Source organism: Heliconius melpomene, chromosome 21 (assembly GCF_056956725.1).
Source record: "Heliconius melpomene rosina isolate 202511_hmr_F chromosome 21, ASM5695672v1, whole genome shotgun sequence".
Lineage (NCBI taxonomy): Eukaryota > Metazoa > Arthropoda > Insecta > Lepidoptera > Nymphalidae > Heliconius > Heliconius melpomene.
In genome coordinates, this window is record NC_140409.1 from 299,969 (window position 1) to 444,147 (window position 144,179).

The window sequence follows — 144,179 nt, forward strand, 5'->3', positions numbered from 1 at the left end:
ACATATACAAGAGGCGAAATCTGCCAAGGAGGTGTGGAATAACCTCTCTAGAGCTTTTGATGACAAAGGATTGACGCGAAAGGTTGGCTTATTGAGAGATCTGATAACCACAACATTAGAATCATGTCAAAGCATAGAAGACTATGTAAACAAGATAATATCAACAGCACACAAGTTAAGAAATATAGAATTTGATGTAAATGATGAATGGCTTGGTACGCTATTGCTAGCTGGCTTACCTGAAGTATACCAGCCAATGATCATGGCACTTGAAAGCTCCGGTGTAGCAATAACTGCTGATTCTGTGAAAACTAAGCTATTACAAGATGTAAGAAGCTCTGAAAGTAATGCATTATATGTGAATAAACACAAAGGGAATAAGTTGCAGGTTGCCAAACAAGCTTCAGAGAAAACAACTAAAAGTAAAGGTCCAAGATGTTTTGTGTGTAACAAATATGGACATATAAGTAAACACTGTTGGCATAAGAAGAAACAGTCAGATCAAAGTGGAAACTATGTGGCAGTATTTTCTGCGACTGAAGACAATGAAAATGGATGGTTTATAGACTCTGGAGCGTCAATGCATATGACTATGCACAGTGACTGGCTATATGACAAAATACCACCACCAATAAATACAATAAAAGTGGCAGATGACAAGAAACTTTTAGTGGAATCTTGTGGTAAAGTAAATTTAAATGTGATCGGCAGTAATGGCAAGATGAATACAATTCAAGTTAAAGATGTTCTTTATGTTCCTGGTTTGGCCACCAATCTTTTATCTGTCAGTCAAATTATTAAAAATGGATGTCAAGTACAATTTGATCACAAAGGTTGTAAAATATCAAACAGAAATAATGAACAAGTTGCCACTGCAAAGATGAGTAATAATATGTACAAACTGAATACTCATAGTATGCCTGCCTACACATCTGTAACAAAAGAAAATGACTGGTATTTATGGCATCAGAGAATGGCTCACTTAAATTTTGAAGACTTGAATAAATTAACAGAAAGCTCTGGATTGAAGTTGGAAAATAAAGAAAAAGTAATATGTATTTCTTGTCTACAAGGAAAACAATCAAGAATACCTTTCCCTACTGAGGGATCACGAGCTCAAAATGTACTGGAACTCATCCACTCTGATGTTTGTGGACCCATGGAGGTATCATCTCTTGGAGGTGCCCGTTACTTTGTTACATTCATTGATGACTTCACTCGAAAGGTATTTATATACATATTAAATAAGAAATCAGAAGTGTTTGAAAAATTTAAGGAATTTAAAGCCTTAGTGGAAAATAAACTTGGTGTTAATATAAAAACACTCCGTACTGATAATGGGAATGAATATTTAAGCAATGATTTTAAGCATTTTCTTAAAATGTCTGGCATTTCTCATCAAACTTCCGCCCCCTATACCCCTCAACAAAATGGTCTGGCAGAACGAATGAACAGAACTCTATTAGAAAGAGCAAGATGTATGTTGCTTAATGCAAAACTAAATAAACAATACTGGGCTGAAGCAGTGACAACAGCAGCACATATCACTAATAGATGTCCAACAAGGGTGTTAGATTATTTAACACCAGAAGAAAAATGGACTGGTAAAAGGCCAGATATTAGTAATATAAAAGTCTTTGGTTGTGAAGCTATGGTTCACATCCCTAAAGAAAAAAACAGGAAGTGGGATCCAAAGGCAATAAAGATGATCTTTGTAGGCTATAGTGAACAAACAAAAGGCTATAGGTTCTTTGATCCAAAGACAAGAAAAACCTTAATCAGCAGAGATGCAATTTTTATTGAAAGTTCAGTAAAGAGAGATTATGCAGCGGTGCCATTATCTGAGTCGGTCTCGGAATCAAAAATTGAAAATGAAAGCCCGACTAATAATGACACAACATCTGAAAGCACTGAAGACTCCTACCAATCAGATGATGGATCTATATATGAACCAGATGAAACAATTGAGGAAATGGAATCAGAACGAAATATAACAACTAGATCTAAAATGCGGACTGCTAAAATGCAAGGTAATACTTATATGTGTGCAGACGAAATAATTGATCAATATGATGTTCCAGAAACCTATGCTGCAGCAATATCCACTGACAATGTGCATGCTGAGAAATGGAAACAGTCAATCAAGAAAGAACTAAATGCACACCAAAAGAACAACACCTGGAGTTTAATTGAAAAACCAAAAGGAGTACGACTAATTGACTGTAAATGGGTTTTCAGAGTAAAAGATAATGGGTCAGTGTTTAAATCAAGACTATGTGCCAAAGGATGTGGACAAATAAAAGATATTGACTACACTGAAGTTTACTCACCAACAGCAAGATATGATTCAATAAGAATCTTACTCTCAGAAGCTGTTCAACATGAATATGAAATGATGCAGTTTGATATCAAGACTGCATTTTTATATGGAGATGTGAAAGAAGACATTTATATGAGAGCACCTGAAGGTTTGGATGTCTCACCAAATCAGGTATGTAAACTTAATCGTTCACTCTATGGTTTAAAACAAGCACCAAGATGCTGGAATCAAAAATTTGACAATCTGCTTAAGAAATATGGATTTAAGAACAGCCATGCAGATAGATGTGTTTATCTTGGAAATGTTGATAATAATAATATCTATTTATTACTATATGTTGATGACGGTCTACTAATGTCAAAGTCAAACAAAGCATTACAGATAGTAATATGTGAACTTAAAGATAATTTTGAAATTACACAGAGTGATCCAAAGAATTTTGTAGGAATGCAATTAGAAAGATTTGAAAAATGTATTTTTATCCACCAAACAAAATACATTGAGAGATTATTATGTAAGTTTGATATGAACAATGCTAACAGTAATAACATTCCAGTTGACCCGCATACAACTCTAGAAAAGGGAACTGAAACACCAGACAAGAATATACAGTACAGAGAAGCTGTTGGTTCACTAATGCACCTTGCAGTGGTAAGCAGGCCTGATATAATGTACGCAGTCAGTTTGGTGAGTCGCTATTTGAATAGTTATAATCAAACACATTGGAATGTTGTAAAGAAAATATTTAGATACTTAAAAGGAACAAAAGACTATGGTCTATGCTACTCGCCCTCGAAGAGCTGCCTTGAAGGCTACAGCGATGCAGATTATGCAAAAGATACTTGCACACGTAGGTCTTTGACAGGATATATATTCATAAAAAATAGTGCTGCTGTGACATGGGCAACACAACGTCAACACAGTGTGGCATTATCCACTACTGAAGCAGAATTCATGGCTGCATGTTCAGCAACCAAAGAAGCCATATGGTTAAAAAGATTATTAATAGATATAAATGCATTTAACCAGAACTCTATCTGTTTAAACATTGACAATCAAAGTGCAATTTGTTTAATTAAAAATGTAGATTACCACAAAAGATGCAAGCATATTGATATAAGATATAATTTTATTAAAGAAAAATATTTAGAGAAAGAAATAGATCTTAAATATGTAAATACCAAAGAACAATATGCTGACATCTTTACTAAGGCTTTACCCAAAGAAAAATTTCAATATCTTAGAGATAAAATTGGTGTTAAACAATTATCAATTTTATAAAATTGTATTAACTAAGTATGACAACTCAAGTTGTAAATGTAGTTACTAAGAGTTTGTTAAATGTAAGTGCATAATGGTTAAAGTTAAAATGAACATTTTTATATTTTTTGTAAAACTTATAAATTGAAAGTTCAAATTTGGTGAGAGTGTTGAATTCTTCTGCTTTTGTATAACTTGTAGATTTAAAGTTCAAATTTGGTGAGAGTGTTGAAATATTAAAATTTGACTTTACCGATTGATACAACACTATGGCAGAAGGTGTCACCTCACTTTTGTACTAACTTATTATATAATCTGTGCTCTGTGGAATCTCGTCAATTATTAAACTACGTTATAAATTTCTTTGATCTTTTAATTAATAAATTCATCACAGTCGATGTTTCTCACATCCTCCCTTAAGCGTTCAAGGTCCATATGCTTAAAATTGCGTTGGAAAAGTATTTTACCTCTAACCTTGGGAGGACGGAATTTATACGTAAGAAAAATTAAATCATGAAAAGAGAATGGAGCTGTCGTTTGCCCATGAGAAACAACGAGATTAGGGTTAGAGACAGAGATGAGGTCAATAAGAGAGGGTCTACAGTTAGGAAAGTAATGGGTGGGACACGACATCGGAAGAATGTGTAAGTTGTAGGTATCATATAATGTTTTTAATAAATTAGATCTTGTATCATTTTTTAACAGACAAGTGTTTAAATCGCCCGTACAGATTACATGCTCGTATTGAGGTGAAAGATATTCCAGAACACTTTCTAAAGCACTAAAATAGTTGATTTTATCATTTGGGGAGTATAAAGTCCCTAAAAGAATTTTTTTATGGTTTAACGTTACTTCCACAAAAAGATATTCTAGGGTTCCTGTCGATTGATTGGGGGAGCAGGCAATAATACGAGCAGTAATGTTGTTGCGAAGGTAGATACCGACCCCACCGCCACCTTGCAAAGTACGATCATTGCGAAATAGCTGATAACCTGGGATACTGTAACTAACAGAGGAAAGGGAAGGGTTTAACCAGGTCTCAGATATACAAATACAATCGACTATGCCGGAGCTAAAGGATGCGAGAAGATCGGAGTAGTGAGCAGGAATGCTCTGAGCGTTGATATGCACCAAGGAAAAAGTATTAGACGGGTTGTTGAAGGTCTCAGACAATTTATCTACAAGTGGTTCGGAATCAGAAAGTGAAGAGTGATTTTGAGTTTCAGCGCTGTCATAATCACTGTTAGAGCAAGAAAAGTATTTAGGTATATAATATATATATATTCCGTTCCCCACTTTCTGCCGAATTCTGGAGGCATTGCGTGTTGAGTGGCAGCCGCGCTTTGCCTCGACACCAGAGCGAAGAAATAGATATATAAGCGTTAATAAATATTTCACTTCCTCGAGTGGGATCGAACCCACAACCATCGCGTTACTGTCACACCCTTGTGCCGCTGCACCACGACGGTCTCAATTAATAGTAGTTATGTATACATTTTCCCTAGTTGAAATCTAATTAAGAAATATGTTTATATGTATGAATATGGTGGAAATATTTTAGATTTAGTTATAGCTAATATTAACTTAAATATATCAGTTTCGACTGATCCTTTACTAAGTGAAGATAAATATCACCCGGCATTAGAAATTGACAGTTTTGAGATTTTTACAGCCGAGGTTCGTCCTGCAAAGTTTATAAAATATTTATTTCAGAAAGCAGACTATGATCATATAAAGAAGGAACTTTCTTTAATTAAGTGGAATATTATTTTTCAAAATAAATCAGTAGATGAATCTTTAAATTGTTTTTACGAAATTTTATATAAATTAATTAATGATTTCGTGCCTAAGCATGTCGTGGGAGGAAGACACAATTATCCTGTTTGGTACTCTAGAGCCTTAATAAAAGTTATTAGGGAAAAGTATAAAATACACTATAAATGGAAAGTATATGGTAATTTATTGGACTATGATGAATTTAAACTTTTGAGGGATAGGCAAAAGCAGATGCAAAAAACATGCTTTAAGCGTTACGTACTTTATATGCAGGATCATATATTGAAATCGCCGGAAGTTTTGCACACGTATGTTAGGTCGAAACGTAAGAAAGCATCGATTTATCCCAGTATCTTGTATTATGACAACGAAATCTATGACGACGAACTAAAAATCTGTCAAGGTTTTAATAAATATTTCAAAAGTGTCTTTATTGATTCCACGCTAAATTATACCGAACAAAATTATAATGTTTCTTCCTTTTCAGACGAAAATCTATATATGATTAGGCTCACAGAGACAGAAATTCAAAAATTCAAAAATTCAAAAATTGCTTAATATACGAAAAAGTCCTGGTAGTGATAATATACCTTCAGTATTTTTGAGACACTGTGCTAATGAGGTTGCTTTTCCTGTAATGCTTTTATATAATAAATCACTGAGTGAAGGTATTTTCCCATCTAAATGGAAAGAAGCACACATCATACCTATACATAAAAAAGGATCTGAAACTCAAATTACAAACTATCGTCCTATATCCATTTTGAATATATTGGGTAAAGTGCTAGAAAAACTAATATATACTAAATTGTATTCTGTTCTCAGCAGAGCCATACCTAATAATCAATATGGATTTATGAAAAGGCGATCAACTAATTCTAATCTGATTGGCTTTACAAGTGACATTTTGAAATACATGGACGAGGGATATCAGGTTGACGTAATTTATACAGATTTCGAGAAAGCGTTTGACCGCGTGGACCATGTCATCCTTATGAAAAAATTATATGCCTTAGGAATACGAGGAGATTTATTTCGCTGGATGAAGTCTTATATATCTAATAGAAAGCAAGCTGTCAGATTGGGAGGATCTCGATCCGATTATGTTTGTATCACTTCTGGAGTACCCCAGGGCTCACATTTAGGACCACTGCTATATAATATATATCTGTTTGATATGAGAGATTGCTTTAAGCATTCTAAATTTTCAATGTTTGCAGACGATAAGAAGGTGTACATGAAAGTGAACAACCTTGCAGACTGCTTGTTGATCCAAAGCGACTTAGATAGGTTAAGTCAATATTATAGAAATAATAGGATCACTGTCAATGTTGAAAAATGTAGTCAAATTACTTTTACACGAAAAAACACTTTAATTGATCACCCCTACATTATTAATAACTGTTCAATTAAGAAAACTAATTTGGTTCGTGATTTAGGGATTTTATTGGATAGCAAATTGCTAATGAATAAACACATTAGTTACATTACGAATAAAGCTTACAAATCTTTAGGTTTTGTTATTCGTTCATGTAAACCCTTCAAAAATATTAATTGTATAAAAAGTGTTTATTTTGCGCTTGTAAGAAACATATTAGAGTATGGTAGTTGTATCTGGAATCCCCAGTTTGCTAAATATATAAATGCTATTGAGGCTATACAGGTAAAGTTTATTAAACACCTGAACTTCAAAATATATAGGAATTTTGGGAGCTACGAGGAAAGCTGTAAATACTTTCATATTACTTCGCTATGTGATCGTCGTGAATTATTATTTTATTATATTGGACATGATGATAATTTATAACCTTCTGTCAGGCAACATTGATTCACCTGAATTGCTCTCATATCTAAATATCAACGTACCTATAAAAAGAACTAGAAAAACCCTAATCTATTTTATGTACCTACATCACATACTAAATACGCGGCTCTTTTTTGTCTCGGGCACCATTATTATACAATAAAAAGTATTCTCATATTGATCTCTTCCATTTATCTGCAGATTCTTTTAGAAACCAAATTAAACGGTTTCAATACACATAATTGCTTATATTGCTATACACACACACACACACACACATACACACGCATTAACACACGCACTCAAACACGCACACATACACACACACATACACACACACACATGGGGCATTTTATCTTATTTTTTTTTTTTTTAAAGATTATGTATCTTTTTAAACGGTTTTATTTAGCTCACCCCGTTTGTTTGTTTGGGTCAAATTTAGTAATTGAAATTTAACCCTCTTCCCGTTAACCGATTGATCTGAAATTTGGTATACGCCTTTGATTCTGGTGACAATACAATTATCCATATTCAATATTATTGTGAATCCAAGATGGCCGCCGCTACAAGATGGCGGACAACTTAGTTTTTTTCAATCCCATCAATATGGATATCAAATGAAAGGGCTTGTCAAGTAGAATTCAGTGGACTATACAAAATCAAAATCCAAGATGGCGGACAAGTTAGTTTTTTTCAATCCTATCAATACGGGTATCAAATGAAAGGGCTTGTCAAGCAGAATTCAGTGGACTATACAAAATCAAAATCCAAGATGGCCGCCGCTACAAGATGGCGGACAAGTTAGTTTTTTCGATCCCATCAATATGGGTATCAAATGAAAGGGCTTGTCAAGTAGAATTCAGTGCACTATACAAAATCAAAATCAAAGATGGCCACTGCTACAAAATGGCGGATAATGTAGTTTTCAATCCCATCAATATGGGTATCAAAATAAAGGGCTTGGTAAGTATAATACAGTATACTATACACAATTACAATATGAATCTCCCACCTAAGTCAAGATCTGGTATCCTGTCGAGGACTGTGTGGCTATAGGGTGCCTAAAAATGATACGTCGCTAGGGGTACCACCCAAGGTAAAAGGTAAAAGCGCGCCGAGAACTGTATGGCACTAGGTGGATAAAAATGATATGTCGTTAGCGTTTTCCCCTCAAGATTCAGGCACATCTTGTTGTACATAGCCTTGTCCCTCTATTGGACCTCTGGGGGGGTCGTTCGTAACATTCTCCATTAACCTTGCAATAATGAGACATCGAGCCTCATTTCAACGAATTGAATAGCATGAGAAATAAAAACTAAAAACTTAAAAATAAAAAAGTATAAAAAAAATTTTTAAGTTAAACGGTTTTATATTGCAGATAAATGTACTAAAAGCTAAAAAATAATTTCATAGAAATTATGATTACTAAAATAAAATCGTGGGGACACTTGCTACTTACCACTAGGTGGGTGAAGTCTCACGCTATGTCTTTCAATTGTAGATATTGGACGTGCCCCACGATTAAATTTTAGTAATCATAATTTCTATGAAATTATTTTTTAGCTTTTAGTACATTTATCTGCAATATAAAACCGTTTAACTTAAAAATTTTTTTATACTTTTTTATTATTATACTCGTATATGTATCTTTTTTTTTTTTTCTAATAACATAACATTTAAATGATGTGTAGCTCTGTACTTAAATAATTTCTTATAAGTAGAAAACTGTAATTGGCTTTATTTTTTGTACAAGTTTTTTTTTATAATTAGTAGTTAATAATATGCTGTTGTTTTCTGTATAATAAATAAATAAATAAAAAAAAATATTAAGCTTAATTAAATAACTTACGCATTAGAGACATATTAGAAACGTGTGTGTGTCTATTTTTAAATTATATTGTTATTTTTAAATTATATTTATTTATTTATTTATTATTTTTTTTTTTTTTTTATTATATTGTTTATTTTTTTCTTCTGAACAAAAATAATTCCCACAATGCCATTGAAACGAACTCCCCCCTCTACATCGTCATCTTCTCCATTGCAACATTGTCTATCGGAGCCAAGTTTGATCAAAGACAGCATGAGCAAAGGTGTAGTTCCCGATGTTGGTACAATGAATGTTACTTCTCGTTCTAAACGAAGACGCTCTCCTTCAGTAGATATCGGAGAGAGATTGGCTTCTTTTATGACAGAGATAAAAGACATTTTGAGTATTTTTAAATTAGAACAAAATCGCAAACTTGAAGAGCTCTCTGTAGCCGTAACTGAAATAAAAAGACAAAACAATGAAATTCAGACATTGGTTGAGTTCTTGTCACAAAAATACGATTCGATAGTTTGCCAAATTGAAAAACTTGAATTAGAACGTCATAAAGATCAACAACAGATACAACTTTTACAGAGTAAAATTGAAAGCTACGAACGACTGTCCAGAGCAACTTGTGTTGAAATAAAAAATATTCCGCCAGCTCACGCAGAAACCAAGGATAACTTACTTAACACTGTCACCTCGATCGGGAAACACCTCAATGTATCAATACAACCGTATGAGATAAAGGATGTATTTCGCATCAATTCGCGTGACTCTGCAGCTCGGTCCATTGTTGTAGATTTTACAGGAGTCATGATGAAGGAGAGAATTATTCGTATGTATAGGAAAATTAATGGAGAAAATAATGGATTGACCACAAACAAGCTGGGATTTAATGGTCCGTCGAAACCAATTTACATATCTGAAAGTTTATCGCCCAAGATGAAGAGGCTATTTTATCTTTCTCGTGATTTTGCTAAGACAAATGAATACGCTCACTGTTGGATATCAAATGGAAAAATACTCTTAAGGAAGAAGGAAGGAGAACGTTTCAAGATTATAAAAGATGAGAATGATCTGTCTGGCTTAAGATCCATGAAATGACTAGCCGTATTTATGTCTATTTATGTTATCGTCTTTTTATTTAAACTAGATTTAATTATTATTTTAACCTATGAAATATACGCTTTTTGTAATCATGTACTATTTATTATGTATAATTTTTTTATGAGCATCATTTTTACTAATTTGTCAAAACTACACAACATAAAAAACATTTACAACATACACAAATCAATTTACAACTCAAATATTAATAATCGTAACTACAAAGTCTCTAAAGTAATTAAACATAATTTTTATGCGGGTCTTTCTAAACTAAGCCCATTAAAAGTAACCCCAAATATGGTAATTATAATAATATGCACCCACGTTATAAATATTAATAAAAATGTTGATTGACAAATCGATTATAGAAAATATTGAAAATATATCAGTGTCAGACTCCCAAATATGTACTCCCGAACAATATAATGAATATCTCAAATTTGATGAAGGTCTAAAAGTCCTTCATGTTAACATCCGAAGCATTACTTGTAATTTCGATTCTCTTTTGGTTTTGTTGAAAAGATTAACTTATAATATCGATGTGATAGTGTTGTCAGAATGTTGGTTGAGCAAAGTCACAGTCATACCCAACATTCCCAATTTCGGTTTCTTCAAGTCAAGTCATAGTAACCAAAATGATGGTGTTATAGTTTATATTAGAGACCATCTAATTTGTGAAGTAGTGGAGCCTGTTTTTGATGAAGCCAATTGTTTACTAATTAAATTCTCCAACAATATTGCTCTCATTGCTCTATATCGATCCCCATCCAACAAGAATATCGCATCTTTCATTAATAGCCTAGATAATGCATTAAATTCAATAGTTAATTTTAGAACAAAAATTATAATAGGGGACGTAAATATTAATATTGGCAACTTGTCTGATGATGTACGAGCAGACGAATACCTAAACCTTTGTGCTTTACACGGTTTATTGCCAGGGCACCTATTTCCTACCAGAAATAAAAATTGCATCGATCATATACTACTCAAAACTGATACAACCGCTAAATCTTTCGTTTTAGATACTGTATTTACCGACCATAGTCCCATAATTGTTTGTTGCGATCTACATATAAAACAGGTAACAAAAATACGAACATCTTTTCTCATTGATAAATCTGCTATTATTGCTGACATTAAGGAGACAGATTTTTCTGATGTTGTAACTTCCACTGATCCTGAACACTCTGCAAACAGATTAGTATCAATCTTATCTGCTGCTATAAAAAAACATACCCGTGAAGTATCGGTTTCTAGTAAAAGACGAATATTAAAACCTTGGATAACCCCAGGATTATTGCGATGCATACGAAACCGTGATAAACTCTATAGGAAAGTAAAAAAAGATCCTAATAATATAGATTTAAAATCATCGTTTACCCGATATAAGAATTTTTGCAATAATTTATTAAAGAAAATTAAAATAAATTATGAAAGTAACGAATTCATTAAAGCTAAGAAAGATTCAAAAAAGACTTGGGACCTAATTAAACAGTTTGGCAATCTACCTAACAAAAAAGCGAATGTGTCAAGCCACCTCTTAAAATCAGTAAATGATGCACACGAAGCAGTCAATAGTGTTAACATCTTTTTTGCCAATATAGGGAGAGAGATAGCGTCTAAACTCATTCAACCTACCGCTAAGTATAAGAAATACATCAACTTTCCAAATAGTCAATCTATGTCCTCTTCGATGGTAATTAATAACACCGATGAGTCTGAAATCAGGTACATCATCTGCCAACTTAAGGACAACTGCGCTGTGGGTTGGGATGGGATTTCGACATCGATACTAAAAGCAGCTGCGGATTTCTTGACTCCTCCAATAACTGTACTGTTCAATTTGTGTTTATCGAAGGGCATATTCCCTAGGGTTTTTAAAAAAGCTATTATTCATCCAATCTATAAGAACGGTGATAATGAATCTGTCAACAATTATAGACCTATCTCCATATTGAGTTCTTTGTCCAAAATCCTAGAAAAAGTAATTTATAAGCGACTTATTTCCTACTTGGATAAGTATAAACTGCTTGAAGATAATCAGTATGGCTTTAGGGTCAATAGGTCTACTGAGGACGCACTCATGAATTTAGTAAATACCGCCACTCAACATATTGATAAAAAAATGAAAACTGTGGGTATTTTTCTGGACTTATCAAAAGCCTTCGACACCGTTTCTATCCCTCTCCTTCTTTCCAAATTAGAAAAAAATGGTATACGTGGAACGGCGTATGACCTTTTTAAAAGCTACCTGAGTGAGAGAACCCAGTGTGTTTCTATAAACAATATTATAAGTAGCGATCAAAATATATCCTTCGGAGTGCCACAAGGTAGTGTGCTGGGACCTATCCTGTTTCTTATATATATTAACGACCTGTGCAAGCTACAAATTCCAAATTGTAAAATTATTACTTACGCTGATGATACGGCTCTGATAGTTAATGGTAGTACATGGTCTGATGTTCGTAAGCATAGTGAAAATGCTCTGGCTACTATAATCAATTGGTTATCATGCAACATATTAACGCTAAATACTCAAAAAACTAAATTCATTACTTTTGGCCATAAATCCCAAATTCCATTTGATACCTTTACGATCATTGCACACAAATGCCCAGACCAGGGGCACTTTTGCGATTGCTGCCCTCTTAGTCGTTCACGTACACTAAAATACCTCGGGGTAACCCTAGATGAAAATCTCACGTGGACTGAACATATAAATGCATTGGTATCCCGATTAAGGAAACTCATATACATTTTTAGAAATCTTAGATCTTGCGCAACCCAGGAAATCTTAAAAATGGTTTATTTTTCTCTTGTGCAGTCTATTTTGAATTACTGCATTCCGGCATGGGGTGGAGCATCGAAATGCATGATGCTTCGACTGGAGAGAGCCCAAAGATGTGTTTTAAAAGTCATCACACACAAACCTAGGCGCTTTTCAACTGCAGATTTATATAAAATTTGTAATGTTCTGACTGTTCGACAATTGTTTATCTTGCACGCTATTTTACGAAAACACACAGAAATATCTTACAACCAGAATAGTGAAAATTTGAAACGCAGAAATAATAGAGTATGTCCGACTGAAAAAAGACGCTTGGCCTCCTCAAACAAACATTACGTTTATTTGAGCCCAACACTGTACAATAAAGTCAATGAATACCTTAAAATCTACAGCCTAACGCTACGAAGGTGTAGAATTGTATTGTTTAATTGGCTTCTAACACTAAATTATAGAGACACCGAAAATCTTATTAAATTTCAGATGCAAACATAAGCACGCACCACACACACAGACACACACGCGCACATGTACACACGCACGCATACACACAGACACACACACAAATACACACACACACATACACACACACACACTCACACAAACCCACTTACTTTTATATTATTTTACTTTAAGAGTTTTTTTTTTTTTATTTTATTTTTTTGTATTTCATGGTAATTTTTTGCTGTTTCATATAATTACAATAGTTACTAAGCAACGCTAGGGAGGTGGGCGTTAATAGCCGCAACACAGTGTATCACTAATGCGGTTATTATCGTACAAATTGTTTCTTGTGTAAATTTTCTTGTGTATTCCAATAAAGTATAAAGTAAAGTATATGTAATCTTTCTCTTATACTCGCATTCTCTTGAATCATTTTTTGGGATTAATGAATGGCATTATAGGCAGAGGGAACCTAGTATTAAGACATCCGTTCTCTACGGTGAAGATTCAAAAGATATATTTCGTCTAACATTATTTATTTTAAAAACATTGTAACTTTACTACGAAAACTTTTAAATAGAGAGATATTCCTAAATCTCTACACTAAACCAATACTTTCTGTGAAAAAATATGGTTCAACAATCAGTAAAATCTCAACTAAAAAGAAAAAAAAGAAAGAAAACCCAAAAATATGCACCTCTTTAGAAATATTATAATGTTCCTTCGCATAATACAAAGCCTTTTCATGGTTCCCCAAAGCAGCATGAGCGTTGCCGAGAGACCAACAAGCTCTCCCTTCTCCTACTCTGTCTTGCAACTTCCTCGCGGCGGAGAGATGACGGGCGTGGTACTCTTCCGCTATACGATATTCTCTTAATAAAGTGTATGTATTTCCCAGGGAATAACATGCTTGGGCTTCAACTGCTGAATCCCCTAGTTCTTCTGCCAGCGCGAGTGTTCGTCTATTAGGAGGAATGGGTAAAATTGATTTATTTAGTGTCTATTTTTTTTATTTATTAAGCGTTGATATGGAAAATTGTAATTTTTTACATATATATTTTACGTATTTATAATTTATAACTGAGATTTAAATGTTGTCTGCGACATAAGACTGGCAATTTTCTGATAACGGTCTCATATATTGGAAGTTTATCTTGAAATGATGAGTGCCAAGTAGGTAATATTCTAATTAAACTGAAAATTATTTGAAATTTGGGAAAATATATATTTTTTTAAATACAAACATTTATACCGGGAATTGAACCCTCGACCATCATAAATACCTAAATAACTCAACAAAAACTGCTGAAAATAGTAGGAATGAAAAAAGTAAGTTTAAATAATTTAAGAAAGTTAAAAGCTAAGTTAAATCGTCATCTGTCATTCCATACAAAGTAAGTTTTCTGCGTAAGTAAATGGAATGAGCGCAAATAATTGAATTCGCTAGCATTTTAAATAAAACACAGTATTATTAGTTTAGCAAATAATATTCATCGCGATTGCATCAGAAGTATCATATCTATATATATATAAAATCGAAAGGTCACTCACTCATCACGAAATCTCAGAAACTACATGTGCTAGGAATCTGAAATTTTGCATAGGAGGTATTTGTATTTGTGCTCGCTAAGACGGGAATTTGCAATATTCGATATCTAAGGGGTTATTTTTGGGGTTGAAAGTTTGTATGAAACTTCGTTACTACAGATGAATGGACGTCACTTATAGGACGTAGGTACTCATGGAGACAGAAATTAATATTAACGTAGTTCACGCAGGCGAAGCCGCGGGCGGGCCGCTAGTTATACATAAAGGTTATTTCGCGTTGCAACCAAAGATTTATTATACATCTTACTTTAATATAATAAATGTGAAAGTTTGTGAGGATGTTTGTTCCACATTCACGCAAAAACTACTAAACGAATTTAGATAAAACTTTGCAGTGATATAGCTTATATAGAATAACACATAGGTTACAATTTATGTAAAGATTTTGTATAATTTTTCTATAATATAACAATAAGCGGGCGAAGCTACGTTTCGTTTCCTAGATAAGCACATTTGTAAAATATTTAAACAAAGAATTAAAAAAAGACGTTTGACGAGTATTGAACTCGTAACTCACCGCACTTATACATGTAAGTAATTTATGAAAACAACTAATCATATACATAAACAAATGTTGCGTATCGCGTAACTCAACGTTTCACTTTATGTGACCAAATCGGAGAAACCAAAATATTTTGAATTTAAAAAAAATACAAAAATTTCCCTGTGCTAAAAAGAAGACTCATATTATAAGTTTATCCACTATGCGCTAGCAATATATTTAAAGAAAAAAAAATAACTACAAAGTATAATTGACACTCGCTCATAGCAGGATAGGCAGAGAGAATTAAGTTTTAAGACACTCCATTCCCATTAAGACACATTCCCCACTTTCCGCCGAATTCTCGAGATATTTCATATCAAGTGGCGAATCTCCACGCAGCGCATCTCATTACCAGAGCGAGGAAATAGTTCATTCCTCCAAGTGGGTATCGAACCCACAACCTACACGCCACGACTGGCCTCACAATTAAAATTGCATATAAGAATTATAAACAATTAAGGGCAGCTGGACTTGAACCTGCATCTATTAAAAGCTAAAGGCTGGCAAAAGCCTATCGCTGTTTAGCTTACCTTATTCACTGAATACAGACAAATATTTTTTTTTCCGGGCTACGTGGTCTCAGATATACAGATATATGAACACGCAGGCACGTCAAATTTGTAATATTCATCTCTATGCGTCATTTTAAGATTAAAAACGGCGTTATTAACACAAACAAAATATAATACAAAACTAGAGTGATACATCACGAGCAAAAAAAGAAAAGAAAATAGAAAATAGAAAATACTCACTTATAATGTTCAGCAGCGTTTTCAAATTGTCCCAAAAATATGTGTGAATTTCCTAAGTTACTATTGGCACGTCTCTCCGCCGGCCTGTCGCCTACTTCTTGCGCTATCCTTAATCTCTCCGTGTGATACTTGATAGCTCGTGTAAAGTCACCTAGAAGGTAACAAGTGTTGCCGAGATTTCCACACGCCCGGCCCATTGCTTGTCGGTCACCTAAACTACGCATTAATTCGAGATTCTCTCTGAAATGAGGGAAAAAAAAACAGAATATCATTGATATTATAGCTAAGCTGAGTATCCATATATAGGAATAAAGGCAAAGGAATTAGCGTCGAGACACTCCATTCTTTGCTGTCGAGTGGAAATCAAAAAAAATCTCAACGCCTCGCCTTTCTTCGTTACCACAACGACGTTATAAAAATGTTAAATATTTCATTCCCCCGAGTGGGAAATCGAAGCTACAACGAGCACGTCTAAATCCTATTTTTAATTTCATTTTATATCGTTACGTATAACTAAAAAATCCATAATTATTTTTGAGGTCTTAAACAAATCTAATCATAACTTGACCATTTTTCTCAAACTCCTTTCGAGACTCCATAAAATGAAGTATTGAAAAGTTCCCCAACAATTAGTGGTATTCAACAACCTGAGGGATTTGACGGTACGTTGTTATTTCAGTTAGTGACCCATGAGCCAATTACAAAACCAGGAGATGAAAAATAGTACGCAATTCAAATTAATTTAAGCATCTCTATGCTAACGATAGATAATAAGTACGAAACCATAAATTGCAACATAAAAGAAAATCGAGGCTGTCATCGAGGAGTAGCATAAGGGTGTGACTGTGAACGCGTCGGTTGTAGCTTCCATTACCTACTGGCAGGAAACAATATATATTTGCATGTCCTCGCTCTGATAACGAGGCAAAGTTCCAGACAAATGATAATTTCTTACCCTGGGCATGGACCACGTTGCCCAGGTAGCACAAGGCGCGACCTTCACTTAGATAATCGCCCAGAGAACGAGAATTCTCCAAATGCCCACCACCATAGCAATGAGATTGGCGTTTAACTACGCTTCGATAGCTTCAGCTTATAATTTAGTTTTAGGTAATATTTCCAATAAATAAATACATGAGAAAATAAAAAGACTAAAACACTTACTCATAATAAGCAACAGCCTGCATCAGGCTCTCTCTAACATCTTGCGGGAAATGGCCCGGATCGTTTTGCCCCACTCTACCCATCTGCTTCCCCTGGGCATGGAACACGTTACCCAGGTTGTACAAGGCACGACCTTCACTGAGGCGGTCACCTAAAGAACGAGAGATCTCCAAATGTCGTTTACAGCATTGTACCGCCTCGTTGAACTTCCCCATCACTTTTAGTGTGTTACCCAAATTGCCTGACGCTTTCGCCTCGCCCAGCTTATCGTTCATTGTTCTGAAAATACAAATTAATACAAATTAATATGTTTTTGTATAATAAAATGTTTTTAGTTCTCAAATATCTTAGTCTAAAGATTGTACCTGTTTCAACTTATTGAACGGACATGAACTTACGTCATGTTAGAATGCATTCAGCATTCTAACATGACGCAGGTTCATGACGAACTTTTGGACCTCCCCTCGTTTCTATTAGTACAAAAACAAGTAGTTTCCGAAATTGTATTAAACTACCAAAATAAGACGGATATTTATGCATTATTCTCTGGTAACAAGACAAACCGCGGCGTTGAGTTCTCCCACACAATATGCAATATCTCGAACATGGGTCTAACACAGGGTTCCTTCTGCCTACCCTGCTATATGCGGATACAGCGTGAAACCAAAAACTATAATCAATTCCTTACCTAGCCAAAGTAAGATCAAGTTTATGGTACTGCATAGCCTTATTGTAGTCGCCCAGGTAGAAATACGCGTTGCCAAGTTGGCTGTAGATCGCGCTGAGTGTTCTCAGGTCGTCCGTACCAGCTTGTATGGCCGCTTGGAAGAAGGCCACGCCGGCCCTGCAGTCCCCTGCCTTGCACAACCTTTCCCCTTCCAGAGCCAGTTCTAAGCACATGGAACCGCCATCGCAACTCTGCAATTTTAGGAACATAGGCTAAAAATTATATATTTTATTATTTTAATATAGTAATACAATTCACATTAAATTTTTGCGGTTTTATCAAATGTGGATAACAATAGCAGACATAGGACAACATTTCTTCATATTTAATGTTCTCTTAAGGGGTATCTTTGTGAGTAGCAGAGCAAGGGGAAGCATCATGCCTTGGGCGCTACTCCCAAAGGGGCGCCGAATGGTCCGCAAAACTATTTAAATATATGTATGAATAGCACTTACATAATATGCATTTCATTTAATTATGTAAGTGCTATTCATTTAAAGCTAAGCTTGAGCCTGAGACTTTATTCATTTATTAATTTGAGGGGGGGGCGCTTTAAAAGCATTTTGCCCCAGGTGGGAGTTAAGCTCGCCAAGCAAGCAAAGCTAAGCACTGGTGAGTAGTGACGTACTTTTCAATTAACTAATGGAATCTTCTAGAACTTCTTATACGGTCTATGGATTCGAACCCATTTTATAAGTAATACCACCAATAAGCATATACATAAGCCATGCCGATGAGGTATAAGTGTTACGTCATTAAAATATAGCTAAGTATTTGATATTTACTTTTTGTAATATTTTGTCTGTCTGTTAATCTGTTTTATAGTTTCCGCACGTTACAGAAATAGCAAGATACGTAGCGGAACTTAACGCCGGGCTTAGCCGGGAATAGTATGTTCAAAGGTTTTCAATTTACATGGATTTTTAAATGGGGTTTGAAACCATTATATCATGTAAGAATAAAACCAGTATTACATTATACAGAGTAGTGATTTCTTACTACATACGTACATACAAAGATAATTCGATGAATCATAATGTATTGACAATTTCCATGTAAAATACTTATTAAGCATTTAACTAATTAATTATTGACTTATGTTCAGTGTAGAGAATATTTGAATTGAAATTTTTATACAATTTAACAAAATACTAAAATTTAATAAAAAATTAAAGTCAGTTTAATGAGAAAAATTATGGAAATGGAAATTTAAAAAAGTAATTGTTCAAAAAATATATAATTTTGAATATTAATGAATGTTTAATGAAACCTCAACAAATAAAAAAGCTTTTAAAAAATAAGTATCTATTACTATATGAAGTAAAATGCTATATAAGATCATGCAAATTTGAAAATGACACTAAATTCTTATAGATTTTCGGCCTACATTTCTCACCTACTGTGCAGGAATACATACTTGTTGAAATACCTTATCCTGCTGGAAGTCGAGGATTGTAGTCTAGTAAAATATTTACATTGCATTATTTATTTGTATTAGATATACATTTTAGCCAGTCGTGGCGCAGGGCACAAACGTCTGACTGTAAACGTGACTTTTGTGGGATTCGATTCTCGCTCGGAGGAATGATATATTTCATATGCCTATGCCTTGAAAATTCGGCGGGATACACGGTGAAGCCGATAATATAAAAATTAAAAAAGATATACATTTATATGTATGAAACTTTTGTTACAGTCTACAGAGTGACTGACAAACAACACACAAGCCACAAACATAACTAGTGTTCTTAGACAGTTGAAATTCGGCATGTAGGGAGGTTAGGTAGTGTAAAAGAGCACTAAGAGAGGATTTCTCGAAAAGTCAAAACAAAACAAACTAGTGTAATATATGATTTAAAAGAATTTTTAATTAAGTATTACTTAAATAACTTTTTTTTTTTAAGAATTTTCTTTCTACGATAATTCATCCCCCAAGTTAGAATAGAACCTAATTCCATGTCAGTTTACAGGATACATGTATTTATAGTCATTAAAAATGTCATACAAAGTGAATGGTTTTCAGAATTTATTTCTGTGCATTTATATTAACCTTGGTAAGAGCTGTACTAATTTCAACTTGCAAGTAAAGTGCAAGAGGTGAAGGCCAAGAGGTATTTCACAGAAAGCACTTTTATCTTTAAAAAGGTACATCATTATGTTTTCACAGTATAAAAACTTGAGTATAAAATTTTAATAATTAATAATGTTGCTCATATAAATATTGTGTATTATAAAAACAATATACATATTACAAATTATTACCTATATTACTAATATCAATAGCCTATTGAATAACTGTACATGTCATTGAATGACTCTACAATTGTAGATGCAATTTTCTTACAGACATTTTTAAGAAGAAGAAGAGCTAGTGAACTAGCTCTTGTAAGAACTGCTTACTTTTCATTTAGCTCAAAAATGTTAAATGTCATTTTTTTGCGGAGGATAGTGTTTTAACACTAGTAACTCTCTGCCTCCTACACTATAAGTTAGAAATGTGTCTAATCAAAACAAAATATTAACTAATTACAATAGTAGTACCTATATACTTAGAAGTTATGCAAGCGTTATACCCAATAGAATTATAAGTGATTATAATTAATTCATTGTTACATATACTGTTATTTAACTTCACACATAATGAAATGTAGTGCACTTACGAATTAAACTAAGTTTTACCTGTGGCTTTGCCCTCTAGATCAAATGGAAATAATTAAGTTGTTGGTGACACTTTCTAAGGCCCATATTTATATACCACTCTTAACTCTGAGATTCATCTTAGAGATACTGTTTTCATTCATAAATTATAATCTGTGAATGAATACGGTGTCTCATGATTGCTCTCAAGATCAACTTTAGATTTGAGAGTGATTTATAAATATGTCCTTAGGGATGTATGTGTTCAAGGTAATTTTCACTGCAGGTACAGTATTTTACATCAAAACAATACTGTGATGTAATATAGCCTGTCTCAATAAACAAAAAAATCAACACAATTTTTTTTTTCAGTTTAGTCAATAATTCCTGAGACTAGGCATCCAACCAAAAAGACATCCTCTGACGACCTCTTCTGCTTTATAATATTAGTATATCTATACTATCTAGTACAAATATGCAGTGAACAGTGAAGTAAACTGTAACACTCATATTTGACTTCAAAAACCACCAGGAAATTATCTTTATATTATTATTAATGCAAATCTCTTTTATAGCAAATAAGGGAATTTACATAGTTAATTATTCACTTTTAGTGTCATGACGATTTCCCAAATATTGTGATCTTTATATTTATTTTATATTTTTTCTAACAATATTAAATGTATGTAATAATGTTCATATGTATATATGAATTTCAAATTACATAACAGATTGGAAAAGTAATTAGCTCGGTAAATAAATGATTGTTGCCAATAATATTCAATTAAGACTTATTTAAAATTATAATTTTAAATTGAGACAAATCTACATTCTTGTTTGTTTTACAAATTGATGATGATGAATTGATTAATAATTAATTGAATATAAATTCAGGTTCTTAAATTATATATTATTAAATGACAGAAATTTGTCAAAAAAAGTGCATTATTTATAGAGATGGATACACAATTTTTATTAAAATCCATAACAGACACTTAAGAGTGTTGTACATAAAATTAAAATGTAGATAAAATAAATTTAAATAGCAATGTTCCTTTGTTTTTTTACTTACTTTAACAAAAAAGTTTTTGCTAGTTTGTTTACAAAGTATAACAGTAGTGTATAAGAAGGTAAACATGAAAATTGTCAGGCTAACATATTTCGATGTGTTAATTGTAATATGAACCATATGTCTTTAGATAGAACTTGTCCAGTGTATATAAGGGAAAAAAAATTACGTGATATAATGAGTGAATTTAATGTTTCTTATAGAAAAGCCTTGGATATGTATGTTCCTCCTACTCCATTTCGTTCAACGTCGCAAGACAATGTTATGTCGAACATTACAAGACAAGCCCCGTTTGATGCTACATATGCTTCACCTATTATTCCTGCAAAGAATACATATGCACAGGCTACATTACAATCAAGAGTGACCCAGGCTGCCACTACCTTACAGAGTGACAAGAGGATTTCTACAGAGCGCCCCAAAGAAAAGGAAGTCATGACTGATTTTGAAGAATTTAACACGAACATGAATATTAATATAGATATTAGCGAAGACAATTGCAGTGAAGAAGTTTTTGACAATAGTTGTAAGGATAATAGTAAACATTCAAGAGATTACTCACTCAAATGGTTAATTGACAAATTTAAATACATTATTTTAATTAAAAAAGGCAATATTAAAAGTAAGATTATATCTATAGTTCAAGTGGGTATCGAGTGGATGGTGTCTTGGATAGTTAGTAATATACCAGAAGACTTTTCTTTTTTAGGAAAAATGTTTAACAATGGATAGTGTTACAGTTAATATTTTGCAATGGAATTCTCGCAGTATATTACCAAAAAAAATAGATTTTGAACAAATGTTGTTCTTAGAGAAAATACATATTGTTGCACTTAGCGAGACTTGGCTTACTTCGGACTGTACACTTCATATAAATAATTATAATGTTTTTCGTCACGATAGGTCGGATTCATATGGAGGTGTTGCAATTCTAACCCATAAATCCATTAAAGCCCAAATTTGTCCAACTAGAATATCTAATTCTGGTATTGAAATAGTACATGTTAAAATTTATAATTGTAATATGATTCAGGATTTAATCTCAGTTTATTGTCCACCAAATATTCAAACTGTGAAAAGTGATTGGGACTCGTTATTTTCAGTAGCTCATTCCAAAGCCTTAATATTAGGAGATTTTAATGCTCATCATTCGAATTGGTCAAACAAAACAAATCAAAGAGGGAATCAAGTTTTTGATTCTATGATAGATAATAATTTCATTATTTTGAACAATGGCAAAGCAACTCGATTTAAATTAGTTAATGATATTTTACAAGAATCTGCTCCTGATATATCTATGGCCTCTTTGGATGTGGGTTTACTTTTTAATTGGAATGTTTCTAATGATTCTCTAGGTAGTGATCATATGATGATAAAAAATACGACGTCAAATAGTTTTACCCCCCAACTATCAAAAAAGAGAAATTTTAAAAAAGCTGATTGGGTGGGTTATCGTAGGTTCATTGAAGAAGCAGTCAAAGATTTTGAAGTATGTTCTAATCCAGAGGAAGCTTATAATAGGTTCCTAGATATTTTAAACAAAGCTGCAGATTTAAATATTCCATATATAAAATTTAATCAAAATCCTAGTGGTAAATTTCTTCCAAAAAAGTATTGGTCTTCCTTATTATCAAAAAGTATAGCGAGAAGACGATTAGCTTTGGTATGTTTTAGAAAGAATCCCACACCTGATAATTTAAACTCGTTGCAAGAAAAAATTCGGGAAGCTCAAATAATAACCAGAAGAGCTAGGAATAAAGCATTCCGTACGTATTGTTCCTCCTTTGATGAAGATATGTCCGCAAATAGTGTACTGCAAGGTATGCGATGGTTAAAAGGATACCGTTCTTCTAAGCCCTATATTTTAAAGTCATTAGCTGAAAGTGTACTATATAATCTAGCTCCCGATTCTACATGTCCACCGTTACCAACTTTTTTATCTAATAATGTTCTATTGGAAGCTGAAATAACTAGACAAGAGTTAAATAAATGTATTAAAACTAAAGATACTGCCCCAGGGTGTGACGATATTTCGTACTCAATGATTCATAATCTTCCAGATTTGGCGAAAAATATTCTATTGCAAATATACAATCTTTTTTTCTCTCTTAATTTTGTCCCAAAACAATGGCGTCAGATTCGCGTTATAACGATTCCTAAACCAGGTCGTGATTTATCAACTGCTGCTGCAATAAGACCTATATCCCTGATGTCTTGTATGTGCAAAATTTTTCATTCCATAATTAATAAGAGAATTGAATGGTTCCTGGAAAAAGGGAATTTTTTCGTAGAGGAGACAACAGGTTTTAGAAAAACACGCTCTTGTCTAGATAGCTTAAATTCATTAATTTCTAATATTCAAATTGGTTTTTCTAATGATTTAAGTACCATAGGATGCTTTGTAGACCTAGACAACGCATATAATAATGTTGATATTACCTTACTATTATTAACCTTAGATAAACTTGGCATAGGATCAGTGTATTGCTGGGTGCTGCGAGGCGGTACCCTGAGGGGGATAAAGGTCCTCTGCTACGCCGATGACACGCTGGTCTTGGCACAGCAGAGGACCTATCGGGAGGCGGCGGTACTCGCGACCGCTGGAGTAGCGGAGATTGTCGGCCGCATAAGGCGGCTTGGTCTGGAGGTCGCCTTGAACAAGTCCGAGGCGTTATACTTCCATGCTCCTCGTAAGGGCCCACCACCTGATGCCCACATCGTCGTCGGTGGCGTCAACATAGACGTCAAGGGGAGCATGAAGTACCTCGGACTTGTTCCGGACGGTCGGTGGAGTTTCCGGGGCCACTTTACATCCTTGGCCCCGAAACTGATGAAGACAGCGGCGGCACTGGCGCGCCTTTTGCCCAATGTCGATGGGCCGAGCGCCTCTAGCCGTCGGCTGTACACCGGAGTGGTCAGGTCGATGGCCCTCTACGGTGCTCCCGTCTGGGCGGACGCCCTGGATCGGCACAACATCACCCTGTTGCGACGTGCGCAGAGGGTGATGGCCATCCGGGCGATACGGGGGTACCGGACCATCTCCGGTGAGGTGGCGTGCGTGCTGGCTGGAGTCATGCCGTGGGATCTGGATGCTCTGTCTCTGGCGTCGGTCTATTGCCGGCGTCGAGGCCTAGTGTCCGGGGAACCGGCAAGCCAGGCACGCACTGAGGAGGTGCGGGTAGCCGCAATGGAGTTGTGGGAAACTCGGCTGGCAACACCATCTGCCGGCCTGAGGACGATCGAGGCTGTTCGTCCAGTGTTCCGCCAGTGGTTAGCGCGGCGTCACGGCGTCCTAACCTTCCGCATGACACAGGTGCTCACGGGGCATGGCTGCTTCGGGGGTTACCTGTGTCGGATCGCCGGGAGGGAGCCCGACGCTCGCTGCCACCACTGCGACGGCTGCCTCGATGAGACGGTCCAGCACACGTTGGAGGTGTGCTCAGCCTGGGCGCCTCAACGTCGCGCTTTGCGCGACGTCATAGGGCACGACCTTTCCCTGCCGGCCGTGGTCAAGGCTATGGCCGGTAGCGAGACGTCGTGGGATGCGGTCTCATCCTTCTGCGAGGCAGTGGTGCTCGAGAAGGAGTCGGCGGAACGGGCGAGGGAGGCTTTTGCCGAAGTCGCCATCCGCCGTAAGAGACCGGGTCGCCGGAGGGCGGCACACGACCGCCGCCTTCCGCCCTAATGTGCCAGAGGGCGGTCAGCTTGGGGAAGCTGACCGCCTACCAACCTGGCCCGAGTAGGCGCGCGCAGGTTGCTCCCGCGCGCTACTCCGAGCAGGCCGTCGAGGGTGCCCACACACCCTTGACTCCGCGACGTGCCTTGCAGGCTCCCGCCGCCGCGTTTCGCGGAAGACTCACGTCCCCGTGTCACGCGGCCAGTGGCGGTCGAGGAGGAGCACCGTGAGGTTTTAGTGGGTATTGGGATCGGCCTTCAGCCGGTCCACGAGTCCCACATAACCCGCCCGAGTCCCCACTCGGGCCGGTATCCGTAAACGGATTTCCTCACGTTAACAAAAAAAAAAAAAAAAAAAAAAAAAAAAAAAAAAAAAAAAAAAAAAAAAAAAAAAAAAAAAAAAAAAAAGGATCAGTGTATTGTCCCAGTATGGACCGCCCTGCAGCGCGTGAGGAGGTAGAGGAGGATGACGAGGACAGCGTCACACCACCGGTGGAGGAGAAGGAGCTCGAAGAAGCCGTACGCCGATCTCGGCTCAAGAGCACCGCCCCGGGCTTGGATGGCATTCCCGGCCGGGCGCTAACTCTGGCCCTAAACACCTTAGGGCCCAGAGTGCGAGGACTATTCACTGCCTGTCTGGCTCAAGCCATAATTCCACAGCGGTGGAAGACAGGCAGGTTAGTCCTCATCAGGAAGGAGGGTCGCCCGGCGGATTCAGCCTCCGCCTACAGGCCCATCGTGCTCTTGAGCGAGATCGCCAAGCTCTTCGAGCGTGTTGTAGCCAGGAGGCTACAACACCATTTGGAGGGGACAGGTCCGGACCTCTCGGACCACCAGTATGGCTTCCGCAGGGGGCGCTCGACGATGGATGCCATACTAGAGGTTAAGTCCTATGCGCAGGATGCGGTGGCCCGGGGCGATGGAGTCTTGGCGGTGTCTTTAGACATCGCCAATGCTTTCAACTCCCTGCCCTGGCCCTGCATTAAGGAGGCACTTTTATACCACCGTGTGCCTCCATACCTGCGCCGCGTCATCGGGGCTTACCTGTCCGGGAGGTCTGTGACCTTTCCGGCTCCTGGAGGAGGTTGGGAGGAGTTTGTGGTGTCGGCCGGTGTTCCACAAGGATCGGTGCTGGGTCCGATCCTCTGGAACATCGGGTACGACTGGGTGCTGCGAGGCGGCACCCTGAGGGGGGTAAAGGTCCTCTGTTACGCCGATGACACGCTGGTCTTGGCGCAGCAGAGGACCTATCGGGAGGCGGCGGTCCTCGCGACGGCTGGAGTGGCGGAGGTTGTCGGCCGCATAAAGCGGCTGGGCTTGGAGGTCTCCCTCAACAAGTCCGAGGCAATCTACTTCCATGCTCCTCGAAAGGGCCCACCGGCAGATGCCCACATCATCGTCGGTGGCGTCAAGATTGACGTTGCCCGGAGCATGAAGTACCTCGGACTTGTTCTGGATGGTCGGTGGAGTTTTCGGGGCCACTTTACATCCTTGGCCCCGAAACTATTGAAGACAGCGGCGGCACTGGCGCGCCTTTTGCCCAATGTGGATGGGCCGAGCGCCTCTAGCCGTCGGCTGTACACCGGAGTGGTCCGATCGATGGCGCTCTACGGTGCTCCCGTATGGGCGGACGCCCTGGACCGGCACAACATCACCCTGCTGCGACGTGCGCAGAGGGTGATGGCCATCCGGGCGATACGGGGGTACCGGACCATCTCCGGTGAAGTGGCGTGCGTGCTGGCTGGAGTCATGCCGTGGAATCTGGATGCTCGTTCTCTGGCGTCGGTCTATTGCCGGCGTCGAGGCCTTGTGTCCGGGGAACCGGCAAGCCAAGCACGCACTGAGGAGGCGCGGGAAGCCGCGGTTGAATTGTGGGAATCCCGGCTGGCGACACCATCTGCCGGCCGGTTGACGATCGAGGCGGTTCGTCCAGTTTTCCGCCAGTGGTTAGCGCGGCGTCACGGCGTCCTAACCTTCCGCACCACACAGGTGCTCACGGGGCATGGCTGCTTCGGGGGTTACCTGTGTCGGATCGCTGGGAGGGAGCCCGACGCTCGCTGCCACCACTGCGACGACTGCCTCGATGAGACGGCCCAGCACACGTTGGAGGTGTGCTCAGCCTGGGCGTCTCAACTCATAGGGGACGACCTTTCCCTGCCGGCCGTGGTCAAGGCCATGGCCGGCAGCGAGACGTCGTGGGACGCGGTTTCATCCTTCTGCGAGGCAGTGGTGCTCGAGAAGGAGTCGGCGGAACGGGCGAGGGAGGCTTTTGCCGAAGTCGCCATCCGCCGTAAGAGACCGGGTCGCCGGAGGGCGGCACACGACCGCCGCCTTCCGCCCTAATGTGCCAGAGGGCGGTCAGCTTGGGGAAGCTGGCCGCCTACAAACCTGGCCCGAGTAGGCGCGCGCAGGTTGCTCCCGCACGCTACTCCGAGCAGGCCGTTGAGGGTGCCCACACACCCTTGACTCCGCGACGTGCCTAGCAGGCTCCCGCCGCTGCGTTTCGTGGACGATTCTAGTCCCCGCGTCTCGCGGCCAGTGGCGGTTGAGGAGGAGCACCGTGAGGTTTTAGTGGGTATGCGGACGGCCTACATCTGCCAAGTCCACGAGTCCCACATAACCCGCTCGAGTCCCCACTCGGGCCGGTATCCGTAAAAGGATTTCCTCACGATAAAAAAAAAAAAAAAAAAAAGGATCAGTGTATTGTAAGTATCTATGGAAATTTCTTCAAGAAAGATACTTAACAATTGAAGGTCCTGACTACGTTATTACCAGAACTTGTAGGCAAGGATTAGCTCAAGGTGATCCCTTATCTCCATTATTATTTAATGTAGCTACAATTAATGTTTGTAAGTCAATGCCTGCTTCTATATCTATCTCACAATATGCAGATGACTTTGTTATTTATAAGACCTCAACTATCAATATAGCAGCTACAGAGTTACAACATTCTTTAAATATTTTGAGTGACAATTTGAACAGCCTTAATCTTGATATTTCTCCTAATAAAAGTAAAATTTGTATTTTCAGCAAAGGTCATAAAAAATACTCAGCGCATTTATCGATTATGGGCAAACGGTTAGAGGTAGTTGATACAGTCCGATATCTCGGTGTGTGGTTGGATCGTTCGCTTAGGTGGGGAAGGCACATTAATGAAATATCTAAAAAAGTTCTTAAATTTATTAATATTTTTAAAATGTTGGCTGGTTCTAGTTGGGGTGTCCACCCTAAACACTTAAGATTATTATACATTTCCTTAATTAGAAGCCGTATTGATTACGCAAGTTTTTTTTATGATAGTAGTGCAAATGTTCATCTAGGGAAATTAGACAAGATACAAAACCAAGTCATGAGAATTATTGGTAGTTTTATTAAAACGACGCCCATTCATGTGATGGAAAGTGAATTGTGTTTACAACCACTATTCCTTCGTCGTCGTTACTTAGCTGGAAAATTTTGGCTAAAAACTAAATCTCGTCAGACCAATAGTGGAGGCCTAAATATAATTTCAAAACTTGCTTCATTATTCAATACTTCTAGATATTGGCACAATAAAAAGACGCCCGCATTAATTTTGGTTCATAATTGTTTAAAAGATTTCAAAATTAATACATCAAAAAATTTAGGTATGTTTTCATTGAATACTTGGGTGAGTAATATAGATATTCAATCTTTTGTTAAATGTGACGTTGATTTCATGACAGGACCTAAAAGACGATTTGATTGCGTACTATTAAAAAAAAATTTTTCTAATTTTATCACATCCCAATACAGTCATTATAAAAAGATATATACCGATGGTTCTAAGGATAAGGAGGGATTGGGGGCGTCATTTTATGACTATGAACAAAAGATAGCTGTTAAATTCCAGATAGACCCCAATATGTGTATAATGGATGCTGAGCTAATCGCTATAGCAGAAGCTCTGTCATACATAGAATCGACTGATCATATTAATACAGTGATATTGACAGACTCTAAAAGTTCGCTCCAACATTTGGCTCGGTGTACCTCGACATTTCGAGGAACTCCGATAGCCTATACTATATTGGACAATGTCTTGAGATTGCGATCTTTGGGAAGGAATGTAGTTTTGCAGTGGATACCATCTCATGTAGGTCTGGAGGGCAATGACATTGCTGATTTATTAGCCAAGCAAGCAATATCTGATGGGATTCCTATTATCAGTTCTCCTTTTTACACTAATTTTATTCCAAAAATAAAACAAATTTGTCATACGTACTGGGCAGAATATTTCGATAAAAGATCCTTGGAAAAAGGTGTCTGGTATAAAACGATCCAACCACACCCGTTATCATCACCGTGGATAAACAATGAAACTTTATGTAGGAAAAAGACAATCGCAGCGCTTAGACTTCGTTCTGGACACATTCCAGGCAATAAGTTTTTGTATTTAATGGGCAAGTCAACGACAGCTAGTTGCGACTTTTGCAATTCTAATTCAGTTGATGATGTCCACCACATCACACCACATATTGATGGAATGTGTCCAGAACGAAGCGCTTAGGACAAAAATAAGCTGCAGATTTCAAGAAATAGGTTTTTGTAATGCTGTTTTGGCTTCACCTCTTTCAGATGAAGCCAATATACTTTATGAGTTAGCAATATCCCGCTTAACTTAAGATATTAAATAAGATTAATTAAGATATATTGTATTAAATTACATTCTATTTAAGTTAAACTTACCAGGGCGACATATTCGCATAAGCGACAAAGCCCTTTAATTAGATAAAAAAAAAAAAAAAAAATCTCTAGGAGATTCGTCAGATTCGCATAATTGTTGTTTGTATATTTTATTTTTGTTATAGGCGTACACGGTCAAACTTTGAACTCGGTAAAGAACACTGCGGTGAACACAGACAATACAATTCATACTATATAACACTCAGGGCTTGAAATAACGTTAAAAAGTTGGTATCGTTACGCCTGGTATCGATACTTGATAAATAGCGTTACCATATTTACCTTTATATTTAGATCATGAAGTATCGTTAAAATGGTATCGTTATAAGTTAGTTTTGTTACCGTCGCTCTCGTCTAATAGCAACAGTACCTATATATACATAGATACATCGTTGGTTTAACAATCGTTAAGCATTTAATTTTTAAAACTTAAATTTATAAGTTTAATAAAATTCAGGCATTGCGTGTTGAGTGGCAAAACTCAACGCCGCGCTTTGCCTCGACACCAGAGCAATGTAAACGTAAAAAATATTTCACTTTCTCAAGTGGGGATCGAGTTAACCTTATTATAACGTTATTATTCCGTTAAGTTACCAAGTATCGCTACCAAATTGTAACGTTTAGGTATCTATACGGAATTAACGTTAATTTAAATGTGAATTGCTAACGTTAACAAGCCCTGGTATATAATGTTCTTTGACATTAATACAGTTAGGCTGGTTTTTGTTTTGAGATTTGTACCAGTATTGCCATGTTGGTGTATATTTGACGACGTTTCTAATAAAAAGTATTGTTTTTAAATGTATAGGAATTATTGTACTTAAATTGTAATAAAATGTAATTGTAATTAAATTGTACAGGAATTATTATTTACTTAGTATAAATTTATTTTGAAAAAACAGAAAAATTTTGCGCAACGTAGCTTAGCTCAGCTTTACCCGCTGTATACAGCATGTGGCGGATCTTAATATGTTCGAGAAGTATTTTAATTAATGGCACTTTAATTTACTATGAACTATTAAAATGATTTTTAATTATCTGTGACTCTAATGTGTAATTGGTGTAACTGTAAAGTGTAAACAGAAGAGACCATAACTCAGAGGCGCGGCTGTCTTGTTGCTTATATACTTTATCTTGATGTCTTTAGATTTTGACTTTTGAGTGAATATTAAGTGTTTCAAATAACCCTTCCTTACTTGTATATGTTTCTTGCTTCCTTAGCAGTTGCGAATTATTTGGATGTTGTTTAATATTAATTTTAATATTCATTGAATTTCTAAAAACGTGATAAATATAGCATGTGATTACTGAGTATTTCTCTTAAATGTGAAACTATTGTGTCAGTATTCGAGTTCGATACCATCTAAAAATATGTTGTTTTATGACTAGTTGAGTTTATAATATTACTTATGATTTTTGATCGATCGACCGATTGATGATTATGATAGTCTTGTGATTCTAAAAGGTGTGTGACAGCATGTGTGAGTGTGGTGGCGAGATTTGGGGAAGGCCTAAGTCCAACAGTGGACAATCAATGGCTGTAGATGATGATGATGTAAATTTTTTATACCATGTTTAAGTCACATGATGCATTATACATTTATACAACATGACATAAAGTTTGTTATTTTTTTAAATGACTAAGAAAATTATTTTACTTTAGTAATGAAAGATATGTATTTTATTTTATTATCCTAATATGTTGTATAAAACTTTTGCCAGAGAATTTTTTTATATGAAAAAAAATAATATTCACTGTCTAAATAATATTTATGAGAACTGGTGGAGGCTTAGAGAATCTTGCACATAATCTAATTTCTGAGGAATATGCTTAAAAAATCGAGCCGATTGTGGAAGTAAATTAATCAATTATAATATAATCATAAATCAAATCAAATCAAAAATACTTTATTGCACAAAGATACATGAGAAATAAATTTAATCTACAACAAAGAAATCAATAGTTGATAAATCAACTGTATAACAACCCCTAAAAATCAATTAAGTATAAACCAAAGTTGATATAATTTTTATATTTATTCTTTGAGGATTATTAAGTATTAAATAAATGTTCAAAAAAAATGTGTTTTATTTTGCATTTTTTTATATTATGTTACATGCTACATAACAATATAAATAAGTTATCTTTTTTCTTAAGATACAAAACAATGATTAGTCTCATGCAACAAAAAATATGATTAATTCAGGTAAATAAATACTTTTATCCTTAACAATGTAAGCCTTAAGACTATTTTAAATTATCAGGTACATAATTGTTACTAAACATACATTGACATTATTAGCAATAAAGAAAATTAAAATTACTGAAATAACTTAATTAATTTGTTAATACAAATTAGTTGTTATTTTATTTAACACAGTGAACACAGAATTTACAAGTTTTGCTGTTTTGATTTTGACAGTACCATTGTTTCTTATTTCTCCTTCTGGTAAGTCTAGTTTGATTAATTCAAATGTGGTAATGGTAGTCATATCAACTAAGCTCTTTTGTATTAGCTCATGTGCTAATATTATTGACTCGTATTCATTGTTCATATTATTTATAATACTGAAAATAAAATAATATTGATTGATTAAAATAATAATATATACTGTTATATTGAATTAATATTTAAATGAAGTTCTAATAATAATCTAAAACTGAAAATAAAGACAAGATAATGAAAAAAGAGGTATGATTAAGTTGATAAGTAACTTCCATGCAGAGATCATCTACTCGTAAACTGAAGTTATAAACACATACAAATAAATGTAATTACAATAAGACAGTTTGCCATTTGCCACTCAGTAAACATCTTAAAATATATAACAGACAATGATTAAATGAGGCTGCCATGACACAGTGGCACAAGTGTGAGCTGAGATGCGACAGTTTGGCTCGATACTCACTTGGGGAAAATGAAACATTTAATATTTCCAATTTTGTCACTGGTTGATCACATGTCACATCACGAAAGACAGAACCAAAATTATTGGCTTTATTCAAATATACTTTTACATAGTCTAATTTATAATGACAGATACAAATATATTATTTTTAAATTTGATACTTGACTACAATAGATGAGGTTTTATATCACGATATTCACCCCTCCTTTTAGTTTACCTCATAATCCTTAAGATTACGGTATATTTTTAGGTCTTATTTTTAGGTCTTATGAAACGTTTTAAATTTTTTCAGTTGTCAGGTTGGCAGTGTCTCAACGTTTTTCAGTTATGTGAGATTTTTCGATTTAATTTTCTTCATCAGATGTTTTAGTTTTGAAGTATCACGTTGTGTGTGGAAATCGGTGCCAGCTGATTAATTGATATTGTAGACTCTCGAAGTCTCGACCGTCTGGATATCTTATGAAAGAATATGACGGATTATTCTGCAATAATTCGGCTTCTTCTACAATTGGGTCATATTTTGTTGACCTGTAATTATTTTTTACTAAGACTGGTCTTGGTTATGCAGCCAATGTATAGATTCCCCCGTAGGAGATCGACGAGGATGATTAAATAATCTTTCATGAGGTGTGGCGTTGGTACTAGTACAAATTAGTGAGCGTATCAAATGCAGAGCTACAGGTAGAGAATGCTCCCAATTAATAATGTTCAAATTTCTGGAGCGAAGATAAAGCTGTATAGCTTTCCAACGCGTTCCATTAAAACGCTCAACTTGTCCATTGCCTTTGGGATTATAAGAAGTCGTCCTGCTCGTAGCGACACCCGAAGAGATAAAGAACTTCCTTAATTCTTCGGACATAAACAAAGTTCCTCTATCTGAATGTATAAAAGATGGAAATCCAAAAGTGAAGAACAAATCCTTCAAGTACTTTATGACGGTTAAGTATTGCACTCGTATCCTAACAAGCGTAAGCAAAAGGAAATCTGGAAAATTCGTCGATAATAACGACTAGATATTTGTTGGAGGAGTTGGTAGGTAAAGGACCTTTAAAATCGATGTTCAGTCTTTGAAAAGGCGCCAAGGATTTAATAAGATCATTTCCATTACCTATAAATCTAGGCTTAATTTCCGAACAAACGCGGCATGAAGTGATGACGGATCTTATTTCGTTTAGGTATATTTACAGTGTATGTAAATCGATATTTTGAGACGGCGTTCATAAATTTTTGCAGATTTGTATCATGATCTTCTTTATTTTTTGAGATCAATCTGACTAAAATAATTATATTTGACTATAGTCAAAACTAACGATTCTATATTTAGTAAAGGATTTGCGTCTAGTTCTGTAAATTTATTAATGGTTAACGAATAATTGATTACAAGACGGTTACGATGTATTACGATTTTCGTAACTAAACTTGCGCACGCCAAGGAGATGTACTAATTTAAATAACACCATCAGATAATATTTTTGATATTTCAATGTGAATAAACTTTTCATTTTCTGTACTATATTGTCTAGATTTAATAGCAATAGGCTTAACGAAGAAAGCCAGGCTGGCTAAATGCCAGGAAGAAGAAGGCTTAATATTGGAAGACAAATTAGTAAATAGCGGAACAGGTGGCACTGATGCTTTCATAACACCTTTTTTGATCCACCAAAGTTAAATTCTAGAGACTTATGGTTTTATTTTTAACGATAGGAAGAGGTTGTTGCTTATATATATATCGCGAGAATTGCGACTTCAAGAACATTTGGGTGACGTTACAAAAGAAATTGCAAAGTTATCTACAAGACATAACTCTGACAAATCTAGAACTATTACCGTATCTGACTCTGAAGCAACAATTTCAGCTACTTCTAGAGGTTTATCGGAAAAAGAATACCCTGTTCCTTCTATGTTCTGCCACTGAAACAGTTCATCCGAATGTTCATTGTGATACATCAGACAATCCCATTTTACATGAGGCGATTGATACAAACCCAAGCCAAATATTAATATATACCTGGTTAAAAAATGAGTCATATGTGAAAGATTTGTCTAGGCCAAAAGAGAAAATACTTGAAGTATTTTTACCTTAAAATAATTTAGAGTTAGTTAAACAGTTTTTTAAAGAATATATTCTTCCAAAGATTAAATACTTTATATATATTGGAAATCTTCAACATAGATTTCGCAAATACAATTGTGGCTTTATTTAAAAAAGATACCATAAATATTAAAGAATGTACAAAAAGGGTAGTTTTTATAGAAAATGGGGGAGAACAAAAATCAATTATATTAAAATATCATCAGGGTATTAAAGAAACGATGACTAGAATAAAATAAAGCGTAACTATTTTGCAAATAACTATTTCAGCTGTAATAAATGCTTGTAAATCTTGGCAAACGATGAAATATGATAGAAAACCAATTGAACCAGTTTTACAATTGTTTAATTAAGAAAACAGATCCCTGCAGATTTAAGCGATGGGATCTCAGGCCATAAGTGTTATATTGGATTGGCTAAAACTTTAGCTATCAATGAATGGATATTGTCTTTAAAATAATATTGTTATTAAATCACGAAAGTAATTGAGATCAGAAAATAAATAATTGGGTTGTACCAGCGGCCGAAGCCAGTGGTAACAATTTGATGGCTTTGTATTCATAAGTAAACATCCATACCTACTACCTAAATCTACCCTTCCTAAAGAATAGATTGGCTATCTTGGCACTTGAACGATTGCTAAAACTTTTATGAGTAATTTCTGTTTATATTTTTTACCCCACCTATTACCTTATCTTCCCTCTCTCAAGCAATATTGTGTAACGTTTTTGATATTTTTAGCTCCTTCTTACATTTTAAAAAACTTTTGTTCTTTTTTTCTAGTTTCGACACTCCGGAGTCCAGTCTCCATTTACTGTCAAAATCTCGACATTGCGTATTAAATGTTGGAACCAACGCCGTGCTTTGGCTCGTTACCAGAACGAGGAACTGGAATACTGGAATGGGGCAACACCCCATTTCAGAGGAGAAGTGGAAGCCAATCGTCATTATATGTATAACATTTTCACACATAAAATATAATGTTCCTTCCTCTATTAGCATTATACAACCCTACAACGACCCCTATAGCTATAACAGTAGAACCAACAAACAGACAAGTGCTGGTATACGGTAGGTAGCCCCTACCCCCAGGGCGGGGGCTCGTTAGCTATGCAAATATCAGCGGGGCAGTCCGATCACAACGTCATTCGTCTCCTCAATGCTATTTATAGGTAGGCTTTTCTGTTTTCACCAATTTTTGTGATGTATTTTTTATTGTTTACTGGTAAATATGTATTTTTTGTATTATTGAAGCGTACTCGTAGTTGGCATGATGATTGTGGGTTTAAGGCCCAGCAAAAAAACCATTAGATATAGAAACATAATTGTTTCCACAACGTACTATATTATTGACCGACTTTGAAAAAGTAGTAAGTTCTATGTTCGACTAATATATTTTCTTATGGAGCTAAATGTTAAGTGTATCGATTTCTCCGTAATTTATGAACTGGATTTACTTTTCTTTTAATTACAAAAATGTGGCGTCCAATTGCTATCCTTATATAAATCGAGGGAAATCCTCAAATTTTATAGACACCTTATGTGTTTCAAATAATTTCTTATAATAATCATATACCTTGAGCTACAGCAATGCGTTCCTTTTTCATATTTCCTGCACAAAACTTTTCAAAACGTTAAGTTAAGTGGCGGGCCTTAACGCCACGCTCTGCCTTGATACAGATAAATTAAATTAAAAGACTATAAAAACACTTGTAATCAAAACCGTCATTCAATGAAATTCTAACATCAATATATACATACATACTAAAATTTCGCAATAACACAAACGATTAACTAAAACATTTAAAAACAAAATCGATAGAGTACAATTACTTTGTAAGCGGCACCCAAAGGTATATAAAATGTAAGGCATAGTAGATCCTATTATTATTTAAAATACGGAATACAATTCTCTGATTATTGGACAGAGTGACTTGCAGAGGCACGGTGGTCCACAACAAATGCCGACCACTAGATACATTTTTGTATGTAGATTAGTTAGTGACTAGAGGTAGATTATTATAATATTTTAAATATGCTAAGTAAATCTAATTAAATTTTACTCTGTTCTTTATTATACTGTGTTAAGGTCTTAACGGATATGGAGTGTCCTAAAATTAGGTTCCCAGATTCCCTCCTCAAATAGCAGCGAGGAGTATAGCGGGAGGCTAAAAGAAGATGCAATTTTTATTGTTAGCATAGGCGTATCTAGGCATATTAATTTAAGAGATTTTTCGCGTTTCATTTAAAAAAGAAACCCTGTTACCTACATACATAACTAAGTCTAACAAACGCTACTCTATCCTTATATCACAGGCGACATGAAAGGCCAGCATCGGTCCGACCGAGGATGATATATGAAGAGGCTATGACGTGTTGCTTCGATACCCCGTCAATATCTGTTAGTGGCTCGAGTGGGTTACACTCGGGTATAATGATTGGATGAGGTAACTTATTTGCTCTTCACAGACGAACAACAAAGTGCACCTATAAGAATTCCGTTTTTCCTTTTTGGAATATGTACGGAATCCTGAAAATAAAATCAAAATAGTATTTATTTAATTATACCATTTAAGGGCATTGAAATTGTCAAATTACATAAAAATTGTTAGTCGTATTAATCCTACAGGAAGCTCCCTCCGACTTGGAAGATAGTATTGTTGAAGACTCTTTTAATTGAAGATTAACAGAATTCTACGGATACATTTTATTATAATAATAAATTTTATCTAAAAATATATTCGTGTATCTTGTTTCATTATAATTTGGCATCACTTTGAAGATGACTTTAATTTATGAATTTTATTGCTTGTATTAATATCGTGTTTGTTATTTATTAGTGTGGTGCACATGTATAAGATGCTGTATGTATAACAAAATATTTTAATGCAAGTAGGAATATGTGTTATCGTGCAGTTTGGATAGCTAAATCACTAGTTTCTCTCAGCTCATTTCAAATACTATTAAAAAAAATGTATGTACAAATATATTGTATAAATTCACTATATACGTCCGTAGTGTCGATAATTCTCTAAACATACCTCCTCCAATGTAACGTAGCGCATGAATCGTATCATTTTAGGGCCAGAGGTTGGAATTTCGATGCGAGGATTAAAGAAAACCCTGTGGCCTGTGCCGACGACGTTGGAGGTGACACACTAGTCACTACTCTCTATCAATTTCTCTCTATATATACATATACATATATATATATATACATATATATATATATAAAATCTTTAATAAAAATGTAAGTATTTTTGTAAATGGGCCTCTTTATTTTAACACCATTTCGGAAAACGTTTTAAAATACAATAATACAGTCTTGTTTTTTTTTCCTAGTAAGAATTCTAGGGTAGGGTGAGCACTGGACTATTCTGGAGTAAGCACGACCCATTAAGCCTAATCCCATTCATACGCCCAAGATTCCTATGCAACGAATTCGGTATTCGTTAATTGGAGAAGTAAAAAATTGTCAAAATAGTACAATATTTCATATATCTCATTTTCTTGTGAGAACAGTGACAGCCAATTTACATACTACGGTAGAAAATTAAGTTCTCTTCTCGATTATCCTATGAGACCAACCTTGCATTGCATATGTAGGCATTTTAGATTCGAACCCACAACAACCACCAAACAACATAAAATCTGAAAAAAAATATATATAGATAGCCCACGAAAAAAAAAGAAAAAATAAGCAAAATCATAAGTAGATTAGTAACCAATTACGTAGCGCCACGCGGCCACCATGACAATGGCGGCGCGTGCTCACAATAAACGCTTCCTTCCTACGACGCTTACTTTTTTTAAATGTATTATAAACGCATGGATAGTTCCGAGGGTTACTCGTTCGATTGAAGCGCAGCGGGATCTTTTATTGCTGATTGTCACTGATTTTTTTAAAGGCTTGTGGTGGCTGGAGAGAACTCTGCGTTCCTTTATTTTTATAAAGACAACAATTAGCCTAACGGCCTCGAACCCACCTCCACGATGGATAGCATCTATAAAATGATGGTAGTGGGTTAGCCCATAATGAAAAATTATATACTGCAGTCATAAACTGCTCTCAACTCTAATCGATCTTCAGAATGATATTGATGTACCTTGATATATTAGGCAGAGGGAACCTAGTGTTAGGATACTCCGGATACTAGATAATATATATGCAATAAAATATATCTATATCTAACCCTAAATCCGTATTAGTTCGCTTCAAAGTTTTCAAAAAGACACCTTTATGTGAGAAAAAGGGATTTACGAGTATTTTTCCAGACATGCGGGTATTGTTTGCAGATGCAAATATCGTTAGGGGTGGGGGTGGATTCCAATACTTCTATACATCAAATGTATGGGATTTTTTTTACTTTTCTTTAAATCTATATTTTATACTAGCTTTTAATTGCAGCTTCGCCTTTACTGACTAAATGAAAAAAAATTGAGTTGTGTATGACATTTTATTTACGCAACCTAAGATTTAAATATAAATAAGAAAATATAACAAATAAGAAAATTTTATATTTCCAGCGCCATATTTAACTCGATTGCTTCCTTTCCTTATATATTTTTACAAAAATATCTATATATAGATTATATATAGATTAATAATCAATTAAAAAATAATATTAATTGATTTTTCATATTTGTTTTGTTCAAGAAATTACAATTGTACTAAATTATTCAATATGTGATCGTAGGATCCTTTGGTCCATCAGCAATCATTCAGACCGCAGTATCTTCTTCTCTACATCATCAAGCCCACTTCTCTGGTCCACGCTACGAGATTATGTATGTTGCACGCGTCATTGTACCGAACCCCCCCTTGTAGGGATGAACAGTTTTGAGCGTTTGCTTTGTAATATATGCTTAGCTATTTATTTGAAATATTCTGTTCTATTACTGTTTGATGAAATTAGTTATTTTCTTTTCTCCGCTCTAGTCAGATAAAGACTTGGATTGAGTCGCGCCATTAAAATAGCATTGTCTTGAATTCGAACGAGGAGTGAGGAATGAAATATTTCAACATTAGGGTCTTTGTGGGGGGTTCTTTCAGGGTAGGTACGCTGATATACGAGAAGAAACAAACTTACTTTAAAAATTAATATTTAATACTACAATAAAAAATACACTTCCCAAGTATCAAACCCACACACACCGACTCCGAACAGCCGCAGCGGCAGTGATTGCACAGGCCTAATTCGATAAATAGGGCTCCAACCCTCACCCGCTGCTGGCCGTGTTTAACTGAATTTATTACATGATTGCATCGTTGCGCGCTTGTTCTTCTAATTGCTATGTTTTGACATTTTCAATGCAAAATAATGTATAATAATGAAGTATAAAGAATAATATATAATTATTAAACTGCCTATAGGAAATTGTATGAGTGTAGTGATTTGAATGTGGAGTGCAGTGGCAAGAGTAGGTTCATTTTTGTGAAACACGTGTTTTTTGATTCATTATTGTATACAGAAGTTGTAGATATTGGTCATTTGTTGGTTCGACTCTTAAAGAAGTGTTTATATTAAAATATTTTAATATATCGAGTTTCGTTTCCTCATTATAATGGTGTAAGGATAAAAATAGTGTTTTTAAATTAAAACAATACAGACGAGTTTTGGTTACAAAAGAATTCATTACTTTTCTAGTCTGTTACTGTTTATAAGAAAGTAAAAAAGATCGAACCGCCGCGATCTACCACCCGGCTAGTCGACATTGTGTGAAGCAATCAAATAATGACATTTCATCATCTTCATCATCATCAGTCTTTGAAAGCCTTTCTAGCCTTTTGCTTTTGACTTCTTTACGATATTACTTTCCCTGAATCATATTATCAACTAGTGACAAATAAGCATTTATTGTGCTATTATTAAACCCAAGATTGATATGTACGGGTATGTAAAAAAGTCGGAGCAACATAATGAAGATAAGTATGCACATTGCTTAATATTTAAAATAATACCTTTATCAAAAATAAAGCATTGCCCCAACGGCAACAAACTTTACACTTTCATGCTCTTTCTGCATAGCATTCCATACATTTTCGACTATTAGCTATAGTAACAGAAATAAGCTTAGCAGTTTATTAACATCCCATTACATTTACTTATTGCATTCATTCGAGTGCCATTTCCTAGCCTCTTATACCTCTCGAAGTCGCGAACAGCAAATATTGTTACTTCAGTCTATTCAACTACCTCTTTGCCTATTATTAATATGATTTGCAGTAAAACGAGTAGACCGTCGCCACCGAGTAATAACAGTAAACAGTCATAAAAACGAAGGAGCTGGGTTCATTTCAAATTATATATAAATTATTGATATTATATATTTTAATATTTGAGGGAACCTAGAGTTAAAACTATTCCTTCCCCATTTTCCTCTCAAAGAGTTTGAGCGGCAGAGTTCAACGCCGCGCTATGCTTTGTCGTTGGTAGGAGATATTATAACTTACATTTTATAATATCTCCTACTCTGTAAATCAATTTCCATTTAAATAAATCCTACCTACAGTTATGATACTGTACTTTCATCAATTATTGGCTGAAACGTATCGTATGTATAAAATATTCGAGTCATGAACGCTGCGCTCAGATACTGAAATAAACAGCGAGAAAACGGTACGGGTCGATGAGTATTCGGGGGTAGGGGGTGGGATTAGGGTTGTCACGGTAGGAAAATAAAGTTATTTCTTGTTAGTATACATATTTATTTTAATACATGGTACATATGTGACTATCGAGAATGTTTAGAGGACAAACATGTATGGAATTAATGTCTATTGAATGTAATGCAGGATAGCTGCCAGCAAACGTAATAGATTGTACCATTGATTTTGAAAAGAGCAACTGTTGAGTTTCTTGCCGGCTCTTCTCAGCAGAACTGCCTTCCGAACCGGTGGTAGCTTTTTGTTCATATGTTCATTCGACGATTCAAAAGTGCTTGTTATAAGTTTGTTTGAATAAACAATATTTTGAATTTGAATTTGACCAAAATGGTTGACAAAATTCGTTTTTAGGTTAGTAAAATAAAATAGACCTGCTGTGGCGTAGGGGCACATGCGTGCGATTAAACGCGACAGGTTGTGGATTCGATTTCCACTTGATGAAATAATCGTTCTGGTAACGAGGCAAAGCACAACGTTGCGTTCCACCACTCAATCACACACAACGGGAACGGAGTGTCTTGAGACTAGTTCCTCAGATTCCCTCTGCCTATTGTGCTCTGTCAGGGATGCGACGCTGATGCTATAGTAAGACATCACTCAATACATAAACGCCTCAAATTCAAACGATAGCAGAGATTGGACTTTTTTGGCACTAGACGTTTTGCGAAAAAAAAACAAGTACACACAGTCCCGAACATATTACCGATTTAATATAGAAATATGAACCAATTGAACAATAAAATTTATAAAAAAAAACTAAAAAATCTTCCTTATTCCAACCCTAAACACCGAGCGGGTGGACGCTGTATTAGATTACCTGCACCCCCCAACAAAACAGTTCGTTACGCTAAGACCGTCTCTGTCCCAAGACGTCTCCATCAATATTTGCTCCTATCACGATACATCTCAGCCTTCAGATATTTTATATACTGTTAGCTAGTTAGACAAGAAAATACAGCATGTATTTTACTTGTGAAGTTATGTTATATATTATAACATAGTATCTAGAGTGATATTGAGAGATTTTTACATACATGTATGCAGTGACAGACAGACAACGTACTGAAGAAACTAATGGAATTAAAAAGTTGAAACTTGTTATGTAGGGATCACTAAGGTAGAAATTAAATAACTATATTAAACACCCGAAAATCTTACGAGAATAAGTAAAAATGGGACTTACCATTTTACGTCTTAAATCCTGTGACCAAACATTGTTCATTCTTCATACCTACCTAAAATATTTTAACAAAAACTTTAAGAAATAAAATTTTAGAATAATACCAAAACAACCTGCTAAAATATTCCCACTATTACTTCAATTGAAATAAAGTAAAAAACAGGCTACCTTCGCATAATTTCCTCGGCTTCGACCAACATCTTACGAGGTAGTGACTAATCACTACACTACACCAAAAAAAGAAATTATATTCACCAATTGTTCTTTTCAACTCAACATCAAAAGTCACTATCCCTTAAAAGTGAAAGAGAATGAATGTCAATCAGTAAACGAGGGAGGGTAGCCCAATTACAGTATAAACTAAATCCTATAATAATTATAGGCTTTACTATTCTAACTACTAACCCCTTGGTGGCCTGAATGGAATAAATTTACATAATTGTATGTAATGCTACGATTTTCCTTAACATAATCTATATACAGGGTGGAAGAGGCAGCGCTTCTTTTACTGAAACTGCATATAGGGTAAAATATTTCAAACCCAAAATTATAAAAAATAATCAAGGTACCTCAACGGTTTGGACGTAGGATTTTTTTTACATTTCACGGTTTTTATCCATACCTGTATTTCGTGTCACGCACACATACGTATGCGACATTGCCGCTTTGACTGGTAAGTGTGTGCCTATGTTATACTTTACAAATGGCGTTTTATTTTACAACGATAATTTTATTATTTGTTTTGTTTGAAAAAAAACTTTTTCATTTTTGAGAATTATTTTTTTTCCGAATTATATTAGGCTTTTATAGAGTAGTTAAAACTGTGGTTTCATTTAAAGTGGCGCTGACAATTCCACCCTGTATATAAAAGGACTTGTCCTCATTGACTAGAAACTAGGTAGAAACGTGAAATTTGGACAGATGTTTACTTTCGTAATCTGGACATCCACTAAGAAGGGATTTTGAAAAATTTTAACCCTAAAGGAGTGAAATGGGAGTAGAAAGTTTGTATGGAAAAAAAATTAAATCGACACCGATTTTTATAAAATTGTAAATCCAGACTCTTAAAAATATTTAACTGAACTGAAAATGAGAACATCCTCTTTTTTGAGGTTGGTTGAAATGAAATGCAACAATGAGGAATTTCACTTGTAACATTAATTTTAAGAATGTTTTTCCTTGTAATTATTACAGTATAATAAATTTTTTACTAAAAGAAAACAAACTATCTCAATTTTGAACGGATCCTATAATGGGAACCTAACCAAATTTTCACCAAACTATCCTTGAAGTGTGTCCATTCAAATAAAAAAAGTATCCTTAAGTATCTCTATATGAGTATTTTATCACAATTAAATTAGCGGTTTGGCCCTGATTGCGTAAAATACAGACAGACAGAAATGGATTACTTTAATCTGTAATCACCGGTTGCTACGGTTACGTACGGTTTTCCATATTCAAGTAAAAACATATAATGGCAAAAATTATCATAATTTTATGATCTTATACAAAAATATGGTTTTTATATGTAGTTTGTATAATTTATATCCTTAACATAGCGCCACCCCACAACCCTGGTCGTGGGTGTGAATAAATTTGAATAATCATATGCGAGTAACGTCGTATAATGATGTGTCATCGGCGTATTGAAGCTTTGCAATTATGTTGCGTAAATCGCAATCAAGTAGCTTTACAGAGCATTCAATGCTCGGGTTGGCGAAAAATATTGTAAATGTAGAAAATTAATGCCCTACTTCCATTCGGGGGAACTGGATATCCTCGTGCGCGGTACTCAACGCCGGAGTCCTGCCGCAGTGGGAATCGAACCTATAACATAGACATTGTACCGGCGCCACAACGGCCTCAAATGTCAATATTTTTTGATACAATATTTTGCAAAATTATATAAGTTATATTTTTTAAGATAGTAGAGACAATACTGATAGGTAAATTCAAAACCTATTCACTTTCGGCTTAATATTTAATTAATAAAGTATACAGCCTCCGCAATTATAGATTTATAAAATAAATACACGTCCCCATATAAACACAATTGTGTGCAGCTTGACGTATTCCGTCAAAATCGAAATAAGTGTCAATGTTAATATAATGGATTCCTTTATGTATTATAAAATCATTACAATGCAAGAATATACAAAACCTCAAGTTATTTGGACAAGGTAAGTTAACAGACGACAATTCCATTTGATCAGCTTCACGCCGTATCCCGCACATAGCAGGGAAAGCAGAGAGAACCTGGTGTTGAGACACGCTGCTTCCCACTTGACGCCGAATTCTGGAGGCATTGCGTGTTGAGTGGCGGAACTGAACGCCGCGCTTTGCCTCGATACCAGAACGAGCAAATATTGAATATCCTCTACCCCCTGTGTTGGCATCGAACACACAACCACGCCTGCCTCGGTAATCTAGAATATTAAGCTCAACATATATTACGCATTGCAATAACTTTTTAGAGCTCTAAAGAAATAATAATGTAATAACCATTATTAACAAAAAATGTAATAAGCTGATTTAAATTTGAATATGTAAAAACTTGTTTGTTTCAGCCGATTTGCATATATAGCGCTCACAATGATAACTATCGGTAAGATTTACGAGTACATATGTAGGATAGAATTTTACGACTCGCCAGTACGGTTAATAAAATGGAAAACATCTGATATTATAGAGTAAGAGAGTAGTGTTAAGACACTCTGATTCCCAAAATACCCCCAATTTTTTAGACGTGTCGTGTCGATATGCGGTACTTAGCGTTTCGCGTTTTTCTAACAGAGCGGAGAAATAAAAATAAATGAAATATAATCATATCTCCTGTCTGAGGGAATTGTGGTGCAGGGACACAAGTATGTGACTAGACACGTACGTACGTATAAGCGTTGGCGGCTCGGCGTTGAGTGCCGCCACTCAACTCGCAATGCCTCCAGAATTCGGTGGATAGTGGGAAATGGAAGTGTGATAATAGGAACGGAATTTCTTAACACTAGATTTCCTCTGCCTACCCTGCTGTATGCGGGATACAACGTGAAGCGTGAAGCTAAAAAAGTACAAAGAAATTCTCCAGTCTCAAGTTAATAATATCTAATGTAAGAATTTAACGTTGCCCAATACTTAGTTTGGTTAATTACAAAAAATATCTCAACTATGGTGAACTACTAAGGTGATAAGACGAATAAATTTACCTACTAAAAAGAAATAATTTCGAATGATATGAATCTATCTTTTCATATAAGATATTGAATATGCGTTCGTTACATAATGTTTAATATTTGTAATACATTCTTTGTGAAAAAAATAAAGTGAGTGTTTAAACACTAGAATGTCTTTGATTATATAAAAATATCCGTATCTTCTCGGGTAAAGCAGAGTCTAGCAATACATTTCTCCGTTACTCCGTTACTTCGTTAAGTAACTGAACTTTGTAATCATAAATCGCTCTTGAAATGGCATCTTCATTCATAAATTATAACCTATAAATGACAACGGCATCTCAAGATGGATCTCAGACAGTGAGATATTGCTAGGTGTAGGTAGCCCAGAACTTTTTTCCCGTTCCAGTTAAATTTCTCCTACACTAACAATATAGGTACCAAAAGCCTCAAAGCTAAAGCTTGCTTTTATTTATTGTTTTTTATTAAAGATATACATTGTATATAGATTTTTCTTTTTATTTTTAGGTCTTATATGCACTTTTATAGGAACATCCTATCTAGACAAATGTCATGACAGAGCAGAAGTGCTGCCTTGGCTCGGTACAGGTACAACCCTATGCCTTTTTGGCGTCGCGTATATGTTTTATTACATCACTATATTGTTAGTTTACTTACATAAGGAGTAATATATAATACAATTAAAGATAAATTAAGCTATGTCGTCTTAATTAAATATATAATAGAGAAAATATATCATGTTTTATTTAATTTACAATTGTCTACTGGAAGAAGAGTTTCTCCTCGACCGCCTGGGTTAAGGGTGCCAAGTGATTCTTCCATGAAATCTTGCTAAGAATAGGAAGCTAATGTCCGACATTCGGTTCTCCAAATTCCGTGAGAATTCAAGCCGTTGCATATTGAGAACCGGAACTCAACGTGACACTTTGTCTTGTTACCAGCCATTGGAAATGAAAGTGATTTATTCCACCGAGTCGGAATCGAACCCACGACCGTCTTGGTTATAGGTGGTGGTTGGTGCATGTGCACCACTACGCTCTATCAAATCTATCTATTATTAGAGCATTGAAAAGATTTTCTTACCTCAAGTATATTTTTTAAAAAGATAAAAGTAAACATATTATAACTTAAATTGCTAAGCTCAAGCAGGAAGCTGTACCCGAAATGATTAAACTCTTAGCAAAACGCGCGGGGCTGTTTACACACGGGCGACGGCACGATTTATACACTGGCCGTCGTAAATAATAATGCGCCAACCGCCGACAGATATATGGTGCCTTGTATTTATTACGGTCCGTGCGCCACAGTGTACGGATGCTAATATAAGTTTTTGGTATATTTTTTAAAAATTTTTGCGTGGTAAAAGAGAACGATGGGTTGCCGGCGTTTTTATTTTGAATGCTATATCTCTCATATAGATACAATTTCCTCATCAATTCCTGGAAACAAAATAAAATGAATAGTTGTGGGTTAATAATCTAAACCATACTCCTGGGGGGTCGAAAGATACAAACCTAAGTCTCAGTCGCGTAGAGCACCCCCTCGCCGCTGACGACATTCTCTTAAGCATTCACAGAGTGTCTACTTGCATTTGTCGCTGTAAAGGAGAGTAGGTCTTACAGCAATAATCTTAAATTTGAAAGAAAAATTTAAAACTATACCTAATTAAGTACCTATTTCAAATATACATAAAAATATCTTATTAACCATTAATTATTATTAATTAAGAAATATATTAATATATATTTATTTTAAAACAGTTACATGTTGACGCTACCCAATCGTCAACAGTGTTAGTCGCGCTTTTTTCGCGCGGCAGCGCCGCCCGCTCACTTTAAAACTTTTCACGTTAATTCTTTCATATTTAGTATTACAAATAAATTACGTGGCAATGAAAGAGAGTTTTTTTTACCATTCAGCCGTCCACGCCCTGAGTTATACTCTCGGCTGTTCGATCTTATATTCATAATCAAATTTTGATTTACTACTACCCGATTTTTAATAACTTTTAACAGTCTGGCCGTTTCGGAGGTCCGCGTCACAATGCGTTTAATTGAAAATCGATGGACTTTGTCTGCTCGCGCTATACGAGCTCGTATGTAGCTTGGGATAGTGTTCATCTTATATTCGTATGTCAAAGTGGATTAGTGTTTTTTAGCTTATTTAGTTGCTTTACGTCATATCACGCATATAGCAGGTTAAGCAGAGGTAGTGTTGAGACACCGTCCCCCACTTTTGTTGTAAAGTTAATGTGTGGAATACATACGTATGTAAACTTAGTCAGTTGTAATTATCATAATAATCCCTGACTCTACATGATAGAAAAGGTTTGCAACTTCATAAATATTATAAAAAAAGTGTTTTTTACACAAAGTTTTTTTAGTTTGAACAATCTTCAGATCTTCTCAATCTAAAGTTTTAATAATCACAATTGTAATAATGATTAATAATTAGCTCACTCGGTAACCCGCGCGTATCTGTAGTAGACAAAGGGAACCTAGTGTTAAGATATTCCGTTCTCCACATTCCGCTCCAATTTTGTGATATCGTTCGATGCGATGTCAACAATCCATATTTTTACAGTAAGATGGTGTAAATGTACGCTGTGACACGACGGCCACAAATTTATAAATTTCACAATAATCATAAAAAAACAAACTTTTCAGACAATCTATACATATATGAAGTAAATGTCAGGTGAGCTAAATCATGTTCAATGGTAACGAAGCGGGCCGCGGCGCGTGCGCGTGCGCCGGCCGACGTACAAAAGCCGTTTATTACGTATAGAAGTGAATAAGGTATTAAAAGTACCTATATCAATATTGTGGTATAGTCATATAGTGCAATAATGCTGACTTCTGGCGATTATTATAAGATTATCTATTTAATATTATCGATTATGTAAGGAGGGCTTTTGAATCGTTGTCGTAGTTGTAGTGTCGTGCTGCTCAACGGGTGATTAAACGCGACGATAGTGGTTTCAATTTCCAATCCGGGAAATGCATTATTCAATATTGTCATTTACTCACTCCGGTAAAAAGACGAAGCGATTTATCGAAAATTCGGCGAAAAGTAGAGAACAGAATATAGTTATGACGAGGTTCCCTCCGGCTACCTGGGTTGATGAGATATCCTCTGGTAGGGTGACATACGTAAAACGCCTGCCGATGATCCCCAGCAGTGGACGAGGACAGGCATGATAATGAAGATTAATTGAAACACATATTTTATCTTATGACTTATCTAATCACCTTTGATTTTATAGCACTTAAACGGTATCTAACAGATGCACATTCAAATTGAGTTCCATTTAAATATCCAAACAAAATTTCTAGGGTCCCAAGTATGTGAATATTTGTTTATAAATATAACTAAATTGGAAATGAAATATTCATTTTGATTCATTAGTTACAAACAGTTAGTTATAAAAATTGTAAAGAGGTTTGCCTCTTTGGACGCTGCGGCACAGTTAATACTAGTATAGCTACCAAAGCACACATATAGATCTAGATTAAATTTGCAATACTGTGTTACTATTACTAACAATATTTGCAATCAATTAACAATAACCTACACCAAAGCTAACATATCTTTGATCTACGGACTCCATAAACCGCGTACTCCACCGCGTCCTAAAGCCCTATTATTGAACAATCATCAAATCTATCGAAATCATTAAAGCGAATGCCTCGTAATTTTAGCATTAAGTTGTTCTACAGTCATTATATTAGCGAGTCTCTTCAAGAGTGAGAGGGCCGCGTGGGACCGATATGTCGACACGCGACGTCTCACCTCGCTGCCTCTCAATGGCCTCTCATGCCTCTTACTGTGACAACCGAAAATCGACACTACACCCTCTACAATATGAGTATTCTGTTCTATTCTATACAATTCTACAGTAATTCTTTGGTTAATTGAAGATTTTTTATCTTATTACTGAGCGCTAAGGTGCTTATTTCGTTGTACAATATTGGTATAAAAGTATGCAATATAAAGATTTGTTTAATTCAACTAAACATTGGGGGTTTATTGTTAGTACAATGCACACTGCACTTCGTGAGATAATTTTGACTATTTCTAAGTGAATTTATTTATTGATGAAATGTGACACCCAGGAACGGCTCCTATGATAATCAATATTAAAGTCAGCCATGGCGATGCTGCTGCGCCAGGAGTTGGCTCCGTTGAACAGATCTCCTCAACGGTGAACAGCATAGACATGTATTTTTGCATCTACATGCTTTCTACTAAGACACTATATAGAGTGAATTTGTGCTCATTATATGATTTTTAGTGCAGTGAATAAAAGCGTATTTTTAGTTATTTAAACTATAGAGGCCGTCGTGGTGCAGCAGCACAAAGGTGTGACTGTAACGCGACGGTTGTGGGTTCGATCCCCCTGAGGAAGTTATTTTTTTTTACGTTTATATTTCCATTTCTTCGCTCTGGCAAGAGGCAAAGCGTGGCGTTGAGTTCTGCCACTGCTAATGCCTCCAGAATTCGGCAGAAAGGTAGGTCGTAGGTTCCCTCTGCCTACCCCACTGTATGAGGGATACTCTCTCTCTATATCATTATAATAAATAAACATAACCAAACAAACACCAAAGCAGAAACAGTAATTCTGCACAAAAGTGCATATTACAGATGTCAGACACACATTCAACAAATAAACATTTGTCGTCACACACCCCCACCCCCACCCCCGTCCCTAGGGGTGGCGTATTAAAAACAATAACATCTACAATTGGTAACTGCTAGCTAAACTAACAAGTCCCTGTAGTATAGAATCCGTTTAGTTCAAAGCGTTCGTTACAGATCGCACGCACGCACCCCTACTCGTATTTAGGTGTCAATAAATGTAATCTTGTTACTACTGTGCGTTTCGCAATCCTTTGTGTGGTCTTTGTTTTTGTCGACTATGAGATGCATGGAGAAGGAAGTTTTTAAGTCCAGAGATTTCGTGACTGAGGCAGCAATGAACATTATTAATCGTTTCCCGGTAATGAAAACTGGCACAGCATTTTCTCCAAAAATTTTTTTTCTGTTTCAAATAGAAAAGATGTAGCTTATGAGATATTCGTCATTTACACGTTTTAGGTAATACAAACGTAAAATTCTAACACTAAAATATGTATTACAGGAAACGCAATCAAAGTTAATAAATAGTCTTTAGTACCATGAAATAAAACAAAAAATAATTGAAATTGTGTGTTCTCATACAGCGTCAGAATAGCGTACGACGATATTTAGTTTATTTTTCATTCCCCTATTCCCCATTGTATACGAAGCACGGCGTTGAGTTTCGCCACCTCAAAAACAATACAACGGAATTCCGTCTGAATATCCTGCTATGCCGAAAAATACTTTCAGCATTTCTGACATTTTTAAATGGTTATTTTATCTATTAAAAAAAAATAGTAGCTTAATGATCCAAGCGCTTTGACGGTTTCCAGAAGGCAGGCGTTCAAATACCGCTACATAGAATTTTTTATACATTTCCTAATAAAGCATAATTATTTACTTATAATCCAAGAATTTATTAAAAAAATAGTACAAATGAAATGGAATTCTCAAATCGCAAACGCACCCTCTGAGCAAGCACTGCTGTGTTAACACGGGCGTTAGTGCTGAGCATGCGGGCGAGGGGAGTAATATGCGAGGTCTCCGCGCCGCGCTGTAATCTCATTGTACTAATAGCCTTAGCCGCACAAAGGAATGATCAAACGCGGCAATTTAACGTGCCAAATGTCAGTGGAAAAGTGTTCTGTCTGTGACGCTGTATCCCGCACATAGCGGAGTAGGCAAATGGAATCTAGTATTTTGAAAGTATTGCATCGTAAGTAGCAGAATTCAACCTTTGGTTTGGTAAAGGTTCCGAATATGGGATCCGGTCAAAATTGAGAAAGTTTGTTTTTATTGGTAAAAAAATAATTATACTGTAATAGTTACAAGGAACAACATTGTTAAAATTGATGTCAGAAGTGAGATTCCTAATCGTTGCATTTCTTTCTTCATAGGACAACCAGAACCACTCGTTATAAACCAGTAGTTGACAACCAGGACAACCACTACCATCACCATTGGTTTAAGAAGCATCATTTAAAGATCTACCCGTCACTAAATCGTGAAATAAATTAATTTTTAACAAAATGAAAAACCAACTTCTAACAACGAACTAAAAAGTGTAAAATAATTTTACAAAGATTTTATAATTTTGAAGTCGGTGTCAAACCAATGCTACAACACCTTTACTACAATATCTAATAACTAAGCCTGTTTGTTTTACTTGCCACCGACTTCAAAATACTCAATCACTCACAAACATATACTATATGACTATTTGTAACTGGTTGCCAGCTATAAAAAATCTTCTTATTTGGAGTTCATACAATTGAACTCGCATTATGAAGTCCAGTACCCAACATAAAATTTTAGTTGTTTTGGATACCAGTGCAGTCCAGGGCTATTACAATTTTAAAGATCGCCTGGAACTTGATAAACAAAATACAGTTCTGTTTGGTTGATTGGCTTATTATTCAATAATAGTTAAAAGTAAAACTTAAATTTTTATAGTATAACTATTTCCAGCTTTTATTTTGCATAAATGCAAAGAAAGCACAAGAAAAGGAAGACATTTGTCTATTTTATTATTTTTTTTATAGAAGAGACTACATTTCTAGTGTTATGATAGGCTAACCCTCCGCTCGTATCTTGCTCGCGTTCTTTCAATTATCAACAGATTTTTTCATGATGATAAGTGCCCGACAATCTCCAAAAAAAACAATAACAATTTTAGTAATTTTCTGATTCCGACACTCTGTTCCCACTTAGTCAATTCTGTTCTTTACTTTCCGCAGAACGAAGCGCTTTGCCTCATCACCAGGACAAGGTAATAAAAAAATTCAAGATAATAAGAATATCATCATCGATTTCTGCATATTTTATACATAAATATAGTTATAGAAACATTGACAACAAACTAAACTATTAAGCTATAGACCAAATACATATATAAGTGTCATATATAAAGTCAAAGTTTGTTATATAGATTTAAATGTAGGTACTTATTTGCTTTGTTAAATAATAAAGGGAATTTAAGTGGGTAAGTTGAAATTATATATGACAAGTCAGTTCGTGTCAGGCTACCTAGCCAATACAATACTTATTCAATGAACTCAGTGTTTTATTTACGTTACATATATAATATTGGCGACGAGAAGTTAAAAATTATACAAAATGGATAAAAAAGCTATAAGATTTGAAGAATACAATCCAGACTCGGCTAACTGGGACAGTTACATAGACCGATTGAAGTTTTGTTTCGAGGCAAATGGCGTCATCGTGGACATTGTTAAGCGTGCTAATTTTTTCACAGTGTGTGGTTCGCGAGTGTATGATACTTTGGTTGCGTTGATTACGCCTAGAAAAGCAACCGATGTGACTTTTACCGAAATAGAAGCAATTCTAAGTAGGCATTACAGTCCTACTCCAAATGAAATTACAATGTCATATAAGTTTTATAAACGGGAACAAAAACGCGGTGAATTAGCTTCAGACTTTATTGCAGATGTGAGAAAACTTAGTGCCAAGTGTAATTTTACAGACTTAGAAAGAATGTTACGCGACAAACTCGTGTGTGGTATGAGTGACAGTAGATTACAATACGAACTATTAAAACGCGACAATTTACACTATCAGGACGTAGTGAGTGCAATGTTAGCATCGGAAAGTGCAGATCGTGATGTGCGCATGATACACGGTACCGCGGGCATCAACAGCGGCGCCGTCGCGGACGTGAGGGCGCGCGCCGGGACATCGCAAGACGACGCCGGCGAGCCGATGGACGTTAACGCCGTACAAACGACAGTGTCTAATCGGTTGTGTTACCGGTGTGGGAACCGACACGCGGGAGAATGTCGTTTTGTCAACGCAATTTGCCGATTTTGTAAGAAGCGAGGGCACGTTGAAAAAATTTGTATTAAAAAGAAAAAGTCTAACCAGAAGGACGTTAATTTCACACAGATTGAAGATAATGGAGATCTATTAAATGGCATTTACAATATGCAGAGTGCTACGCGGGTGCCACCTTACGAAGTTGATATTTTTATTGCTGACGTGCCCGTGCGGATGCAAGTCGATACGGGGGCTAGTTTCTCTCTCATCAACGAGCGTACATGGAGTGTGATTTGCAGTCACTTGCCGCGGAACACATTAGAGCAGATCCAGTTATCATTGCGTACATGGAATGAAACACCTGTAAAATTGCTTGGGCAGGCAACATTGCCAGTGCGATATAAGAATGTCTTAAGAGATTTGACTATGATAGTAGCTAAAGGGAACGGTCCAAATCTACTTGGTCGCAATTGGCTCGCGCCTCTAGATATCACAATGAATATTAATTTCATTGTTAGCGATGATCTGGCGCAATTGCAGAAGGTAATAACAAGGCATACGGAGGTATTTAGAGATGGCCTTGGTACGTACAATGGTAATCCCGTTGCTATACATGTGAAATCTGGTGCAAATCCTCGGTTTTTAAAAGCTCGCCCTGTGCCATATGCCCTTAGGGAACGGGTTGAAAATGAGATAGACAGATTAGAACACGAAGGAGTTTTGTGTCCCGTGTCATTTTCAGAATGGGCTACACCTGTGGTACCTATAGTAAAAAAGTCTGGTGAAATAAGACTATGCGGAGATTACCGCAGTACAGTGAATGAGGCGACGGAATCAGATACATACCCGATGCCAACGGCTAATGAAGTTTTTGCCACAGTTGCTGGTGGAAAATTTTTTACAACATTAGACCTAGACAGAGCATATACCCAAGTGGTTGTGGACGATAACACTTCAAAACTACTTACTTTAAATACTTGTAAAGGCCTATACACTGTACATAGGTTAGCATTTGGCGTTAAAGCTTGTCCAGGAATATTCCAGCGCTTAATGACCTCGTTATTAGCGGGCATTCCAGGTGTTGCAGTATTGATCGACGACATAATAATTAGTGGCCGGTCGATGTTGGAAATGCTGGAAAGCTTAGACATGGTACTCGGAAAAATAGAAAAAGCAGGACTGCGCTTAAACAAAATGAAATGTAAATTTGCTCAGAAGAAGGTTGAATTTCTTGGTTTCGTCATAGATTCAGAAGGTATACACCCAGCACCTAGTAAGGTGGAGTCTATTGTGAAGACTCCTGCACCGAAAAACAAGAAAGAGTTGCAAGCATTTCTTGGCCTTTACAATTTTTATGAGCGATTTGTTCCACACAAAGCTACGGTATTAGAGCCTTTACATCGTTTATTGGACGCGAAAAGTAGTTGGAAATGGTCAAAAGTAGAGCAGAGTGCATTCGAAACAGCTAAAAGTTTACTTACCTTCGATGTAACCTTGGTACATTATGATGTTAATAAACCATTAATACTCACCTGTGACAGTTCAGAGTATGGAGTTGGGGCAGTATTATCTCATGAAATGGAGGATATGGAAGAACGTCCAATAGCAATGGCATCTAGAACTCTTCATTCACACGAAAGGCGTTATTCGCAACTTGATAAAGAGGCAGCGTCTATTATGTTCGGTATAACAAAATTTAATAATTACCTGATGGCAAGGCGTTTCCGTATAGTTACGGACCATAAACCTCTACTTGGCATTTTCGATCCTAAAAAACCTATGCCAACTATGCTCTCGCCTCGACTAACTAGAATTGCTATTGCATTGACTGCACATAATTATGAAATAGTATACAAACCTGGATCTCAAATTGGATATGCCGACAGTCTTAGTAGATGGCCTCAGCCAGTGGCCGAACAACCAGAGCAAAGTTTGAGTGATATTTTATTAATGGCTGAAGCACCAGCTGAGTTTCCTTTTGATGCCGAACGCGTTGCTTTAGCAACAAAACAAGACAAAACTTTAGGTCAAGTGATGCACTATATAAAGCATGGGTGGCCAACAAAAATTAATGACAAATGTCTCCGTCCATTTTGGTTACATAAACTTGAACTATCACTGCAAGATGATTGCATACTTCTCGGTTGTCGTGTATTTATACCGAGTGCACTCAGACAACATGTATTACAAGTTCTACATAAAGCACATTCAGGAATAGTTCAAACAAAGTCAGTTGCTCGGAGTTACGTGTGGTGGCCAGGTCTCAATGAAGATATTGAATTAATGATTGGAAGTTGTTCGAAATGCTTAGAAAATCGACATATGCCTCCTGAGGTAGTGAGTGGATTACGCCCACAAGACCCTGGTCAAGGATCCACATTGATTGGGCCGGACCATATAAGAATAAATATTTCTTGATCATGGTGGATGCATACTCCAAATGGCCTGAAGTGTTTGTGGTAAATAATACTACGTCTGCAACAGCCATTAGCTTATTAAGAACAGTATTTGCAACCCATGGTTTGTGTGAAGTGTTAGTATCAGACAATGGCACTTCTTTTACATCAAATGATATGCAGAATTTTTTGAAGGCTAATAATATTAGGCATGTAACGACAGCACCTTACCACCCAGCTACTAATGGTTTGGCTGAGCGCATGGTTCAAACGATAAAAGGAAAACTCAATAAAATGGATAACTTATCGTGGGCTGTTAAAATTCCTAATTTGTTACTAGCTCTTAGGAGTACACCATGCGTAACAACTAATAAAAGTCCATCAGAATTACTAATGAAGAGGCGTCTGCGTACTCTATTAGATACTTTGCATCCAGATAATTTGAGAAATACAAAAAATGAACAGGAAATTTATAATAATAATCAAAAGAAACCCCGTCAAACTAATGTAAATCAGAAAGTAATGTATAGAAATTACAACCAAACTGGTCCAAGGTGGCTTCCTGGGGTAATTAATGAAAAGTCAGGTCCATCTAATTATAAAGTGAAGACGAGTGAGGGGACGATTATTAATAGACATATTGACCAGTTAATTAAAATGACTCCAGCAGCAACTCAAACTGAGAGAGAGGTAAATGATAATCGTGAACATTTATCACCAAATATAACTACTGAGAATATAGATGTAGATATGGATAAAGATATGGATGATATCAATGGTAACAAAGAGGACGAGAATAGTCAGGTAGAGGAAGAAATCATTGCTATACCAGATGCCACAGAATGGGCTGAAATGTTAGGAATTCCTAGTACTTCAGATAGCACAGGAAAAATAAAATATAAGTTTAGTGTACGTGCAAAGTCACCTTATCAGAGGCCGCAAGTAGTTGAGAATGCTCATTGTTTAAATTGATTGTTATTATTGTATATGTTATTTTGTGTGGATTTTTAAATTATTGTAAAGCTATTATTATTATTAGCTTATTGGGGAGGTATGTCATATATAAAGTCAAAGTTTGTTATATAGATTTAAATGTAGGTACTTATTTGCTTTGTTAAATAATAAAGGGAATTTAAGTGGGTAAGTTGAAATTATATATGACAAGTCAGTTCGTGTCAGGCTACCTAGCCAATACAATACTTATTCAATGAACTCAGTGTTTTATTTACGTTACATATATAATAATAAGCATATATATCTATATATATAGTAAATCAAATTAAGGTATAGGTACGTGGTGGGGAAGCTGCCGGACCCACAAAGACCTCACCCCGTATTAACAATCAACGCATTTGTCCAACTTTCACGTTTCACTTTTGGGGAGAATTTGTAGAAAAATATACCGTTTTACGATTTAGGTATAAGGACGAGGCAGGCGTGGCGCAGGAGCAGAAGTATGCGACTGTGAACGTGATGGTTAAGGGTTCAAATCCCCCTCAGAGAATGATTATTATTTATAGCGAAGCGCGGCGTTAAGTTCCACTGAAAATTGACGGGTTGTGTGTCTTAACACTACGTTTTGTCTTTCTACCCAGGGAAAAACGTGAGCCTTTATATGTGTTCACGGAATCCAGACTTTATTATTTTTTGTTACCTTGGGTTCCTACTTTTATATTTTCTTTGTTTATGTGCAGATTTTATCTTATCTTATCTTATCTTGTTCCAGGTTTTTAAATCCTTTTTCATAAAAATCACAATCAAAATATTATTTATTTAATTAGGCTATTACAAGCACTTATAAATCAGTCAAATTACATAGAAATATCAATAGTGTCAACACAACGAACTATCACTGATTTGGAAGGCAGTTCTGCTGAAAAGAACCTGCAAGAAGCTCAACAGTTGCTCTTTTAAAATAAATATAATTAAATTAAATTTACTCAATGTTTATTTGAAATTGACGTATTATTTCTATAGTGGCATAGTCTCCCAACTAGGTATTATAACTGGAGTGGACTGGACGTAATGGGTTGAAGGTCTCACCAGAGGCCGTCTTGGGGTACAATACCTACAATAACACACAGTGTAACTCCCAGTCGGGTATACTCCTAGTCGGTATTTTTTTTAATTTAGGTTCCTGGGCTTGGTTACCTTGGGTTGGCCATTCAGTTTGGCCGACAGTAGGGAATTAAAACACTCCTGTTTTAACATTAACTTTGCTGTCTATTGTGCTGTACCTATGCGGGACAGCATGGAGCTAAAAAGAAAACCAAATAAAATGTCTAAGTAGTACAAATTGAAAGTATGTACTAATATTTTTCCTGTTAATATTCTCAGAATTCTCATACAAGCAAAAAACATCTTATAAGCCTTATGTGGAAAAACAATATATATAATAATACATTTTTAATTTTAAAGTAATAAACTGATTCTTTATCTTTATTTATGATATTACCATTATTTTCCAGAATTTTTTCCTCAGTACACGTCCGACAGCTATCTAAGAGATTGTACCTGACAAGCGATCGCGTTTAGTTTTTATGTTTTAGTGAAATACAATTTAAATAACATTATAATAATTGTATGAGTGTTGTATGAGGTCAGTCGTGGCGCAGGGGCTGAAGCGTGTGACTGTAAGCGCGACAGGTTGTTGGTTCGATTCCCACTCGAGGAAATGAAATATTTGATATTTTAAAATCTTTCCTCATGTCGTGGCAAAGTGCGAGTGAGTTCCAGAATTCGACGGGAAGTTTTGAGGAGAGTATCTCAAAACTAGGCTACTTCTATCTCTTCACCATCCCCTGCTACATGGGATACAGCGTGAGCTGAGAAAAAAGATGTAATGAATTATTATTATTAACAATTTTAGTGTTAGTTTATAGTATTATAATATATTTTTTTTCTTTTTGTTTTAATATCGCGTATTGCGGAATGCAACGCCACGCTTTGTCTCTGAAAATATGAAATACTTCATTTCCGCGAGTTACAATCGAACCCACGACCTGTCGCGTTAATAGTCGCACGCTTGTGCCCCTGCACCACGACTGGCCTCTCCAAAGTTCTGTTTAATAATAACATTTTATAACTATAATATTTTATAATAATGAGGAATCAATAGTCATAGTAGAAATTAGAGTAAACACTAGGTTGCCTGGTTCCCTTTGCCTCCCTCGCTCAACGTATGATACAGTAAGAGTAAGCTAATAATAATAAGGGGTGTAAGGGGGTAGTAATGTAAGTGTTCAAACTACCCTAATTGTCAACCTCACCTGCACGTGGTACACCCTGCATTTACTAACGAGACTCTGGCGACCGTCTGGTGGCGGTATATCTACCAGTTTAAGCTGTCTCATGGCTCAAAGAACACATATGTACATATTATATTGTTCAGCAGAGGCTGAGGCAGAACAACCATTATTAGTGTAGGATGATGGTTTAGGGCGGCGGTGGAAGAGTATCTTGCATACCAACAGCGGCGCTCAAAGGCTGTAAAGCTTACTATGCACCCTCGTGTCCTGGAAACGCACGTTGGGTTTTAAATTCCAACTTTTTTAAAAAATGAAAATGCAACCAATAAACATTCCCCAAGTACCCGGGGGCTCTGACAGTGATGCCGATGATGGTAGGCAAATATCTGGAAGGGCCAGGGGAGAGAAGAATCTCCGGGTGGTGGTCTCAAACCATCAAACAACTAGCGCTATTCCATTGGACTCTGATCAAGCAATCGAACAAAATGATAGAGTGTTAAATAGTCAGACTATGCGATATAATCTTAGAAAAAGAAAAATAAATATTAATAATCAAGCACACAGTATACGAACAAATTTTAAACAATATGATCAAGAATCAATTTCATCATCCTGTCATAGTTTATTTACATCTCCTTCATCGTCTCCTAATACATATACAGGGTGAGTCATATTGAACTTTCCGGTTTTGGAAGGACGTTGCACGAAGAAGGGAAGGAGTAGAAGGGTGGGGATGGTGTCATTAGACGCGCCATGACATGCAGTTTTAGTGTGAGCAATGGCTTGGTCGGGACAACATCGTGCGTTCGTAGTTGAAGAGTTTATTAAAAATGGCGGCTCCGTGATGAGGCACATTTTCACCTCGCCGGAACTGTCAACAAACAGAATTTTCGATACTGGGCTGAGAATAACCCACGAAACCTACACGAACGACCACTTCACAGCCCTCGAGTGACAGTGTGGTGCGCTATTGCAGAGTTTGGTGTGTGGGGTCCCTATTTTTTTGAAGAAGATGGTCAAGTCGTCACAGTTACCTCTGCTCGGTATTGCGACATGCTTGAAACTTTTCTGAAACCGAAATTGGAGGAATTAACGCAGAATCATGACAACGATAACATCTGGTTCCAACAAGATGGTGCTACAGCCCATACATCCAGGCGTTCAATGGAAATCCTGCGACAAATGTTTCCCGGTCATCTCATTTCTTTGCGAGGTGACGTTGGGTGGCCGCCGAGATCACCTGATTTAACCCCCTGCGATTTCTTTCTCTGGGGTTACCTGAAGGAAAAGGTGTACACGCATCGTCCCCGAACCATCGATGAACTGAAGGCTGCAATCACGGAAGAAATCAATGCTATTCCGCTGAATATGACTCGACGAGTAATGGACAACTTCCGGGAAAGGCTTCAGCAGTGTGTGGTCAATGGAGGTAGACATTTACAGGATATCATTTTTAAAACCAACTAAATTAAAACTGCATGTTATGTGCTTTCAAACAATAAAATAATTTTTACTGCATGTCGCTTTGTTTTTAATACACACCTTATTGAAATCGGAAAGTTCAATATGACTCACCCTGTAGTTTGACAAGTAGGTCTGGCTCCTTATCACCTAACACACAAGGGCTAGAGGATGTTATGCAGACGGCACCTGCCGTTGTTTCTGCATCCACCGCTAGCCAATATCGTACGCAAAAAAAGTGGACAACAGATATGAACGAATTCATATGGCGTACATACCTTACTATTACATGCTTAAAAACAAAAAACAGAGGATATCTTAGTTTATTACATAAAAAATTTAGGGAAAAATTTAAAGATTTTGACGTTTCACAACAAAGAGTAGGGGTTCAACGTAGGGCCATAGTAAAAAATAAACTTTTACAACAGAGTATATTAGACGAAATAAGGCAAGATGTTGAAAGAAATATTCACGTAACAAATTCCACAACACAGTTAAGTACAGAGAATACAGAACCAATATTAACAACATCATCAACAAGAATAAGATGGGCAGACGACATCAATGAAGCTATTATTAGAACATATTTTAAAATAACAAATTTGGAATCAAATAAGACATCATACCGAAAACTTCTACATGTCGCTATTACACAACAGTTTCCACAAATATCCCATTTATCTGAACAACGTATCGCTGATCAAAGGCGATCTATTATCCATAATAAATTACTGTCAGCTGAGAAAATAGAAGAAATTCGAAATGAGGTAAAACAAACATTACCAATTATGCCTATAAATAACGAACATAATCAACACAGTCCTCTATCAGAAGTTGCGATACTTAGTCAACCTCAAAGATGTTCTACCAATGTTACCCAATCTTCACATAATTATAATAGCGAACGTAGTGAATACCAAACTGCACCAGACTTTAACATAAAAATAGAAGAAACGTTTAAAAACACACATCAAAAGTTTATTAATACTGATCCAACTACCAGGCCATTTATACCAAAACAAAAAACATCAAAAAGATTAACATATATAGTCCAATATCTTGATAAAAATATTCTCCCTCAATTTATGGCAGCTGACACAGATTTTATCACAATGCAAACAATTATATACTGTGCAGCCTTTTCAGCTGCAGTTTGTAATGGCTCCAAAATTAACGATAATTCACATTCTACTTTGTCAAATAGAAATAAAACAAACACTCCAGTATGGAAACAAAGACTACAGAAACAGATTAACAACTTGAGACGAGATATTGGTAGATTAACACAGTACAAGCAAGGAAACAGAAATGATAGAATAATGTCACACGTAGCAGTTATAAAAGAAAAATATAAAATACATTCAAAACACGAAGAACCAAACATAACAATTGAACAATTCCTTGACAACTTGAAACAAAGACTTTCTGCAAAATCTAGTAGACTCAGAAGATATGATAATTGTAGTTTAAGGAAAAAGCAAAATAGACTATTCTTAAATAACGAAAAGATGTTTTATAGGCACCTAAATCAACAAACCACTAATATTCATCAAAAATCGACTACATCAGCAAAACCTTTACCAGCTGCAGAAGTTTTGCAGGATTATTGGTCAAGTATTTGGGCATTTTTATTATGTTCAACGAACATAATAAAAATGCAGAATGGATACAGAGTCAATCAGATACACATAGTAATATTCCACAAATGAAATTTGACAGTATTCCTACAGAAATATTTATAAAAGTTCTCAAAATGACACATAATTGGAAAACACCCGGCTCTGATCATATTCACAACTACTGGTATAAGAAGTTTACTGCAACCCATTCACTGATAATCAAACACTTAAACATGTTCATCAAGAATCCTAACTCTATGCCAAAGTATATTACACAAGGAATAACTTTTATGATACCAAAAGATAATAAAGACACCCATAACCCGGCCAAATACCGACCAATAACATGCCTGCAAACTGTTTATAAGATACTTACATCATGTATTGCCCAAGTTATAGACCACCATATTACTACCAATGACTTATTTGCACAAGAGCAGAAAGGTTGTCGTAAGGGAAGCCAGGGATGTAAGGAACAACTTGTTATAGACTCAGTTTTAATGAAACAAGCTCACGCCAACAAACAAGATATATTTACAATGTACATAGATTACCAGAAAGCCTTTGATTCAGTACCTCATAGCTGGTTGCTTAAAGTATTACATCTTCATAACATTAGCCCAATTTTAATTACATTTTTAGAGCACACAATGCAACATTGGCGAACTAAACTTAAAGCAGGAAACGACGTGGAAAATGTAGCAACTGAAGAAATACCGATTAAACGAGGTATATTCCAAGGAGATGCCCTTAGTCCCCTCTGGTTTTGTCTTGCGCTAAACCCACTTTCATATATGTTAAATAGCATAGACTGCGGTATGAAAACTGTTACAGGCCAGCAATTAATTTCACATCTTCTTTACATGGATGATATAAAATTATATAGCAATAATATTGACTCCTTACACAAGTTAGCAGATATAGCGCAGATATTTTCCAGAGATATTCACATGGAATTCGGTATAGAAAAATGTAAAACATTCTCATTTAGCAAAGGAAAATTACAATTAAATAACTATATTTTAAATACAGGAGAAACGATAGAATCATTAGATCATAATAGCTCTTATAAATATTTAGGATTTCAACAAGATCGCCAAATTAATCAAAAACATACAAAATCAGAACTTACTCGTAAATTTAAACACAGACTTTCCTCAATATTAAAAACAAATCTCAATTCTAGCAGCATTATAAAAGCCATTAATTCCTTTGCTATTCCAATACTCACGTACTCATTTGGGATAATAACGTGGTCACGCACTGATTTAATAAGGTTGCAACGAATTATAAATACTACCATGACAAAGCAGCGTAAACATCATCCACGATCATGCGTACAACGGCTTACTCTCCCCAGAGTAGAAGGAGGCAGAGGTATTATTGATATTACCAATTTACATAATAGCCAAATCGCATCATTAAGGATTTTTTTTATGTACAATCAGAGAAATCAATTTTGCACAAATTCATAGTAACAGCTGACAAACACTTGACACCACTTAACCTTCAAGATAGAAATAAACAAATCAATGAAAATATAACTCTAAACAGTGATAAAATAGCAGAATGGAACCAGAAATCTCTGCACGGAAGACATCACCATGACTTACAACAACCACATGTCGACTTAACTGCGTCGAACGCTTGGCTGAAGCGAGGTGATCTTTTCCCTGAGACAGAAGGTTTTATTCTTGCCATACAAGACCAAGTAATAGAGACAAAGAATTATTTGAAATATATAATCCGAAAACCAAACATCTTAGATATCTGCAGACATTGCCACAGTAGTTCAGAAACAATACAGCATATAACCGGTGCCTGTAAATCTATAGCCCAGAGTGACTATAAACATCGTCACGACCAAGTAGCGGCCATTATACATCAAAATCTAGCGTTCCAATACAACTTTATAACTGAAAAAGTATCGTATTATAAATATCAACCACAACAAGTTTTAGAAAACGATAACTATAGAATATACTGGGATAGGACAATAGTAACCGATAAAACGATACATTATGACCGACCGGATATTACAATTTTTGACAAAACTCTTAATTCTGTTTATTTTATTGATATTTCTATTTGTAACACACACAATTTAGATTCAACATATACTGAGAAAATAACTAAGTATACAGATCTCGCTATTGAAGTCAAGACGCAGTGGAAAGTTACCACAACAAAAACAATTCCTATAGTTCTGTCTACCACGGGCGTTATACCTTACGCTTTGCACGAAAGCCTTAATACACTTCAAATGTCACCTTTCACATACATTCTTTTACAGAAAGCAGTAATTTTAAGCACTTGCCGAATAGTGCGTAAATTTTTGTCTCAAATTTGAACCCTGCCACCCCAAATTAGTAGTACATTAATAAATTAACACATATTTTCTTTATTCTAACTATGCACTTGGCCTAGGCCCGTGCTTAGTTTTTCATTACCTTCATCTTCGAAGAGATTTTAAAATAAAAAAAAAACATAATAATAATAAATTACGGCCATAATTATTCCGCACTTGTGAACGCACCTGTGACAGATAAATTGTAAAATTGCTTAAATTAACCGAAGGGCAGGTTTGACATTGTTATATGTTTTATCTCTACACATCTCCCACATTTAAGAGATAAGAAACAAAAATGTTTACCTTCTGTATCGTACTAATATATTATTTTAAAAAACTATATATATAGCAAGTTAACAATAACTAGAATTAACATTTCTTAAACTTATATGTAGATATTTATTTATATAAGCAATGTAATTACAATTAAGTTAACACAGTAAATGTCCAAAGGAATTCGAACCGAAAAGCTTATTTAAAATAACTGTAAAAATGTAGCTCAAAAAAGTTTCATTTTTACCCTGAATTAACATTTCAAATACAACAAAAGACTTGATGCGGACCAGAGCTGGCTAACAAAATTACTCGCTCGTAAAAATGGCAGGGGCGTCAACGCAATTAGAATTTCAAATTTTTCAATGAAAAATCGATCCTTCCGGCCAATCCGGTAGCTTCCGCCGCTCTTGGAGCACTTTTAATGGGAACAAAAGGGAACCTTTTTGGTAATATTCAAAAATTGGTAATTGTTAGCTATTTGGATATTTTATTAGTAAAATATTATTGAATGTGTTTTTTGTTTTATAATTTGATTTTTACGTTTCGACAACTACCTGTAAGCTAGTTTAATTGTTATAAAAATACATTTTGAAGGAAGAATGTATGGAAGTTCTTGTGGCTTTTATCGTTTTCTTCTATCTTCGTATCTTTAATTAGTTTTCTATGGATTATTGGTTCCATAATTGTCTTGTTAAAAGAAAAAGAAGTTAAGTTAAGAAGAAAAAGAAAAAAAAATATTTTTCTATTAGAAACAACCCCTTAGAAGTCGAATATTGCAAATTTCCGTCTTAGCGAGCACCTACGTCCTATAAATAACTCCTATGCAAAATTTAAGATTCCTAGCACTTGTAGTTTATGAGATTTCGTCATGAGTGAGTTACCTTTCGATTTTATATATATAGATAAATACTAGCTTGCAATGACATATGAAAAATATATTAATAACAATATGTATATTATTATATTATATATACCTATAAAAAAACATACCTAAATATAGAAAAATATACGAATAATATAACATTTTCATACATTTCAGTATAAGTCACTTTGAGCAACGTTTTCAAATCCTATAATTGTTGGCTAGATGGGTCTCCATGCCTCCCACTTCCGGAGCTCGCAGGACGCTCATTACGTACAATCCTACAGTCAGTTCGATTCAATTTAATTTTCCTCCTTTCTGTAATTTATTCTGATGTTGTGTGAAATACCTTTTATATTAAAATTTATATATATTATTTTTATTTTTAAACAGAATATGTTTTTTAGCCTCACTCTGAATCCCGCGCATAGCAGGATAGACAGAGAGAACCTGAAAACATAGTGCTAAAACCCTAGAGTGAAGTAGTTTAGTTGTCAGTAGAGTGAGAGAACTGCCAGACGCTGTGCCACCACTTTCTTCTATCTCTGTAGATAGGTATATATAGAAAAAGCACAGACTTTATAATAGTTAGGCACTCAAAAACTCATACAAAAAAATATTTCAAAAAGGTAGAAATCTGTCTTAAATACCTAAAACCGACCTAAATACCTTTGTCCCAAATACAAAATTACGGTCTTCAGTGAAGAGTCATCGTGCCAGTGTAATCCCTAAAGTGCTGTGCCTCGTACGTCTGGTTGTTATGCAGTGTTGAGTGGTATAGAGGGGTGGGGTGCTTCTGTGGTGTGACAGGTGTCTCCAATAATAAATAATTTATAACAACAGCTTACATCATATATTAAATTTACAGTAATATAATAGAGTGTATCTTAACACTAGGTTCCCTCTTCATATTCCCGTATATGGAAGAACGTGAAGCTGTTTATGTCTAAAATATTTTAGTAAAAGCCTACGTACATATATATTTGACTACTTATTTTGAACATACATATACATATTTACCTAAAACTTGTCTTTATACATTTTTTTTGTTAAAAATTCGGAAGAATAAAAATAAAAAATAAAAAATAAAAAAAAAAAAAATAAAAAAAATAAAAAAAAAAAAAAAAAAATAAAAAAAAAAAATAAAAAAATAAAAAAGCCTTTTATTCCTCGCATCTTTAGTTAGTAATTACATTTCATAAAATAAAAATACAAGTTTAAAGTTTAGTGTTAGTGTTGTAGTTAGTAAATATATTGTTAGTTTTTATCATTTTCTTTTTTTTATGCATTTATTATACATAACCGTTTGTTTATTTATCTATTTATTACTATTTTTCCATCATCGTTGTTAGTATTATTTACTTAACTTTATTAATTTACTTATTGATTTCTTGTTTATTTATGTGTATATTTTATTTTTGTATGGATATATGATTTGATTTGATGTAAATGTATGTAATATGCAAGAACCCCTGTGCAGGTGAAGGCCTCCTCCAAAGATGTCCAGTTTTCCGTTCCGCTTTTTGTGTCCAGTTCGTTTTTATTTATACTTATTACTGGGATTTACTTTGTTAGGTTTTATTTTTTTATTTTTAATTACTTTGGAGGGTTTTGGTCTTGATCTTCCACGGTGACCGACCGGATTGGAAGAATTAATTTGTTAATTGTAATTTTTTGTGCTTTTTTTTTTTTCTGTTTTTTCTATGTGGGAGGGGGGTGTTAATGCCTACAAGACGTTGTTTGTATTTTCAGGCTTTTTTGAGGAGTAGTTTGAGTTTTTTCCACTAAGGAAGTTTAATAGACCCTGTTTTACTGGCCCCTCAGCAAGGCTGGACGATCTGTTTATGTTACTTCTAGTCTTGTTCTTTTTATTTAACTGTGTTTTTGGTTCATTGTTGTGGCCACTTTCTGGTGAACTGGAAAGCATTCTTTTGGTTTTGGTTTGGGAATTCGGATTTTTGTTAAGAAACTTTAATTTATCGTAGACAATGATCACTGAGTTTCCTTTTGCTTTTTCAATCTTCACTTGCTCTTGTAATTCTTTCCGTTTCTTTAAGATATTCTCTGGGTAATCTTCTTTTATATAGTATGTAGTATTTTTAAGTTCTTTTTTCTGTTTTACTATATTTATTTTAATCCCCAGTGTTAACAGTGTTATTTTTATTGGTCTAGGTCTATCTCCTTTTTTGCCTATCCTTCTAGCTTCCTGTATGTCCCTCTGATCAACTTTTACGTTTAAGTACTTGTTAATAAAACTAGTTAAGGTGTTTTCCAAGTTTGAGTATGATGATTCAGTTTCTTCCAGACCGAATAAAATTATATTTCTTTGTCTAGATTGTTTTTCCAAGAAATATAACCTCTTTTCTGAAGAATAATATTATACAATATAGATTTACAAAACATCTATTGGTAACTCGAATTAAAGTTAATCAGATTTAATTATTTAATTGAAAATAAAAAACCCCTATATATGTTTATATCACTGGTGTAATAATAACAATTAAACTATAATTGATATCTTAACGTTCACTAGTGATTAATTCATTCACTATTATATAGTACTAAAACTATTATATTATTTTTTATCATTCTATATATAGCATTGCTTCCACGGTACAGTGAGACAGCGTTTTACTGTAGACGCGATAATTGTAGGTTCGATTTCCACTTGGGACATTAATATTTTTTTCTTCACTCTGGTAATGAAGCAAAGCGCGGCGTTGGGTTCGGCCACTCAACGCACAATGACAAAACATTTCTACGGAATGTGGAAATGGACGTAGTGGACGGAGTGTCTTAACACTAGGTTACCAGGTTCTCTCTGCCTACCTTGCTAAAAAGAACTATCCAACTTACAATATCTTGTTTGTCTTAATTGACAGAAATGTGGGGGAAAATATCTTAACACTAGCTTCCCTCTGTCTATTAGGCGGGTAAAAGTGCGAAGCTGCTATATATTTTATCTTTAGCCTTTATAAGATATAAAGAGAATGTAGTAAAATTTCCAGAATTTTAGTTGTTTTTGTACTAAACTCGTAGATATTATAATTCACGAAGATATTAATATACAAAAGTGCGTAATTGAATACCAAAGCGTATAACTTTAGAAGTACAGCGATCTACATCAAAGAAATGTTACGTAATCATCTAGAAAGGTCAAAAGATGTTCATAATGATTTTATTTAGAAAAAATGAAACATTGCATTAATTATAGCCAAAATACTTAAAGAGGTATTCAATATAAAACTCTACCATTATAAAAAATACCAAACAAAAAAATCAAAACAAATACACAAAAAGACACCAAAATCTAACAACAAAAAACCCGAGCACTTATAAAAAAAAACAGTATGCATCAAACATTAATACCAACAACATAAACCAACAAAAAAATCCACACAGAATCGAAATCGAAATCCGACACGCAAGTAGTTGGGATTTGTTGGTTCTGGCGCACGCGCCAGAACCAACAAATGCGCTAGAACCACGGGAGTGTGCCAGACCCCGCGCGTCGACTTGTCGATGCGTCAAAATTAAAAAAAAAAAAAAAAAAAAAAAAAAAAAAAAAAAAAAAAAAAAAAAGGTTTAGCCCCCCATTTGAATCGTTTGCGCCGGGTACCAGAGCTGTAGCTCTAACCGTTCCAAAGATAGTTTTTCGATTCATTAAATGCCACTAGACGCGTCTCTTATCAGTCACCCTCATCAAGCTCGGGCCCGGCCTTATCGCTCGCTTCCCCGAATTGCTAACAACGAACCTACGTGCAGTGTTGCTGTCTCTTTCTTGCATTACTTATCACCTAACGACACCACAGTGCCCGTCTCTTTGTCGCTATGTTGCCTAACAATTTGTTTATTAAAAACTTCTCATTTAATATGCAATTTCTATCATTTTAATCTAATAAAATGTCTAACCTAACCTACCGAAATCCTGCAATTTCTATCATTTTTATCTAATAAAAATGTCGAACCTAACCTAATTTGTTTATTAAAAACTTCTCATTTAATATGCAATTTCTATCATTTTAATCTAATAAAATGTCTAACCTAACCTAACCTACCGAAATCCTGCAATTTCTATCATTTTAATCTAATAAAAATGTCGAACCTAACCTAATTTGTTTATTAAAAACTTCTCATTTAATATGCAATTTCTATCATTTTAATCTAATAAAATGTCTAACCTTTTTTTTTTTTTTTTTTTTTATCGTGAGGAAATCCTTTTACGGATACCGGCCCGAGTGGGGACTCGAGCGGGTTATGTGGGACTCGTGGACCGGCTGAAGGCCGGTCCCAATACCCACTAAAACCTCACGATGCTCCTCCTCGACCGCCACTGGCCGCGAGACGCGGGGACTGGAATCGTCCACGAATTGCGGCGGCGGGAGCCTGCTAGGCACGTCGCGGAGTCAAGGGTGTGTGGGCACCCTCGGCGGTCCCGGTCTCTTACGGCGGATGACGACTTCGGCAAAAGCCTCCCTCGCCCGTTCCGCCGACTCCTTCTCGAGCACCACTGCCTCGCAGAAGGATGAGACCGCGTCCCACGACGTCTCGCTGCCGGCCATGGCCTTGACTACGGCCGGCAGGGAAAGGTCGTCCCCGATGACGTCGCGCAAAGCGCGACGTTGAGACGCCCAGGCTGTGCACACCTCCAACGTGTGCTGGGCCGTCTCGTCGAGGCAGTCGTCGCAGTGGTGGCAGCGAGCGTCGGGCTCCCTCCCAGCGATCCGACACAGGTAACCCCCGAAGCAGCCATGCCCCGTGAGCACCTGTGTGGTGCGGAAGGTTAGGACGCCGTGACGCCGCGCTAACCACTGGCGGAAAACTGGACGAACCGCCTCGATCGTCAACCGGCCGGCAGATGGTGTCGCCAGCCGGGATTCCCACACTTCTAATGCGGCTTCCCGCTCCTCCTCGGCGCGTGCTGGGCTAGCCGGTTCCCCGGACGCTAGGCCTCGACGCCGGCAATAGACCGACGCCAGAGACAGAGCATCCAGATCTCACGGCATGACTCCAGCCAGCACGCACGCCACCTCACCGGAGATGGTCCGGTACCCCCGTATCGCCCGGATGGCCATCACCCTCTGCGCACGTCGCAGCAGAGTGATGTTGTGCCGATCCAGGGCGTCCGCCCATACGGGAGCACCGTAGAGCGCCATCGATCTGACCACTCCGGTGTACAGCCGACGGCTAGAGGCGCTCGGCCCATCGACGTTGGGCAAAAGGCGCGCCAATGCCGCCGCTGTCTTCAACAGTTTCGGAGCCAAAGATGTAAAGTGGCCCCGGAAACTCCACCGACCGTCTAGAACAAGTCCGAGGTACTTCATACTCCTCTTGACGTCGATTCGGACGCCACCGACGACGATGTGGGCATCTGCCGGTGGGCCCTTTCGAGGAGCATGGAAGTATAATGCCTCGGACTTGTTCAGGGCAATTGCCACCGCGGTCCGCCCTCTAGCGAGGTTGGACTGAGGGTTGGTTGCACCGCCGAATGTGTGGAGATCTCGTAAGAGATGTAAAGGTGATCCGAGAGAGTCTCCACATCATCCAGCACTCGCCAACCCCGAACACGACTCGCTAGGGCCGGGCTCGCGAACGAAACGTCCACGACGGATCCGCCCAGCCTTCGCACGCACGTGTTTGTCGTCCCCCGGTTGAGTACTGACAAACCGGTGGCAATCACCCACTCGGACAGCGTCACACCACGCACATCCGTCGTTGCGGAGCCCCACACGCTGGACTTCGCGTTGAGATCGCCGGCCACCAACACCTCAGCCGGACGAAATCGTTCTACCATTTCCCCCAATCGAATGAGAAACTCTTCAAACTCCGCAAGAGTTCGATTGGGGGAAAAGTAGACCCCTACGACAACGAGGTTGCCGACAAGTGCGGCGACGCATCCCGCACCCCTCTCTACTCGTGAGAAAGGCGGGGAGCCCGCGGCGACCTGGGTGATCACAGCCACCACCCCGGTGTTGTCGGCTACCCAGTTGTCTCTGTCGGGAACGCTGTAGGGCTCCGAAACAACCGCCACTTGTATCGACCACTGCGCCAAGCTTTGGACCAATAAGTCTTGGGCTTGATGTTCGCCTGCAGAACTCGTTCAGCCATTATTATTCGAGCATAGGCTGCTCCTCCGCGGCCCTAAATTGGGCGTCAGGTTGGGCTTGACTAGTGGGTCTCGCCGCCTCTCCTCTCGCGCCTTTTCTGCGCTTATGCTGCGCACAGACTTTTGCGCAGGTTGCACTGCCAGCTAAATGGTCTGCAGGTCTCTGTGCATCCTCGCACGCCGGGCAGTGTGGAGCATCCCAGCACGTGGCTTGTTTATGCCCGGTACGTCCACATCTGAAGCAGTTAGAACTCCGATCTACACCGCTACACTTTGCTGCTACATGTCCTGTTTCGAGACATCGGTAGCACCGCAGGACTCGCTGTTGCAGCAGTGTCACCTTCGCCGACACAAACCCAACCAAAAGTCGCCCTGCACTGACCTTCTTGGCAGCTACCACCGGACAGCGGACCCAGGCAGTGCCAAGGCCAGCACGATCACGCCGCACTTCCCCCACCTTGATGGCGTCGACATTACAGCCACCGACTCTGCTGACAGCTGCCGCTACCTCCTCTGACGTCACAGAATCATCAAGCCCACTCACACGCAGTTCGGCGCACTTTGTGGGTCTTGTGACTTGGACCTCGCTCTCACTCAGCACACTGCGCAGCCTTTGGGCAAGAGCATCGGCCTTCTCTCCTGAGTTCATCCCCGGAAGCTCCAGCAACCTCGCACCAGTCGAGGCCACCCTAAACCTCATGTCATCTATGCCCAGCTCACCGAGGTCTATTTTATCTTTGAGCTGGGTGAGCACTTGGCTGTAAGTGACGTTGCTCTCCACTGCACACGGTTGGAGCTTTAGCGCCACAACAGCCGACCGTGGCTGTCTAAGCCTTGGCACTTTAGTTGCCTTTGACGGCTTATCACCCCTCTTTCCCCCGGCCTGCTGAGCAACAGCAACCTTCTTCTTACTGCCCTTTCTGGCAACCACGTTCCATCCCTCCGCCATGTCAGCCGGCGCCGCTGGTAAAGGGCGTGGCTGTGGCAGGTCTAGGGTCTTTTTGCCCTTCCCCTTTCCCTTGCCCTTACCCTTGCCACTCTCCGGCATAGGGCCTCTTTTGGGAGCAGGGTTCGCGGGAGCCATGAGCGTGGTTGTCACGGCCTCTGCCCTCGCCGATGTTGTGGCAGTCTCTCTATTAGCACCCTTTGATGCCGCCAACGGAGGGCGCATGCTCTTCTCTGGAAGAAGTCGGCTCTCAAGACCCTCTATCCTGGCGCTGACCATGGTTCCGACCTCCATCATAATCGAGCGCATCAGCTCGTCGGAACGCCCAGGCACAACCTTCTCAGGTACCACTACTTGGCCCTTTTGCTTTTGAAGGTCAGCCCGTAAAAGACTGACCTCATTCCTTAACTCCGTCATTTCGTAGCGCAGTTTGTTATTATGAGCGCGCAGCTGCGCTACCTCCTCTGTCGCCGTGCGCTGCGCCAACTCGTCCACGGCCATGCCTATGGCTTTTGCAGCCTCCTTTAGGGCCCTAGTAAAGGTGCCCTTTAAGTTACCGGACTTGGTGGCAACTTTCCTTATAACTTCTAGGCTATTAGCCACCTGATAACGTAGATCAGATGCGAGTCTGGCTTCGTCCTGCTCCTTATTGGACTGCCGAGACATGTCTGATAGCCTAGAGTTAGCTCTAGCACGCAGCTCCGCGGCGTTCTCCGCCACCTCTCGTTCTGTCCTCAGCTGCAACTCCTTTGCAGCCTCACTGAGGACATTTTCGGGCTCTTTATTGGGCCCACCTTTTACTTTCCTCTTGGCCACTATTTTTGGCGCCGGCCTATCTGGCTCGCCTTCACCGGAGGACCCCGAATGGTCAATCGGCTTCCGAGGCCTCTTCCGCCTGTCCTTTAAGTATTGTGCCCGTGTCCTTGATCTCTCCGACACCATCGACACAAGACTCTCGGTATCAGAGTCCTTAGACTCTGACGCTCCCCACAGCCGTCCATATGACGATCCGGACCCTCGTCTCGACCTGACACTGCCAACGGTCGACATGCCGTCACCAATGTCCAACCTGCTTAGAACCACTCTTGGTTCCTTCACTCCAACTCTGAACTGGCCACTACCATCTGGCCCTTCCGCAACGCCACTCGACACAGACACTCTCCGATGTTCACCCTGTGACGCCGCAACAACTCCAACAACTTGCTCTACCCCGAGCACCACTACTCCGGCCTTCTCAGGCAATCTCCTATCACCGCCCTCCTCGGGCTCAACGCACTCCACTTCATCATTTTTGTTTTTATTTAAAATATCCATGTTGATCCCACGAGTGTGGGGGAAAAACGGTCCATCCGAGCAGTGCCCCCTGTACTCGGATAAGCCTATTACGCCATTGTGTCGGCCGGTACCCTGGCGGGACCAGCAGTAGCGACTGATCTCCCCATCAGCCATGAACCCCTCGCGCTGCTTCGCCGCTTGGGTTGGGGTAATTTTTTATAGAGGTTTTCTTCCTCGCAGCCCGGCCGGTAAAAGCAAGGCCCTCGGTTCCACTCCTGATTACGAGACATGACCGCAACCAAGAGTGGAGTTCCGATATATTCGGCGCAGGCACATCATTGCACCTGCGTGGCGGTAGGGTGAGTACACACCACGCGCGCCCTCCGGTTCCTCACACTGTGTCCTCTGCATGACAGAGGACACGCTGAGAACCACGTCGGATTATTAGCCAGCTAGCAATCATTACCCAAGGACGAATCCTGTGGGCACCAATTACTAGCCGCCCAGGGTGCACCGGCCCGCAACACTGTTCGTCCCCCCCGAATGACAAGCATTTGAGAAAGGGCCAACAGCGAGCGAACACAAAATGTCTAACCTAACCTAACCTACCGAAATCCTGCAATTTCTCTCATTTTAATCAAAGCGCCAGAAATCGCGATACAGGACTGTGTGCTAGAATCCGCGATATTAAATCGCTTTCTACAAATGATTTTCTTATTACAATCTTTGTGAATTTATTTAGTCTAAATACTTCCATTGTATTTTTTACTATATAATGTTTCAAATAATGGTGCGCCGATAACAATATTTTGTTTATTAAAACTTCTCATTTAATATATATATTTTTATGAAATCTAACAATAAAAAATCGAAATGAGAGTATAAAAATGTAAAGAAATGAGTTAAATTACTCAGGCGAGAAAAAGGCTTTTTAAAAATTATTTATTTAATTTTATAAACAACCTTTCTGTTTTAAAGCAAGTTGAAGACAGAGAATCTTTATTAAAATTTTATATAATTCAAAACAGTTAAATCAGCAAAATACTACAACACTATTGTTCGATTCCGCGAGGTGCAAGTGCGGCGTCATGGGAATGTATCCTTATGCATTGTTAACTCCTCCCTCCTTAAGATGGAAGCTGGTCCTGCAGGTTCCTGAAGCGTCCTCGCTGCTGGTTTCCTCCGGGACTCTGGGAAACTGTTTGTAGATTTTCCAAAAATAACATTTATTATAGTGGTATATAATGATCATAGATCAGCTTGAAACAGCCAGGATAATAGACCAATTTATTTTCTCCTCTTCTTCTAGGGTTTGAATATTATATACAAGTTGATGTATATAATCGAGAGGTATATATTCTAAATCCTTCTTTTAGGTAAGAGTACTCTTCGTTACCAAGTATAAGGGTTGGCATGAGGAATAATTAGGTTATATTTATGATTAGAAATGGAAGGAATTTCTAGGATGGAAATTAGGAAATGTTCTGTACTATATGCTTTCCTCATAATAGACACTTTGATTTATTTGAATAGGTTTAATGTTTACAAAATTAAAACTACATATATTTTTTATGAATTAATAAATTTCCTTATAATAATTAGTAGTATCTAACTACTATCGAAACTAAACCATATATAATACCATGGTTAACTCTAGAAATAGTAAAAATATTTTTTTTTTGTTTTTTTTATAAGTAAATCTAACTTATATTCTATTTTATTTCTATAAACCTTATGTATCCTTTAAGATGAAGTATTCTCGCATACAACAAAATAAGTTCTTTAAAATTATTATATATTATTTATTCGTTATTAAGTAAGTAAAAGCAAGGTTAAATGTATTGTTTTGTTTAAAAATAATAAAATTTTAATTATATATTATAAAAAAAATTATATATGGGATCTAGGGTTATTTTGGCTTTTGTGTGGAACACGAGGGCTCCGGCAATGAGGGAACAAGATGAGGTCTTCGTAGTAACTTATAATGAACTCTAATAGACTTCGAATTTGGATGATTACCTATAATCTCCGCTATATTATCGGGGTGCAAATGAATAATTTTATACGGACCTTTGAAAATTGGTTTCGTTTTGTCGTTGCGCGCCGTTTTGGCTAATTGCTTATAAACTGTTTCACCTACCTTAAATGCTATCTCTTCAGCCGTCTGGTTTCTTTTCGCTATAACATGCTCCTTATTCTTAGACATGTGCGCCGCTACGCACTCCTGCACAGCTTCCGCATTGCTACGATGCTTAAGAACGTAATCTTGGTAAAATTCCTTAGAATAATACAACTCTAGGGGATTTCTAGATGCTGTATGTCCAAAAAGTAATTCATGTGGGGTATAATCGGTAGCAGAATGAATTGAATTATTATACGCAATTATAGAATATTTCATAAGCGATTGAATAGGGTCATCTTTATTTGTTAATCTTTGAATTCTAATTATTTCACCTATAGTGGAATGAAAACGTTCAATTGGTGAATTCGAATTGGGGTTGTAAGGGGTCGTAAAATGAATATTAATATCATGTAAAGCACATATTTCCTTTATGACGTCATTGTCAAATTTACTGTCTGAGTCGGTCGTTATTTTCAGAGGGATTCCTAACACAGAAAATACTTGTAAGAGTGCTTCTGCTATATGAACACTACTACATGCATTTAGTGGGATTGCTTGGGTGTATTTTGAAAAGTTATCTATTATAGTTAAGAAAGTTGCTCCTCCTGTAGAATAAAGGTCCATGAACAAATGCTGCATGGGCTTAGTAGGGGTTTCAGTGAGAGCAAGGGTTGGTTTTAAGGGATGTCTCTCATATTTAGCTTGTAGACAGATATTACACTGATTTAAGTATCTCTGAATAGTTAAAAGCATATTAGGCCAATGATAATTTCTATGGATGTGTTTGTAAGTTTCTTGAATACCACGATGCATAGTTTTGCCTTCATGATATTTCTTAATAATAGCTTCCTGTTCAGATTTGTTTTCAACAAGGGTTACACGAGATGTACATTTAAATAGCTTTGGTCCTCTATCATTAAATATCGTCGTATATACTCTAGAAAATGGAATGTATAATTGTTCGTCATAGAAATAGCAGTGAAAAACACGATCGGCTATAGTATGCTCTTTTAGGAATTGAACTATTTCACACTCAGTATTATTAACTGGGATAAACACATCTTTAATTACTGTCCTAGAATTAGTTGATCTATTTTCTACTCTATATTTTGAACCGGGTGTACTTCTTATATGAAATTGTTTTAATTGTCTGTCAATAGCGTCGGATAGAATTGGTATACCTTTATTTTCATTATCTGGCTGGGAATGGTTAGTAGATACTAGATTATCAGGGTTCATTGTTATAATACTCATACTGTCAGTCTCAGTCTCTGACGGGAGAATGTTTTGTCTGTCATTGTTGTCAGGTTCTATGTTATTGTTGTTACTATTCGTAGGTAACTCTTGTGCTACGTTTTCCTCAGCCTGTGCTTCTACGTTTTCAAATATTCTATTAATTAAGTTATCATCCTCATTGTCGTCAAAATTTACTGCCAATGATTCAATACTGTTATGGAATATTTTAATTCTAGAAAGGGCGTCGGCATTTGTATTTTGTTTACCCTTTTTATAAATAACATTATAGTCGTATTCGGAAAGTCTAAGTCTCCATCTAACTAGTTTAGAGTTGGGGTCTTTTAAAGACATAAGCCAGGTAAGTGGCCGGTGATCTGTATAGATATTGAACTTTTTACCATAGAGATAGGGTCTAAAATATTTTACTGCCCAAATTATAGCTAACAGTTCCTTTTCTATGGTGGAATAACGCGATTCGGCATCTGATAAGGTTCTAGATGCATAAGCCACTGGTTTATCCGATCCTACATTTCCTTGGGATAATACAGCACCAATAGCTACATCTGAAGCGTCAGTGGTTAATATAAAGGGTTGGTCAAAATTAGGGTATTGAAGTAACGGGGCGTTAGTCAGTATCTGTTTACACTTATTAAATGCGTCTAGGAATTCAGGGGAATGAACAATTTTACTGTTTTTCTTTAAACAAACAGTCATAGGTTTAGTCAGTTTTGCGAAGTCTTTTATGAATTTTCGGTAATAACCTACTAGTCCTAGAAAGCTCTTAATATCCTTTTGTGTCTTCGGTATAGGGAAATTTAATACAGCTTTAATTTTGTCTTTATTTGGTCGAAGTCCTTGGTCTGTCAATTCATGTCCTAAGAATTTCACTTGTTTTTGTAGGAACTCTGATTTATCTAACTGAATTTTAAGGTTATGAGATTTAAACCTATCAAATACTTGTTTTAATTTTTCAATATGTTCTTGCAAAGATGTTGATACAATTATAATGTCGTCTAGGTAAGTAAATACGTTATCTAGTCCTCTAAGGATATGATCCATTAGGCGCTGAAAAGTGCTCGGGGCATTCTTAAGGCCAAAAGGCATCCTTAAAAATTCGTAATGTCCTCTTTCAGTTGTAAAAGCTGTCTTTTCAATATCGTCGCGGTGCATTTCTACTTGGTGATATCCACTAGCAAGGTCGAGGGTCGTAAAATACTGAGCTCTACCTAGCCTGTCTAGTATGTCGTGAATATTCGGTAAAGGATATTTGTCCTCGATAATACGGTCGTTTAGTCGTCTATAGTCAATAACTAGTCTCCATTTTACTTTTCCAGTCACATCTGGTTTTTTAGGGACAATATGCACAGGACATGACCAGGGTGATATACTCTCTCTAATTATTCCTTGTTCTAAAAGATTATTAATTTGTTTTTTAATTTCCTCGCGTTGTTGAGGGGCTTGTCTATAATTTCTAACAAAAATAGGAGTATTGTCAGTCAATCTAAGTTGATGTTTAACGGCATGCGTGAAAGTTAATGGAATATTTTCCGAATAAAATATATCTCTATATCGATAACAAAGACGAATTATTTCACGTTTCTCTTCATCGTTCATATGATCGGTTTTAATTTTGGATAGATTATCAATAAGTATTTTATTAATATTGGGGTTAATTTGCATCGAATTAATATTTACTGTTTTATTCTCTACGTTATAAGGTTGCAATTTAAACTCAGCTATGTTACATATGGTTTGTCCTTCTAAATTGGTATTGATGGCTGTAGTTATAAACTTTCCGTTTGTAACATTAATAATAGCAGCAGGGGATGTTAATCCCTTAGACCAAATATAGTCGTCGTAGATATAAAATCCATCAGTATAATTTGTTTTTAAAATAATAGGTTTCTCACACTTTGGTTCTATTTTTATAAGTTTTTTAGGATAGTCAAAATAAATAGGTATGTCGGCTGTCGCTGTATGTAATATTTTATTTTTCAAATTAATATTGCTAGATAATGATTTTAATAAATCTAGACCTATAAGTCCTTTGTATTTAGGGTCGAAATCAAAAATAAGGAATTTATGAAGAATGTCAGTATTAAAGATTGGGGGTAAGGGTAAATTCGCTACATGACTATGCTGTGTTGTCGCATGAGCTGTTTTTATTTCAAATGGTTCATATTCTACAAGATTTTGAAAAATAGAATTAAATATAACTTCTGATGAAATAAGGGATCTAGAAGCTCCTGTGTCAATTAAAAACTTACCTTTAAATTCGGGAATTACTATGTAGGGTAAATGATCTTTATCATGATTATTTATTTTTACTATCTCTTTACGTCTGGGTCTATGCCTAACGTAAAATCCTGCTGGTTACTTATTTCGTCATTAACTGGTTCATAAGTATCCTGCTCGTCTGGTTTATGTATATTATCATAATAATACTCACCTGGGGTGTAGTGTTGGGAATACTCATTGAGTTGTTGCTCCTGTGGCTCGTCTGTGTAGAAGAGTTCCTCCACTGCGAACTGCGGCTTCTCTGGTTTATTTGTTGACCTCATAGTCACATCTGATATTTTTTGGGGTGGATTTATTTGCTGGTGAGGGATGTTACCTCTATGATTAATTAAAGGTCTATAATTACCTGGGGGTTGTCGGTTGGTTAATCTAAATTGTGAATTTGGAAATGGAATAAAGTTTCTATGATTCTCTTTAACCTTACTTTGGGGATTTGACATATTAAAATTATTATTAAATCTATTGTATGTGAGCTTAGCTTCTTCTTGCCTAGCTTGTACAATGGCTAGTTCTAATGTGGTAGGCCTGGCTAGACGCACTCCTATTGAAATTTGAAAGTCTAACTGGTTCGTATATTGCTCTATAACCATGTTTTCATAATATTCTCTGTTACTATGTTTACCTACGGACAAAAGGGTGTCAAGTATGTCTCGAAGGCGTTTCCCAAAAGTTTCCGCGTCTTCATTTTTATTACGTCGCGTTCGAGTTAGCTCTTGCATTAGTTGTATTTCGTTCCTAGGTTCACCTAATCTTCCAATCAAAGCGCGTTTAATCGCGTCCCACGAGTCTAGAGACTCTTCGTATGCTATTGCATCTATTGCGGCTCCACTGAGTCTACTTTTTATCAAACACACAATAGCGGGGTGGTGTTTCGCTGCGCCCTCTATTAATTTCAATATATTATCTACTTCTCTAATATAAAAATTCAACGTTTTTGAATTACCATCGTAACGTGGCATAAGATCTGAAATTAACTTAAAACTAGAATTCTCGCAATTTTCAAAAGACATTTTATCTTTTAATCACGACTAACCTATTTAACAAAATAATTCAAACAAATAAAATATTTCAATTCAATATAATATTTATTAAAATAATATTTTATTATTTCATTTAATTATTTATTCATTATTTCATTTCATTTATTTATTATTTCATTTCATTTATTATTTCATTTATTTATTATTTCATTTCATTTCATTTATTATTTCATTTATTTCTCATAAACTTATTCAATAATAGTAAATGCCTATCGCGATTTGAGCTATATAGACAGATACAAAAATACGGAAGGAAATATAGCATAGGAACTTGGATAACAAAAGTACTCACCAAAGAAACCTCTGCATCTCCAACCGGGACTCAACTGCTTGGCAGAACCTCCGATGCTTAGGTGCTCCGCCGGTCTCGCCGTCGTAGATTCTTCTTAATAGATCGCGGTAATAACGATAGAAACCGTTCGCGGGCTTTAAGAGTTTGATTAAAGCCAAACACGCCGCGATCCTACCGACTGCGCCAGTTAAATTACTCAGGCGAGAAAAAGGCTTTTTAAAAATTATTTATTTAATTTTATAAACAACCTTTCTGTTTTAAAGCAAGTTGAAGACAGAGAATCTTTATTAAAATTTTATATAATTCAAAACAGTTAAATCAGCAAAATACTACAACACTATTGTTCGATTCCGCGAGGTGCAAGTGCGGCGTCATGGGAATGTATCCTTATGCATTGTTAACTAATGTTCAACCTTTTTTTTTTTTTTTTTTATCGTGAGGAAATCCTTTTACGGATACCGGCCCGAGTGGGGACTCGAGCGGGTTATGTGGGACTCGCGGACTTGGCAGATGTAGGCCGTCCGCATACCCACTAAAACCTCACGGTGCTCCTCCTCGACCGCCACTGGCCGCGAGACGCGGGGACTAGAATCGTCCACGAAACGCGGCGACGGGAGCCTGCTAGGCACGTCGCGGAGTCATGGGTGTGTGGGCACCCTCGACGGCCTGCTCGGAGTAGCGCGCGGGAGCAACCTGCGCGCGCCTACTCGGGCCAGGTTGGTAGGCGGCCAGCTTCCCCAAGCTGACCGCCCTCTGGCACATTAGGGCGGAAGGCGGCGATCGTAAGCCGCCCTCCGGCGACCCGGTCTCTTACGGCGGATGGCGACTTCGGCAAAAGCCTCCCTCGCCCGTTCCGCCGACTCCTTCTCGAGCACCACTGCCTCGCAGAAGGATGAGACCGCATCCCACGACGTCTCGCTACCGGCCATGGCCTTGACCACGGCCGGCAGGGAAAGGTCGTCCCCTATGACGTCGCGCAAAGCGCGACGTTGAGACGCCCAGGCTGAGCACACCTCCAACGTGTGCTGGGCCGTCTCATCGAGGCAGTCGCCACAGTGGTGGCAGCGAGCGTCGGGCTCCCTCCCAGCGATCCGACACAGGTAACTCCCGAAGCAGCCATGCCCCGTGAGCACCTGTGTCGTGCGGAAGGTTAGGACGCCGTGACGCCGCGCTAACCACTGGCGGAACACTGGACGAACCGCCTCGATCGTCCTCAGGCCGGCAGATGGATTTGCCAGCCGAGTTTCCCACATCTCAATTGCGGCTACCCGCACCTCCTCTGCGCGTGCTTGGCCTGCCGGTTCCCCGGACGCCAGGCCCCGACGCCGGCAATAGACCGACGCCAGAGAAAGGGCATCCAGGTCCCACGGCATGACTCCGGCCAGCAAGCACGCCACCTCACCGGAGATGGTCCGGTACCCCCGTATCGCCCGGATGGCCATCACCCTCTGCGCACGTCGCAGCAGAGTGATGTTGTGCCGATCCAGGGCGTCCGCCCATACGGGAGCACCGTAGAGGGCCATCGACCTGACCACTCCGGTGTACAGCCGACGGCTAGAGGCGCTCGGCCCACCAACATTGGGCAAAAGGCGCGCCAGTGCCGCCGCTGTCTTCAACAGTTTCGGGGCCAAGGATGTAAAATGGCCCCGAAAACTCCACCGACCATCCAGAACAAGTCCGAGGTACTTCATGCTCCGGGCAACGTCAATCTTGACGCCACCGACGACGATGTGGGCATCTGCCGGTGGGCCCTTTCGAGGAGCATGGAAGTAGATTGCCTCGGACTTGTTGAGGGAGACCTCTAAACCCAGCCGCTTTATGCGGCCGACGACCTCCGCCACTCCAGCCGTCACGAGGACCGCCGCCTCCCGATAGGTCCTCTGCTGCGCCAAGACCAGCGTGTCATCGGCGTAACAGAGGACCTTTATCCCCCTCAGGGTGCCGCCCCGCAGCACCCAGTCGTACCCGATGTTCCAGAGGATCGGACCCAGCACCGATCCTTGTGGAACACCGGCCGACACCACAAACTCCTCCCAACCTCCTCCAGGAGCCGGAAAGGTCACAGACCTCCCGGACAGGTAAGCCCCGATGACGCGGCGCAGGTATGGAGGCACACGATGGTATAACAGTGCCTCCTTAATGCAGGGCCAGGGCAGGGAGTTGAAAGCGTTGGCGATGTCTAAAGACACCGCCAAGACTCCATCGCCCCGGGCCACCGCATCCTGCGCATAGGACTTAACCTCCAGTATGGCATCCACCGTCGAGCGCCCCCTGCGGAAGCCAAGCTGGTGGTCCGAGAGGTCCGGACCTGTCCCCTCCAAATGGTGTTGTAGCCTCCTGGCTACAACACGCTCGAAGAGCTTGGCGATCTCGCTCAAGAGCACGATGGGCCTGTAGGCGGAGGCTGAATCCGCCGGGCGACCCTCCTTCTTGATGAGGACTAACCTGCCTGTCTTCCACCGCTGTGGAATTATGGCTTGAGCCAGACAGGCAGTGAATAGTCCTCGCACTCTGGGCCCTAAGGTGTTGAGGGCCAGAGTTAGCGCCCGGCCGGGAATGCCATCCAAGCCCGGGGCGGTGCTCTTGAGCCGAGACCGGCGTACAGCTTCTTCGAGCTCCTCCTCCTCCACTTGTGGTGTGACGCTGTCCTCGTCGTCCTCCTCTTCCTCCTCACGCGCTGCAGGGCGGGCCATACTGGGTGGTGCAAAACTGGCCCGCTGCGGGAATAGCGACGACAGAACCCCTCGGAGAATGTCCGGTTGGAGTGTCTGCGTCAGTGGTGGTGCCCAAGCCCGTAACCTACCGAGCACCATTCGGTAAGGTGTGCCGTACGGGTCTTGGTCTATCCCCGCGATCAACCGGTCGTGCGACTCGCCTTTCACACGACCGATCTCCTCCTGCAGCTGCGTTCTCGCCTCGACATAGACGCGGTACAGTCGGTCTTCCTCCTCCTGCACCTTCTGTACCCGTCTGCGATAGTGGCTGTACTGGCGTCTCGCCGCAACGCAGGTGTTACGCAGTTGCGCGATCTCCCATGACCACCAGTACACTTGCCGCCGTTGAGGGCGGCGCCCGGAACGGGGCATTGACGCGTCACAGATATGCGTCAGCGCCCCCTGCGCCCAGGATGCGGCGTCTTCTGCAGACGCCAAACTCTGGGGCAGCCAGGATTCCACTATCGCGGCCTCCTCCAACAACTCCCTGTCGAGACGACCCAGTTGCCACCCCGGTCCGTACTCTCGTGAGTTTGGACTGGGGGCTGGTTGCACCGCTGGATGTGTGGAGATCTCGTACAAGATGTAGAGGTGATCCGAGAGAGTCTCCACATCATCCAGCACTCGCCAGCCCCGAACACGACACGCTAGGGCCGGGCTCGCGAACGAAACGTCCACGACGGATCCGCCCAGCCTTCGCACACACGTGTTCTTGGTCCCTCGGTTGAGCACAGACAAACCGGTGGCAACAACCCACTCCGACAGCGTCACACCACGCACATCCGTCGTTGCGGAGCCCCACACGCTGGACTTCGCGTTGAGATCGCCGGCCACCAACACTTCCGCCGGACGAAATCGCTCTACCATTTCCCCCAATCGTATAAGGAACTCTTCAAACTCCGCAAGAGTTCGATTGGGGGAAAAGTAGACCCCTACGACAACTAGGTCGCCGACAAGTGCAGCGACGCATCCCGCACCCCTCTCTACTCGTAAGAAGGGCGGAGAGCCCACCGCGACCTGGGTGATAATAGTCACCACCCCGGAATTGTCGGCTACCCAGTTGTCTCTGTCGGGAACGCTGTAGGGCTCCGAAACAACCGCCACCTGGATAGACCACTGCGCCAGGCTTTGGACCAATAAGTCCTGGGCCCTGGCACAGTGGTTTATATTCGCCTGCAGCACACGGAGAGCCATTATTGGTCTTCCATGTGCTGCGCCTCCTCTCGCCCAATTGGGGCGTCTGGCTTGCCCGCTGGTGGCCCATTTCCTCCCTTCCTGCCACTCCTCCTCTTCCTCGAGGAGCTGGCTTTTCCACATATGGCGCTTCCCACTGTATGGTCTGCGGGCTGTTCTGCCGCCACGCAAACCGGGCAGTGAGGTGCCGCCGAGCACTGATTTTGTTTGTGCCCAGCTTGTCCGCACCTGAAACACTGCTGGCTCCTATCATGTGCACTGCTGCACTTCGCCGCCACGTGACCAATCTCGTGGCAGCGATAGCAGCGCAGGGCTCGCTGTTGCAGCAGTTGCACACGCGCCGAAACGAAGCCCACTAGGAGCCTCGACCCGCTGACCTTCTTCGCTGCCATAACAGGGCAACGAACCCAAGCTGTGCCTAGGCCATTTTGGTCCTGTCGGATCTCTCCTACTTTGACCAGACCAGCATCACAGCCGCCAACTCGGCTTATGGCCTGCACCACCTCCTCCGAAGTGGCAGAGTCATCCAGGCCACTGACCCGCAACTCTGCGCACTTCACTGGTCTTGCGACCAACACCTCGCTGGAGTCCAGCACCCCGCGCAGCCGCTGAGCCAGGGCATCCGCCTTTTCGCTACTATTGGCGCCAGGTAGCTCCAGAACCCTGGCACCAGTAGAGGCGACTCTGAGACGCAAGTCAGAAATGCCCAGGTCTTCCAACTTTATCGCCTGCTTAACTTGCGACAGGACGTCTTTGTACGTCAACTCTTTACTGGCGGCAGCCGGCTGCAGAGTTAGCGTCACCGCCGCGGATCGCGGAGGGCGCAACTTGAGCTTAGCAGCCGACTTCGACGTTGCCTTCTGCGTTGTCTGTTTCGCTGCTGTCGCCTTCTTCTTCCCTTTACGCACCACCGTACTCCAACCTTCGTTCAGGTCTGCAGGAGCGGAAGGCAGCGGACGAGGCTCTACCGGTGCGGCTTGTAGGGCTTTTCTTCCTGTCTGTTTGCCTTTCCCTTTCTTAGGGCCCTGCTTCTGCTTCGGGCCAGGGTTGGCAGGCGCTACTAGGGTCGCCACAGTAGGCTCTGCGGCTACCGCTGAGACGGCCGCCTGACGCCTTTTGTCCGCCGCTAAAGGAGGACGAACTGGCTTTGCCGGTAGGAGCCTGTCCTCCAGCGCCGCCAGCCGCGTATTAAGCAATGTGCCCACCTGCACCATTACTGTACGCGCCACGTCGTCCTCCTTCTTCTTCTCCTCGGGGCCCTGTCGCTGGGTCCTAGAGCGCTCCAGTTCAGCTCGCATTAAGGACATCTCCTTGCGCAGCTCAGACAGTTCTTGGGTCAGTCGGATGTTTGCTGCCCGTAACTGCGTCACCTCCTCGTTAGCTGTCCTGCTAGCCAACATCCCCACAGCCGTGTTAATTGCGCCGGCGGCCTCCTTAAGGGCTTTTGTAAAGGTGCCCTTAAGGTTGCCGGATCTGCTGGCGACTTTATTAATTATGGCAATGCTGTCAGAGATCTGGTGCTGCAGATCATGCACCAAAGGGCCATCCACCCTAGGTCCCGCAAAGTCGGGCAAATCTGAGAGCCTGGAGCTTGCCCTAGACTGCACCGACTCCGCCATCCCTACGACCTCTTCCTCCGCTTGGAGACGAAGCTCCTTTCGCCTAGCCGTGGATAACTTGGCCTTCGGCTTCTCTCTTTTCTCTCCACTTTCCGAAGAGCCGGAGCGGGTCTTCTTGCTCCTTGGCCTCTTCCGATATTTGCGGTCTCTCCGCATCTCCTCAGTTTGTGGCTCTATAGAGACACAACTGTCCGCCTCCGACTCAGTGACTGCCCAGAAACGGCCACGTGAGGATGTTGAGTTCGACCTGGACCTTCCACTGATGATAGAGGTGATTTCCGCCAGGTCCAGTCGTTTCAAGACAACTTTCGAGTCTTTCATACTCCCTGCCTCACTTGTGGGCACAGAAGCCCTCCTCTCGCCTATAGCAGGCACGACTCCTTCAGCTCCGCCCATCTCGGGCCACGTCACCTCACCGCCCTCCTCGGGCCCCACCACATCCTCAATTTGGTTTTTATTTTTTGAATCTTCCATATTGATCCCACGAGTATGGGGGAAAAACGGTCCATCCAAGCAGTGCCCCCTGTACTCGGATAAGCCTATTACGCCAGGGTGTCGGCCGGTACCCTGGCGGGACCAGCAGTAGCGACTGATCTCCCCATCAGCCATGAACCCCTCGCGCTGCTTCGCCGCTTGGGTTGGGGTAATTTTTTATAGAGGTTTTCTTCCTCACAGCCCGGCCGGTAAAGGCAAGGCCCTCGGTTCCACTCCTGGTTACGAGACATGACCGCAACCAAGAGTGGAGTTCCGATATATTCGGCGCAGGCACATCACTGCACCTGCGTGGCGGTAGGATGAGTACACACCACGCGCGCCCTCCGGTTCCTCACACTGTGTCCTCTGCATGACAGAGGACACGCGGAGAACCACGTCGGATTATTAGCCAACTAGCAATCATTACCCAAGGACGAATCCTGTGGGCACCAATTACTAGCCGCCCAGGGTGCACCGGCCCGCAACACTGTTCGTCCCCCCCGAATGACAAGCATTCGAGAAAGGGCCAACAGCGAGCGAACACACGAGGAGGTTATCCGACCAAGCACCCCAAGAAATGTTCAACCTAACCTAACCTAAGAATAAAAATCTTTTGTTTATTAAAAACTTCTCATTTAATATATATATTTTCGATTTATTTTTTAGTTGTTATTGTGGAATTTTAGACATGCTCAAACTTGTAACAGATTTGCTATTACTAACGCCATTGTTTCTTTATTAGTCATAAGTGATAAGCATACAGTTTGAATATTATCGTTATCACTTCCGGTATTTTAATAGGTTTGTTCCGCTACATTGTCCAAGTTAGTATAAAACGACTGTGTATCTTTTTTGGATTCATCACTAAGTTGTTCAGTGTCTTCTTGTTAAGAACTATTGTGCGAGTGTTGTCTAGTAAGTGCTAAGCACATGTCGAACTATGATCATGTTACTAGTGTGTTATTTACTAAAGAACAGGAGATTGAAAGTAATTGCTGGACTGACAAGGAATTGGAAGAAATTTGCGAGATTGTGGAATCAGCAGAATGTGCTATGGAAGCTTTCAACGATAAATTCACCAGTATTGAGTCAAAGACTTTTGATTCACAATTTGATGAAGCTTTGTTCAACATAAGTGAAAGTGTGGAGAAGCAGTAAGTAATAATGATTATTAATGTTTTTTTATTTATTTCTTTTTTTTCCTGTTTAAATTTATGAGATGTTGAATTTAAAACTTATTTTTTCTTTGTTAACCAGCTTACAAGTTGGCAGAGGCTTGAAACGCATAGCTCAAGATAACAATAAAAAAGTTGTGAAAATGAGACGTCCAAGCGAACCTTCAACTTCGAGGGATTCAGAACCATCAGTTCAACCATTAAACAGTGACATGATCAACTGTGAGGTATGCAAAATACTTGTTAAAAGGAGGTATTTAGCAAATCATTACCGAAGTAATATTCATAAAAATAATGCATTACGCATTCATCATAGTTTTCCTAATGTAACATTAATCGAAAAAGCATTTGGAAAACGTGTTTATACTTACAGAATAACTCCACTCTCCGTTAGTGATGAGCTTTTGGATTTAAATTTGTTTTTAAATTCCATCAAAGATACGCTTTTTACTTTAGTTAATGAGAGTATAGTAGCTTTGAAAACCTTCAAAGTTAATTTTATACTCCAAGCTAATTTTATTCAACAATGTAGAGAATTGACAAATATTTTTCATTTTCAAACTCCGAATGTCATCATTAACGAATCTGTTAATCTAAATGAATTTCTCGATTCTTTAAATGAAATATTTGCAAACAAAATAACTGAGTTTGAAAAGAAAGACAGCGGTTGGTCTATTCAGAAAATATTTAGTTTGGATATGAATGTGAATAAATTTAATCCACTTCGCGGATCTTCATACATTGATTTGCCTCACGACATACGAAACAAAAAGGCATACGAAAAAAACGAAATAAATGTAAAAAATAGCGACGTTCAGTGCTTTAAGTGGGCTTTACTCTCAGCATTGTACCCAGCAAATAAAAGTTCAGATCGAGTCACTTCATATTCAAAATATGAAAATAAGTTAAATTTTGATGGTGTTCCTTTTCCTGTGAAGTAAACAGACATTCATAAAATCGAAAAGTTGAATAATTTGAGTGTTAACGTTTATGGACTGGAATACAATGCTTTGAGTAAGTCTAACTCTCTGGTTGGTCCATTATATTTTACAAAGTGTCTCAAACCTATTCATATTAATTTACTTTACATAACGTGGAAGTAATGGGCATTATTGCTATATAAAAAAATTATCTCGTTTAGTGAGTCATCAGGTTACATCACGAAATAATGCCATTTACATTTGTGACGGCTGCCTTATTTATTTTAACAGTCAGAAAGCTCTCGATAGACATAGATTGAATGATTGCACACATGTCAGAACCGATCTTCCAAATAAAGATATAAGTAAAAAAAACTGGCGTGGTGAAAATGTACCAAGTGATAAGATAAAATTCGAAGGTTATGAAAAGAAAAAGAGAGTACCCTTTGTGATTTACGCAGATTTTGAATCTTTTCTCAATCCAATCGATTCATGTTCCAATGATCCTTTTAAATCTTTCACTACCAACGTTCAAAGACATGATGTGTACAGCTTTGGTTATTATGTCAAATGTTCATATGATAATAAGCTTTCTAAGTATGTTACTTATACCGGCGAAAACTGTGCTAACGTATTTTTGACAAGTTTACGTAAAGATATAGAAATTATTTGTAGAGCTAATTCTTTTCAAAAATGTCCTCTTCCTCTATCAGAAATAGACAACAAAACAATACAAGAAGCTTCTATATGTTACATATGTGAGAGTGAATTAAAGGATGAACGATATATTGATCACGACTGGCATTTAGGTACTTTTATAGGTGTATGCCATGAGAATTGTAGCAAAAAAATTCATACCTCATTTATTCCTTTAATATTACATAATCTGAGCAATTACGATGCTCATTTTATTGTACATGCATTAAATTTTGCCGAAGGTGAAGTACAAATCATTCCACAAAATAAAGAAAAGTATATTTCTTTCTCAAAAATTCTGAATGTAAATGGTAAAAAGGTTGGTTTGAGGTTTATTGACTCTTTCAAATTTTTATCGAGTAGTTTAGATTCACTAGCTAAGAATCTTAATGACGATGAGTTCCGCGAAACGAGAAAACAATATCCCTCTGATAAAGACTTTCAGTTGTTAAAGCGGAAAGGTGTTTATCCATATGAACATATGACTTCGTTCAAATCATTAGAATTATCATCTTTGCCGTCAATTGAGTGTTTCGCTAGTACATTGATTGGTGAAAGCATTTCAGTTGATGATTATAAACATGCTCAAAAAGTATGGTCTCATTTCCACTGTCAGAGTATGGCTGACTATTCTAATCTTTACTTAAAAACTGATGTAATACTTTTATGTGATATTTTCGAAAATTTTAGAAATGTTTGCATGAAGACTTACGATTTAGATCCTGCTCATTACTATACCGCTCCAGGGTTAAGTTGGGATGCTATGTTAAAATATACCAAAGTTGAACTAGAATTATTGACAGATTTTGACAGAATTGCTTTTGTCAAATCCAGTATTAGAGGAGGCATATCGCAATGCAGTAATCGCTATGCAAAAGCAAATAATCCACACATGAAAACTTTTGATAGTAATGATCTTATTTCATATTTAATTTATCTTGATGCAAACAATTTATATGGGTGGGCTATGTCTCAATACTTGCCTTTGTCTAATTTTGAATGGGAAGATCCTTATGTAAATTATAATGTACCAATCACCTCTGATATTGGATATATTTTAGAAGTAGATCTAGAATACCCCGATAGCTTACATGATGCTCATTCCGACTTTCCATTGTGTCCAGAAAATATTTGTGTGGGTAATTCGAAAGAATCTAAATTAGTTACTAATTTATATAACAAAAAAAAATATGTTATACATTATAGAAACCTTTTGCAATGTGAGAAATATGGTTTGCGAGTACAAAAAGTTCATAGAGTATTAAAATTCAAGCAAAAACCTTGGTTAAAAAAATATATTGAATTAAACACTCAATTACGAACTTTAGCAACATCCGACTTTGAAAAAGATTTTTATAAGCTGATGAATAATTCTGTATTTGGAAAGACAATGGAAAATATCGAAAAAAGAGTAAACGTGAAATTATTAACACATTGGGAAAATCATGGAAAAATCAAAGATGTTGAGAGTCTCATTGCTCGCCCCGAATTCCACAGTCTTTCCATTTTTTCTGAAAATTTGGTCGCAGTCCAACTTCGCAAAACTAAATTGTTTTATAATAAGCCCATATATTTAGGTTTTAGCATATTAGAGATATCCAAGACTTTAATGTATGACTTTCACTATCAGTACATGAAAAATAAATTTACCAACATAAAATTGTTATTATACTGATACTGATAGTCTGATATACCAAATATTTTGCGGTGATTTTTACAAAGAAATTAAGGAAGATTTAAATTCATATTTCGATACTTCTGATTATCCTTCAAATAATCAATTTCACTTTCCTCAAGTAAATAAAAAGAAATTAGGATTTTTTAAAGACGAGAACAACGGAAAAATTCTTACTGAATTTGTTGGATTGCGATCAAAAATGTATGCAATGAGTGTTGAAGATCGTACTATCACCAAAGCTAAAGGGGTTAATAAAAGTGTAACTAAGAAATTAAATGTTAGTGACTATAAATCATGTTTATTTAATAAAAAAATACAACTTGCTGAAATGTATAGATTTAGAAGCATCAAACATGTTATATTTACACAAAAAAATAATAAAATTTGTTTGTCATACAACGACACCAAGCGACATATTTTGCATAACTCTATAGATACATTAGCTTGGGGTCATTATAAGTTAAAATAGTATTAAGATGTCATTTTTATTGTATTAGTTAAGAAAATATATTATAAAATGTAATGTATGTTTTTTTATATGTACATATTTAGTTTTACGTTTTAACTGAATAGACGTATCCTACTACATTTAACATGTTTCATTTTGAACACCCTTTCACTGCTATTAAAGCGGGTCCTAGTGGTTGTGGAAAATCAAAGTTCGTATGTGATTTTTTGAAAAACATAAATCATGTTTGTAATCAAGAATTTAACACTATCTTATGGTGTTACGATGAAATGCAACCATTATACAATTTAAGTGGAGTTAATTACTATCAAGGAATTCCTGACTTGAAAATGTTTGATGGGAAGTATCAACAATTGATTATAATCGACGACCTTATGAGAGAATCTGATGGGCGCATAGTTGATATTTTTACTAAAGGAAGTCATCATAGAAACTTGAGTGTATTCTACATAACGCAAAACTTGTTTCATCAAGGGAAAGGGCAACGTGATATATCGTTAAATTCTAGCTACATCATTTACTTAAATCCTAGAGACAAAACTCAAATACGTTTTCTTGCTCGTCAAATAGTACCTGAGAATCCTAAATATGTTGAAGAAGCATACAAAGATGCCACTAGTAAACCACATGGATACTTAATGATAGATTTAAAACAAAATACAGATGATATTTATCGAATGAAAACTAACATATTTCCTGATGAATATACCATTTGTTACATTCCTAAGAAGGGATATAAATACAATAACTCTAAAGACAATTCCATCATTATTAAACAATGACACATAGAGTAAAGACACATAAAGAGTTTTTAAGAGCGTTACATAGCTTAAAACCAAAATATAGAAAAATTTTACTTGGCGCTTGTAATAAAGAAGAAATCGATTGCATTTGTGAGTGCATATACAATGTTTTGAAAGGGAAAATTCCGCTGCAAGACGAACACAAAAATAAATTAGATAAGTATAAGAATGTTTTAAGAAAGCTTGTTTCAAAGACAAAGAACAAAGCTAGAAAAAATATTATAATACAAAAAGGTGGAACTTTCTTACCAATTATCTTGAGCACAGTTTTGGGTGCACTATTTAATTCATTGATTTAGAATAAAAATGGACAACGCAAAGAAAATGATATTAATTGAACCTGAAATAATGGAGAAACTTAAGAAGGATAATGCTCATACTACTGTTAACAATTTATCACAACTTGATGAAGAAATGAGTAAAGTTTTAAAAACTAAATTAGACGACAGAGAGAAATGGTCACTTTATCAACAAACTCTTCAGAGATATTTGTATTTTATTGCTAAAGATCGAAAACCAATAGAAATACCCTTAGTAAATTTTGCTGAGTCGGAAAATTATATAAAAGAAGATGCAACAACAAAAAAAACTGTAGACATTAAAGAAGAGCCTTTGAAAACACACGAAAGACTGATTAATGAGAATACTCCACACAAAAGTAATGACTATTACACTAAATCTCAACTGCTTCAACTCATACCAAAGACATATAAAATAAAAGGTGAGCTGTTAATTGATATTTTATTAAAAAATAAAAATAAGATTAATTGGAACGATAATGGTACAATTTTTATAGACAACAAGAAAGTTTATAAAAGTAATATTGTTGACTTAATCAATGATGTTGTAAGACCACTCAAAAACAGTTCGCCACAAGGTTGGGTAGAATTTTCGAAAGTTTTGAAGGATTTAAAAGTACCATTGAGTTATATAGGAAATCCAAAACGAGCAACTTTCATAAATGTTATGTCAAAGACACCTGATTTTGGGAAAACGTCACAAGCTGAGACGGAATCTTCAAGCACCACAAATCAATTAACTCCTCAAACATATCCAAAATCGAACGAAGAAAAAGTAAAACGAAAAATTGCTTGGGAAAGATGGACCCCTTATTAGAAATCAAAAATATTTATTATGATGTTTCTAATCCTGCTGGTTATAGTAGTTTAAATAAATTATCCGAAGCAATGAAAAGTAAAATGACTAAAGAAGATACAAAAAAATGGTTGTAGTCTCAAGAAATTTATACCTTACATAAGCCTGTTCAACGACGATTTTCGAGAAATAAATATGTTTTATCTAATATTAGCGATCTTTGGCAAGCTGATTTAAGTGATATGAGAAATTACAGTGAATATAATGATGTAAATAAATATATTTTATGTGTAATCGATGTTTTTAGTAAATACGCATTTGCTAGACCTTTGCAAAAAAAGAACTCTGAATCTATAAAAAAATGTTTTTCAAGTATATTTTTAGAAGCTAACACTATTCCCAAACACTTACAATCTGATAAAGGTACTGAATTTATGTCAAAAGATGTACAGCAATTTTTAAAAACGCGAAATATTAATTACTATACGACGAACAATCCTGATATCAAAGCCAGTATTGTTGAGAGAACATTGAAAATGAAAATGTGGCGATATTTTACACATAAAAATACTTATCGATATGTTGACATTTTACAAGATTTGCTTTATTCATATAACCATAGCATTCATCGAAGTATTAAGATGCGTCCTTGTGATGTTAATCATAATAATATAATGACAGTTTGGCGTAATTTGTATGGTAACACAAATAGTCAGCATAAAACCATTTGTAAATTTCAAATTGGTGATCATGTTAGAATAACAAAATATAAACACATATTTCAAAAAGGATATGAAACAAATTGGAGTGATGAAATATTTATAATTACATCAGTCATAGAGAGATCGCCGTGGTTAGTGTATACTTTAAAAGATTTAAAAGATGAACCTATAATAGGAACATTCTATGAAAAAGAGTTACAAAAAGTAACACATGATCCCACTACAAAACACAAAATAGATAAAATTATTCGTACTCGGTATTCAGGTCTCAGAAAGGAGTTGTTCGTGAAGTGGAAAGGTTATCCGAATAAATTTAACAGTTGGATATTAGCATCGAGCTTAGAGTCATGAATAACGAAGATTTTTATTTAACACTACTTAGTAACAGCTCAGTTTTATACTTTCCTGATAATAAGACGACACACTTTTCAACAAAACTTCCAAAATCTATCAAACTAGAAGGAGAATGGTCGGTAGGAATTGTAGAATTTCAGTATCCATGTACTATGTTCACTGTCCAAAGTAAACAAAATATAATGTACATAAGTAAAAGAGAGCAGCAGGTTCCCAATGAAGCTAAACCACAGATTGTTACTTATAAAGATCATATCCCAGCATCTAGTTATGAAAATATAGAGGATGTTCTATCAGCACTGAATTCTAGAGAATCATTTAAACTACGCTACGATAAAATTTCAAAATACATCACTTTAACTGGAAATATCGATGACCTCATTTCTCTAAAGTTTTCTTCAAAGTTGAGTCTTCAGCTTGGTTTTGATCCAAATACTGATGTAAGAACTAAAACTACAGGTAAATTTCCAGCTAACCTTTACTTAGGTTTACCATCACAACTATTAATTTACTGTGATATCGTAGAACCTCAAATAGTGGGAGATGTAATGTGTTCATTGTTACGGATTATTTCCTTGGATCCAGTTAAATATGCATATGGATCTAACAAAATGCACGTTTTTTCGCCCCCACACTATATCCCAGTAATGCGTAGAGAGTTTGATACAATTGAAATAGATATAAGATCTAACACCGGAGAAAATATACCATTTGAATTTGGAACGAGCTGTGTTAAGTTACATTTCAAATGCAACTAATTTAAATAAAATTATGTACGAAAAACGTAGTGATAATATTTGTCCATATCAACAATATTACATCCATCAAGCTGGAACTGGAATTGGAGTTATCTATAAGGGTGCGGCACATCAGCGTGGTCATGGTATTGGAAGTTTTTTGGGTGGGTTGTTTAGATCAGTTCTACCTCTATTGTCGAATGGAGCAAGAGTGATTGGAAAAGAGGCATTGAATGCTGGTGTAGGACTTTTATCAGACATGGTACAGGCAAAACCATTAAATGAATCGATGCAAGAACGTTTTAGGAAAGCTACTTCAAATTTAATAAGAAAAGCTGATGATAAAATAGATCGAGTGATGACAGGATCAGGTAACAAAACCAGGAGACGTCGCCTACAAAGTCTCATTCAGTCGGAGAATCTAAAAGGGAGAACATTGAAAAGAGCTAAAAGAAATTATAAATTAAATTACAACAACGACGATATATTTTCAACAAATTAAAAATAATGTCGTTTTTACATAATCATTCTTGTGAATGTGCCAAATCCGGACTGGACTTATTCGCTTTACCATCTACTCAAACAAGCATAAAAAATGGACAATGGATTCACTACAAACCAATTTCATCACTCAGCGACGATGGGCCATTAGAATTTCAAATTCCTGGATCTGGTGATGATTACATTGATTTGTCACATACATTAATTCATGTCAAAGCAAAAATAGTAAATCAAGATTTAACACCTCTTGAGGATACAACTGTTGTAGCTCCAGTCAATTATTGGCTTCACTCTCTTTTTAGTCAATTAGATGTCTATTTAAATCAAAAACTTATGTCTCCACCAAATAATACATATGGATATCGTGCTTACATAGAAACTCTATTAAATTATGCTCCACATGCGAAACAATCACATCTTACATGCGGATTGTGGTATGAAGATACTGCTGGGAAAATGAACAATACTGATGAAACAAATAAAGGATTCACAGAAAGACAAAAATATGTAAAGGAAAGTAAAGAAGTGGAAATGATTGGACATTTGCATGGAGATATTTTTAATCAAGAAAAGTTTCTGATAAACCGTGTTGAAATGTGTATAAAACTAGTTAGATCAAGAGATTCTTTTAACCTCATGGCTTCAACAAATGATATAAAAGTAAAAGTATCAATCACTGATGCTACTCTTATGATTCGTAAAGCTCGAATAAATCCGAGTGTACTGCTTGCTCATCAAAAAGTTTTAGCATCTACAACTGCAAAATATCCAATCACAAGAGCTGAAGTAAAAGTCTTAACAATTCCATCTGGTGTTCAGGGTAAAACACTTGACAATGTTTTCCTTGGACAGATACCTAAACGGTGTATTATTGGATTTGTTAATAACACAGCTTTTAACGGTAGTTATACTAAAAACCCATACGATTTTGATAACTTCGGTATTAATACGTTTAGTTTATATATCGATGGTATGCAAATACCATCAAAAACTTTACAACCAACGTTTAGTAATGGAGTTCATACTCTTATGTATCATACACTATTTACGGGAACTGGTATTCACTTCTTGAATGAAGGTAATGGTATCAACAGAGATAGATATCCAAAAGGATATTGTCTGATGGCCTTTGATCTAACTCCTGATTTAGCTGCAAACACCTCTTCGCATTGGAATTTAATCAAACACGGGAGTGTTAGGTTAGAAGTAAGGTTTGAAAATGCTCTCACTCAAACAATAAATTGTATTGTTTATGCTGAGTTTGATAATTTAATTGAAATAGACAAGAACAGAAACGTAAGTGTAGATTTTAGTAGTTAATAGACTGCAGGCCTTATAAAATAACATTCTCCATGTGATATATTCTATATATTTGATAACTTTTGTGTGCTATAGACGTAAATATCATGAATACTTTAGAGATAAGTAAATATTTAAAAACAATACATCCCACCTTAACATCAAATGTTTTTGCTGCTAATCGATTGCCGGTTCATATGTCAACTCCTGTTTATTTGATCAGTAATTTAGATCCTGATACAAAACCAGGCTCACATTGGATAGCAATTTACATAGGTACAAATGGAATTGGGGAATATTTCGATACTTTTGGTCGAAAACCAAATAGTTATCATTTATCATTTTTAAAACGAAATACAAGTAGATGGACATATAGCAATAAGATAATTCAAAATGTTTTTTTCTTCTTTTTGTGGCGAATACTGTCTTGTATATATATATCTTAAGCGTAGAGGTATGTCTCTCACTAACTTTGTTGAAATGTTTAATCAAGATACAAATAATAATGATCTTCTGTTAAACGATATGTTTCAATCTTTTATATTATTTTAAACAAGAATAACATTATGTAAAAAAATATGTATGAGTGAAATAATAAATGCTAATGTAAAAAATATTATTTGGTTTTATTAAAATGCCTTTCAGATGAAAATAAAACAAAGTAAAATTTTAGTAAAATAATTTATTTAGTCTTTTTGTTTAAAGTGATATTTTTTTAGGTTTGGTGCACTAGAAATTTCTTTGGTGATACTATGTACCAACTTTCGTGTAAGCTGGTGGTGGTTATTTTTGTTATTTTTCTTGTTATAATATTTGACCCTCACATCTGCATGTTTCCAGTGCTCCTCCGGTGGTACATCAACCAGTTTTTTCAGTTCAAATATCTCAATTTTTATGAGATGTGTTGCATTGGATCCATCATCTTCGTTGGTAGTAATATATGAGGTACCATCGTTCGTCGCTCGCCCCACCGATGAAGAACGTAGTTTTGTCTTTTTTATCTTCGGAGGAGGTTCTTGAAAGAACTCGTTTAGAGAGTCACTGCTCTTTGATCTCTCTCGCTTCTTGATAGGGTATGGTGAGGTACGTTCATCGTCAGATGTTGAGAAGTAATACTGTTTATATGTGTTTTCTTCATATTCTGTCTTATTCCCACCCACGCAGCACGTAAGCTACAACAATGAATACAATAAATTGCATTGTTTATGCTGAATTTGATTATTTAATACAAATAGCCAAGCACAGAAACATAAGTGTAGATTTTAGTTCTTAATTAACAGTAGGTCTTCTTATAAAACAACATTCTCCATTTTATATGTTCTATGTATTTGACAGCTTTTGTGTGCTATAAACGTAAATATCGTCGGGAAGTAATACTGTTTATACGGGTTTTCCTTGTATTCTGCCTTATTCCTACCCAAGCAGCAGGTAAACTACAACAATGAATACAAACGAAAATAAGTATAAAATAAAATAAATTTCTATGCTATCTAAAAAACGTTAGAGAGTGGTAAAAAACATAAGTTGTAAAAAATCACAGTAAAATACAAAATAACATGAATAAAAAGTAATACTCACATCCATAATGGTTTCCATGTGGTTAGCACTTACTAGACAACACTCGCACAATAGTTCTTAACAAGAAGACACTGAACAACTTAGTGATGAATCCAAAAAAGATACACAGTCGTTTTATACTAACTTGGACAATGTAGCGGAACAAACCTATTAAAATACCGGAAGTGATAACGATAATATTCAAACTGTATGCTTATCACTTATGACTAATAAAGAAACAATGGCGTTAGTAATAGCAAATCTGTTACAAGTTTGAGCATGTCTAAAATTCCACAATAACAACTAAAAAATAAATCGAAAATATATATATTAAATGAGAAGTTTTTAATAAACAAAAGATTTTTATTCTTAGGTTAGGTTAGGTTGAACATTTCTTGGGGTGCTTGGTCGGATAACCTCCTCGTGTGTTCGCTCGCTGTTGGCCCTTTCTCGAATGCTTGTCATTCGGGGGGGACGAACAGTGTTGCGGGCCGGTGCACCCTGGGCGGCGAGTAATTGGTGCCCACAGGATTCGTCCTTGGGTAATGATTGCTCGCTGGCTAATAATCCGACGTGGTTCTCCGCGTGTCCTCTGTCATGCAGAGTACACAGTGTGAGGAACCGAAGGGCGCGCGTGGTGTGTACTCACCCTACCGCCACGCAGGTGCAGAGATGTGCCTGCGCCGAATATATCGGAACTCCACTCTTGGTTGCGGTCATGTCTCGTAATCAGGAGTGGAACCGAGGGCCTTGCTTTTACCGGCCGAGCTGCGAGGAAGAAAACCTCTATAAAAAATTACCCCAACCCAAGCGGCGAAGCAGCGCGAGGGGTTCATGGCTGATGGGGAGATCAGTCGCTACTGCTGGTCCCGCCAGGGTACCGGCCGACACCCTGGCGTAATAGGCTTATCCGAGGACAGGGGGCACTGCTCGGATGGACCGTTTTTCCCCCATACTCGTGGGATCAATATGGAAGACTTAAAAAGCAAAAACCAAATTGATGATGTGGTGGGGCCCGAGGAGGGCGGTGAGGTGACGTGGCCCGAGATGGGCGGAGTTGAAGGAGTCGTGCCTGCTATAGGCGAGAGGAGGGCTTCTGTGCCCACAAGTGAGGCTGGGAGTATCAAAGACTCGAAAGTTGTCTTGAAACGACTGGACCTGGCGGAAATCGCCTCTTTCATCAGTGGAAGGTCCAGATCGAACTCAACATCCTCACGTGGCCGTTTCTGGGCGGCCACTGAGTCGGAGGCGGACAGTTGTGTCTCCATAGAGCCACAAACTGAGGAGATGCGGAGAGACCGCAAGTATCGGAAAAGGCCGAGGAGCAAGAAGACCCGCTCCGGCTCTTCGGAAAGTGGCGGAGAGAGAGAAAAGCCGAAGGCCAAGTTAAGTTCGGTTCGGCGAGAGGAGCTTCGGCTACAAGCGGAGGAAGAGGTCGAGGGGATGATGGAGTCGGTGCAGTCCAGGGCAAGCTCCAGGCTCTCGGATTTCTCCGACTCGGCGAGACCTAGTGTAAGTGGCCAACTGGTGCAAGATCTGCAGCACCAGGTCAAGGACAGCTTGTCCATTATCAACAAAGTCGCCTGCAGATCCGGCAATCTTAAGGGCACTTTTACAAAAGCCCTTAAGCAGGCCGCCGGCGCCATTAGTATGGCCGTGGAAGTTTTGGCCAATAAGACGGCAAACGAGGAGGTGACGCAGTTGCGGGCGGCCAATAGCCGTCTATCTAATGAGCTGTCGGAGCTGCGCAAAGAGATGTCCTTGATGAGAGAGGAATTAGAACGATCAAGGACCCAGCGACAGGGACACGAAGAGAAGAAAAAGGAGGACGACGTGGCGCGTACGGTAATGGTGCAGGTGGGCACATTGCTTAATACGCGGCTGGCGGCGCTGGAGGACAGGCTCCTACCGGCAAAGCCAGTTCGTCCTCCTTTAGCGGCGGACAGAAGGCGACAGGCGGCCGTCTCAGTGGTGGTGGCTGAACCCACTGTGACGACACTAGTCGCGCCTGCCAATCCAGGCCCAAAGCAGAAACAGGGCCCAAAGAAAGGGAAAGGCAAAACGGGGCGAAAGAAAGCGGCGTCTGTGGAGCCTCGTCCGCTGCCTCCCAGTCCTGCCGATTTGAATGAGGGCTGGAATGTGGTGGTGCGCAAGGGCAAAAAGAAGGCGGCTGTAGCCCCTAGTGGAAAGCAGACGAAGGCGAAGAAGTCTGCCAAGCAGCCCAAGTTGCGCCCCCCGCGATCGGCGGCGGTGACGCTGACTCTGCAGCCGGCAGCCGTCAACAAGGAGATGACATATAAGGATGTGCTGTCGCAGGTCAAGCAGGCGGTCAAGCTGGAGGATCTGGGCATCTCTGATTTGCGTCTCAGAGTCGCCTCTACTGGTGCCAGGGTTCTGGAGCTACCTGGCGCCAATAGTAGCGAAAAGGCGGATACCCTAGCTCAGCGGCTGCGTGGGGTGCTGGACTCCAGCGAGGTGTTGGTCGCAAGACCAGTGAAGTGCGCAGAGTTGCGGGTCAGTGGCCTGGATGACTCTGCCACTTCGGAGGAGGTGGTGCAGGCTATAAGCCGAGTTGGCGGATGCGACGAAGGGTCGGTGAAGGCAGGGGAGATCCGGCAGGACAGAAATGGTCTGGGCACAGTGTGGGTTCGCTGCCCTGTTATGGCAGCAAAGAAGGTCAGCGGGTCGAGGCTCCTAGTGGGCTTCGTTTCGGCGCGTGTGCAACTGCTGCAACAGCGAGCCCTGCGCTCGAAATTGGTCACGTGGCGGCGAAGTGCAGCAGTGCACATGATAGGAGCCAGCAGTATTTCAGGTGCGGACAAGCTGGGCACAAACAAAATCAGTGCTCGGCGGCACCTCACTGCCCGGTTTGCGTGGCGGCAGAACAGCCCGCAGACCACACAGTGGGAAGCGCCATATGTGCGAAAGCCAGCTCCTCGAGGAAGAGGAGGAGTGGCAGGAAGGGAGGAAATGGGCCACCAGCGGGCAAGCCAGACGCTCCAGTTGGGCGAGAGGAGGTGCAGCAAATGGAAGACCAATAATGGCTCTCCGTGTGCTGCAGGCGAACATAAACCACTGTGCCCGGGCCCAGGACTTATTGGTCCAAAGCCTGGCGCAATGGTCTATCCAGGTGGCGGTTGTTTCGGAGCCCTACAGCGTTCCCGACAGAGACAACTGGGTAGCTGACAACACCGGGGTGGTGACTCTTATCACCCAGGTCGCAGCGGGCTCTCCGCCCTTCTCACGAGTAGAGAGGGGTGCGGGATGCGTCGCAGCACTTGTCGGCAACCTAGTTGTCGTTGGGGTCTACTTTTCCCCCAATCGAACTCTTGCGGAGTTCGAAGAGTTCCTTATACGATTGGGGGAAATGGTAGAGCGATTTCGTCCGGCGGAAGTGGTGGTCGCGGGCGATTTCAACGCGAAGTCCAGCGTGTGGGGCTCCGCAACGACGGATGTGCGTGGTGTGACGCTGTCGGAGTGGGTTGTTGCCACCGGTTTGTCTGTGCTCAACCGAGGGACCAAGAACACGTGTGTGCGAAGGCTGGGCGGATCCGTCGTGGACGTTTCGTTCGCGAGCCCGGCCCTAGCGTGTCGTGTTCGGGGCTGGCGAGTGCTGGATGATGTGGAGACTCTCTCGGATCACCTCTACATCTTGTACGAGATCTCCACCCATCCAGCGGTGCAACCAGCCCCCAGTCCAAACTCGAGAGAGTACGGACCGCGGTGGCAACTGGGTCGCCTCGACAGGGAGTTGTTGGAGGAGGCCGCGATAGTGGAATCCTGGCTGCCCCAGAGCTTGGCGTCTGCAGAAGACGCCGCATCCTGGGCGCAGGGGGCGCTGACGCGTATCTGTGACGCGTCAATGCCCCGTTCCGGGCGCCGCCCTCAACGGCGGCAAGTGTACTGGTGGTCGTGGGAGATCGCGCAACTGCGTAACACCTGCTTTGCGGCGAGACGCCAGTACAGCCACTATCGCAGACGGGTACAGAAGGTGCAGGAGGAGGAAGACCGACTGTACCGCGTCTATGTCGAGGCGAGAACGCAGCTGCAGGAGGAGATCGGTCGTGTGAAAGGCGAGTCGCACGACCGGTTGATCGCGGGGATAGACCAAGACCCGTACGGCACACCTTACCGAATGGTGCTCGGTAGGTTACGGGCTTGGGCACCACCACTGACGCAGACACTCCAACCGGACATTCTCCGAGGGGTTCTGTCGTCGCTATTCCCGCAGCGGGCCAGTTTTGCACCACCCAGTATGGCCCGCCCTGCAGCGCGTGAGGAGGTAGAGGAGGACGACGAGGACAGCGTCACACCACCGGTGGAGGAGGAGGAGCTCGAAGAAGCTGTACGCCGATCTCGGCTCAAGAGCACCGCCCCGGGCTTGGATGGCATTCCCGGCCGGGCGCTAACTCTGGCCCTCAACACCTTAGGGCCCAGAGTGCGAGGACTATTCACTGCCTGTCTGGCTCAAGCCATAATTCCACAGCGGTGGAAGACAGGCAGGTTAGTCCTCATCAAGAAGGAGGGTCGCCCGGCGGATTCAGCCTCCGCCTACAGGCCCATCGTGCTCTTGAGCGAGATCGCCAAGCTCTTCGAGCGTGTTGTAGCCAGGAGGCTACAACACCATTTGGAGGGGACAGGTCCGGACCTCTCGGACCACCAGTATGGCTTCCGTAGGGGGCGATCGACGGTGGATGCCACACTGGAGGTAAAGTCCTATGCGCAGGATGCGGTGGCCCAAGGCGATGGAGTTTTGGCGGTGTCTTTAGACATTGCCAACGCCTTCAACTCCCTGCCATGGCCCTGCATAAAGGAGACACTTTCATACCATCGTGTGCCTCCATACCTGCGCCGCGTCATCGGGGCTTACCTGTCCGGGAGGTCTGTGACCTTTCCGGCTCCTGGAGGAGGTTGGGAGGAGTTTGTGGTGTCGGCCGGTGTTCCACAAGGATCGGTGCTGGGTCCGATCCTCTGGAACATCGGGTACGACTGGGTGCTGCGAGGCGGCACCCTGAGGGGTGTAAAGGTCCTCTGTTACGCCGATGACACGCTGGTCTTGGCACAGCAGAGGACCTACCGGGAGGCGGCGGTCCTCGCGACTGCTGGAGTCGCGGAGGTGGTCGGCCGCATAAGGCGGCTCGGATTGGAAGTCGCCCTGAACAAGTCTGAGGCAATCTACTTTCATGCTCCCCGCAAGGGCCCACCACCAGAGGCCCACATCATCATCGGTGGCGTCAAAATTGACGTCTCCAGGAGCATGAAGTACCTCGGACTTGTTCTGGATGGTCGGTGGAGTTTTCGGGGCCATTTTACATCCTTGGCCCCGAAACTGTTGAAGACAGCGGCGGCACTGGCGCGCCTTTTGCCCAATGTTGGTGGGCCGAGCGCCTCTAGCCGTCGGCTGTACACCGGAGTGGTCAGGTCGATGGCCCTCTACGGTGCTCCCGTATGGGCGGACGCCCTGGATCGGCACAACATCACTCTGCTGCGACGTGCGCAGAGGGTGATGGCCATCCGGGCGATACGGGGGTACCGGACCATCTCCGGTGAGGTGGCGTGCGTGCTGGCTGGAGTCATGCCGTGGGATCTGGATGCTCTATCTCTGGCGTCGGTCTATTGCCGACGTCGGGGCCTAGCGTCCGGGGAACCGGCCAGTCCAGCACGCGTCGAGGAGGAGCGGGAAGCCGCATTAGAAGTGTGGGAATCCCGGCTGGCGACACCATCTGCCGGCCGGTTGACGATCGAGGCGGTTCGTCCAGTTTTCCGCCAGTGGTTAGCGCGGCGTCACGGCGTCCTAACCTTCCGCACGACGCAGGTGCTCACGGGGCATGGTTGCTTCGGGGGTTACCTGTGTCGGATCGCTGGGAGGGAGCCCGACGCTCGCTGCCACCACTGCGACGACTGCCTCGACGAGACGGCCCAGCACACGTTGGAGGTGTGCTCAGCCTGGGCGTCTCAACGTCGCGCTTTGCGCGACGTCATAGGGGACGACCTTTCCCTGCCGGCCGTGGTCAAGGCTATGGCCGGCAGCGAGACGTCGTGGGATGCGGTCTCATCCTTCTGCGAGGCAGTGGTGCTCGAGAAGGAGTCGGCGGAACGGGCGAGGGAGGCTTTTGCCGAAGTCGCCATCCGCCGTAAGAGACCGGGTCGCCGGAGGGCGGCTTACGATCGCCGCCTTCCACCCTAATGTGCCAGAGGGCGGTCAGCTTGGGGAAGCTGGCCACCTACCAACCTGGCCCGAGTAGGCGCGCGCAGGTTGCTCCCGCGCGCTACTCATGCCCACACACCCTTGACTCCGCGACGTGCCTAGCAGGCTCCCGCCGCCGCGTTTCGTGGACGATTCTAGTCCCCGCGTCTCGCGGCCAGTGGCGGTCGAGGAGGAGCACCGTGAGGTTTTAGTGGGTATTGGGATCGGCCTTCAGCCGATCCACGAGTCCCACATAACCCGCTCGAGTCCCCACTCGGGCCGGTATCCGTAAAAGGATTTCCTCACGTTAAAAAAAAAAAAAAAAAAAAAAAAAAAAAAAAAAAAAAAAAAAGGTTGAACATTTCTTTACATTTTTATACTCTCATTTCGATTTTTTATTGTTAGATTTCATAAAAATATATATATTAAATGAGAAGTTTTAATAAACAAAATATTGTTTTTGGCGCACCATTATTTGAAACATTATATAGTAAAAAATACAATGGAAGTATTTAGACTAAATAAATTCACAAAGATTGTAATAAGAAAATCATTTATAGAAAGCGATTTAATATCGCGGATTCTAGCACACAGTCCTGTATCGCGGTTTCTGGCGCTTTGATTAAAATGAGAGAAATTGCAGGATTTCGGTAGGTTAGGTTAGGTTAGACATTTTATTAGATTAAAATGATAGAAATTGCATATTAAATGAGAAGTTTTTAATAAACAAATTAGGTTAGGTTCGACATTTTTATTAGATTAAAATGATAGAAATTGCAGGATTTCGGTAGGTTAGGTTAGACATTTTATTAGATTAAAATGATAGAAATTGCATATTAAATGAGAAGTTTTTAATAAACAAATTGTTAGGCAACATAGCGACAAAGAGACGGGCACTGTGGTGTCGTTAGGTGATAAGTAATGCAAGAAAGAGACAGCAACACTGCACTGTGACGTAGGTTCGTTGTTAGCAATTCGGGGAAGCGAGCGATAAGGCCGGGCCCGAGCTTGATGAGGGTGACTGATAAGAGACGCGTCTAGTGGCATTTAATGAATCGAAAAACTATCTTTGGAACGGTTAGAGCTACAGCTCTGGGACCCGGCGCAATCGATTCAAATGGGGGGCTAAACCTTTTTTTTTTTTTTTTTTTTTTTTTTTTTTTTTTTTTTTTTTTTTTTTTTAATTTTGACGTATCGACAAGTCGACGCGCGGGGTCTGGCACACTCCCGTGGTTCTAGCGCATTTGTTGGTTCTGGCGCGTGCGCCAGAACCAACAAATCCCAACTACTCACGCAAAATGCTGATTTAAGCTCGACATAAGAATTTTTTAGTAGTTTCAAATTCAATTTTCTACGTAGGTGGGGTAGGGTAGGGTAGGGTAGGGCGTAGTGTGAACACGCCTCTCGGGGTGGCCAATGGGAGACCAGCTAGTAGGGAGTTCGACGCCGCCTATGTCCACAACTTAGTAGCTCGGTACCCTGTGTGAGGATAGGTCGTATAATTTTGTGGCATGGCATGTTCTACGGCTAGACGGGAACCTTTGTGATTTTTATTGTGTTTAAGTGTTATTATTTTGTGGGAAAATGAAGGTGAGTTTGATTTTTTTAAGAATTTTTCGGATAGAAATTCTGATATGTATAATATTGTAGGTATTTTAGGTTTTTGTTTAAGAGTCATGTGTCATTTTTGTTGTTGATTACTAATTTTGGAGTATTTTGAATGTTTTAATATAATAAGATTCAGTTTTATAATATTTTAGATAGATCCATTGAAGAAAATACGTTTTAGTTGTTATAATTACATATGCTTGAGCTCTTGTCGTTTGTGATATAATATGAAAAAATATCCTTATATCGAATATTAGACAATATGATATTACAAAAATATTTTTTATAGGGGTTTTAGACAATATGGCTTATTTACTTTTAGTATTATACAAAATAATTTTAAATTAAACATAAAATATTAAGAAAAAAGCAACATTGTTTTGGCCTACAAGGCTCTACCTCTACCTAATAGTAACCTATTAACTTTAAATACGAGTATATTGGTATTTTTATATATATTTAGTTAATTATGAATATGAAGCTAATTTGATGAATAAAACTAAAAATTTAAATATATATTCTGTTAAAAATAACTTATAATAACTTTAGCACCAAGTAATTTATTATTACACATTTACTGAGAGTATATCGTCCGTCGGTACTAAAATGGTAAAGACCTAGTACATTTCAGAGCTTAATATTTAGATTTTGTTAATTTAAGTTCTTATTCGAATAAAGTAGAAAGGAAACTTTCCACTAAAGTAAAAAATTAATTTCCATATGTTTTTTTATTTTGTTTCTATTTTCCTAAATATATATTTTTTTTAAATATTGTATACAATACAAAGACCAGTTTAATAATATACGGTATATTATTAAATCTTCATATTATTTTCGTATAGAGAACAATTCCTTTGAAAAAATAACTATTTTGTATTTTTTCTATATACATAAACAACTTTTAACTGCATGTATTTAGATACAAAAGTTTAAAAAAGGTTTTATTATGTCAATAAAATTAAACTCTTAAATTAAAGAATTTTATTTTATTACAACTAGTATAACATGTTCCGTTTCCGGTGATTCTACACACAACACGCTAAGTCGGGTCGCTCCCTGTATTTATTAAAAAAGTGATACTATATTTAAAATTAACGTTTTAAACCACAAATTTCACAATAACTAAGAAGTAACAACACGTAACGCAAGTAATTAACAAGAATATACTTCTAATTACTAAATTTTGAAGTAAGTGCAAGATTTGATTACCCGTTATTATATGCAAATTTGCTAAGTCACAACTTCATTTGCAAATTGTAAACAAGCACGAAGTTAGTACTGTCAACTTCACAACTCAAAGCTACCAACCTAACAAAAAAACGTTTCGTTCCACGCTACGAATTTGCAACAATGAATACACCACAGAATATACTAAGTTTAGATATGTCAACTCTGCTTAACATGATGAAAGAAGAATTTGAAAAACAAACTATTGCAATTACCAACTCTGTATCTGAAAAAGTTATGCTAATGATTGATGAAAAGATTAAACCGTTAAAAGAAGAAAACGAATATCTTAAATTGGAAATACAAACACTAAATAAAAAAATTATTAGCTTGGAAAATATGAACAGAAAGAATAATATTATATTCCATGGAATAAAAGAAACTGAAAATAGTCACAACGATCTTTGCAACATGATATCGGAAATATTTTCGAAACTAAGTATTCAAATAGAATCATATGATATTAATAAAATTCATAGAATCGAAAGAACAAATACAGATAAGATACGACCAATTCTAATCTCACTTACTACGCTCAATAAAAAAATCGAAATTCTAAAATGCAGAAACAAAATACTTATATGACCGAAGATTTATCGAAAGAAACTTTAATGATACGCAAGGAATTACAACAACAAGTTAATAAAGAAAAGGAGAAGGGTAATGAAGCTTATATAAAAAACAATAAGCTTATAGTAAAACAGAAAGATAAAAAAAAGCGAGACAATTCAGTATCTCCACTTCAGTCTTTGCATCAAGGGCCTGCAAAACCTATCTTAGCTCCAGCAAAACTACAAAAAACAGATCCTTTTGCGTATATGAGGGGCAGATCACACTCTCTGAGCGAGAAAACAACATCTAAGGCATAGGAATTATTGGACATCGGTAAACGAGGAAAATCTCAACTAGAACAATCAAAACAAATAAAAACCTTACAAATCCCCAATCCGGCTGGTCACCGTGGGGTTATTGACCACAACCCCCCAGAATCAAAATGTAAAAAACAACCTATATATATCTCAACCTTAAATACCAGATCTTTAAAATCATCTGAATCATTACACGAATTAGAACAAGCTCTCCAAATTCTAAAATGGGACATAGTGGGCTTATGCGAAATAAGACGTTCAGGAGAAAAGATAGAAGACCACGGCGATTACCTACTCTGCTATAAGAACGAAATTCCTGGCCAATATGGAGTTGGATTCATAGTGAAGGCGCATCTCAAACCAAAGATAGAGGAGTTCATTGGAGTATCGGATAGGATAGCTGTTTTAAACATTGCCCTACCAGGCTACAAGCAACCAATATCGCTAATTCAGGTCTATGCACCCACTGAAGTATCCAATATAGAAACAAAAGATAGCTTCTACAATGAACTGAAGGTTACATTAGATTGCTCACATAGTACAAAAATACTACTAGGTGATTTCAATAGCCAGATAGGAAAAATAGCAAACTTCAAAAGTAAATATATAGGTCCATATACCACTGGAAAACGTAACCAGAATGGTCAAAGGCTTGTCGACTTTGTACACGAACAGAATTTGTATATTATGAATAGCTTCTACAATAAAAAAACACACAAGAAGTGGACTTCGATTTCTCCAAATGGTAAAGTGAAAAATGAAATAGATCTAATAATTACAAATAAACCAAATATATTTATGGATGTAAGTGTAATTAAACAATTAAATTTTAACACTGATCACCGCATGGTCCGTGCGAAAATCTTTGGAATTTCACCTAAGACTTCTAGGAAAAACTTGGGAAGCGCAAAAAAACAAATACATCTTCCACTACCGGACGAAACTTTGACATTTATTAAAACCTCAATAGACAAGTTAAAAGAAATAGAAACTATACAAAGTAAATACGATTATTTAGAAAAGCAACTTCAAGAAGCGGAAAGATTGATGTCATCAATTAAAAGAAATTCGGACAGGGTAGGTGAAAATGAAAATTAATATTAGAACGTCAAGGATTACTGCAACAGAAACCTAGAAATAGAAATAAAATAGCAAAAATCAGTAAAGATATCAAAGAAAGTATTCGAAAACATAAACAAAAGACGAGAACAGCAAGAATAATATCCCATATGAAGGCTACAGGGGGATTAAAAAAAGCTTTGAAAGAACTACAAGAATCAACAGATTGGATTCCGAAACTGCTAGACAAAAGAAAGAAAAACAAATCAAAAAGAACAGACATCTCAGACATAGCGACAAATTTCTATAAAAAATTATATAACAAAGAAAACGAAGACACATTTGTATTCAATCTAGAAGACAATCTTTATGAAGAGGATGTTCCACCTATTTTAAATAATGAAATAAGCAAAGCTTTACAATCACAAAAAAGTGGGAAAACTCCTGGTGAAGATGGAATATCCAACGAACTCTTGAAAGGCATATCGGATATTATACTTGGCGCTTTAAACTGCTTATTTAATGAAATAATTGTTACAGAAAGAATACCTTATCAGTGGTTATCATCAACAATTATCCTTTTACATAAAAAAGGGAGTAGAGAGGATATAAATAATTATAGACCAATTAGCATGATGTCAAGTTTGTACAATATCTTCTCTAAGATAATTCTAGCACGGATTACAAACGTCCTTGACGAAAATCAACCAAAGGAGCAAGCGGGATTCCGTAGCGGATTCTCGACAATCGACCACATACATACTGTAAAGCAAATAATTGAAAAATATAGTGAATACAAAAAGTCATACTATATAGCATTCGTAGACTATAATAAGGCATTCGATTCTCTGAAACACTCGAGTATCTGGAGCGCATTGCTGAACCAAGGCGTACACAAAAAATATATACGATTGATCAAAAATATTTACAGCAATATGACGGCTAGAGTAAAAACAGAAAGATTAGGTCACAAGTTTGAAATAAGGAATGGGGTGAGACAAGGAGATCCATTATCTCCCAAACTCTTTTCGGCTACATTGGAATTAGTATTTAGAAATCTCGACTGGAGTAGCTACGGAATCTACATAAATGGAGCAATATTAAATCATCTCAGATTTGCCGATGATCTGGTATTAATCACCGACAATCCGGACCAGCTACAAGTAATGCTGAATGAGCTAGTCAAAGAAAGCAATGCAGTAGGGCTTCAAATGAACACGACAAAAACAAAATTAATGACTAATAGTAAAAAAATATCCATTGTTGTAAACAATTACACCATAGCGTATGTCGAGGAATACACATATCTCGGCCAAATTATTTCACCAATAGCAATGATCGACAAGGAAATTACAAACCGAATACACTCTTCATGGAAAAGGTACTGGTCCTTAAAAGAAATTTTTAAAAATTCATATATACCAATAGAAGTTAAAAGACAAGCATACAATTCTTGCATACTCCCTATCATGACGTATGGGTGACAAACATGGGCCCTTACTAATAAAAATATTCAAAAATTAAAAATATGTCAACATAACATGGAAAGAAGTATACTGTATATAAGAAAAAAAGATAAATTAACATTAAAATCCATAAGGAATAAAACTAATATAATAGACGTAACATACACAGTAAAAAAATTAAAATGGAAGTGGGCAGGGCATATTATCCGGAGTGGGTTCGAGAAATGGGCTAAAGATGTCACAGAGTGGTATCCAAGGGAAGGAAAACGGAAAAGAGGACGACCACTACGGAGATGGGAAGACGACATAAAAGCATCAGCGGGAGCAACATGGACGAGGAAAGCACACGATCGTCAAGTGTGGAAGGATCTGGGGGAGGCCTATGCTGAAAAGCAAAACAAACAATTTACCGATGTCTACATTTTAAGTACCTTATTATATATTGTAAATATTTAAGTTTGTTAATAAAGGCTATTTCTATTCTATTCTATTCTATTCTAGTATAACATGACTTGGAGGTAGCTTTATACGTTTAAATAAAGTGAGATATCAGCTTTTGAGTGAAGGTAGCTAGCTGTATCTGCTAATAAATTAATACCTAAATACAGCATATGCTTAAAAATATTTCTAGCACCTAAAATGTTCTAAAAGGAATCAACATTTAATAAATAATAAAAGAATTTAAATCTGAGTAAAAAGTAACAAAAGCTTACATTCCAATATACGTTGCTATGTAAATATTAATAATGTAATAATATATATACCTATACAAGATTCGTACTCTGATTGGTCTCCTATCGTTGTAGGTGTTCCGCAGGGTGGCGTGTTGTCTCCTTTGCTATTTTGTATGTTTATAAATACTATTTCTGGTACTATTTCTTCTCTCTACCATTTATATGCAGACGATTTGCAGATTTACAATTAAGCTAAAATATCTGACTTTCCTACCGCAATCAAGGACATTAACAAAAGCTTGGAGAGTATATCTTTTTGGAGTAAGTCATTTGGTCTGCATCTTAACTCAAAAAAAAAACTCAACTGATTTTAATTGATAGTGCAAAACTTATTTCAAAAATATATGTACCGACTTTACCACCAATACTTATTAATAGTGATATTATACCATTCAGCAAAACTGTAAAAGATCTTGGTATCACTCTGGATAATAATATGTCTTGGGATTCACAGGTAAGTGAGGTTAGCAGAAAGATATTTGCATCCTTAGGCGCTTGCGTAATTTTTTTCCTAAATCTACTAAGATTTCGCAAGCAAATACTCTCCTTCTACCGATTCTTAATTATGCTGACACTTGCTATCTTGACGTAAGTGAGGAGCAATTACATAAACTGGAGCGTATTCAAAATTTATATATTCGGTTCATATTTGGCCTACGCAAATTTTATCACACCTCTGATTTCCGTAAAAAACTCAAGTGGCTCCCTATCCGCCTTCGCAGGAATACTCAGATCCTTCATCTTCTTTACTGTATTCTGCTCAATCCAATTTCCCCTCCTTACCTTAAAGTTTACTTTTACGTTTTTAGTTCATTTACTGTAACTGCGTGTGGATTGTGGAAATCCCTTCCCTTTCCCTTCCCTTAGATGTCAGAAATGCCAAAACATTTATAACCTTCAAACGTCGTTTAAAGTTACACTTTATGTCACTTTAAGTACATAAGTACTTTATATTTTTTGCACCCTACCCCTATCTTAATTTGCTATGTCCTCTGTCTTAAGGTTGCCTGGCAGAAATTGATATTAAGCAATAAGGCCGCCTTTTGTACATTTATATATTTTTATTGTATTTCTATGTGTTTTCTGGGATGTACAATAAAGAGTTATTCTTAATATTATTAATATAGAAATGAAGAGAAAAAAAAGGCAATAACACGTATAACACTAATGTAAAAAAAAACAAATGGAAAATTTTTCAAAGTGCTAACTAGTGCGTTTTAAGGAGTGATCTAAACCGATTAAGTCTTTTAGCACGTCTTATTACAATGGGAAGGGATTTTTTAGGGAAAGATTTTCTTGAGATTGGAGAGAATGAATGTGTGTGTTACTTAAAAATTGAAACTGTTCTTTATATGTAGTTAAATATTTCTTAATGTCAAAAAAAGTCTATCATATAAGTATAATTCACTGTGTTGAGCTGTAAGCTACTATATATCACCATATTTTAATATTTTGACAAATTATTCACTCATATTAAATTGTAATAAATTGTATACAAGGAACTTAGTAATATTTTAAAAATTATATATTTTGATTGCTCAAAGGAAATTAATAAATGTGATATTTCATTATTCATTAGCGTTTTTTTTTGTTCTGGCGTTGATCGTGGGAAAATTGTATGCCTATACCTAAAATATATATATATGTTTCTATATTAAACTAAAAAAGAATAACAATCGCTTGTTAAACATTTACTGTAAATGTATACCGAAATTAACTGTTGAGTTTCTTCTCGGTTCTAGTCAGAGCAGAGCAGCCTTTAAAGACGGTGGTAGCTTCCTATAGGACTGACAATACTGACATTTTTGTGTAATTTGACCATCAAGAGTAAGTTTAGTGACCTAATTGAACAAAGAATATTTTGTTTTTGATTTCTGTTGAATCTAACTCCGTGTATTTGAAGAGTTTTTGGGTTACTTTTCTTCATATATCTGCTAATATGTACTTGATTATGAACGGTATATTGTAAATTTGTAAATGTTATTCACATGTTATGTGTTATGTTATGTTTATTCACATATTTCTTTTAGAATGGGTACTCAGTTCCATGCTTATAGTAGAATGCTGAAAGAAATATCTAAAGCAATTCCATTACTGAGTGGCTGACAGACATCGCACAGTTGAAAGGCGGAGTATAATCGCTGTAGGAATAGTAGGGAAGTACTAGAAAATTATTTTTTTAATTCCTACGGAAACTGGAAAAAAACCTTTTTATAGTGCATAAAAATAAAGGTGCAGAGGTAACCATAACTTGTATGTAAATACTCACAGATATCACGAGCTTCTTAATTAAACTACGGCTGGAGCAAGAAATCTTTAATAGATAGCTTAACACGTTATATTTTTGGCATAAAAATATATTTTCATAATAAATGCACTAACAACAGCTACGAAAATAAATTACAGTTAGTTCTTGCCTATTTTTCAGTACAATAATGAAATATAACAGCGGGGTTCCCTCTTATAATAACTACATATAACATTAATTTTACTTATTTTATATAATTATGTCTTATTATATTAGTTATTTTATATTTTAACAACGACTATATAAAAAATATCCGCAAATCATCTATCTCACAGGCGTAAGTTCAAAAGAATAGTAAGTAGCTTATCTCGGAGCGTTCTTGATAACCAACATTTACATATCGTGCCTCCGGAATTATATTACACCATGGCCTCTGCTTGTGAACTCGAGACCATACTGTATAATTAGATACATTGTTTTATACATATACACTTTTTGTCAATGTTTTTGAAGGATAGCTTTTGTAAAGCTTCGGTAGCCAGTTTATTCGATTATTTCTGATAATTTTCTTTTATATATAAATATCTTTGTTTTGATTATAATGGTGTAATAAGCATACTTTGGAATTAATCCAGTGAGGCCAGTCGTAGCACAGGGACACAGAGTGTGACTGTGAAATTGCCTTGTGGGTTCGATCCCCAGTCGAGGAAATGAAATATTTATTTCCATTTATATTTTCATTTCTTCGCTCTGGTGTCGAGGCCAAACGGTGTTGAGTTCCGCCACTCATTATGCAATGCCTCCAGAATTTGGCGGAAAGTGGGGAACTGAGTGTCTTAATACAAGATTCTCTCTGCCTACCCTGCCGCGTGCGGGATACAACGTCAACCAGAATTTTTTTTAATACTAATTTTAAATGAAGTATTAAGTTGTATGCAAAGCAGATGTAAAAGTTTACGCAAAAGACCGTGCAAAGTGGAGTAGATTGAGTAGGAGGGCAGACCCTGGCAATAGTCGGGATTAATGCCAGGAGGAAACGCAAAGCAGATGTAATCTCCATGTGATGCTTGGCATAAGTATAAACTTCGCCGTTCATACACCTTCAGTTCTTCAAACGGATTTTAACAGGTTATCCTGTAAAATGAAATTAGATATTTCCTAAATAAGTTTATCAATTTTTAAGTAATATGCGGTTCTATGTTCAACTCCGGTTCTGTATAATGCTTTGTACTACAAATTTGGCAAGAAAAAAACATATTAAAGACTTCTTCTCTTTAATGTGATTTTTTAAGAGAAAGAGAAATATAGTTTTATTTTGTTGTATGCTTTGGTTTTTCGGGAAAGAAATAATGAAATGTAAACATTATATTTCATTAACATTAACATCTGTTTTTATTAAGATATCTTTTACAACTTGTATAGTTAAGTATTATCGTGAAGTAATTGGAATATACATTTAACACAACACTTACTTAGCTTAGACAAGCTACGTTAAGGATGGCGGTACTTTAAGGAGCGGGGTTAAGGCCCACCATCTTCTTTTTTTAGATTCATTCTGTATCCCGTACAATGCAGGATACGAAGAGGGAAGCTGGGATCCTAGTGCACTCCGATCTCATTAAGATACTTCTATACCCTACTCGCAGCATTGCATTTTGAATCGTGGCGGAACTATCTGACTAATATTATACAAATACTTCTTCATTATAAGATTATCATGGAAAAGATAATGTTATAATAAAGAAAGAAGTACCCAAGTCTCTCCATCTACATGATGTAGGAATGAGATTAACTATGAAAGTATCATTGTTACAATAGAATAAACGCAATACTATAGTAAATATATCTTTGTTGTATTGAGGACCTAAGTTTTAGGTACTAAATGGATGTAACGTAACGATGTAACGTCCTTAGGGAAATTACAATATTTTTAATTTATAAGCAATATTACAACATCTATGTAGAGAACATTTAGTTCACATGGGCCAAAAATTAATCAGAGCGATACCTCACTAATTTCTATTCTACTATAAAAAAATAAAGGCAATAATATAAAAATTAAAGAATAAACCAAAAAAAAATCCATTTAATATTACCAAAATTACCATAACATTTTAAATACCAAACGAGCACACAAAAGTAAAAACTACGTACTACATGTTATAATCCTTGTATAAAATCCTATTAAATTCAAATCGCGATAAATCGTGGGGCTGTCATCGGCGGCGGCGACGGGTGCGTTTTGTCCCTTTCCACCAAATAATTGGTATCGCTAAGAAATATGACGTCGGACTCTTTATAGGCTAATGTGTGATTTAGAGCGGCCGAGAGGCCCTGCAGCGCTGCCACCTCCTCAATGCGGATATTAATGATAGGCATGTATCATGCAAATGTGAGGGTCAAGGTTCAAATCACGGTGAGGGTGAAGTAAGGCCAGCTTTGGTTTATATGTTTTGTAATGTTTGCAAGTAGTTTTTTTTATCTTCACAGTGTGGGTACAGGGAACCTAGTGTTGAGACACTCCGTTGTCTAATTTCCGTGGCGAGAAGTAAACATTCACATTTGTTATGGGAAGTTACAAAAATAAATTCATAATCATTTAATAATAATTATATTATGTATTTATTATTTGAGTGACTTTAGTTTGTCGTGGCCCGGCGGCACAACCTCTCTCTGTTAAGAACACAACGCAACGAGTTAACCCTAGATTTCCACTGCCACCGTCATCATATATGCGTATATCATATATACGGGCACAAGGGTGCACTGTAAACGCTACAGGTGGTCGGTTCGATTCCTCGCTGTGGTAAAGCGCGGCGTTGAAGTGCGCCTCCGGAATTCGGATGGAAGTTAGAAAAGGGAGGTATCTTAATGGGAACGGAGCGTCCCAGCAATAAGTTCCCAAGTCACCTCTGTCTACCTTTCTTTGTATATAGCGTGAACCTAAAAAAAAGAAAAGAAAAAGTATATAGTAACTTATATTATATATTAACATAGAGCAGTAATTAAGTACAAATTATGAGTTCAAGTTATAGGTTCGTGCGTTGTAACTATTAATATTAATTACGAAACGAGAGCAACTTTTTAATAAAAATTCAAATTTTAAACATTAATATAAAATGCGAAATAGTATGTGTGTGTGTTTTTTTTTTCGTGTTAATTCTTTATCAAACTCGTGTGGTTTGTCGGCAAATAAGTCGATTTTATTGTTTTTTTATTGATAGATGTTATATATTTGATTTATACTATGACTTTACTTGTGTTTTATTAATTTAATTTTTATAGTATTAGGAAAATTTTATTTCTCGATTTTGATCTCAAATATACATATGAGTATAAAAACCTAAAATAGACTATATTATCTATATATATAAAAGGAATTGTCCTCATTGACTGAGGTAAGACACACGCATAGCCGTAACTGCTGATGGTAGGAATGTGAAATTTGGACAAATGTTTACTTTCATAATCTGGACATCCACTAAGAAGGGATTTTGAAAAATTTTTACCCTAAAGGGGTGAAATAGTGGTTCAAAGTTTGTATGGAAAAAAAATTAAATCGGCACCGATTTTTATAAAATTTGAAATTTAGATTTTTAAAAGTATTTAATTGAACACGTGTTTCATCGTTTTCTAGAATTCTCCCCCTAAGGGTGCAAATAAGAGATTGAAAGTTTGTATAAAATTTTTTTTTAAATCGGCACCAATTTTTATAAAATTTGAAATTCAGACTCTTAAAAGTATTTAATTGAACACGTGTTTCAAGGTTTTCTAGAATTCACCCCCTAAGGGTGCAAATAAGGGGTTGAAAGTTTGTATGGAAAAATCTTTAAATCGCCACCGATTTTTATAAAATTTGAAATTTAGACTTTTAAAAATATTTCATTGAACACACGTTTCGTGGTTTATTAGAATTCACCCCTAATTACGCAAGCGAAGCTGCGCGCGTCCGCTAGTTTACCTATAAAGCTATACATAAATATATTCATTTAATAAATAAGCAAAGGAGACGCGGACCTGAAAGTAATTAAACATTATTATTGTGAATTCTACTATATCTATATAAATAAAGCTTGTATGTACGTCATATTTTCATATTAAGATTTTCATTAAATTGTTGGAAGTTATACGTAGAAACAGACAAACTAACATATATATCCAAATACTATACAAATTCCAATATCTATGTTAGAAACTTTAATAAAAATTCAAATGATCTCCTTATCAAATGCTACCGATGTAGAAAGAGTCGACAGGGGACTGACGAGACGCGGACGACTATTTGTAGAATAAACAACGAGAGACTCGGCATTGTGGTGTGATGACGGGGGAGTTCTCAGGCTTAGGGATGGTTGGAGGAATGGTCCACGGCTCAACAGACTCTCGTCTTGTCTAGATGTAGTAAAAACGAAAGTGTAAGCGTTAACAACGATTGTCGACTATAAAGTACTTAACGAGACTAACCTTTGTTTCTAATTTACTCTAAATTTCCGTATTCATTAGTCTCTGTAGCAAGAGGCTGTTCCAACAATTAATATCTAACAAGAAACACGCCCTAAGCCCACCATATCTTAAATTCTAAACTACAATCACTAAATAGTACTATAAAATTTAAATTTAAACTAAAACTATGGGAAAAGTGGTTAAAAACATCTTAATATTGTTATCCAAACAGTTGAATTTTAAATGGAATAAGATTAAGTTAAATATCACTGATAGAGACGTTAACAGCGGCGTTATCTCTACAATTTAGTATATTAGAACTAATTCAAGACAACTGTTCTTTTTAATTCTTTTCGTATAAAATCTAGATACTATCGTTAAATTATTGTACATGCACGGATTAATATGTATATTTCAAATATTTTAGATAAGTTTAAATAAAATACCGTTCGCAAATAAAACTTTAGTTGTATAAACAATTGAAAGTTACGAAAAATTCTAAATGTGTATAAAAAACGCATAAATTATCCAGTAAGTAGGTATCATGGAGACGTCATTGTGACAACCGTCGGAGCCTTTGACGCGAACCTTATTAATTATTCTTTCATCGAATTAAGGAAATTTATGTTTACTAATTTATTAAAATAGAGACGTTACAAAATATACTTAAATAGCGACGGGTAGAGGTGACAATATTTGTATACGCTTTTTTTTATTTTAACTTCACGCAATATCCTTTATATACTCTGTAGGTGAAAGGAACCTGGGAACCTAGTATTTAGGCACTCAATTCCCCATTAAGACACTTCTGTTCCCCATTGACCACCGCATTCCTGGGGCATTGTGCGTTGAGTGGCGGATCTCAACGTAGCGTTTTTTTTATTTTTATTTTTTTTTATTTTGTTTATTTTTTGAAAAATGTAAATAATAATTATTTAATTAATTTCAGTGGAAATAAAGCTCTTAACCCTCACATTTACAGTCGTAAGCTTGTGCCCTTGGGACACGATCTCTTTATATAAATACATACTTCATATAAGTCAATGCTAAAAAAGTAGTTCAAATAAAAAAAAATACACAAAAAAATCTTTGTTCAAGAGCTAAAAAGCGAAATATAATTTAAAGAATATTTAATTTAGAACACTTATGCGAACCAAATCTACTACCAACTACCTGTAATACTAATACAATACTATTATTAGTATGTGCTACTTACTGAGCGAAGCTCTAAAGAAAACAAAACTTCATATCGACTTCATATCACAACGAAATTTAAATATTTAAGTGCATTTTCAATGGTCATCTTAAGTAAGCACTAGTTAGTGCACCAGAAGATACTCATCAGCTCTACCATCTACCATCTGCCGCAAGTAAAACTAAATTTAGCTTAGGATCTTTGAAGTCGGTTAAAAAAAGAAATAAACAAACACAAAACATATTTATCAAGAGTCACTCTGCATACGGAACCGTTCATAATTAATAAGTTCGACCCATCCTTCGAGATTTCGACACGACACCCGACGCATCCTAATCAATTGTCGCTGCTATAAAGTAACAAAAAAAAAGTTTCAAAGCGCGAGGTTAAAATACGTTTATATAATATTTTCTTTCTATAAGTTATTTTTTAGACGTTCAAAGACCATGGGTTTTGTGATTTTGATATACAATACAAAAAGGCTTCGTGGGTTTCATTCACATATAACGTGAGGCTTGCTGTAGCACTGTAGCAGCCTAGATTATAGTAAATTATATTTACTTATAAATTCTAAGATTTTAATCTAGGATGATGTTTTAAATTTTATTTGTATAAATAAATTATTATGAAATAATATAATATATTTGTAAGAATATGATAGATATTATAGTATTATTTGTTCCTTTTTTTTATAATTAGGTTTTTCCTCGTGTTTATTATAATATTTTTTGTATATGTTACTACTTATCCTGAATTTATTTTATTAGAATAAATTTCTTTATTTTTATTTTATGTAAAAATCTTCAATGTACCGCATTTATATATGACATATTTAGTTGTAAAACGGCAAAATTCTAATCAAACTCGGTCCAGCAAAATCCTAATGCTCATGTCACTTTAGAATCGTTTTATTCTCGACATACATTATATTATAATCATAAGTATTACGCCGGATATAATTAAAATTTTATGACTTGCTTCGAATATTGTCTTATCGGAGCTTGTGTTTATTAGTTTGATAATATCATTAATGTGTGGGACGATTCTATAACGAATTAATAATGCAATGTTATGTACGTACGTATCTCACACATAGCAGGGTAGGCAGAGGGAACCTGGGAACCCCCCTTTGCCTCGTTATCACAGAAAAAAAAATATATATTAAATATGTAATTCCCTCGATTGGGAATCGAAGCCACAAACAACACGTTTACAGTCACACCCTTGTGCCGGCGGCACGAGGGTGACACAATTAAGAGTTTGTTTTATCGAATGCCCTAATCTCAGGAACTATTAGGATAACTTTAAAGATGAGTTAACACTGAAGAGAGGAGATAGAAGTATTTTCTTCATTTTATTTTTATTTTATATTTGATTAAAAGTGGGGTAGGCGCTATAAGATAAAAAGAATTTATATGAATAATTATAATAATTTATTTACCGTTTCCATTAATATTTATATAAATAAGGTGATTGATCTACAATCTATAAGTATCTTAACTTTCTCATCGCGACTATTTTACATAACACAATATTGCTCTAAGGCTCTTAATTGATGTGAATGTTCTTTTGTATTGTTTTCTTTGTTTATTTTATCATAATATATTTTAAATTATGATTTTACTTTACATAGGTTGACTATACTGGTGACGTGACATTATTTGAAAAAATAGCTAATATTTCTTCCTTTCTTATTAAAATGTATAAAATCCACTTTTTTTTTTATTAAACACACGACATGAGTTAAAAACTTTGATTTTCCTCAAATAATATAGAAAAAAATGCTTATTCTAACATTATCGGAGCAAATAAATATTTTATCAAATTAAATATTATAATGTTCGTTTCCAATTCTCGCGGATCGGCCGAGTGTGTTTAATTCATACTAGTTTTTTGAATAGTTTAGATATTAAATAGATAAGCCTACGTAAATACGTCGTTTTCGTCATTTTACTGTTGGGTTATCGTATTTCAGCGATCCTTTTGATATCGAGCGGCCAGAACACTTGTTTATCATTATAGGAGAGAAAGGGGGATTGAAAAAAAAAGAAATTGATTTATTTAAAAAAAAGTTTTTATGTTTTCTTAGAAACTATGTTACATATAGATTATAGATATATATGAAGTTTAGAAGTATTTTTTTTGTTTTTCGAATAAATATTTTTATTTATTGTCAATCTCATCCTGTATTTCGCATGTGGCAGGTGAAGTAAACTTCCGTACAATTATTGGCACATTAAAGAAATACTAGAATTCAATGCGAGGTTAGGCGCCGTCTTACAAACAGGCCCTTTTTCTAGCTACGACTAGATAATGGTCAGTTCCCAGGTCAGCACCCCTAAACACTGACGTGTTAAGTATATAATATGAGAATTTATTTGTGGTCAAATATCATGTTTGTTACAAACAAATTCCTCTCCTTGCATAATTTCAATGTAAGCTCTCCAGCCTTATTGACTCTCTTGTTACCGACACGCCAAGTACACCCTCATAACCGCATAATATTAATAGCCATATAATATTTATTTTTCACACACTTTAGAACGTCCCTAATACTCTCCCAAAACTACAAACACTAACTACCACAACTAACTACTCTCTCTCTCTCTCCTCTACACCTGACGGAACTGAGGGTAGCGGCGCTATAATGCGGTAATGTTATGATATTTAGAAAGTATCATAATATTTAGATAATAAAAGGATCCTGGGAAATAGCCAGATAGTTTTGACTATAAGAGCGACGGTTGTGGGTTTGACACTCGATAGAGGTAACGAATTATTTCAACGCGCTGATGAGAAGACAAGGTGTGGCGTTGAGTTGTCCGTGTGGCTATCATAATTCATGTACTATCTTGAGATAGTTAGTAGAGATCCAGGCGGAAAACGGCAACGGACCATCTTAATAGTACGTTATTTACGTGCTATGTGCGGAATAAAGCGTGAAATAAAAAAATATATAAGTTTTATTCCAAGTTCATGTCGGAGTATACCAAAGTATACAAATATAGAATAATAAACTATCAAAAGGCATCACGACTGAGGCCAGGTTAAATAATTTTATTGTGCTCTTACTTCTTATATTGAATGTATGTATGTATGTATGTATAGCATCTCAGGACTGATTGACGGACAGACATGACTAATCGTTTATAGAAATTATAAAACGATTCCATTTGCACAATTGAAAGTATTCAAAGGATGTCCTAAGATGGCTGTTTCATGCTTTAGCCCGCATCGCAGGGTTGGCAGAGGTGGTGGACGTGTTGGGGATTGGTGGTTGATCGTCAAATTTTCGAGATTTGTGCTGAGTGGCGGAAATGAACGGCGAGTTGACCAAAAGAACGAAATCTTTTACCAGCTGGCCATTGAAACTTCAATCATCGTGTCTACATACACATCGAGTCACACATATCTGTAGATGCTGTACTGCTTTAAGGAATGAATGAACTGACGACAGTCGGATGTTGTGCCACTGAACCATGATGTCACCGCCACTATAATTCCCCAATGAATTAATCCCTTCGATGCAACACGCATAATGAATTCGATGGAAAGCAATGTTAATTAATTCTCTGCCTATCCCGCTAAATGCAGGATACAGCGGGAAGCTGAAAAAAACGTTCCCTTCAAGATTTTAGAGTACTTTAAAAATCCTTCATACACCCAATAACAATATACGATAAACAAAATAAACTCAAAAAATTCCATCTTTACAATATTTATTGTTTAATATGTAAAAATTTAACACCTCCGCCCGACGTTCTCATGATAAATCGATTCGCGGTCACCGCGCATTATCTGGCTGTCCTGGAATCCAGACCCATTAATATTTCATCAAACAGATGCCTTCAAAAATTAATAGTACTCGATACGGACGGACCGACGATGTGCTCGAACAAAAAACACCCTCTGTTGATGCCTACAGTCAAATATATATGTTTCCTATACACTTTCTAAACAATATTTTTGATGTATATCGTATTGTGATTTGTAGGCCGACGTGGCGTGCTGGCGTACTCTCACTTTAAATGTGGTGGTGGTGGTTTCGATTCCTACTCAAGTGAATGAAATATTTTTGTTTCCCCGCTCTGGTATCAAAACAAAGTACGCCGTTGAGTTTCGCAACGAAACAAGCGAATAGGAACGGGAACTGAGGAATGGAGTGACTTAACACAAAATTTTCTCTGACTATCCTGCTACATCAACGCTACATACAGCTAATTTGAAGCTAACTTAATTTAAATTTAATTTCAGTATGTTTTTAACAGCTTGATTCCGTTGGTGCAGTAACGATGTACCGAAATATATGTACATAGCGGCTAAGCTTTGAATTCTTATTAGAGGAATATAATGATATTCCTCTATTTCATTAGTGATTTTCGTTTATATTCGCATTGGCTTATAACATTTGGATAAAATGCAGCATTTATAAAAATAAATGTTTTCGAGGAGAAAAGCAGAGAGCGGTGACCTATGTCTCTATATATACATGAAAATATTAAAATAATAATAATTTACATCATAACTATAGTCCAATGTCACGTTGTACTATCTGATGGGAGGTATCTGTGATTCGGAGGTTCGCTGACGTTTGTTTTGGTTGACACACGTGTTAGTGAGAGTTTTGTTATTTTAGTGCTGATATCCCCCTTTTTTGTCGTTCAAGAAGTTGAAAGTTATAAAAGAATTTATCTTAGCAAGGTGGTTGGTTGTAGTAAGTGTTTGTGTTGTTTTGTATGTAGCGTAATTGTATTATAAAGTAGGTTAGGTTATTTTTATTGGCAATGGAGCCGGTTCGACCTCCTGATCCCCCTGATCCTGGAGGTAGTATGGACTCACAGTTGTCGTCTAGAAAGAGACAAAGTGGAGACTCACCAGCTAACAGTGATGGTCTCATTAAAAAAACAATAATAAATCCCGATACCGCTACACCCTCAATCCAGAATTTGTATGTACATCCTTCCTTATCCGAGAGCCCAAAATCCTATCTAGAATCCGATAAAGGCCCTTTCATTGTTTATGTGTCGAGGGAAACTCCAGACCCCGCTGCGGGTACCGCTATTAAAGCAATAAAATTTGGCCAGTTCCTACATAGGAATAAAGTTTCTGATATTACTAAGGATGGTGTTAAGAACATTGGACGCAATAAAATTAGTGTTCAATTCTCAACGGCTACTGCAGCGAATTTATTTTTAACTAACCCAGTATTGAGTTTGTGTAAATATGTCGCCATTATTCCAACATTTAATATAACTCGAATGGGCATAATAAGAGATGTTCCCGTAGACTTTTCGTTAGACGAGCTTGTCGAATCATTGGTGTTTCCCTCTGGAAGTGGACTAGTGATGAAAGCAAGGAGGCTGAACAGGAAGAATGTTAGAGAGGGGGTGACTACATGGATTCCGACTCAGTCGGTTGTGGTCACTTTCCGTGGACAAGAGTTGCCTGATAGGGTCTTTTCCTATCATTCCTCGCTTCCTGTAGAACCATACAAATTCCCAACAATACAATGTCTGAATTGCTGTCGTTTTGGCCACATTAAATCACAGTGCCGATCAAAGCCCAGGTGCTACAGGTGTTCCCAGGATCATACTGGAGATACATGTGACGCAACCAAAGAAAATTCATACTGCTTATATTGTGCTAGCAAGCATTATTCAACAGACAAGGACTGTCCTGAGTTTGCAAGGCAGCAGTCCATCAAAATTGCAATGTCCCAAGAGTGCATTTCTTACATAGAAGCATCCTCCCGTTTCCCTCCTGTTAAACAATCCTATGCAGATATTGCTAAGGTTATGTTTTCCCCTCATGTTTCCTCAACGCCTATCCCTCACCAGCTTGCTCCTGTACCACTTAGTAAGTCCTACCGTAAGACCATTTTCCAAACCCCACGTCCCCGCGCTCCTCTTGCAAAGGGATTTGATAGACAAGCTCACCAGTCCATAATTGGTAATAATTCCTCCTCCCTTCCTAATGGTTGTGCTCTCAATCAAAGTCTTGACAACTCAACAGCATCTAAAAATGATCTGTTAGGTGCCCTAACAGATATTCTTGTGAGCATAATTTCCACCTTTGATGAACTTTCTTTACCGTCCCACGTTGCCTTAAATCTTTCCAAAATTTGCAATAAGTTCCTTAATAATGGCGCCACTGAAATTCCTGCAATGGAACAGTAAAAGTATTCGGCCTAAAAGGCACGAACTATTTAATATTGTTTCACTGCATGAGCCTATCATTGTTGCCCTCTCGGAGACATGGCTGTTGCCTGGCTCTCCTTTTAGGGTGCCAGGCTTCTCCTGTTTAAGGGAGGACAGGAATGATGGGTATGGAGGTAGTGCTATCCTTATCCGGCACTCCTCTCCTTATTCCCGTATTCCTCTCCCAACTCACAGTCAACAGATTAATGCTGTTGCTGTGAGGGCCTTTGATATTTCCTTTCTATCTGTCTATATCCCCCGTCCTTCCTCTTCTATCTTCCTAGAGCTTAAATCTATCATCTCTTCGCTTCCTAGCCCTGTGTTGGTCCTGGGTGATTTTAACACTCATCACACTTTGTGGGGGTGTTATTACTGTGATGGACTTTCACCTTCGTTGGTGGATGTGATTGATGATGTAAATCTTTGCATTCTCAATGATGGATCGCCGACTCGTAGGGTTAATCCCAATCAGAATGCTAGGACTGCCGTTGACCTCTCCTTATCTTCTCCTTCCCTTGCTCCCAAATTATCTTGGTCCATTCTTCCTTCCACCTTTGGTAGTGATCACTTCCCAATTCTTTTATCTCTTAGTAATAGACCACTACCTACACCAAATCCTTATCCGCTTCTCAAATTTAATTTAAAAAAATCTAACTGGATTGAGTATGCTGACTCGGTGGATTGTATGTTGTCCAACTTTCCTGAATCTATTGATTATGAGAATGTCATTGTTTATTATGATCGGTTTGTCTCAGCCGTTTTAGCTGCGGCAGACTCTCATATTCCCAAAAAGCTCTCCATTCAGAATCAGATGTTTTTCAATCCCTGGTGGGATCAGGAATGCTCTGACTCTGTCGATCGGCGAATATCTGCCGAGGTGTCATACGCAGTCTCTATGACAATGGAGAATTACGATGAGTATCTACGTACCGATACGCAATTTAGGAATTTGATTTGGAAGAAGAAAAAACTTGGTTGGGTTAATTTTTGTGAATCCCTTAGTCCCCGCTCCTCTTCTTCCCTTGTCTGGACAAATGTTAAGAGATTTCGCCGGTCACTTAACAATGTCGACAGTCCTAATTCCAATAATCCTTCTATTTGGCTTAATGATTTTGCAGACAAATTAGCTCCTCCTTTTGTTCCATCACAAGACCTCTTTACATCCACGCTGGTTGAATCTTCAGAGGAAATGGATGCCTCCTTTTCCTTTGAAGAACTCAAAAACATCTTAGCGGATTTAAAAGACACTAGTCCAGGAGAAGATGGTGTCTATTATTCTTTCATCACTAGACTTAGTGAGAAAGCTAAACTCGTCTTTTTAAGTTTAATTAATTATATATTTAATTCAGGCAATATCCCCAACTCGTGGAAATCCCAAATTATTGTCCCTATCCTTAAACCTGGAAAATGTTCATCTGATCCTAACTCTTACAGACCCATTGCCCTATCATCAACATTATCAAAAATTACTGAGCGGCTTTTAAAAAATCGACTGGAATGGATAGTGGAAAGTAGAAATATCTTAGCTCCCTCTCAGTTTGGCTTTAGAAAGGGGTTAAGTACTACAGATAGTCTCAGCATTTTTACTACAGACATTCGAAAAGCTTTTGCCAAAGGAGAGTATTTGGTGGGTGTTTTCCTAGATGTTGCCTCTGCGTATGACAATGTCCTTCCTCCGGTGCTCAGGCAGAAAATGCAACAGCTGAGCATCCCGCCGAGGTTGAATCATTTCATATGTAATTTGCTAAATAGTAGGACGGTGTTTGTTAAACATCCCCTTCTCCCAGACATGTCTGGAAAGGACTTCCTCAGGGCTCAGCTCTCAGTCCTCTGTTGTATAATATTTACACACATGACATCGAATTGTCTGTTAATAATTTTTGTAATATCCTTCAGTATGCTGATGACATCGTCCTTTATCACAGCTCAAATTCTGTGGAGGACATAACTTATCGATTAAATACTGCTTTGCACTACCTTAACCAGTGGCTCTCTTTACATGGTCTGGCATTATCTGTAGCAAAATGCCAAGCGGTGGTTTTTACCAAAAGGAGAGTTATACCAAACTTTGAAATTTTTTATGATAATCAACACATAAATTTTGCAGAAAATGTTAAATTTTTAGGCATGGTTTTTGATAAAAGACTGAATGGAATTGCCCATGCTGAATATCTCACTAGAAAGTGTGAAAAAGGCATTAATGCTTTAAGAGCTGTATCTGGTGTGTAGTGGGGTGCACACCCTTATACTCAAAAACTACTGTACAATGCCATAATCCGTAGTCATATTGATTCAAATTCAAATTCAGAAATACGGATTATTTTAGGTGCAATGAAGTCTTCCCCCACCAATGCTCTGCAGGTGGAGTGTGTGGATCCTCCCCTTCCTATCCGCCGACAATTCCTGTCTGACCGATTTGTAGGCAAAATGTTACAGCTGTCTTCCCATCCCTTATTGCCTAAGCTATCTGAGCTAGCGGACCTCATCCCCCGCGGCAAACCGCTCCCATACTTGCTCAATAGCTTCCTTAAATTTACTTCCCTTCCTCATCCCTTGTCCAGTAGTCCATCTAATCCTTTATTTTGTACGCCTTATCGGGCTTTAGTACACCATCCTTCTGTTATCACTAATCTTGGCCTATCCAAGGGAGCTGTTGACACCAACGCAATGTTTCAATCCAAGGTAAATGAAAATTGGCCAAACCATGTCCTCATCTTTACAGATGCATCGAAGCTTTCAAAGGAAAGCTGTGTTGGTGCAGCTTGCTGGATACCAAAATTCAAAATTACATTACAATTTAAATGTCCTCCCGAATCATCTGTGTTTACAGGAGAGGCTGTTGCTTTGTTGGAAGCAATCCTGTTCACACTCTCCCACGATTTTAAACAGACTGTTATCTTTACTGACTCATTAAGCTGCATATTGGCTATAAAGGGAAATCCGTTTCATAGTAGATTGAGATCTTCCATAATTTTAAGGATTCGTGAAGAACTATACTCATGTTATCTAAAGGGTTTAGATGTTACTTTGGCATGGATTCCAGGGCATTCTGGAATCAGTGGGAATGAATCTGCAGACTCTTGTGCTAAATTAGCCATCCAGTGTGGTACTTTAGATCACTTTTCTATTTCGGCTCAGGATCTGCTGTCTCTTGCACAAGCTCATTTGGATTTGTCATGGACTAAATTCTGGGAATTGTCAAAATCTCAGAAAGGTAAGTATTATGCCACTATTCAACCCAATATCCCAAGGCGACCTTGGTTTTTTTCTCAAAAAATTACTGAACGGAGGGTTTTATCTACTATTTGTCGTTTGCGCCTTGGGCATGCTTGTACGCCTGTGCACCTAGCCAAGATCAGGGTCAGGGACCACTCACTGTGTGAATGTGGGCTGGACGACGGTTCACCTTCCCACATACTTTTTTCCTGTCCTAAATTAATTCATCCCTTATATGATGTTCTTCCTTATAAAGTTCCCCGTCCTCTTAGTGTTCAATGTTTGTTAATGTTTGTGTTTAGTCCTCTATGTAAATTTTTATGTAAATATATTAGATATTATAATATTAAACTATAAATTAATATATTTGTAAAATACTATTTACTACTAACTCATGTTCATGTATATATTTATTTTATGATTTTTTATTTTATAGGTGAAGGCAACACTTTAACTGGACTCTTTTTGACATGCATTCTCCTATCGTGTAATATAATCTCTTTTTTACCGTACAACCTCCTTTGTGTGTTCTCCATACAACGTGACATTGGCGAAGTGAATAGTGCTCAACTGGCACGCTCGAAGCGCCATAAATAAAGAACCGGACCGGATGTCACCCGTCACCTGTCACCTGTCACCAGTCACCAGACAGCTGTCACCTGTCACCTGCTACCTGTCACCTGTTACCTGTCACTTGTCACCTGTTGGTATCGGTGTAGGTGTCGGTGTATGTGTTTATGTTTGTGTTGGTGTAGGTTTAGCTTTAGGTTTTAAACTTTAAAATACATGTTTCTTATTATACTAGTAGTACATACCCTTTATGTTGTCTTCAGTAAGATTGTAAGAAAAAATATTAAGTGTCATATATGAAGTTTTGTTTTTGTAGGTTTAGGATTGTTCAAAAGATTTTTTTTTCTTATAGAATATTTTAACATACTTACACAATGGTCTAACTACACTAAACTTTATGCTTCATTCATATACATATAACTTCAATAATAATTTAAGACGTGAGTGAAAAAATATTTAACACATAAATTCTTGTATAACTTTCACTAGAAAACTAAAATTATAAGAGAAAAATTATGTATATACACTATTTATGTCCCCTAATATGCTAAAGATATTGTCGAATAAAACACCTGTTTCAAAACTGTCAACTTTAATTATATTGTATAATATAAACTTATTGTCTCCATTGCGCCATCTTGTATTAAGATGCTGAACTGCTTGCAATATCGCAGTTGCCAATTTATACTCGAACGGATACTCATAACTTCCATATTATGATAATAGATGGCAATGAATGCATATTTTAAAAAATATACCAAATTTTTTTAATAATTTTATAATATAAATAAAAAAATATATAAAATTTGTTTTATACAGAAAAAATAATTAAATTAAAAATACATATATATTTTTATATTATTATTATTAATTTTAAACTCGATAACTATAATAATTGAAAATGCCGTTTTTTTTGTCTTTACATTTAAATCACACATGTTGGTTAAAGTGTAGGTTCAGGTTCAGGTTCAGGTTCAGGAACTCATGATTAACTTACATACTAGCCTGATGTTGCTTAGACAGTGTTTCTCATCTCTTCTATTAGCAAGAGTTTCTCCGAATGCCTTGGCACGTTTGTTTGTTGAGAAGATGTGAAAGGATGGACCTGCTGGATCTATCCCGCTTCTGATGTCGGAAATAAAAAGGCGTAATAGATATTAAAAATAAACGAGTAGAACCTCCGACCATGTCCTGGCCTTTGGTTTTACTCGAAATACTTAATTAAATAAATAAGTAAATCTAAAACAAATAAATAAACCAAATAATAACTGGAAACATAGTAAATTACAAGGAACTGACCCCAGGAGTGGGCTTAAGAGATCCCTTTCCGATATATCAACACTCGCCTTTCACTGCTCCAGTCCAGTATAATTACGAATAGGTCTTAACAACATTCATAATTAAAATAGTCGAGGTTAACCAGCGGTGGAGCACGAGTAGTGCTCCGAGCCGGCATTTTATAAAGTAACAATGACGTTGACAACGGTGACGCGCCCAAAGTGGCGCCACCAGAAGCTGACAAATACAGAACCATCAATTCAATAATTACAGCATTTTATTAACTTTTTCTTAAATGTTATATCTAATTTTACTCCTTAAAACATCTTTTGTAATTAATTAACTAATTCTGAATTTATTCTTAATATTGAAATAAATTATCACCAGCCGACATATACATACATTTTTCCACATTTTTTATTTAAATAAATTCCAACGACATATAAAAATGTTAAAGATGAATCTTTATATCACTAAGTAAGTGACTTCGATTCCCACTTGGGAAAATTACATATTTAATATTTTCATTTCCTCGCTCTGGTATTGAATTCTGCAACTCAATGATAACGGAGTGTCTTTTTAAGTTCCTTCTTTCTTTCTTCTGTTTACCCTGTTACGTGAGTACAACGTGAAGCTGTTATATGTAAATGTTTGTTTTGGAAAAACTTTTTTATTTAGAGTGAGTGAGTGAGTGAGTGAGTCAAAACTATCCTTTTTTTTTTTTTTTTTATCGTGAGGAAATCCTTTTACGGATACCGGCCCGAGTGGGGACTCGAGCGGGTTATGTGGGACTCGCGGACTTGGCAGATGTAGGCCGTCCGCATACCCACTAAAACCTCACGGTGCTCCTCCTCGACCGCCACTGGCCGCGAGACGCGGGGACTAGAATCGTCCACGAAACGCGGCGGCGGGAGCCTGCTAGGCACGTCGCGGAGTCAAGGGTGTGTGGGCACCCTCGACGGCCTGCTCGGAGTAGCGCGCGGGAGCAACCTGCGCGCGCCTACTCGGGCCAGGTTGGTAGGGGGCCAGCTTCCCCAAGCTGACCGCCCTCTGGCACATTAGGGCGGAAGGCGGCGATCGTAAGCCGCCCTCCAGCGACCCGGTCTCTTACGGCGGATGGCGACTTCGGCAAAAGCCTCCCTCGCCCGTTCCGCCGACTCCTTCTCGAGCACCACTGCCTCGCAGAAGGATGAGACCGCATCCCACGACGTCTCGCTACCAGCCATGGCCTTGACCACGGCCGGCAGGGAAAGGTCGTCCCCTATGACGTCGCGCAAAGCGCGACGTTGAGACGCCCGGGCTGAGCACACCTCCAACGTGTGCTGGGCCGTCTCATCGAGGCAGTCGCCACAGTGGTGGCAGCGAGCGTCGGGCTCCCTCCCAGCGATCCGACACAGGTAACCCCCGAAGCAACCATGCCCCGTGAGCACCTGTGTGGTGCGGAAGGTTAGGACGCCGTGACGCCGCGCTAACCACTTTCGGAAAACTGGACGAACCGCCTCGATCGTCAACCGGCCGGCAGATGGTGTCGCCAGCCGGGATCCCCACATTCTTACCGCGGTTTCCCGCGCCTCCTCCGTGCGTGCCTGACTTGCCGGTTCCCCGGACACTAGGCCTCGACGCCGGCAATAGACCGACGCCAGAGACAGAGCATCCAGATCCCACGGCATGACTCCAGCCAGCACGCACGCCACCTCACCGGAGATGGTCCGGTACCCCCGTATCGCCCGGATGGCCATCACCCTCTGCGCACGTCGCAGCAGAGTGATGTTGTGCCGATCCAGGGCGTCCGCCCATACGGGAGCGCCATAGAGCGCCATCGATCGGACCACTCCGGTGTACAGCCGACGGCTAGAGGCGCTCGGCCCATCGACGTTGGGCAAAAGGCGCGCCAATGCCGCCGCTGTCTTCAACAGTTTCGGGGCCAAGGATGTAAAGTGGCCCCGGAAACTCCACCGACCGTCTAGAACAAGTCCGAGGTACTTCATACTCCTCTTGACGTCGATTCGGACGCCACCGACGACGATGTGGGCATCTGCCGGTGGGCCCTTTCGAGGAGCATGGAAGTATAACGCCTCGGACTTGTTCAGGGCAATCTCCAAGCCCAACCTTCTAATTCGGCCGACGACGTCGGCCACTCCGGCCGTCGCGAGCACCGCAGCCTCGCGATAAGTCCTCTGCTGCGCCAAGACCAGCGTGTCATCGGCGTAGCAGAGGACTCCAACTCCTCGTAGGGTGTCGCCTCTCAACACCCAGTCGTACCCGATGTTCCACAGGAGTGGCCCGAGAACCGAGCCCTGTGGAACACCGCACGACACTTCGTACGCCTCCCATCCTCCTCCAGGAGCCGGAAACGTCACGGACCTCCCGGACAGGTAAGCCCCGATGACGCGGCGCAGGTATGGAGGCACTCGGTGATAGATGAGTGCCTCCTCAATGCAGGGCCAGGGCAGGGAGTTAAAGGCATTGGCGATGTCTAAAGACACCGCCAAGACTCCATCGCCCAGGGCCACCGCATCCTGCGCATGGGACTTCACCCTCAGTATGGCATCCACCGTCGAGCGCCCCCTGCGGAAGCCATACTGGAGGTCCGAGAGGTCCGGACCTGTCCGCTCCAAGTGACGCTGCAACCTCCTCGTCACAACCCGCTCGAAGAGTTTGGCGATCTCGCTCAAGAGCACAATTGGCCTGTAGGCCGAGGCCGAGTCCGCCGGGCGACCCTCCTTCTTAAGGAGGACTAGCCTGCCTGTCTTCCACCGCTGTGGAATTATGGCTTGAGCCAGACAGGCAGAGAATAGTCCTCTCACTCTGGACCCAAGGATGTTAAGGGCCAGAGTTAACGCCCTCCCGGGAACGCCATCAAGGCCGGGTGCGGTGCTCTTGCCGCGAGATCGGCGAACTGCTTCCTCCAGCTCCTCCTCCTCCACCTGTGGTGCGACGCTGTCCTCCTCCTCTTGCGGTGCAGGGCGGGCCATAGTTGGTGGTGTAAAATTGGCCCGCTGCGGGAACAGTGACGACAGAACCCCTCGGAGAATGTCCGGTCGGAGTGTCTGCGTCAGTGGCGGAGCCCAAGCCCGTAGCTTGCCAAGTACCATACGGTAAGGCATGCCAAACGGGTCTTGGTCTATTCCCGCGAGCATCTGGTCGTGTGACTCGCCTTTCACACGACCGATCTCCTCCTGCAACCGCGTTCTCGCCTCGACATACAATTGGTAGAGTCGGTCTTCCTCCTCCTGCACCTTCTGTACCCGCCTGCGATAGTGGCTGTACTGGCGTCTCGCCGCAACGCAGATGGTACGCAGTTGCGCGATCTCCCACGACCACCAGTACACCTGCCGCCGTTGAGGGCGGCGCCCGGAACGGGGCATTGACGCGTCACAAATACGCGTCAGCGCCCCCTGCGCCCAGGATGCGGCGTCTTCTGCAGACGCCAAGCTCTGGGGCAGCCAGGACTCCACTATCGCGGCCTCCTCCAACAATTGCCTGTCGAGGCGACCCAATTGCCACCGCGGTCCGCACTCTCGCGAGGTTGGACTGGGGGTTGGTTGCACCGCCGAATGTGTGGAGATCTCGTAAGAGATGTAAAGGTGATCCGAGAGAGTCTCCACATCATCCAGCACTCGCCAACCCCGAACACGACTCGCTAGGGCCGGGCTCGCGAACGAAACGTCCACGACGGATCCGCCCAGCCTTCGCACGCACGTGTTTGTCGTCCCCCGGTTGAGTACTGACAAACCGGTGGCAATCACCCACTCGGACAGCGTCACACCACGCACATCCGTCGTTGCGGAGCCCCACACGCTGGACTTCGCGTTGAGATCGCCGGCCACCAACACCTCCGCCGGACGAAATCGCTCTACCATTTCCCCCAATCGTATGAGGAACTCTTCAAACTCCGCAAGAGTTCGATTGGGGGAAAAGTAGACCTCTACGACAACGAGGTTGCCGACAAGTGCGGCGACGCATCCCGCACCCCTCTCTACTCGTGAGAAAGGCGGGGAGCCCGCGGCGACCTGGGTGATCACAGCCACCACCCCGGTGTTGTCGGCTACCCAGTTGTCTCTGTCGGGAACGCTGTAAGGCTCCGAAACAACCGCCACATGTATCGACCACTGCGCCAAGCTTTGGACCAATAAGTCTTGGGCTCTGGCACAGTGGTTGATATTCGCCTGCAGAACTCGTTCGGCCATTGTTAAACGAGCATAGGCTGCTCCACCGCGGCCCTAGATTGGGCTTCAGGTTGGGCTTGGCTCGACGTCGCCTTCCCTCTTCCGCCTTTGCTGCGCTTCGATTGCGCACAGATCTTTGCGCATGCTGCGCTGCCGGCCAAGTGGTCTGCAGGTCTCTGCGCATCCTCGCACGCCGGGCAGTGTGGAGCATCCGAGCACGTGGCTTGCTTGTGCCCGGGACGCCCACACCTAAAACATTGTGAGCTCCTGTCCACACCCACACATTTTGCCGCTACATGCCCCGTTTCGTGGCAGCGGAAACAACACAGCACCCGCTGCTGCAGCAGCGTCACTTTCGCTGACACGAAACCCACCAGAAGGCGACCTCCGCTCACCTTCTTGGCAGCCACTACCGGACAGCGGACCCAGGCAGTGCCAAGACTGCCACGGTCACGCCGAACCTCCCCGACCTTGATGGCGCCGCCATCGCAACCACAGACTCTGCTGACAGCTGCGGCAACCTCCTCCGACGTAACCGAGTCGTCCAGCCCACTAACCCGTAGCTCCGCGCATTTAGTGGGCCTGGAGACTTGGACTTCACTCTCGTCCAGCACTGCCCGCAACTTTTGCGCAAGAGCATCCGCCTTGTCACCCGAGTTGAGCCCCGGGATTTCCAGTAGCCTCGCGCCAGTTGAGGCTACTCGGAATCTCATATCCGAGATGTCCAGCTCTCCGAGGTCAACCTTGGCCTTCAGCTGGGTGAGCACCTGACTGTAGGTCAAGTTGCTGTCAGCCGCGCTGGGTTGAAGCTTTAGCGCCACTACAGCGGACCGCGGCGGTCTAAGTTTCGGGATTTTTGGCGTCTTTGGCGCTTTTGCCCCCGTTCCCTTCTTGGATTGCCGCTGAGCAGCAATAGCAGCAGGCTTCTTTTTGCCTCCCTTCCTGGCAACCACATTCCACCCTTCTGACAGGTCAGCTGGCGCAGGTGGAATTGGACGTGGCTGCGAGGCGTTTGTCACCGGAGCTACCAGGGTCTTTTTGCCCTTGCCCTTTCCCTTGCCAGGCTTTCCTGGCTTCTGGCCCCTTGTCGAGGCAGGATTAGCGGGAGCTACCAGAGTAGTGTTCCCTGTCGCCTCTATACCCGCCGATGTTGAGGCGGTCTCCTTCGACGCCGCCAGCGGGGGACGCATGCTTCTCTCCGGCAGAAGCCGGTTCTGTAGGCCTTCTATCCGGGCGCTCACCATCGTTCCGACTTCTATCATAATGGCGCGGCGCAACTCAGCGTCAGAACACCCAGGCTGACTAATGCCAGGCTCTACCACTTGTCTCCTTTGTGTTTGGAGGTCAGCCCGTAAAAGACTGACCTCGTTTCGCAACTCGGCCATTTCATTGCACAGCTTATTGTTGTGAGCGCGCAACTGAGCTACTTCTTCCGTCGCCGTACGCTGGGCCAGTTCATCTACCGCCATTCCTATGGCCCTTGCCGCCTGCTTTAGAGCCTTGGTGAAGGTCCCTTTTAGGTTGCCCGATTTGGTGGCAACCTTTCTTATCACCGCAAGGCTGTCTACCACCTGGTTCTTCAAGTCAGACGCAAGTATGGTCTCGTCTTGCTCTTTTTCGGACGGCAGATGTCATGTCCGAGAGCCTGGAGCTAGCCCTGGCCAGGGCGGCCGCAGCGCCGTCCGTCCCCTCCTGCTCTGACCTCAGCAGCAACTCCTTCCTTTCTGCCTCACTGAGACCTTTCCGCCTCCTCATGGCAACCATTTTTGGCGCCGGTCTATCTGGCTCCCCTTCACCAGAAGACCCCGACTGATCGATCGGCTTCCGAGGCCTCTTCCGCCTGTCCTTTAAGAATTGTGCCCGTGTCCTTGACCTCTCCGACACCATCGACACAAAACTTTCAGTATCTGAGTCCTTTGACTCCGACGCTCCCCACAACCGTAGATATGACGATCCGGACCCTCGTCTCGACCTGACACTACCGACAGTCGACATTCCGTCACCAGCGTCCAATCTGGTCAGAACCACTCTTGGCTCCTTCCACACTCCTACGTTCTGGCCATCTCCAACTGACCCCTCCGCAGCGACACTCGAAACAGACACTCTCCGAGACGCCGCAACAACACCGACAACTTCCTCCGCCTTAAGCACAACTACTCCGCCCTTCTCAGGCAACATGACATCGCCGCCCTTCTCGGGCTCGACACACTCCACCTCATCGTTTTGGTTTTTTTGTTTAAGAAATTCCATGTTGTTCCCACGAGTGTGGGGGAAAAACGGTCCATCCGAGCAGTGCCCCCTGTACTCGGATAAGCCTATTACGCCAGGGTGTCGGCCGGTACCCTGGCGGGACCAGCAGTAGCGACTGATCTCCCCATCAGCCATGAACCCCTCGCGCTGCTTCGCCGCTTGGGTTGGGGTAATTTTTTATAGAGGTTTTCTTCCTCGCAGCCCGGCCGGTTAAGGCAAGGCCCTCGGTTCCACTCCTGATTACGAGACATGACCGCAACCAAGAGTGGAGTTCCGATATATTCGGCGCAGGCACATCACTGCACCTGCGTGGCGGTAGGGTGAGTACACACCACGCGCGCCCTCCGGTTCCTCACACTGTGTCCTCTGCATGACAGAGGACACGCGGAGAACCACGTCGGATTATTAGCCAGCGAGCAATCATTACCCAAGGACGAATCCTGTGGGCACCAATTACTCGCCGCCCAGGGTGCACCGGCCCGCACACTGTTCGTCCCCCCCGAATGACAAGCATTCGAGAAAGGGCCAACAGCGAGCGAACACACGAGGAGGTTATCCGACCAAGCACCCCCCTCCGCCATCCTATCCTATCCTAACCTATATCTTAAAAAAAAAAGTCGCTTTTCGTGTCTGTCTGTTGTTTCTAACTCTTCTTCTTCTAAACCACCCAACGGATTTTAATACGGTTTTCACCATTAAGTCGAGTGTTTTTCGTAGAAGGTTTATATATACTTTATTATTTGTACATTCTTATGTAAATTAACATAAATACGATAAATGTGTATAAAGTCCTACCCGTTGAGACACTTTCGCGCATGCGCTGCTTTAATGGTAAGTACTACAAGATAAAAATGTACTGGAGTATTGTTCCTCTTAATAAGATCTACAAAAAAAAAAAAAAATCCGCGAGAGCATATTCGTATCTTTTAAGAATAACGCGTAGTGATCATTTTTCTGTCTAAAAAAAAAATAATAATTTCAATATATTTTTTATTGTGAGGGATATTTTTCCATAATGGTATTAATCCTTATCCTTTAAAATACTTTATTAATTTTCTACGTTAAACGAAGATAAAATTTGCTTTATACAATATTTCGAAATTGCGAATAGTTTTACAGAAAAACGCATTTAATTGTTGACACTTCCCGCCGTTGACACATCAGCTGTATGTTACTCAAGTTTCACTTATCCCTTACTCTCAGCATATAAATAAGTACATTAGTTACGTTGGCCATTTAATGTAGACTAAAACTATCTTTTACTGTTATTCATTTTAATAAGTACTTTAGAAGTTGTTACAATATTTAAAAAATCCTTGCTGCGAAACGGCTCGCCACTCGCCATGCGTCCGCCGTGCCCGCTTGCCTTACACGCATCGGTGGTTCAGTGGTAGAATGCTCGCCTGCCACGCGGGCGGCCCGGGTTTGATTCCCGGCCCATGCATTCTATTTAATTTTCCTCACAGGCAGCCACGTCGTGCTTGCTTTTCATCAGGGACAGAATACCCCCTTCAGCATTAACCACAAGCTCGAAAAAAAAAACCCGTCTGCCTCTATAGCAACGAAGATTTAGTTAGATGCGTTTGCACGTATTGGATAATTGGAGTTGAATGTATTATTTAAGCGCGATATATTTGGTTTCACATTTTTTGTAGTAGTTATTAGTAGGTAGGCTTTTGTTTATAATTTCTTCCGTTCAAAAATAGTCATTTAACTATCTAAAAATAGTCATTTAAATATATTTTAATAAGTACTTGGAAAGATTAGAGTAGCACAGATTTAAAATTACGGTACCTACTAAAAAATCCTTGCAGTGTAAAACAATTGGAAAATCCTTATTTAAACTACAAAAATGCGGGTTGCATTAGGTTTAATTAATTTTCACATTATCTTAAGTGCTTTGCAAACATACATGACATGAATAATCCAGTAGTTAAAGCGGACGAATCCGCAAGAGGGTCGCTAGTTAAACTATAAAATGACTCATAGAGCACACATCATATGAGAAAAGCGCAAGTTACATAGGAAAATTATTGTCAAGACCCACCTTTCTAAGCATTCCACTACTTAACGGGTAAATAAACAGTTTAAGTATAATCATAACCAAGTTAAGTTATAAATTAGTAATTGAGATTAAATATACAAAAAAAAGTTTCCATAATTTGCCTGCTTTTGTAAAGAAAACTTTATATAACTTAATAATACTCATATGGCGATTGAACACATAGGTATGCGAGTGCAATCAATTGCAGCAATAACTTCAGGAAAGCCACCAACTTAATAGAAGTTTTAGCACTCTCTTGATATATTTTTATATGCTTACTGCATATATTTGTAATTACTGACAGTGACTACATAACACTATCATTACTTTCACTCGAAGAAATGTCACTCCACATATTTGTTTACTTTATAAACAAAATATAATATAAATGCAATTTTGCATTCCGGGGATATGATAAAGTAAACCCCAAAATATGTCGGATCGCAATTAGCTGTCATTTTTGCTATCCAACGTAATGTCAAAATGGACAGATCGCTTATTGGCACGCACAAGCTTTGGGGTTTTTTACCTTTATTGGGGGTTGAGTTACCTGCGTCCGTAGGAGTACACTCGAAGAATCGAATCCCTACACGTGACCCCCGGGTAGTGCGAATCGGGTAACATTCTGGTGGGAGGCATTAGCCGAGGCTGGTTACCACCCACCTGACAAAGTCGTGTCGTGAAATGGCCTAGTCGTGTTTCGGCATGATGTCAGGTGAAACCGGATGGGAAAGTCGGGTCAGAATAGTTGTGTTGTATGTAGACCGTATAAGTTTCACACACAGATCGTCACAGGCTGGAGACTGATCATGGAGGGTAGCGGGATCCGAGGCACGGTTCACCGCTGGCCGACCGCAGGTAGTAGGGGGCCCAAGTAGCGAGCTAGCCACTCGTAAAAGGCTGCCCCGCCAACTAGCGAAAAATCCCGGAGATGCGCCATCGTGCCGGTCGGCGACCGGATGAGAGGGCCCGATGGACTTTTTTGGGGGGGCTCGGGCGTCCCCGCAGTCTCCAGGTCAGTCTACTATTGGTGTGTACGTTTCTTGTGTGTGTTTCTCGGGTTAAACATTGTATAACGCCTCGTTCTACTGCTGACTTCCCTTACCAATAACACTCTTAACATTATGAAAAACAGTAAATTGAAAAAAGTTTCACAGCGGTTGCACTCCCTCTCTCTTAAAGTGCAACTCGGCAATATTCGAGGGTTGCACTCGAATCTCATACCAGTCCACTACCATCTCGAGACAGAGAAACCTCATTTGCTGTTCCTTACGGAGACGCAGATTGGTTGTCCGTCCGACATCGCCTACTTAACTTACCCTGGGTATACCCTGGAGCACAATTTCAAGCCCCATGCGGGAGTTTGCGTATATGTTCGTGACGACATCTGCTTTCAGCGTCTCTGTAAGTTTGAAGACCCCTCTTTTTCAGTTCTTTGGGCACTCGTAGACTTGGGCATTGATAAAATACTCTATGCCTGTGTATACCGTTCACATAGTGGGGATCAGGAGACGACTAGGCTTACCGAATACTTGAGTGAAGCTGCTGATTCGGCTCAACAAAAGTACCCAACAGCCCAATTAGTATTACTGGGGGATTTTAATGGCCACCATGGTGAATGGCTATTCCCATACCGGGATACAGACCATGCTGGGAGAGAAACACGTAAGCTTGCCTTATCGTTAAATCTTACTCAGCTGGTCCAAGGTGCAACACGTGTACCTGATGTTGAGTCGCATACCGCCTATTGCTTGGATCTCTTGCTGTCAACCGAACCAGACCGCTACTCAGTGTCTATTTCACCACCACTGGGTGGATCTGACCACTGTTTGGTGAAATCTGTGTCGATATACTCTCCGCCCGACCTCAGTCAATTAGGAAATCGGCGAGTATGGCGATACAAGTCAGCGGACTGGGATGAAATGCGGTCCTTTTTTGCTTCCTATCCTTGGCAATCTGCATGCTTCTCCTCTAATGATCCCTCAGTTTGTGCGGAGGCTGTAACAGATGTGCTGCGCATGGGTATGAAATATTATATTCCATTCTCTGACGTGCCTCTGTCAAGCAAAGCCCGCCCTTGGTTCGGGCCTGAATGTAAACACGCAGAAGCTCTACATCAACAGGCTTATCGAACCTGGGCAGATGCTCGTAACCGCAAACTAGAGGATGTTCGCTTAAAGAAGAAAGCCTACAATTCAGCGGCCAAGTCTTGCAAAAAGGTAATGCAGAAGGCTCGCCTTAAGCACATAAGGCATATAGGGACCAAACTCGCGTCGTACCCAGCAGGTAGTAAAGCGTTTTGGTCCTTATCGAAATCAGTTGAAGCAAACTTCGCTCGCCCTTCACTTCCTCCACTGCTGAAACCCGATGGGTCACTAGCTCATACTTCCGAAGAGAAAGCAAACTTGTTTGCATCTCAATTTGCAGAATCTTCGCGTCTAGACGCAGGTGGCGCAGTACCTCCAATACCACCAAAATGTGACACTCTAATGAGTAATATACACATTCACCAAAAGGAGGTGCGCCAAGTTCTACGATATCTTGACGTGAACAAAGCTAGTGGTCCTGATGGTATATCGGCCATTCTGTTGAGAAATTGTGCGGCTGAGTTGACTCCTGTTTTAACACGCCTTTTTCGACTTTCTCTTACGATTGGACAAGTGCCTAAACTCTGGAAGCTTGCCAACGTGCAACCAGTGCCCAAAAAGGGCAGTCGCGCCGACCCTGCCAATTACAGGCCAATCTCAGTCACGTCCATAATCTGTAAGGTCATGGAACGTGTTCTGAATAATAAACTCTTGGCATACCTAGAAACAAACGACCTTCTCAGTGACCGCCTATATGGCTTTCGGCGTAATCGGTCTACTGGGGATTTTCTAGCGTATGTCACTCATTTCTGGAGTGAGGCCATTGAGAGGTATGGTGAGGCAATGGCCGTTTCTCTTGACATCTCAAAGGCCTTCGACAGGGTTTGGCATGATAGCCTTATAGGAAAGTTACCTGCATATGGCTTGCCCGATGACTTGTGTTCTTGGCTATCGGACTTCTTGAGGGACCGATCAATACGTGTAGTCGTGGATGGCTACTCGTCTGATATAATGGATGTAAATGCCGGTGTTCCTCAAGGGCCAGTGCTCTCTGCAACTCTATTCCTGCTCCATATAAATGATTTACTCATTCCTGGAATTCTTGGGTACGCAGATGACAGCACTGTTGTAGAGCGCTATATGGCTAAAGCAACTGCAAGTGGGCCTGAAATACAATCGCATAGGGATACTATGGTTGAGCGCCTTAATTTGAACCTCAAAGCAGTCTCCGATTGGGGAGATGCTGACCAAATGGTCAGATTTAATGCCACTAAGACCCAGGCGTGTCTGTTCACCGCGAAAAAAAGGCCATTCGAATTATCCCCCTCGTTTCGAGATGTATCGGTACCGTTAAGCGACCACCTTGAACTTCTTGGCATTATAAGATTCTTTATTGCACTAAATAACACACATAATAAAACATACATTAAGAAAAGACATACACAACGGTGGACTTATCTCTAGAAGAGATCTCTTCCAGTCAACCCGTGGAAGTGGATAAGTGCAAAGTAGCGGGAAAGACAAGATAGTGCAGGGAAATTGAGAAAGACAAAAACAAAAAAAAAACATAAAATAAAACTAATAGTAATATTAAATATAAGAAAATAAATAATTAGGCATGACATACACATAAATAAACATAAATATAGTTATACGAAATAAATAATATATTATAA

General features: G+C 38.9%; 8 protein-coding genes across 11 annotated transcripts; 5 read left to right on the plus strand and 3 right to left on the minus strand.

The window, feature by feature from the left end:
• Nucleotides 1-9,156: 9,156 nt before the first annotated feature.
• LOC146526721 (uncharacterized) lies at nucleotides 9,157-10,077 on the plus strand. The gene has a single exon (XM_085206090.1). The coding sequence runs from the start codon at nucleotides 9,157-9,159 to the stop codon at nucleotides 10,075-10,077; it is 921 nt and encodes a 306-aa protein (XP_085062216.1).
• On the plus strand, nucleotides 9,486-13,696 carry LOC146526722 (uncharacterized). The gene has a single exon (XM_085205998.1). The coding sequence runs from the start codon at nucleotides 10,424-10,426 to the stop codon at nucleotides 13,361-13,363; it is 2,940 nt and encodes a 979-aa protein (XP_085062124.1). The 5' UTR covers nucleotides 9,486-10,423; the 3' UTR covers nucleotides 13,364-13,696.
• Nucleotides 13,697-13,895: 199 nt separating this feature from the next.
• On the minus strand, nucleotides 13,896-51,915 carry LOC146526723 (uncharacterized). Its single transcript, XM_085206091.1, has 6 exons — nucleotides 51,817-51,915; nucleotides 30,196-30,327; nucleotides 18,069-18,298; nucleotides 17,381-17,659; nucleotides 16,217-16,456; nucleotides 13,896-14,274 (listed from the first exon to the last, which is right to left on the minus strand). Exons 1-6 carry the CDS (start codon nucleotides 51,913-51,915, stop codon nucleotides 13,911-13,913), a joined length of 1,344 nt encoding a protein of 447 aa, XP_085062217.1. The 3' UTR covers nucleotides 13,896-13,910.
• Nucleotides 51,916-60,082: 8,167 nt separating this feature from the next.
• LOC146526724 (uncharacterized) lies at nucleotides 60,083-65,196 on the plus strand. Its single transcript, XM_085206092.1, has 5 exons — nucleotides 60,083-60,429; nucleotides 61,538-62,841; nucleotides 62,889-63,575; nucleotides 63,879-63,980; nucleotides 64,295-65,196. Exons 1-5 carry the CDS (start codon nucleotides 60,083-60,085, stop codon nucleotides 65,194-65,196), a joined length of 3,342 nt encoding a protein of 1,113 aa, XP_085062218.1.
• A 2,864-nt stretch (nucleotides 65,197-68,060) lies between these two features.
• LOC146526725 (uncharacterized) lies at nucleotides 68,061-72,442 on the minus strand. Its single transcript, XM_085206093.1, has 2 exons — nucleotides 72,376-72,442; nucleotides 68,061-68,698 (listed from the first exon to the last, which is right to left on the minus strand). Exons 1-2 carry the CDS (start codon nucleotides 72,440-72,442, stop codon nucleotides 68,061-68,063), a joined length of 705 nt encoding a protein of 234 aa, XP_085062219.1.
• A 24,364-nt stretch (nucleotides 72,443-96,806) lies between these two features.
• Nucleotides 96,807-98,229, plus strand: LOC146526726 (uncharacterized protein F54H12.2-like). Its single transcript, XM_085206094.1, has 2 exons — nucleotides 96,807-98,011; nucleotides 98,196-98,229. Exons 1-2 carry the CDS (start codon nucleotides 96,807-96,809, stop codon nucleotides 98,227-98,229), a joined length of 1,239 nt encoding a protein of 412 aa, XP_085062220.1.
• Nucleotides 98,230-98,706: 477 nt separating this feature from the next.
• Nucleotides 98,707-99,796, minus strand: LOC146526727 (uncharacterized). The gene is made up of 2 exons (XM_085206471.1): nucleotides 99,678-99,796; nucleotides 98,707-99,271 (listed from the first exon to the last, which is right to left on the minus strand). The coding sequence occupies exons 1-2, from the start codon at nucleotides 99,693-99,695 to the stop codon at nucleotides 98,786-98,788; spliced, it is 504 nt and encodes a 167-aa protein (XP_085062597.1). The 5' UTR covers nucleotides 99,696-99,796; the 3' UTR covers nucleotides 98,707-98,785.
• A 25,491-nt stretch (nucleotides 99,797-125,287) lies between these two features.
• Nucleotides 125,288-130,704, plus strand: LOC146526728 (uncharacterized). 4 transcript variants are annotated; one of them, XR_014879306.1, is made up of 2 exons: nucleotides 125,288-125,406; nucleotides 130,542-130,704. XR_014879306.1 is itself a non-coding variant. In XM_085206463.1 (2 exons), exons 1-2 carry the CDS (start codon nucleotides 129,221-129,223, stop codon nucleotides 130,700-130,702), a joined length of 1,368 nt encoding a protein of 455 aa, XP_085062589.1. In that variant the 5' UTR covers nucleotides 129,207-129,220; the 3' UTR covers nucleotides 130,703-130,704. The 4 variants fall into 4 exon arrangements, 3 of the variants coding, with proteins under 3 accessions (XP_085062589.1, XP_085062590.1, XP_085062591.1); XM_085206463.1 differs by lacking the exon at nucleotides 125,288-125,406 and adding an exon at nucleotides 129,207-130,427; XM_085206464.1 differs by lacking the exon at nucleotides 125,288-125,406 and adding an exon at nucleotides 129,207-130,395.
• Nucleotides 130,705-144,179: the final 13,475 nt, after the last annotated feature.

Bases quoted from the DNA above. Each gene is read 5' to 3' on its own strand.
- LOC146526721 (XM_085206090.1), top strand. From the start codon at position 9,157: ATGCCATTGAAACGAACTCCCCCCTCTACATCGTCATCTTCTCCATTG.
- LOC146526722 (XM_085205998.1), top strand. From the start codon at position 10,424: ATGTTGATTGACAAATCGATTATAGAAAATATTGAAAATATATCAGTG.
- LOC146526723 (XM_085206091.1), bottom strand. From the start codon at position 51,915: ATGAGATTACAGCGCGGCGCGGAGACCTCGCATATTACTCCCCTCGCC. The intron at 18,299-30,195 runs GTAAGTTTAACT...CTAAAATTGCAG, and splicing joins TATGCGAATATGTCGCCCTG to AGTTGCGATGGCGGTTCCAT. The intron at 14,275-16,216 runs GTGAGTATTTTC...TCCTCCTAATAG, and splicing joins AACGCTGCTGAACATTATAA to ACGAACACTCGCGCTGGCAG.
- LOC146526724 (XM_085206092.1), top strand. From the start codon at position 60,083: ATGCAACCAATAAACATTCCCCAAGTACCCGGGGGCTCTGACAGTGAT. The intron at 62,842-62,888 runs GTATTTGGGCAT...ATAAAAATGCAG, and splicing joins TTTGCAGGATTATTGGTCAA to AATGGATACAGAGTCAATCA. The intron at 63,981-64,294 runs GTAAATTTAAAC...ATGTACAATCAG, and splicing joins TACAAAATCAGAACTTACTC to AGAAATCAATTTTGCACAAA.
- LOC146526725 (XM_085206093.1), bottom strand. From the start codon at position 72,442: ATGGCTGAACGAGTTCTGCAGGCGAACATCAAGCCCAAGACTTATTGG. The intron at 68,699-72,375 runs GTCGATACAAGT...ATTATTCTTCAG, and splicing joins GTCCAAAGCTTGGCGCAGTG to AAAAGAGGTTATATTTCTTG.
- LOC146526726 (XM_085206094.1), top strand. From the start codon at position 96,807: ATGTCGTTTTTACATAATCATTCTTGTGAATGTGCCAAATCCGGACTG. The intron at 98,012-98,195 runs GTTTGAAAATGC...TGTGTGCTATAG, and splicing joins AGTGTTAGGTTAGAAGTAAG to ACGTAAATATCATGAATACT.
- LOC146526728 (XM_085206463.1), top strand. From the start codon at position 129,221: ATGAAGTCTTCCCCCACCAATGCTCTGCAGGTGGAGTGTGTGGATCCT. The intron at 130,428-130,541 runs GTAAATATATTA...TTTATTTTATAG, and splicing joins TCCTCTATGTAAATTTTTAT to GTGAAGGCAACACTTTAACT.